Raw genomic sequence first — 144,179 nt, 5'->3', positions numbered from 1 at the left:
TAAGAGGGATATTATGCCTGGTACTGGAAACACAGCCAACATCCCGGGGCTAGTAAGGTCGTGGGATGTGGAGGACTTTACTGAACTAGCATAATCCCTTGCTACACTTGAAATATTTGCCTGCACACCCACAGGTAAGTGTAGTGCCCCCTGCTTTATCCTGTGATAGTGACTGCAGGGTCGCTTACAGCAGCTGGGCCAGCAGGAGGAGATCAGTGACCTGAAGGTCAGATGGGGTGTGCAGGCACCTAGATAAGTGGGACAGGCTCCCATACCCATCCACCGCTCTCTCATCAAGGAGACTTCCCTATTCGACAGACAGACACCATTACAAAAAACCTCAACTGATTAAAACTCAGAGTTGTGGAGTCTAGTCCTGACTACACGTACAATACAGGTCTTGTGCCTATGGCGCAGGGATCATTGGGGAAGAAGGGGCAGAAAGATCACTAAAGCCAGAGGAACAAGAAGTTTGCTATGAGATTGTGTCTCCTAGGATATCAGAAACTATACGCATAAAGTCTCACCAACATGACTTCCTAAGTAACGGAGGTTAGAAACTACTGCTTGGGCATGCGTGCTCTTTGTGTCTGCGTAACTGCATGTGTGAAGGATCGCCCAAAAGGAGACACAGTTAAACATCCAGGAGTAGGGAAGATGTCATTTTCAAGTGTTCGGGCAAACTACGTATATTTCACTGTGGCTATCTATAACATAAATGTTTATCTCTGTGAAATAATTACCAAAGTTAAAACCCACACATTTTATTAGATGTAAATTGCACCTGAATTAACCGTTTATTACTTTGGACAGAACAGACTCCTTACTCTAATTGGCTCCTCCAAACAAGGAACTGCTAAGAGGGACTTGAGCGCACCCTGGGGAACATAGGAGAGATGCATTGGTGGACCAGAAACAGGGGTTTGAATCTCTCTAGGCCCCTCACCCACCCATGAATGATGTTCTCCCCAAACCTTCACTTCTTTCCTTCCCTCTCTGCCACTCCCTCCATTTCTGTACCAGCCACTGAGACAGCAGAAGGAATTTCAGAAAAAGGGTGACGAGGATGGACAGATGTCTCACTGCTGTCCTTACCACAGGACACAGCTTTAATTCCCAGTACCTCCATGGAGGTTCCCAACTACCTCTAGCTCTAGTCCCAGGCAATCTGATGCTCTTTTCTGGTCTCAGGCATGCATGTGGTATGTGGACTTATAGGCAACTGCACACAATATATATACATATAACACTTATATACAGACACACAAAATAAAAAATAAAATGAAGCCAGTACATGCAGTAGGATCAAAACCCCATGCCATTGTTCTTGAGTTCTCAGTAGTCCTCATTGTCCGCTATGTTCAGTGAGTCCAGTTTTATCCCATGCTTTTTCAGACCCAGGCCAGCTGGCCTTGGTGAGTTCCCGATAGAACATCCTCATTGTCTCAGTGTGTGGGTGCACCCCTCGCGGTCCTGAGTTCCTTGCTCGTGCTCTCCTTCTGCTCCTGATTTGGACCTTGGGATTTCAGTCTGGTGCTTCAATGTGGGTCTCTGTCTCTGTCTCCTTGCTTTGTGGGAGCCTAGGCAGTTTGGATGCTCACCTTACTAGACCTGGGTGGAGGTGGGTGGTCCTTGGACTTCCCACAGGGCAGGGAACCCTGACTGCTCTTCGGGCTGACAAGGGAGGAGGACTTGATTGGGGGAGGGGGAGGGAAATGGGAGGCGATGGCGGGAAGGAGGCAGAAATCTTTAATAAATAAATAAATTATACTATAACATAGAAATGGAAAAAATAAAAAAGAAAAACAAACAAAAAAAATAAAGGCAAAACCCTGAAAAGTTAAAAAAAAATAAAATGAAGGAAAGAAAATGGTTGAAAGTTAGAGAGTCTCATAAACACTCGTTCTCCATTTAAAACTGAAATTTTAGGGACCTTAACCTACCGCCAAACAGAAGACATGAAGCTGATCAGACTCAAGGCTTCAGGAGTCCAGGGGAATTGGCAGTGCGGTCTGCAGCACAGCTCGTGGTTTCTGCCTCTGTCCACATCATCTGCTGCAGAAGTGCTGGGATTTCACTTAATAGTCCAAGCGGGTCTGACAGTTTCCTTCAGCCTAAAGTAGGTAGAATCCCTGACGTCTGCAAGTGCACATAACTGGCCTTTCTTCTGCACAGCTCGCTGGGGGTATTGAGCGGGTCTCCATCGTTCACAGAGTCGTCTGTAGTGAGACAACACACCCGTAACTTAAGGGGTGGCATCTGCTGTGGGTGGCACCAGGAACTTAAGGTGTGTGTGGAACATGTACAGCAAGATGCCATTATAGCAGACCTTTATTTTATGTCTCTTCTGCAATCGCTAACATGTAAGAAGATTGGTGTCTTTAGATCACCAAAAAGAAAAGTCCAGTAACCTTCGATGGGAAGAAAAGAATGGGGACGCCATGGTTAGGTAAAGCACTCAAAACTCTTGGCAACATACCTAGAATTTTTGAGAATATTGGAGAGCTAGAGAGATGGCAGTTCAGCTGTTCAGGGCATTTGCTGCTCTTGCAAAGGAGCCCAGTTCTGTGCCCAGCACCTACATGATGCTGTAATCCCAGTTTGGGGAGCTCCAATGCCCTCTTCTGACTTCTGACGATACCAGCTAACCACATGGTGCTCATGCAAACATGCAGGCCAATAATAATAATACACATAAAAATTTTAACATTGATCTGTTTCTAAATTGGGGGCTGGAGAAATGGCTTGTGGAGAAAGCACTTGCTAGCCAAGCATGAGTGCCTGGGTTCAAATCCACAGAACTCACAGAATATTGTCGCCTCAGTGCTCTTGCTGGGAGGTAAAATGGGGTTCCACAGATGCTCAGAGACCAACTGGCCTGGAGTCCACAGCGGTGAACATCAAAGGGACCCATCTCCACAAGGTATGGAGGGGAGGCCTTACTCTGAAGTTGTCCTCTTACCTTGACATACTGTGTATGCCAGCACCACCCCACACTACACCACAACACACACCACACCACACACACCACAACACACACACCACACCACACACACCACACCACACACACCACACACATACACCACACACCCCACACTACACCACACCACACACACCACACCACACACACACACCACACACCCCACACTACACCACACCACACACACCACACACACACACCACACACACCACACTACACACACCACACCACACCACACCACACACACACACACCACACACACCACACCACACCACACACACCACACACCCCACCACACACATCACACACACACCACACCACACACTGCACACACCACACCACACACACGACATATAAAAATTCACACTTCTCAGTAGAAGGTAGAGGCGTCAGCCGTCGTCATAACTCACTTCACAATTATCTTCCTATTCCCTCTCATCTACAGAAGGTCGGATACCCAGTGCTTTACAAGGACGTGCGAAATTAGCAGTTACAAATGTGCTAAAGTCAGAGATTTTCGCCAGTTATCTTGAAAGATGTTTGTATGCCTGCCACTATGACATCATCTCCTGCTTGAAAACCAGGGCACTTCAAGAAGTGTATAAAACATGGAAATAATATAAAAGTTTCTGTTTTTCTAATATTAAAAAATGTCTGTCGTTTTCTAGAAGAGAAATCTAAAAGGCCTCAGTGGTTCAGCTTGAGGAAGGGCTTTATCTTTTACTCAGGGTTAGTGAGACAGCAGCTGGCTGGGGCGGAACTCATCATCAATGGCCCGGATCTCAGGTGAATCATGAGCCATGCTTATCAGTTAAGCCTGCAACTCAGCCCTCTACAGTGTCTCACCTGGTACTAAGCCTGCATCCCAGCCCTCTACAGTGTCTTCCATGGTACTAAGCCTGCGTCTCAGCCCACTACAGTGTCTCACCTGGTACTAAGCCTGCATCCCAGCCCTCTACAGTGTCTTTCATGGTACTAAGCCTGTGTCTCAGCCCACTACAGTGTCTCACCTGGTACTAAGCCTGCATCTCAGCCCGCTACAGTGTCTTCCATGGTACTAAGCCTGCGTCTCAGCCCACTACAGTGTCTCACCTGGTACTAAGGCTGCATCTCAGCCCGCTACAGTGTCTTATGTGGGACTACTGAAGGTTGGCAACATTGTTGGGCAGAGGTGGTGCAGAAAATGGATATAGAACACCAACACACATACTTCTCTAAACTGCGGGTGCCATAGCAACAAGATCAACACAACAAAGTTCTGTGTCAAAACTGAGAACCTCAAGTTATAAAAGCTGGGAAGCAGAATGTCTCAAATTTCAATTTTTTTATGTGTGTCTATATTAGAAGTCATCTTGAGAATTGAACAGAAGTCAAATCTTCATAAAACTCAGGGACTCATTTTCATGGTGTGGAATTTTCCACTTGTGGTATCATTTCAGCATTAAAACATGTGAATTAAGTTGTTTTTGGAGTTTAGATTTTTCTCTTGGCCTTATACATTATGGGAAGCCATCACTAGACTTCCAAGATCCTCAGCAAGACTTCGACTCCAGAACGTGAAGGGCCACTGTTTTCCCATATTTAATTTACAGGCTAAATACGTCACAGCCTCTGTGGATATTAGTCCTATTTCCGCCAGAGGCAAGAAGTGTTGGGTCAGTCTCTCATCCTTGAACAGGTGATGAAGTCCACGTGCAAGTCAGCCCTCCTCCCCTCCTTCTGTACTTCCCCATTCCGGGGCACGATGTCCTCAGAAGTTCATTGCTAACTCTCCCTGGTGTGGCTTCCTAGGCTTTAATTTAACGCCCCCAAAAACAAAGAGCTGTATCTTCAGCTTGCCTACATGCCTCAGTGTGGTATTCCACCCTCACATCCAAGTCTTGCAGAACAGCCTCCTGCTTGTCCTTTGAAATAAGCGTTGTGGCTTCTGTTTTATGGACAAGCAAACAGCCTCATGCCACATCTGTCTACTACACTGATGCCGCTTCAGGACCTGAACACGATATTCTAGTGTCAATGTTAACGTAATCTCTGTGGAGTACATGCAGTTCGGTAATTTCCTTGACTCATTAAGTCTTGAAGCCTCTGAACAGGGAGAAGGTGGGGAGAACAAGGAGGAGAAGGTAGAGGACGAGGAGGGGCAGAGGGGAGGGTGGAGGGTTGTGTGGTAGGGGAAAGGAGAGAGAACAGAGGAGGAGAGAGGGCATGGTTGAAGATATTTAATATTGGGGTAAGCCGAACTGACCTAAAATATATTTAAAGCATTTCACTGCAAAACTGATGTCTTTATTAATAGTTTTAAGAAGGAATTCTTGTAATTAATGTGTCCGAAAGTTCAAGTAAAAGTTTGCAAATTAATTATAAACATTGTTATCTACCTGGTGGTATGTATGTGTGGTAGGTAGCAGAACTGTACATGTATGTATGACAAAGTAGAAAGTAAGCGTCAATTGTTTAACATACAGAGATCACTAAGTAAAGGAATAACCAAGAAATGTATAGGCTTCAGGGACAGATGCAAGCTATCATACACGTGAGACTTTGGGAAAATCTCCACTTCTTTGTGCTTAAGTTCCTTTGCTAATGTTTATATTATAAACACAGAAACAGTAGTAGGAAGAGGTGCTTCCAAAAAAAAAGTCAGTCTTCTTCAGGAATGTGGCCCCTGACAGTCTATCCCTGCTCCAGCAGGTGGCACATAGGGGCAGCACTCTGTGGCCTTGCTGAGTTTAAAAAGGGCAGGAAGTTAGGAGAGAAGCATGGCAGGAGGATAGGGAAGGAGTTGGGAGTGAGGGAATGGGAAGTGAGTATCATCAAAATCCATTCCATGAAGGCATGGAGTTCTTAAGCAAACACTCTGCCCAGCCTGTGAGACCAGTTTCTCGCTGAGGCTGAAGTCCTCTTATTCAGCTATGTCTCAGGCACTGCCTTCATCTCTCACAGGGAGGGTAAACTTCCTGAGATGTTGTGGGGCGTATTCCTTAGCACCCACCAGGCAGCAAGTTGTATCTGCTCACAACACACTTCTTAATGAAGTAGGAAGTGCAGTTTCCAAGACTAAGAATGGCTACATGGGGGTGTAGAAACAGGTCCACATGAAGAAGAGTCCTTTGCGTGTGTGCAAGTTTATGCTGCTTCTGGTGGTATTGAGAACATAACAGCTTTGTTCTTTCCAAGAACGAGGGGACACAATGGGGCCTGGAACAGGAGGAATTCAAGCATACAAGGCGCAGTTGTTCACCATGGAAATAGACAACTGTCCGCTCCTATAGGTGACTGCGTCTAGCCAAGAGAGAAAGGCAGCCTGGTTTTCCCTGCATGGCTCAGCCTCTTTTCAAGCCCTTTGGCATCTCTTCCTTCTTCACCTCACATTCCTGTTGCTCTTCTCCCCTGTGCCATCCCCAGTCAACACCTTCAGACTCTGCCATCGCATGAACCTCAGAGCATAAAATGACATCTGTAGAACCTGCCTTCTGTATCTACATTGTTGCTCCCCAAATAATTTCAATCACACCCACTCATCTGAAAGTGTTTCTAAGCATCAACTTTGAAGACAGGGTCTCCAGTCCAATCCTGGATGTTTTTGTGTGTGTACTTGAGGTAATCCTTATCAGGATTGTCGCCATACTCTCGAGCAGAGTCACATCCATCTTTTCCCCAAGACTGTCCCCTGCAGAGAGTGCTGAGGAAAACCAGGGGATGGGGAGTGAAAATGGGCACCTTTTTAAAAAACACTCAAGCGCTGCCAGCCAGTCAGCTTCACAGATCAAAGCAACTACTTGAACCTTACATGGAGACCTGAGAATCTGTGGCATGGCATGAACTAGAGCCAGAGTGAAGATTCCTTTTGTATTCGGAAGTTGACACACAATCACCACCCCCCCCCCACATACACAATGCACTCTCTCTCCTTCTCCTTCCTTCCCTCTCTTGTACTCTCTCTCAAGTGTGTGCACATGTGTGTGTGCTCGCACGCGTGAGTACACACACACACACACACACACACACACACAGCTTCTAACACAGTGGAATCAGTTCTCCCTGTGGGAGTGGTGGCTCAGTTGCACGGATAGTTACCTTACGAAGAAACAAGAGCACTGAGCCAGCCAACAGAAGCCATGAGGCACCAGGGTGTGGAGGAATAGGATTTGAGCAATTAGGAGTGGGGAAAGGATGTTATAGATTTAAAACCAGCCTGTCTCCTTTCTCCAGAGCACTTTCAAGTTTATCAGCAAAAACTATCTCTCTGCCCGCTCTTTCACATAGCAATTACAGCAATTTCTTAATCCCAGGAGGATGCTGGTATTTTCGAAGGCAATAAAACCGGTTCTAGAATTATGTTATAGGCTTGCAGAACACTTTTTTCTAAGCCTTCCTAACAATGCCATCTCGAGAATTTCCTCCTTTGGAGATGGTATCATATCCCACATACGTGACATAATTAAAGAGGCAGGGATTTTAAATACAATTGGTTTCTGTTGGAGACAAAATAGAAAGTGTGTTACATATAGATCAAAAGGTAGCCACAGACGCAGGCTCGTTCCCGTTCTTTCTGTCGGAATTAAAGCCATAAAGTTCTGAGGGGGTGGGGAAGAAATATGATCTTGCATCTGAGTAGGGACAAATAAATCTGGTGGTTTCTCTAAGCAAGGGGTGAGGAGACAGCTCAGAAACCTGTTTCGTGGGATGGTGGTGAGATAGATCCGGGCAATTTAATTGGTACCGAGATAGGAACGGTTGCACAAAATTATCCCCTTGGGGTTGGTTTTCTGCTGCGATATTGCAGATTTATACCTACTTCAGTAGAGCTTCCTGAAAAGACCCTTTTCTACCCTGAACACAAAACCTAAAAGGAATGCACAGTGAGGAAACTTCGTACACACTCGCTTGCCATTTGAGGCTGAAAAACTGCGGAGGAGGAGGGAGCAGCCCTTGCTAATTGGATGCAAATTCTGTAAACTCCTTCTGTAGGATCCCATTTCAGTCAGCTACCACAATGCATGACTGCCCAAAAAGAAAAGAGGAGGGAGGCTGTAAAGGCTTTGTGTGCTCTTGGAGAGTCCATGCTTCTGTGAAGGTGAGCTGAGTCTGTCTGCCAGGCAGAGATCAGCAGAGACTGGGGAGGGATGTGGGAGGAAAGGAAGTCCAGCTCACTACTACAGGCTCTGCCAATCACGTTTCTGTTCCTCCCCAGGACATCCTCCTTGGTGGGTGCTGGCAGTAAGCAGCAAGGTGATAGAAAGGGGGTTGCCAAGCATGACCAATGTCCCTGCTCCTTAATTGTCCCAAAATGAAATATGTCACTATACCAGCGTGAGAAACTTTGCAAAAGAACCCAAAAAAATGTGCCAGGAAGAAAAATATTTTATGAAGTATTATTTACAGGGAAATTGTAGAAACTTTTTAACTCGGTCCAGTACGTTGGTTACCAGTGCTGTCTAGTTACCTGGCAGCGTTTCTCCACACAGGGGAAACAATTGCTTTCCATTCGGCATCTCATCTCTCCCTCAATAGTTTTTGCTGAGGTATGGGATTATGCCCTTACCTATAAAAGGTAGGGAGGAAGTCAGAGAAGTCAGTCGGTTTGCCCAGGCCAGCATGGAAAAAGGGTGCAGCTAGGTCCAAGGCCTCCCAAGACCAGGATCTCTGTCAAAGGTGATCTAAGTAGCACTTTTCAAATATCTATGTATCTATGATGAAGGGAATTCCTTAACATTTATGCTTTTGTAATGATGCCTTTAAAAAGAATTAGAAAAAAATAAAATAAAATACTAATAATATATACCATAGGAATTCAAGAGACATTAGGATTGGACTTGAAAGATAAACGTATCCCTTATCCCTTGTGTTTGTCATAAAAGCAGAAGCTTGTGGGGTGGGACAATCGCTCAGAGTGTGAGAGCATTTGCTGTGTTCCTGAGTGGGAATCCCTGGTGCCCATGTAAAGCCAGAAACGGTTGCAAGTATCTATAATCCCAGCATTAGGGGACATAAAGCTCCCAGGAGCTCACTGGCCAACCAGAAAAGAGAAAGCTATAAGTTCATTGAGAGACCTCATTAAAAACAAAAAATCCTAAGAAAGGGTTATGAACTAGACTAACCAGAATTAGCATCTTTATGCATGAAATTATTTTAAGACATACACATACTGATTTGCTATCTGCATATTTCCATGGGCTTTGCGTCTTGGTTTTAGCTGGGTGTTTATCTTAATGCTCTTGTTTTGAGTTTTAGTTGTTTGGTACCTGACTGTCCCTTATCATGTGTGTCTTCAGTGAGTGTTTTCTTTGCACTTACAGCCTCTCTTTTCATTTTCCTGAAAACTATACATTTTAATTTTAATACATTACTTATTTTCTTTGTTAGTGATCTTATCTTCAGTGTCATATCAATAAAGCAAGGTCATCTAGATCTCCACCTATGTTACATCTTAGCATTTTGGTATTTAGGTCTATGATATGTTGTGAGCTAATGCTTATGAAAAGAATAAGTGTATGTCTAGACTTTTATTATTATTTTTACATATAGATGTCAACTTAGTCTGGCATTATTTGTTGAAAAGATGATGTTCATCTTTTGTATTTTATTGTCATTTTTAATTTTAATTAAAATACAATTGTGTCATTCCCTCCTTCTCTTCAACAATACCCTTTCAAATTCATAGCCCTTTTTCTTTTATTTTATATACTTGTTTATTTTACATACAAACCACAGTCTCCCCTCCCTCCTCTTCCCCTGTTCCCTTCCCCATTTTTCTCATATATATATGAGAAAATACATACATACATATACCATCCACTGGGATGGTTTAGTGTTTCTCATGTGTATATTATTCCAGGGCTTACTACCCTGTACTGGGTAGCTAATTAGTGAACTCACCCCCAGGAAAAACTAATTGTGCCTCTCTAGACTACCACTTGTTGCCTGTAGTTTTTTTTACCCAGGGAAGAGGCCCGGGGAGATATCCCCAACTATGTTGGCATGCCTATTGCTATTTTCACTGTTCAGATCTTGTTTAGGCATCTGTATTGTTGAGGTATCATGGATGTAACTTCTCTGGCATTTCTAGGAGACACAATCTCACAGCAGACTTCCTGGTCCTCTGGCTTCTACATCTTTCTGCCCAGGACGATCTCTCAGCCATAGGTGCAGAAGTAGTTTGCAGATGTACCAGGTTGTTGTTGGTTGTTTTTATGGTCTTTTGCGGGGGTGGGGGGTAGGGGCTGCCACTCAGCTCCCAAATCAATCACACACACACACACACACACACACACACACACACACACACACACACGGAAACTTATTATTACTTGTAAATGCCCGGCCTTAGCTTGGCTTGTTTCTAGCTAGTTTTCTTAACTAATTATCCCATCTATCCTTTGCCTCTGGGCTTGTATCTTACTCTATTTCTGTATAACTTTCTTTACTTCTTTCTCTGTGACTTGCTGTGTACCTCAGTGGCTGGTGGCTGATGTCCTCTTCTTGTTCTATCTAGCTCTTTCCTCTCCCCTCCCAGATTTCTTCTCTTCTTTATTATCTCTGCCTGCCAGCCCCACCTATCCTTTCTCCTGCCTTGCTATTGGCTGTTCAGCTCTTTATTAGACCATCATGTGTTTTAGACAGGCACAGTAACAGATTCACAGAGTTAAACAAATGCAATATAAAACAGCATTAACACAAATGTTCCCCAGCATAAACAAATGTAGCATATTTTAATATAACATTCCACACCACTAGGTGCATTTGGGAACTCCATGCTCAGCTGACCCCTATATTTTTTCCTTGATTCTGTGGAATGGTCTCCATCTTTGTTGAGGGGTGTGAGCTACACTTACATGTATGTAAGGATACATTTTGGAATGAAGTTACGAATGATGCTGGTCTAGCAGAGTGGTGGTAGCATGTAGCTTCTCCTCTCAGACCCATGACTACACTAACTACCTCGTTAGTCCTGGTATATTTTTTTCTAGAATACATGCTTAGCCATAATGAACACAGAGTACTAAAGGGGATCAGAGAGTCTTGGGGTACATCTCTAAGGCTGCTCCTTGCCAGCCTCTTATTGCTCTTCATCCCTTGATCCCATCCCACGTCGCTGGGCACCCTCTCAGTTTGCTGGCCCGGAAGGAAGGTTCCTCCTTGCTCATAGCTCCACTCCTTGTATATTGATGACAAATTGAACTTCCTCTGCTCATCTTCAAGAACAAGTATCGTGTTAAAAGTCTACTTTGCAGCTACTGTTTCCCCATATTTATCTGTGGAAGAATCCAGGTTCTCTCCATTATTGAGGACTTAGAACACTGGTCCTCCGTAACGCGCAGCTTCGTTCAGTATCAAGGATGATACATTGTGTAGCTCACAACCACCTGTCACTTGAGCTCCAGGGGATCAAATTCTTCCAAAGGCTCTTGCATTCACACGGACACAGTCATCCCTGTGCACACATACACATATAATTAAAATAATAAAAATATCTGAAAAAACCAGGAGAAAAACAGAGAAATGTATTTTGAGCAGGACACTTAGGCATCAGAGATCTCTACGTTACGAACCTGGGGCTCTCTGGCTTGACTGACTGTAGAAGAAATGCAAATGGATGTTTTTCTGCCTAAACTGAATTTTCATGTGTTTCAAAGTATTGTCAGAAGTAAACTTCCTCATGTTCTCCCTCCTTCTGTTCCTCATTGGGACCTTGGGAGCTCAGTCCAGTGCTCCAGTGTGGGTCTCTGTCTCTATCTCCATCCATCACCAGATGAAGGTTCTATGATGATATGCAAGATATTCGTCAGTATTGCTATAGGATAGGGTCATTTCAGGTTCCCTATCCTCAGCTGCCCAAGGAACTAACTGGGGACCTCAGCTTGGGCACCTCGGAGCCACTCTAGGTTCAAGTCTCTTGCCAACCCTAAGGTGGCTCCCTTAACTAAGAATTGTGCTTCCATGCTCCCCTATCCAACCTTCCTTTATCCCAATCCTCCTTTTTCCCCAAGTTCCCCCCACGAGGGGTGCACCCACCCACTGAGACAGTGGAGCTGATCTATTGGGAGCTCACCAAGGCCAGCTGGACTGTGACAGAAAAAGCATGGGATAAAACTGGACTCTCTGAACATGGCGAACAATGAGGGCTGATGAGAAGCCAAAGACAATGGCATGGGGTTTTGATCCTACATAATGTGCTGGCTTTGTGGGAGCCTAGCCAGTTTGGAGGTTCACCTTCCTAGATATGGACGGAGGGGGAGGACCTAGGACTTACCACAGGGCAGGGAACCCTGACTGCTCTTTGGACTGGAGAGGGAGGGGGAGAGGAGTGGGGGGAGGGGGAGAAGGGTGGGAGGAGGGGGAGAAGGATGGGAGGAGGGGGAGGGAAATGGGAGGCTGGGAGGAGGTGGAAACTTGTTTTTGTTTTTCTCCTTTTCTCAATAAAAAAAAAAAGAAAAAAAAGAAGAAGTAAACTTCCATTGGTCTAAAACAAGAATCATCAAACTGACCTGAGGGTCAAATTACCTTCAAGTTTTTTAAATAAACTTTTACCCATCTGTTTAAATATCACAAGCGGATGGTTTTCTAACACAGCAGGAAGGATGGGAGACACTCATGGTTTGGAAGCCTGTGACTGTCAACCTGACGACTTCACCAGTTCTTTATCCAGAACTGCACATACATCTTCTGAGGTACTGAGAATAAGCCCTTTTCATTGCCAATGAATAGTTTCAGAAAAGGCCCATGAGCAATGACCGCCAGAGAGATATAAAGGAGAGACTATTCTAGGACTTTGGGGAAAGGTTTTCCGTCTTAAAAAGGAACACCCTATTTTGTCACCCTGCCCCCCCCCACCTCCACCCCATGAGTACTGTGTCTAGATGCAAAGATAGCAGGAAATGTGGGAAGGGCCTGCTTGGTGTCTGAGCCATTAAATCATCCTACTTGGGAGCTGCTCTTCCTCAAAACTTTCTGTTTTGTGAGATAATAAATATTCCTTGTTGAAATGATCAATGTGAGTTTCTCTTGCAAGTAGCTGAAGGTCTCCTAACGGAAGCACCACCCTGCCTTCACCTGTAAGCCTTGCAGAAGATCTAGACATTACCTCTTTCTTTCTCCTCCTGTCCAGAGAGCTGCTGCTACCTCACTTACGGGTTACTGTCTAGGGAAGGCGACCCCAAAATGCATCAAACCATGTCGGTTGCAATTTCTATCTCTGCCTTCATCTTCCATTTTCTGGAGACTTCTAAAACATGTGTGTCACTGAGGAATGGAGGGATTTGGTCTAGATTCCTTAAGATGTTTCTAAGATGAATTTTTAAAAACAAGGATTTAAAAAGAGAGAGGTTTGAGTTTAAATGTAGACATCAAATATATCAGCTCTTATAGTTTCTATAATCTTTTAATACAGTTATGGATTTCATTTATATGTTTTAAATATTTTATTCTTCTCTGCAGGTGATAGCATTAAATTGTGATGGCTGCTAGATGTATAAAGTGATTATTTCATTTTGTCTTACTAATAAATACTTACTGAGTGAAGCATTTTATGTGCTATCCCAAAGTAGTGACTTAAATTGAATTTAGTAAACCCAGTAACTTAAACTCCTTTGATTTACTACCTAATCTACATAAATCAAGGTTCCTCTGAGAACTAATTGAAGAACTGTTTTCCCATTTGAAGTTGAAACAGGTAGTTTTGCAGTGCAACCCCCATTTCATAATAAAATTCTCACTGGCAAATTCTGTTCCAGTATGTAATTGTGATAGTCCTGAAGGTGCTTTTAATTTTGTTAGGGGAAAATTGTCCATGCTACTGGAAGCAAAAACCATAAAATAAAGTCGAATTCCCAATGCACAAAGAAAAACTTGGGTCTTATTGTTTATGCCACCATATTTTGTCTGTTTAATCTTTTACAAAGTTTCTTTTAGCTTCTTGGGGGAAAAAGACAGAAAGTGACATACTTTTAAGAGATTTTTGAAGCAGGTGGTAAATGCAAGGTAATGAGCATTTTTAGAAATGTGTTATTATCATGAAAACGTTCTTTTTAAAAATCATTTCACTTGAATACTAATTTTGTCCATTCCCAAGTCTGGTTTTAGCAGTAGAAGAATAGAAGTTACAATATCATATTCTTACTCTCCTCCTGAGATTAAACACGCAAGTTCTACACAATAATAACACCGATATATTATGTTGTTATTACCATTATCTTGCAGGAAATTAAAAAGGGGGAAAACTATCCAAAGCAACCCAGTTCATAAGAGTGTTATAGAGAGACCTATAATAGTGGTCTGTTTGACTAGAGGACCACCCTACAATAGCTACTCAATCAGCTAAGAAAAAATTTATAGGTAAAAATATAGGGCGTTGATCATCATCAACAACAATTTCCTAGAAATGTCTATAAAATGTTGGAAAAATGAGCCTCAAGGAGAATTTATAACCAATTCTCCACCTAATCCTCTTGTCTAATTAAATAAAACCATTCAGTATCATCATATCTTGGACTGGAAAGATGCTCAGCGGTTAAGAGTGTGTACCAGTTGCATATGAGTTACACTGGGCTCCCAGCACCCAGCACACAAGGGCTTGTAACTCCAGTCTTGATGTATTCGATGCCCTCTTCTGGCATTCGTGAACATTGCACTCACATGCACATGTGCATGTGTGCGTGCGTATACACATGCACATGCGCGTGCACACACACATACCGCATGCATACCACACTACACATATATGCACACAAACACATTCACACACACACAAATACATATGTACACACATTTTTTTAAAAAGAAGAGATAGGATCCCTTTATCCAAAGCATGTAGATTAAATTTCACTGAACTAAAGAAATAAAGTCCCCAATTGAGTCTGAGCTCAATCTTAGCAATAATTACAGACATGCAGTACTAAAATGAAAGGTAGGGATATTTTCAGGATGGAAAATTAAAAATAAACTAAACTTCTCTCATTCTCTCAGCAATTTTGGGCTTTTAAATTCTAAGAACCACCCACCTAGCTCTTTGACTTTCTAATAATTTTTAACTATTTAGATCTTATTTATGTGGTCTCTAAATTGGTTTTCCTATATCAACTTTTATATGCCTCAGCTTTTGCTTGCTTTAAAAATAATTTGTAGTATGTGTGCATTGTGTATGTACATGTATATGCAGAGGGTCCACATGTTTGGGGATGCATACTTGTGTATAGAGGCCTGAGGTTGAAGCCAGGTATCTCGAGATTGCCCTCTTTCCGTTTATTGTGTCAGACCCTTTCCCTGACCCCACAGCTGGGTCTTCTGGCTAGTCTGTGCAGCCAGTTGGTTCTGGGGATTAACTTGTTTACCCCTCAAGCACTGGGATTGCCAGTGGGCTCTGTGCACCCAGTTTTTTACTGGATTCTGGGGATCAGAGAACTCTGGTTTTCAGGCTTACACTACAAGCAATTTACCCACCTCGCCATCTCCCCAACCCACCGCAACTCACAGTTTTTATATATGCCTGTAGTAATAAGGAGCGGAGGGGTTGCGTCCCCAACACCCCAGCCGCCTGCTCGGCTAGCTTATGCCCGAAATAACAACACACAAACTGTATTCATTTAATCACTGCTTGGACCATTCTCTTCTGGGCTAATTCTCACATATTAATTTAGCTCATTTCTAATCATCTGTGTGTAGCACCCCAAGGTGCGCTTACCAAGAAGATTCTATCCTATGTCCATCCTGGGTTGGAGCTTCATCCCGGGAGCAGGGCATGGCGTCTCTCTCAGGCGTCTGCTCCAGAGAGGAGAGCTGTTGAGCCTGAGTTCACTTCCTCTTCCTCCCAGCGTTCTGTTCTGTTTACTCCTCCCACCTATCCTCTAACCAATAAAATGGGCCAAGGCAGTTCCTTTATTAGCCAATGACCTTCCTCCATCATTTCCCCTTTTTCGGTTTAAACAAACAAACAAAAAAAAAGGCTTTAACTTTAACATAGCAAAATTACATATAACAAAACAGTTATCAAGTAAAAGCTACAATAGTCTTTATCATAACTAAGGAAAACTATAACTATAACTAACTATTCTTAACTCCATCAAAGACTCCAGAAAGATACAATACTACCTAAGCAAACAAGAAAAAAGCAACTTTTAAAACTCTAGAAATGACAGAGACATCTCGCTACCTGGACAGTCACCCAAAGTTCCTCTGTACCGTTGGGGCATCCATCTTCAGCCTTCAGGCCCATGGTATCCAGCAGACATTTCCATAAAGCAGGAAAATTCAAAGTCAGTTCAGTCACTATCTGTTGTGTCCTGCAGAATGTCTCACAGACTCTTTCATGAATCAGGAACCAAAAGATCATCTCACCTTAGGCAAGTTCAGTAGTCCTCTCTCTGTGGGTTCACTGTGTCCAGTTTATGCAATAGTCCAGGCAAGAGCAGTTTCTTGCCCAAATGGCTATAAAACTCCATAAGGTGCCTCTTCAATGCCTATCTTCCTCTTGAAGTACATTGGTGCTGCCATGAGCAGAGTGCCTCATTGTCATGAAAAGTCCTAAGTTTTTAAAACATTTAAAATGACATATTCTATAATCTTTGAAAGATATAAAGAATGCCTATCTAAAATATATCTATGTACATCTAGAAAATCTTAACTAACATGACTACAAGCTTGACTATTATGATTATCTATTAACAATCTATATTTCTAATTATACATTGCATTTTTAAATGAACTACACAATCACAGTTCCTTAATCAAGATCAGAAACACATATACATATAACAAAATTGACCTTAAATCTCTATCAATAAAGCAAAATCTATACTAATGCAAATTATTCATATCTATATCATATCCCCCTTTAAATGTAAAAGAACATTTATAAACATTATTTGGGAATATGGGCGCAGTTATTTCTCTCCAAACTGCTTCCTGCTGAATGGGGGTGTCGTTAATTAGGTCTTTCATGGTATAACCTGTGTGCTAGTTTTATCTCAGTTGGCAGTTGAGCGAAGCAATTTTCTGAAGATGTTCACTGCAACCCTTCAGGAGGGCGTGGTCCATCATACCAAATCGGAATAGAAGAAATGAACAGCGGCTCATCCTCTGTGAAAACAATATAAGAAACTCCTTTCCAAAGTATCATATCCTTAGATCCAAATTCAAAATATCTATGTTGGATTAGTTCAGCAGCATTTATAAATATCTTTTAGTAGCTTTTGCTCTTTCCTCAGCATTCAAACAATTCAAAGAGAGCATAATAGCATACAGTATCAAAATTCTCTGTTTATTTTCCATCTTTGTACGCCTTTGTTTTAACCTCTATTTTGTTTATTTTTACTTTTAACTCTTTGCTTTTTGAGACAGGTTCTCTGTATCTTTGACCTGAAGTAACTCTGTAGACCAGGCTGTCTTTGAACTCTCAGAGATCCGCCTGTCTCTGCCTCCCAGGCATTGGGATTAAAGGTGTATGCTAAGACACCTTGAACTCACAGAGAACTGTTTGTCTCTACCTTCTAGGCACTGGGATTAAAGGCGTGTGCTACCACACACAACTCTCTTCCTTTTTTTATGTTTTTTACTTTAAGAACTTCAACTTTTAGTCTGCATATATTTTTAACACACTGTAAACCATTTAGAAATTTTCTCTGTCTTTGAATCTCTCTTTACTGTATATCTCTGTTTTTCTGACCACATGAATCTTTAATTTACCAAGCAATATCAGTAGGATTAAAGGCGTGGCTTTGTCAGCTAGATCCAGTCCATTCCTTAGCTTTCCAGCCTCATGGCTGAGGTACTGGCTGTAGCCAGCAAGCGAGCTTCAGCAGCCTGTGCTTGCAAAACGCACAAACTGCCTGCGTAAAAGAGTCAGAGTTTGCCCTGGCAAGACAGCCCAGAAAGCCGGCATTTTTAAACGGCGCAGCTTTTTTCCTGCTACAGCTGAAAACGGAAAAGCATGCATTCAGCTTTTCGTCAACACCGTTTAAGTGTTTCGTGGCAGGACCTCTTAATGAGCTGCAGGCTTTGCAGCTAAAGCTGAGTCAGGAAGCTTCTCTTAGAAGAAAGCGCACGCTTGCCTCTAGCAAGCAGAGCAGACCCGAGAACACAGCGCGTCTAGTTGCCATCAAACAAATCATAGCACTTTACTCCAAATGCTCTATTCAAAAGCTCTGTCTCCCGCAAGAGCCAGACAAAGATTGCAATGGCGGCACAGCCCCAGGAAGTCACACTTTAAAATGACACAGCGTTTTTTTCTGCTGCTGTTGCCGAATCAGGAAATCTCTCTACAGCATGCCACCAACAAACAGCAAAAATCTGTGTTAAACTCTCGCTCCCTTATTTTTAAGTCTTCTCAGGTTTTTTAAGTGGGTTTAGTCCATCACGTGGGGCACCATTTGTAGTAATAAGGAGCGGAGGGGCTGCGTCCCCAACACCCCAGCCGCCTGCTCGGCTAGCTTATGCCCGAAATAACAACACACAAACTGTATTCATTTAATCACTGCTTGGACCATTCTCTTCTAGGCTAATTCTCACATATTAATTTAGCCCATTTCTAATAATCTGTGTGTAGCACCCCAAGGTGCGCTTACCAGGAAGATTCTATCCTATGTCCATCCTGGGTTGGAGCTTCATCCCGGGAGCAGGGCATGGTGTCTCTCTCAGGCGTCTGCTCCAGAGAGGAGAGCTGTTGAGCCTGAGTTCACTTCCTCTTCCTCCCAGCGTTCTGTTCTGTTTACTTCTCCCACCTATCCTCTAACCAATAAAATGGGCCAAGGCAGTTCCTTTATTAGCCAATGACCTTCCTCCATCATATGCCTGCCTTGTTTATTCTTCATGGGGCACCTAAAGCGATTGCTGTATCATACAAACCTGATTGTGTCACAAGCCAGTATTGCCCGATTTTTCTCATTGATTTTATGAGTATGACCAAAACAGTCCTCAAGATCAATAAAACCTGAATCATTTGAAGGTCTTTGTTCAATCTGGACTCAAGCCACTTCCATTTTTCTCTAGATTTTTCCATAACAGTGACATTCTCTTAAAATTCCCCAAATTTATTGAAACTATTTCTGCATGCACATTTCTATGCTCTTATAAATATTCAATTTTCCTATGATGTTCTGTAAGTTTCCTCACCACACATCAATGATCAAACTATGACTTCTACTCCATCTTTCGTGTGTGTGTGTGTGTGTGTGTGTGTGTGTGTGTGTGTGTAGGGTCTCAGGTTGGACTTTAACTTGCTATGTAGCTCAGGATGACATTTATTTATATCCTAATCCCGATACCTCAGCCTTCTAAGTACTGGAGTTACGGGTCTGTGTCAGCACACTTGTCTTCAGTTAGAAAGTCGATTACTCAATTTAATTTCTTGGGCAGGGTATTTAAGATGACACCGTTCTTAGTTTTTAAGGTGCAAATGTAGTGTATCCAGTTTATAAACAAATGGTATTTGATGTGGGATTCCCCTCTGCATGCTGTGAATAGCATTGGTTAATAAAGAAACAGTCTTAGGCCTGTGATAAGGTAGAGTAGAGCTAGGTGAGGAAAACTAAATCAAATGCTGGGAAAAAGAAGACAGAGTCAGGAGAAGCCATGTAGCCCCACCGAAGACAGACACCAGAACTTTATCTGGTAAGCTACAGCCTCGTGGCAATACACAGATTAATAGAAATGGGTTCAAATAAGATGTAAGAGTTAGCCGATAATGGGCCAAGCAGTAATTTAATTAATACAGTTTATGTGTGATTATTTCGTGAGTCTAGGTAGCTGGGAAAGAAACAAGTGGCCTCCTATTACAGGTATTCATTTTTATTTACTCTGGAAATGAAATATTGACATTATTTTGTTGTTTCTTCCTTGATAAAATATACTGCTAAATACATATAACTTTGTCAAATAAAAAATTGCTACAGATAAGGACATTTTAGGAAAATATTTTAGTTCTTTAAACATCTTTTTGTGGAGAGTTGCATATGCATAAAAATGTGTAAATCTGAAGTTCTGAGTTCAATAAAATTTCACAATATGAATACCTCTATAATCAACATCTTCTGTCCCATTCAATAATACCACATGTGGCTATTTAAAATTTAAATTAATTAACATTAAATACAATGAAATACCCAATTCACTTTAATTTCCAGACAAGTTGGAATAAAGGGGACCAGATTTATCCTTTCAACTTGAATAATTGAAAAACTAGAGAAATAGTCGAAATAAATGTTTTTCAAAACATTAATTTCAAGCTTTTCTTGCTGAATACTGAGGAGTGAAAATAATATCATGAGCTTGATCCTTATCTCAGCCTGCTGCTTGAAGGGCCCAGGAATCAGGACAGTCGAGGAGAAAACAAGGCAAGCCAAAGGGGTCCCCAAGTTGAAGAGAGATTACAGTTTCCACAGTTCAAAGAGAAGTGGCATTCACAGGGCAGAATGAAGAGAGGAACACAGGGAATGTGTCCTGGAAATCTACAGAGCTTCCCTCTTGGATCATCCAGCTAAATTACCCAAGTGTGTATCTGTGGAAATTACTTAAGGCTAAAGCCGCCTATAAGAGTTAGAGAGAACAGTGCCCATTTTATTTTGTTCTGCTGTAACAAACTGCCTGAGACCAGGTAATACACAGGGAACACAGATTCACTTTCCATGGTTCTGGAAGGCTGAGAGGTGCAGACTCAAGCTGCCACTACCTAGCAAAGGCCTCTGTTAGAGACAGCAGACAGGAGACCGAGGCTTATACGATGAGAAGGATCAAACCCACTTTTTTTCTTTGTTGATTTTATTGAGCTCTACATTTTTCTTTGCCCTCCTCCCTGACTCTCCCCTCCCTTTAACCCTCTCCCATGTTCCCCATGTTCCCCATTTACTCAGGAGAACTTGTCTTTTTCTACTTCCCATGTAGATTAGATCCATGTATGTCTCTCTTAGGGTCCTCATTGTTGTCTAAGTTATCTGGGATTGTGATTTGTAGGCCAGTTTTCTTCGCTTTATATTTAAAAATCACTTATGACTGAATACATGTGATAATTGTCTTCCTGGGTCTGGGTTAACTCACTTAATATGTTTTCTAGCTCCAACTGTTTGCTGGTGAATTTCAAGATGTCATTTTTTTTTCTGCTGTGTAGTACTCCATTGTGTAAATGTACCACATTTTCCTTATCCATTCTTCATTGGAGGAGCATTTAGGCTCTTTCCAGGTTCTGGCGATGACAAACAATGCTGCTATGAACATAGTTGAGCATATGTCTTTGTGGCATGATTGAGCATCCTTTGGATATATACCCAAAAGTGGTATTGGGTCTTGAGGAAGGTTGTTTCCTAATTTTCTGAGAAATCGCCATACTGACATCCAAAGGGGCTGTAACAGCTTGCACTCCCACGAGCAATACAGAAGTGTTCCCTTTACCCCACAATCTCTGCAGCATAAGTTGTAATTAGTGTTTTTGATTGACACAGGAGACCACTTCCTAAATATAACCCCAGTATCACAGACACTGAGAGAAACAATTAACAAATGGGATCTCTTGAAAATGAAAAGCTTCTGTAAAGTAAAGGACACGGTCAACAAGACAAAACAGCAGCCTACAGAATGGGAAAAGATCTTCACTAACCCCATATCAGACAGAGGTCTGATCTCCAAAATATACTAAGAACTCAGGAAACTGGTCCTCAAAAGAACAAATAATCCAATAAAAAAAAGTGGAGTACAGACCTAAACAGAGAACTCTCAACAGAGGAATCTAAAATGGCTGAAAGACACTTAAGGAAATACTAACATCCTTAGCCATCAGAGAAATGTAAATCAAATGCACTTTTATAACAAATCTATTCTGACAAAGAGCTGACATACATTACAATATGGATCTATTGATCCAAAGCTATGACTTAACTACCCTTAAATTTCTTTTCTTTCAAAAGTATTTCATTGGGAGTCAAATTACCTACATGTGAACTTTAGTAGACAAGGTATACTCAGACCATGACAAGGGTCTAACACTGTTTAATAAATAGCCACTTTAGGCACTCAGCAATTCCTAAGGCATAGGCCAGGATGCTAAGAAGGACACCGACTTAACAACAATGAAACATTAGCTCCAAGCTGAAATGGGCTGTCACTAAGAGGTCAAATGCCAAAGCAAGTTCTCCATGCAGAAGAAAGGGTGGTCACATGGAAACCCAGGACTACTCAGAGCAAAGCAGAATGGCATACATCTTGTAACTCTGAGAATTAATATAAAGCCTTTCCTCCTTATCATATGAATTTCTATTTAGGCGGTTAAAGCAAAAAATATCAGCAGTGTATTGTGGCATAAGGTAAAATGAATGCTAGCAAGGCAGTTGGGAGAGGAGGAAGGAGAGTGGGCTGATGCACAGCACACAGGAAATGACTGGAAAAGAGAGTACAGTCAGTAAACCCTGACAGCTGTGAGCTCGGAAGTGTCTGCTGGCACACCTTGGAGACACAGTTGTACTGGAAAGATACAAAACAGTGAAGCTGAAGTAAAAGTATGGCAAGCAGAAAACCAGGGAAGACAGAATATTCAAACCTGATTATTTGCACATTAAATATGAATAGCCTAAAAAATGGAATTCACAGGATTGGATAAGAAATTATATGCCATATAATAAAATTCCTTTAAGTAGAAAGATACAAACGGGTGAAAAGCCAAATGATATTAAACAAAAGATAGTGGGTGATAGAAAAACAAAATAAACTTCAAAAAGAAATAAATCCAAAAGCTCATTTGGGAATTGTAATGACCTTCCTCAACTGTTGATGGGGTGGTGGACCACAGGAGCACACCCAAAGGAAGAGCCCAGAAGACTTGAACAGACTTGAACTTAACCAATTCTGGCAAGATCAAGAACTCTACCCCCCACACATCATTTTTAGGAAATACTCACAATATTTCCAAGTGAGATCACATTCAGACTGAGAAAACAAGCCTCAAGTTTCACAAATGTCAAGCCATACATATGTATTCCCTGCCCGGAACGGATTTACAGGGGGAATGAGTAGCATGGAGAGAATTCTTAAAAATAATGATAAGGATGCTGAAGTGTAGCTCTCTCTGTACTTGATGGCTTCTGGTTGGAGTGAAGGTGGAGAAGGATTCAGTTTTCTATAAGAGGCTGGTCACCAAGAGTTTGACCATGCTCCAGTGAGTGTGTGGGTGTGGGCAACACACATTGGAGTCGTTTGTTTCTTCTTCTTCTTCTTCTTCTTCTTCTTCTTCTTCTTCTTCTTCTTCTTCTTCTTCTCCTCCTCCTCCTCCTCCTCCTCCTCCTCCTCCTCCTTCTTCCCTTTTTCTTCTTTCTTCTTCTTTTCCACTCTCCTTCTCCCACTTTCTCTTCCTCCTCCTCCTCTTTTCTTTCCTCCTTCTCCTCCTCCTTCTTTTTTTGTGAGTGAGATCACATGGGGAAGGCAGACTTTTGAGGACTGGGAAGTGAGTGTGATCAGGGTGCATATTGTGAAATTCCCAAATAATCATTAAAAATGTTATGTTATGGGAAAAAAGAAAAGTATCAAAAGACTCTTTAAATCTGAGGGAGCCTGTGGTGTACTACTTCTAAGTATCTTGGATGTAATAAAAAATTCACAAGTAAATTGTAAATATGCAGAGCGGAGTGACATGAAATTGTGTAGATGCAGGTGAGTGTGGTGTTCCCTGCTGGGGTAGCAACAGCACAAGACACTGGTTTTTAAGAACAGAAGGAATTGTCTGCCTCAGCTTTCACCTACAAGCCATAAAGGGGAACTCAAACTAAACGTCAGCTAATGATGATGATGATGATGATGATGATAATAATAATAATAATAATAATAATAATAATAATAATAATAATTTTAGCCGGGCGATGGTGGCGCACGCCTTTAATCCCAGCACTCGGGAGGCAGAGGCAGGCGATCTCTATGAGTTCGAGAACAGCCCCTGGTCTACAGAGCTAGTTCCAGGACAGGCTCCAAAGCCACAAAGAAACCCTGTCTCGAAAAAAAATAATAATAATAATTTTAAAAACAGGAAAGGTGGGATTGAAAGTTTTAAAGCAGTCAGGAGGGGCTGGAGAGATGACTCAGTGGTGAAGAGCATGGACTGCTCTTACAGAGGACCTGGGTTCAGTTTCCAGCACCACATTGTGGCTCACAACTACCTGTGACTCCAGTTCCAGAGAATCTGACCTCCTGTTCTAAACTCTGGGGTATCAGTCACACAAGTGATAGCGTGCAGAAAAACATTTCTACACACACACACACACACACACACACACACACAAAGAAAATTTTTTCTTTTTTAAATCAAACATGGACTAGTAAAGTATTAAAACTGAAAGTGGTTTTCTAAGTTCTTAATAAAATGGAAAGACCAATAGCCAGAATTAGCTGAAAATAAGTGAAGTTGAAATTTTCCAATATTCAGAATAAGGCACTAATATCACCAAAGAGGCTAAAGATGTCCTAAAATAATAAGGGCAGGTTATAGATTTCATTACAGCAAATCCAACAACTTCAGTGAAACCGATAAATTCACAGATAGAAGCAAACTACCAACGCTTATTTAAGATGAAACGAGTAATATAAATTAAATCTTATTAAATTAAACATAAATTCAATTAAATTCAGCTAATTAAATCTTTACTATTAGGACTTCCCACAACATATGCAGAACGAAAAAACTCAGGCTTAGATGACATTGATGGTAAAGTACATCGAAATTTAAATATAAATTGTACATAGACACATTCAGTAACATGATGAAAAACTTCCTAACTCATTTATTGAGGCCAGTATCATTCTAATATCAAACCAGACAAGGTCATTGCAAGAAAGATTATAAATCAATATCTCTAATGCTTATAGATGTAAAGGTTATAAGAGAAGATTAGGGTTTGAATCCAACAATGCAGTGAAGCAGTGGACACAATGACTAAATGGGGATTATTTCCAGGCTCTCAGGGTTTATTGAACATTTGAAAATCAGTAAGTACCACGTAAACAGATCCAAGGCAAAACAAAACCAACCTAGACAACCATCTTAATACAGGCAATGATACAAAGAGGTCTGCCTGCTTGTAGACTCCTCCTATTGAACATGTACTCAATGGATCTGGCCAGTGTAATTGGCAATTAAAAAATTGAAAGCACTGTCTTCGTCTTTAGTCTATTGCTGTGTCACCACAGCCATGGAGACTCATAAAAGAAAGATTTAATTGGGACTCACTTACAGTTTCTGAGGTTTAGTCCATTATCGTCATGGTAAGGAGCATGGTGGCCCACTGGCAGACGTGGTACTGGAGAAGGAGCTGAGGGTTCTACATCTGGGTCACAGGAAGCAAGAAGAGAGAGCCACTGGGCCTGGCTTGGGTTTTTGAAACCTCAAAGCCCACCCCGCCATGACACGTATCCTCAAACAAAGTCACAGCTGCTCCAACAAGGTCACAGCTGCTAATCCTTCCCAAGTAGTGCCCTCATGACCGAGCACTCAAATAGATGAGACCATGGGAGCCACCCTTATTCAAATCACCTCACGTACCTTCCAGGAACAGAAATGTAGGCGACATCACTGGCTGTGTAGGGAAGTCTTACCAATCGAAAACACGCTTCATAGCATCAAGGTTTCAAGAAAAAAAAATAATGTGAAAAAAGTCACTGAAATTATGTACACTAGTAATGGAAAACCAAAAATTTAATGTTTTTTGGCTGGTTTATTTATTACTGTGATTTTCTGAGATATTACTCAGTCTGTAGCCAGCCTGGCCTGGACTTGTGACAATCCTTTTTCAGTCTTCCAGGTGTTAAGATTATAGAAGTAAGTCACTGTACTAAGTTTAAGCAGTTAATATCAAAAATACTATAGTTTTTTCCAGTATGGTAAAAAATATGAAATAATTTTGGATACTTGCAATAATATAGCATACGTATTATATTGACCTATATTCTAAAAATGTAAGATTCATAACTGAGAGAGCATGACATGGGCCTAAAAACTGTACCAGGGCTGGTGAGATGGCTCAGACAGCAAAGGGCTTGCTCCATAAACCCGACTAGAAAGGGATGAGCCTCTGTGATTATGTCAGGTTTATTGAACAGGTACAAAATAAAAAGTACACTCACGCTACGGAACAGGTGCTATGCTGCTGCTGCTGCTTCGGCACACACACGCACACATGCATGCACACAGCCATGCATGCACATATGCGCAAGCACACACATGTACATGCGCACACAAGCACATATGCATATAAGCACACATGCATGCACGTGCACACACACACACACACAGAAACACACACACAGAAACACACACACAGATAATAATAAAGGGTTGAAGCATTAGGAAAGTGTTTCTCTCCCACTCTTGGAAGTTTCCCCTTGGCAACAGATCCCCTTGGCAACAGATCCCATTGGCAACAGATCCCCTTGGCAACAGATCCCCTTGGCAAAAGATCCCCTTGGCAAAAGATCCTCCTCTGTGCTTGTGTTCAGACTGTTCTCTGGCCGAGAGGATGTTTGTCCCTTTACACCACCCTCTCCATTTTCACCTGATTAACAGAGAAGACTGTACACCCTCCATCTGTCTAAAACTTTCTCAGTATGTCTTTTGCAACTGCAGACCTAAATCATCTGTTTCACATTCTCCATTTGTCCACTTCATCTTCTTATAAAATTAATTTTCAAGACTGGTGAGGCTGTGACCTCGGTGTTCCAAAATAAGCTACATCTGGACTTTAGCAAATAACCTTTTTTTTTTTGGCTTGGAAAAAAGTCATGTATATTATTTTTTATTAGTTCTTTGAGAATTTCACATAATGTATATTCATCATGTTCACCCTCTTCCTACAATCCCTCCCAGATCCACTCTCTTCCCCACACACCCAACTCATTTTTTTTTTTTAAATAAAGCCATCAAATCTAATCTGTGCTGCTCACAGACTCTTGGATATGCAGTCTTTTTCACTAGAATGTGGTCCACATCCTTAGAAATCGGTAGCTGCAGTAGCTACCAATTGCCAATAGCTCCTCAGCTAGGGGCGAGACTCCATGCCCACCTCCCTTCTCCATGCTTGGATTTGTCTGGCTTCAGCTTCCACAGGTCTGTGAGTGCTGCCAGCACTTCTGTGAGTTCAGACAGACAGCTGTCCTGCTCCGTCCAGAAACAGCTTCCCTTTGACCATCCACTGCCACTGGATTTTGATGCCCTTTTCTTGCCATTTTTCACCGTGCTGCCTGAGCCTTGGGAGGGGCGCTGCAGTGTAGACATCCCATTTAAGGATGAGCATTCTTCCATCTTGTATGTATTCTCTGCACCTTGACCATTGTCTCCCTGGTCATTATCATCTAGTGGAAAAGGAAGTTTCACCGTTGAGAGCTGAGTGATGCCTTAATCTATGGGTATAAAAAGTCATTGGGGTCCTGAGTTCCTTGCTCGTGCTCTCTCTCCTTCTGCTCCTGATTTGGACCTTGAGAATTATGTCCGGTGCTCCAATGTGGGTCTCTGTCTCTGTCTCCTTTCATCGCCTGATGAAGGTTAATATTCAGGAGGATGCCTATATGTTTTTCTTTGGGTTCTCCTTATTTAGCTTCTCTAGGATCACTAATTATAGGCTCAATGTCCTTTGTTTACGGCTAGAAACCAAATATGAGTGAGCACGAGCAAGAAACTCAGGATCGCAAGGGGTGCACCCACACACTGAGACAATGGGGATGTTCTATCAGGAACTCACCAAGGCCAGCTGGCCTGGGTCTGAAAAAGCCTGGGATAAAACCGGACTTGCTGAACATAGCGGACAATGAGGACTACTGAGAACTCTAGAACAATGGCAATGGGTTTCTGATCCTACTGCGCGTATTGGCTTTGTAAGAGCCTAGGCAGTATGGATGCTCAACTTACTAGACCTGGATGGAGGTGGGGGTTCCTTGGACTTCCCACAGGGCAGGGAACCCTGATTGCTCTTCGGGCTGAGGAGAGAGGGGGACTTGATTGGGGGAGGAGGAGGGAAATGGGAGGCGGTGGCGGGGAAGAGACAGAAATCTTTAATAAATAAATAAAAAAAATGAAGTGTAAATAAAAACGAAAAAAAAAGAAACCAAAGTGGTAACATTTTTTAAAAAAAAAGTCATTGGGAGTCAGTTTTTATACTATGTCCACTTAGCAAAATGGATATATTTTATTAGTGTTAGTATTTGTTAGTAGATTCCCTCCTCGGCCCCATGACCTGTCTAGCCACTGGTTCTTGGCTCAGATATCAATGCCGGGGTTGATATCCATGTTGTAGAACCGGCCTTCAATCTGATCAGAAGGTGATTGGTTATACCCATGACAGTCCTGCCACCATCAAACAAGTGGACATGTCTTGCCAGGCCTGCTATAGTGTACCTCTCAGAGTTCACATGTAAGATGAAAATAGTGTTGCATTCTAGTTTATGAAAAATAAAAATGAACTATTCACTTGCAATCAACTATTTGTAGAAACAAATAATTTGGGGGGTGTTTTTTTAGCAATGATAAAGATGAATCCATGCTTCATAAACCCTAATTCCCAGCCATTTTTAATGTGTACTGTGTGGTGCTGAAAACATTAGTGAGCTCCTAGAAGTTATGTTATCCAGAGTAAATAACTATCCGAGCATTGTAGGTGAGTGTGATTGTCATTGTACATACCACAGCTTATAGTAATTAGTACCAAACATACTTTAAAAAGCATCCATACATGTTTTACCAAGGGATGTGTGACAAGCGTTGATTACTGCTTTACCCTGCCATATCTGCCTCAGGACCACTGACAGTCTTGCCACTCAAGGTGCTGAAGATGAGGCTAGAAGCCAAGCTTTATGCACAGAGTCCTTCTCCAAGATCAGCTGAACACAAAGTGTCCACATAAAAACCTTGGCTATTGACAGTTGCCTTTTAGGGAAATATATATATATATATATATATATATATATATATATATATCCCATCAAACATAAATCTCAAAGCTCTTAAGATTCTTTTTTTCCCCTTAAAATTACAGAACTCAATTTTATATGGAGAAGTCAGAAGGAATATTTAACGGAATTATCCCTTCACAATTCGGTTTTCTTAGCAATCTAAAAAGATGTGCCTTGGTAGGACTTTCGTACATTTCTTCTATCTTGCTAAAGAAGTGACTTGCTATTTAAATGAGCATGGATTAAAATCCAGCTCCTGCCATATGTGCAATGAGCCAAGAAAACCTGACAGGCTAATGCTGCCCATATCAGCTGTCCTGTGCTGCAAAGGGCAAGCAAGCACCATTTGTGCCAGGCAGAGTCTTATTTATCGCTGCTCTTACCGACAGAGGCATGCATTGGTGCAAGAGGAGAACATCACGGATCACGTCTAGAACAATAGATGTCACTCTTCCTCTTAGATGTGGCCTCTGTCTGCTTTGAAAGGAGCTAAAGAGTTCAGTTTTATCATCGCTGCGTGTAGACGTCTGGCTCGTACATTGGCATAAATAGCAATAGTGTCTCCCTTGTTGCTTATAGACAATAATCACCCACTTTACAAATTGCTGACAGTGAAGATCACAGCTATTAACATTTGTTGAGCTGCCCCTGGGTACAATGGGCAGTACCACGAAGGGAAGGAAAGAGATGAATGACAAGAGGAAGGGCAGGTTTGTCAGTACACAAATAACAACCCTTTTTTGTTTTGTTTATTGTTGTTGTTTTGTTTAGTGTCTTAAAAAGCACCTTCCCAAGATTCCTTTACAAGCAGAAAAAGCTGCCAAGAGAGGGTGACATTGCAGGTGCTGTAACCAAAACCTTAGAGATATTTCAGGTTGGAACATTGTTGTCACTTAGTAAGGGCCACCTGAGGGGCCCAAGCATGAGGGATCCTGAAATTGCTCACTGACAACAGTGGGTTGTAGAACTCTCAGTCAACCCTCGAGGCCTGGCCTACATGTCCCAAGAGAGCTGTCTGTTCCTTATTAAAAAAAGAAAGAAAAAAAAAGAAAACATTCCTCTCCTTTAGCTCTAGCAGGAATGACATCTTTATAGGTTGAACAAAAATATTCTCTGTTTTACAAAGGAAAGAAAACCAAAGAAATCATTTAGCTAGAATTACATATGTATGTTTTTTATAGTGCAAACACACATACACACACACACACAAACCTATGTTGCAAAAAAATGGCACTTTAAAAAATGTTTTCTTAAAACTAAGCATGGTTTATGACATAAAACTTTAGACATGACGAGGAAGCATTTCATAACAGAGGAAAAGAAACGGACCGGTTAATAAATGCTCTCAAAATAGTGCTAAATCATCTAAAAATGCTAAGTCTCAATCAAATTCAGGATAGAGTGCTATTTAAATTAAAACAAACTAACAAAACAAACCAGTCCCTGAAAGAACTAGAAGAAAATGCTGATGTTGACTCTGAACCTCGTGCGGTGATGGCCTAGTGATGTCCCAGCAACCATGGAAGAAGTTCGTGTGGTGATGACCTAGTGATGTCCCAGCAACCATGGGAGAAGTTTGTGTGGTGATGAGCTAGTAAAGTCCCAGCAACCATGGGAGAAGCCAAGTGCAACACTTGACTGAGAACACAAGGAATGTTGTTTGAACCAGATTGCTGCCACAGGATTCAGTTAACCAGTGCACCTGGAAACATTTGCAAACTCTATTATAAGGCATTTTATAGTTAATATATAAACATTGCTTCTTTGTCACTTCAACTTTAACATTCTAAAAGATCAAGAAAAAATATATTGGGTAACAAATTCAAACATTCACAAAAAGAGCCAATGTACGTGAAAACAGGTAGCGTCAGCCTGGGGAGATGTCTCGGGACTCTCAACGCACTTCTTGCTGGACACTCAGGAAGATGGGAGCTCAGATTCTTAGTACTCCAGAGGTGAGACTCACCTATGTACTCAAGAAACAGAGAATGCAACTCCCCAAAGCAAGCTGGCTACTTAAACTGGCCTAATTGACAAACTGTAGGTTCAAATGACCCTGCTTCAATATCGAAGGTAGCGGCTTGTTCACCCTTCTAGAGGTGGTGGGACATGGGAGAATGGAGCCAGTAAATGAAGAGGACTAAAGTCTCACACAAAGCCAATTTTATTCAAGCATTCGATGAGAATTTTTACTCTGAGGGTTAAGAAAGGTCACCCGAGTGGAGTTCTCATGAGTTCAAGCTGTATAGTCACAAGGACAAGCTGCACATGGCAAAAATGTGTTTTTCCAGAGGCGCAGAAACGAATAACAGCACCCAGCTGCAGTGAATAGTCTGAAGTCAGCTCGCTCCTTCTACTACACCCGGAAGGACACAAAGCCGCAGTCCGAGAACCACTGTGTGTTTTGAAGAAACTGAGGCGACAAGACTCGCCTTGTTTTTCCACAAGCGCCCGGAATTCGCCTCACACCACTCCACTCTTGGACTGCGTTCTGACAGTGAATGACTGCCACAGATATGCAACATTAGCCTTGGGCATGCGCAGACACACACACACACACTTCTGTGTGCAACCCAATGCACACGTGCCTATAAACAAACATACACACGTGCGTGCATATTGTCTTAGTTAGGGTCTTTATTGCTGTGGAGAGACACCATGACCACGGCAACTCTTATAAAAGAAAAACATGGGATTGGGGTCACTTGTTTTCAGTCCATTATCATCATGGTGGTGAGCATGACGGTGCTCAATGAGACACGGTGCTGGAGAAGTAGCTGAGAGTCCTACATCTTGCAGGACAGAAAGTCTGCTGAGACATTGGGGGTAGTCTCCTGGTCATAGGAAACCTCAAAGCCCACACCCACAGTGACAGATGTCCTCCAACAAGGCCACACCCACTCCAACAAAGGCACACCTCCTTTAGTGCCATTTTTTTATGAGATTGTGGAAGTCAATTAGATTCAAACACATACCATGCACCCACAGAGGCCAAAAAAAAAAAAAAAGCAATGACATCAAAAGACTTAAACAATTAGGTTTCACAATATAATATATACAACACTATATGTTAAAAATCTTGGCTCAGTTAGAGATGGTTCAGTGCTTAAGAGTATTGTCTGTCCTTGTAGAAACCTGGGGTTCCTAGCACCTATGGTGGCTCATAAGCATTTGTAACTTCAGTTCCAGATAATCCAGTGTCCTCTTCTGGCTTCCAAGGATACCAGACACATACATAGTGCACATACATACATGCAGATGAAGCATCTATACATTCATAAAATGAAACAAAAAAAACCCAGACAGGCTCAGCTACAAGCTAAGTTTTTTAAACCTAGAATAAAATAATCAATATGCTCTTGGGCGATCTGACATAGAAGACAAAAGAGAATCAAGAGCAAATTGGATGAAGGAACAGTACTTTATTTTTAAAAGTACTGTCACATGGGACATACCCCAATTTTGAATTTTCATCTAACTGTTTTGCCATGTGTTCTCCATGCACCTTTGGGGACACCCCTTAGATGGCTCGTCTCATAGCGTTAGACTTCTTGCTGTGTTCCTGGAGTTATGCTAAAAGCTACAGGGAACACGTGCAGTTTTAAAGTGCCTGCTTTTAGAGAGATTAAGCAAAGTTATAAAAACTACAATTTGCCCTCCCCTCTCAAAAAAAAAAAAAAAGAAAAAGAAAAAAGAAAAGAAAAGAAAACTGGCTCGATTCCCTTCACTTTTTCTAAACAGAAGAGGGGTCTGGGAGAAGACCTCCAGTCCTGAGCGATTCCAACCTCAGCCATTAATAGTGGAAAATATAAGTCACCAAGTGTACGGTTCGCAGCGGTCCACGTGCGCGCCGAGTGGGGAGTACCGCTTCTCCTTTAATTACTCCCAAGGAACTGAGCGCATGTCTAGCCAAGGTCTTTTCTTTTACAATTTTCCAAATAATGAGCCCTCTAATTGCTTTTGCTGGAACCCTTGGCCACCAGTATTTTCCTTTTCTTTTCTCTCCATTCCGCCCACACATCGGAACTTCCCCCATTTTTTTTTTTTTTTTTTTTTTTTGGTCTGAATTTGATGACGGTTTGGTTTTTACCCCTTCGGAGTTTAAGTGGTTGAATTAAATCACAACTTGCTTTGGTCAACCATCCGGGGAGCGCTTAGGAATTGGGGAAACATTTTATTTTCGCCTGAACCATCTACCTGTGCTGACATGGCCTGGAATTTACAGCTACACCGAAAGCATTATAACCGGTTCCTCGGAAATTCAGCGCTCTCCTGAGCTTCATTATTATGAAGCGTTTGTCGAACAGCCAATGGTGTCGGCCCCTAATTGATTTATATTAGCATCTGTAGAACAAGGTGGGCCAGGGGAGGGGAGCCAGGGGCCAAGTCAACCCCTGAGTTTCCTGGGGACACTGGGTTCTTTTTTTTTTTTCCCTTCCTTCCTTCTTTGTTTTTTTTCTCTTCTTGTTTTTGTTTTATTTTTATGTAACATGTTTAAAATTATATACATGCTTACAAAGCCAGCATAAACTTCTATTGTTTTCTTGAACGTGAGCTCACCCTCCCCTCCTTACCATTATTGCTAAATTCTAAAGAACATCTGGCTCTAAAAGGTGGGCTTCGTTTTCCCTGGGCTTGGGGCACTGGGTAATAAACCGAGAAACCCCTTCAGCCGTTCTATTTTGACAGCTTTCTTTCTTTTTTAAACGATCATTGGCTTTAATACCTTGTTTTTATAAGGAGACCCCGCTCCTGCTGGATTAGAAGTATAAATCTGTATTACTTAGGAACACCTGGTCTGAGGTGAGGTTTAAGTTTAGGGAGCTAGGGAATTCAGTAAAAGGTGGGGGTTACACAAGACCTTCATTCACTGCAATTTGGAGCTTTGGCACAATTTTATATGTAGGCGTTCCCAAGCTAGTAGTGGAGCGTCCCAGAGGGTGTTGGCAATGTGCTTGTACCTGTTGGCATCTCAGGTGGTGGACCCAGCCTTTGTTGACACAGACGTGTGCGATGATTTCCAAACAACTGTCTCGCTGCTTCTGTGGGTGGTGCTGGGCCTGACTGATGGCAGGCCTGTGTGCTGTTGGAGTGGGTATGAGAAAGCTGGATGAAGAAAGGAAACGCATGGGTTTGCATAAACCTCCGTCTAGAAGGCAACCCCTACCAGGAATAACTGCAGGCAGCTGGCCACAAAGCAACCACTATGCTTTAATTGATGGTCACTATGTTCCTTGCTACTATGGGTCACTGTGTGCTGGGATTATGGTTCCTAGGGACTTGACTACAGTGTAACTTCTATTTGAAAAATAGAGGTAATTGGAAACAATCTTTGGAGTTGGAGAGTTCTCATGAAAGTCGGAGGTAGAATTTCAGAAGAGAACTGAGAAAGGTTATGTGGCCAGTATGGACTGTGCTTAAAATTATGCTAATGTGCACATGCTATCTTAGATCTTAAATGTCCCCTGAGGGACTACGTATTAAGGGCTTAGTCCCCAGCCTGTGGCACAACCAAGAGATAGTGGATCTTAAAGAGGTGAAAGCTTAGTGGGTAGAAGTGATGTCATTGGGGTGTAGCATGAAAGAGTGGGGCTCTAACCCCTTGCCCTGTCTTTGTTCCTAGCCACCCTGAGGTGAGCAACATTCATCTCACCGGTTCTAGCCATCATGAACTATTATTACCCAGCCCCTGACAAAGTCAAGATCGAAAACTTGGTGGCTAAGAACCAAAACAAGCTTTCTTCTTTTTAACTTGAGTTCAGTCATTTTATCATGGAAATAGACGTCTGATGAACACAGCATAGCAAAACAATGTGTGTCCCAGAATGTCAAAAATGGGCACTTTAGAAATTTGTATGTAGAGAAGATAACCGAAGAATACACAAACTTGTTAGCAGGTAGCTTTTCCTGGAGTAGACTTTTATACTTTGTCTTTAGTGTTTATACTGTTTCATTTAAAGGTTTTGGAATTGTTTTAAGGCTATCAAATCCCTTCATTGTTCAAAACCCACATCCATATAACCCTTGGACACCTTTAAAAAAACACACTTGACTCAGGGGTTCATTTATCCTAAGATGACCACGATTTCACTCGTATAAACAGAGTGAGCTTTGGCTTCTCAAATTCTGGGTTTACAGTCATGTACCACTACGTCCAAGTTCATGGGATGTGGGGCTTGAACCCAAGGCTCCGTGCACTCTAGACAAGCATTATACCCACTGAGCTATGAGGATTCTGGTGAAGCTGTGATGCAGTGGGCAGGAATCTACTTCTTATGTACTTTGATCTCTTCAGAAGCATAGTTTTCCAGGGCTGATGAGATGGCTCATTGGGTAAAGGTACTGCCCACCAATCCTGGTGACTGGCATTCTACCTCTGGGACCAATAGCTCTTCAGCAATCCTCCAGGCCTTCAGTGGCTGACTGGGGATACTGAGCCATCCAAGCCCCCTGGGCAGAGGAACTCCTGCATTCTCAACCTCTCCAACATGAGACAGCCGCTGGTGGACCACTAAGACGAGGTATATCCAACCTGACAAGTCACGTATATGCATGAATGAGTGAGTGTATGTGGATTCCGAGGTGTGCCTTTTCATCCATTCTAGCAATGTATTCTTTAGGAGAACACTGGCTAAAAACATCTCTCCCTCCGAGTTGACAATTTAGACAAACCACTGTTCTCTGCAACCTTCTGCCCCCAATACCAGTTCCAATAGGTATTAGCCCTCTACTAGATTTTTTTTCTCATTAAAATTAAGATATGCTGGGCATTTATTTTTCATCTTGCAAAATAAAGACGCAAACTCCTCTTGTGGCTTCTTGTCCTGTGGCGGCTACCTTATTTCTCTTGTCATTTAATTGGATGCCTTCAGATGGTATTTTTTGAGTTTCTACAGCTAACATCTTTCCTCTCCTTCTCCCTGAGTCCATTCTCATCAAGCTTTCACCGTGACTCCAGCCCAGTTACTCTCACAGACATTTTTCTTTTCTTTCCTTCCTTCCTTCTTTCTTTTTTTTGTTTATTGCTTTTGTTTGTTTTTTTAAGACAGGGTTTTTCTATGTAATAATAGTGGCTGTCCTGGAACTGGCTTGATAGACCAGGCTGACCTCATATTCACCGAGATCTGCCTGCCTCTGCCTCCCAATGCTGGGATTAAAGACATGAGCCACCACTGCCCGGCTCTCACTGCCATTTATAAATTTTTTAGGACTAACTGGTTTACAGATTCTCAGTCTCCAGCTTTCTCCACCTCTTAGCAGATTGCACATGGTCAGCAGTCATTCTGTGCTCCTTGACACAGCTTTTACTTGGTTTCCGAGGATGCCACCTGTGCTTCTCCCCCGCCTACTGTCTAGCTACTTCTCACTCAGCTGAGGTGGACACTTCATGGGCCTGGTGCTTGCTGTTGGAGAGCCCAGAGCCATTGTAAAGCAGCGATGTAAAAGATGCTTCATTTCTCTCTCTGCTTACTACCTTACTGAATAAGTTGATTCAAAGTCTTTCAATAATAGCTCTGTGTTGATGACTCCTGAGCTCAGAAATTCATCCCAGGTTCATATACTTGGCTGCCAACCTGACATTTCCATTTGACTATCACCCAGTGAATCTGTCCAAAGCTGAGCTGACATTTTCTACAATAAACATCACTGCCCTACATTGTTTCCCGCCTGAGAGTAGACATCTGAGATTCATTCTGTCTTTCTCAGCAACCCCTCACTCCAACCTTGTGCATTTTAGTCTGTTATCCATGTAGACATAGAATTAACATGTAGTTAAATACATTCTTAATGAGCACAAGGCCCAGCTCATTCCCCAGTATCAAATAAATGCCTATTAATCCATGTCTTCCCTTTGACCCAAACCCTTCAGGATAGGCATGTCTCATAGAGAAAAGACCAGCTTGCTGTCCCTTAAGGCCCTGTCATCAGCTTCCTGTGTTTCCACAGCTCCATTCTGCCGCGGCCACTAGCTGCCAGCTGCATGCTCCGACCCCAGTCACGCACTTAAAGTTTGTCTTCAGGGTTGAGTGCAGTCCCTGACACAAACACGTTTCATAGGACACAGATAAAGCGAGTGAACTGTCTCCACTCATCTGACGTAAAATTTTATTCTCTGCCTCTGATGTTGTTAAAACCACTGCCATGCTTTTTGATCTTTTATTTTTGTCACTTGTCTCCTTGTACCATGCTGCAAGGCATTCGCTTGGATTACTATATCTATGTCACCATGTGCTGAATGATGGGGTAACTTTGGATATTTGGTCATGAAATTTCTGCAGGTAGTACAATGCGCACAAAGCGTGCTCGGTGCACGCTGAGTGAAGATGAGGCGACTTAATACATTTGAAATCCTAAGTTTTCTTTCTTTCACCCTGCTGATGTCTTTTCAGGATCAGTCCACCTCAGCTGAGCATCTCTCATCTGCATCTCTATAAACACACAACTTCTACAGCCTCAGACACAAATCTCATCTAGCCCAGCGGGTCTCAGCCTTCCTAACGCTGTGACCCTTTAACACAGCTCCTCATGCTGGTGACCCTCAGCCATAAGCTTATGTCATTGCTACTTTACAATGTTGATTTTGCTACTGTTATGAATCATCATGTAAGTATCTGATATGACCCCTGTGACAGGTCGCTCGTTTGACTCCCCAAAGATTGAGGACCACTAATCTACTATTTTCCACTGCTTCATAAAGACCATTTTTTTCTCTTCTGGACTTGGTTATTTTTAAATGGCCTACTGAAGTTTCCACTTAGTATTCTAACAAATCCTTCATATCGTACAAAATAAAATACATTGTTTTCCTTCTTCAGACTTACCACCCGGACCACGGTTTCAAAGTACATCTGTATTACCATTATCATCCCTCTAATCGCAAAGTCGCAGCTCTGGTCTCTTCTGCAGCTTGTCTTCCCTCTCTGCTTCCAAGTAGGAGGTCCTGCTTGGTCGGCTTGACATTCTAACTTCCCACTTTAGCTTGGAACCCAAAACTACAAATGTGTACGCATATATGTATGTATATATGCATGCATGCGTGTGTGTGTGTGTGTGTGTGTGTGTGTGTGTGATTTTTATGAGATACCACACGGGAAAAATGAGATGGCTGGTGGCTGGTGAGATGGCTCAGGAAAAGGCACCCATTGCCAAGTCTAATGGCCTGAGTTCAATCTCAGGGTCCTGCAGGGTGGATGAAGGGCTATCTGTCCTCTGACCTTCCTTACACACTGTGGCACACACACACACGAGAGAGAGAGAGAGAGAGAGAGAGAGAGAGAAATAGAGGCTAAAATTTTAAGTAGCAAAACCGGTCCAGAGATTGAGAGGGCCTAGATTTTCCCCAAATGTTGCAGAGCGAAACTGGGTTCACTGCCACTGCATGAAACTGAGTACTCGGGCAGGGTTCTGTGGCTGTGGAAAGTTTGGGAAAAGGAAGTGACCGCTGGCCAGGTCTAAGGCGTGTGCCAACTGTACATACTCAGTGGAAGAACAAGGCAGACGGGACTCAGTCTGTGACTAAACGTGGCATGTGCTCAGGCAATCCTAAGCTGCTAATATGAATACTGAGTCTAATTCTTGTTTGCTTGTTTTGTTTTTCAAGACAAGGCTTCTCTGACTGTCCTGGAACAACTCTGCAGACAAGGCTGACCTCGATTTGAGGGTGATCTGCTCCACCTGTCTCCCTATGGAATTGCAGGAGGGTTAATTTGGCTGATCTGACTGGCTAGGCGGGGCTCCCATTCTCCCTTTACTGCTCCATGTGCGCCCCTCCAGACGCTATGTTGAAGAGAACGACCTTGCCAGAATGGAGGAGGACTGCTCTTTGGTCAAGAGTGTAAGAGTGGCTGTGCTCCCCTGCTAGACCCTCAAACAAGCTCAAAGTTAGTTTTATGTTATGTGTAATGTGTATGTGTATGTGTTAGGATGTGCCAAGTACCCCTGGAGCTCAGAAGGAAGCATCAGATACGATGGAAATGGAGTTACAGAGAGTTGTGAGCTGCCATGTGGGTGCGGGGACTTAGACCTAGGTCTTCTGAGAGAGCAATGAGTGCTCTTAACCATGGAGCCACCTCTCCATCTCCTGAAAGCTGATTCTAAACCCAAGGTGCAGTGGCTTCACAAGATGATCATCAAATCACTAAAAAAGGATAAATGGCATAAAAAGAGGAAAACGAAAACTTGCAAACATGAATTCCAATGCACATAAGGAAAACCATGCTGGGGCACCGCCAACAAATATCTATCCTAGTACCTGGAACGCTGAGGCAGGAGAATTACAAGTAGAGGCCAGCCTGTTTTCCCACCGACAGCCTCTCCTAAAACGTTGAAAAGAAAAATCAGCAAAACTTGAGTCTAGTTAGAAATAGTGATTAACAAAGATCTCTGTAATTTTCTACATAGCTAGAAATGCAAGGATTATAAATGGCACCCAGTTTGGAAACAGAGTACTGGTGACTTGGGTCAAGCAGTTCCAACTAGATTTGAGTGTACTTTTTGAAAAGGAACTATGACTTTTAGAAGTTTGAATGAGAAAAATACAGGAGAGGAAAATGAAGAGGTGAACTCTGGGAACGATACATACGGCTGCATATGATTCTAGCAACTGTATTTATAGATAGAGGACATTAGCATCGTAAATGCAGAAGCAGCAACAGCTGAGTCCCCACCCCCGCACCATACAGTCAGGTGGAGTCATTTACTTTTCCTACAGAAAATTAAATAATCTCTGTACTTACCTGTTTACCTCTGGCACGCCACACATGAGTTAAGTTTCCCCGGAAGTGCTAGGCCACAGAGTCTAGGTACCTGGTTCTCAAGTTGTGGGGCTGACCCTTTGGGTTTGAACAGCCCTTTCATAGGGGTTGCATATCAGATAGATTAATAACAGTAGCAAAATTACAGTTACAAAGTAGCAAACAGTAATAATTTTATGGCTGGGGGGGGGGGTCACCATGACATGAGGAACTGTATTAAAGGGTCACAGCATTAGGGAGGTTGAGAACCATTGATCTAGAGCGTTGTTTAAAAGCAAAGAAACAAACAGACAAAAAGAAAAAAAAAAGAAAAAAGGACTCTGAGCTTCATCTTAGTCTGGTTCCTGTGGCTGTAATGAAATAGAAAGGCTGGGCACTTACAAAGAAGTTTACCCCATGGTTTGGGATTTGAGGGATGCATGCTGGCCCTGGTGAAGGTGGCATATGGCACCAAGGGGACAGGAGCAAGTGTGGGAAGGATCACAAAACAAGACAGGAAACCAAGCATGGGGTCAGCTAGCCAGGCTCTTGGATGCAACATTTCTCTGTGGGAACCAGCAGGTCCCATTAGAACTACTAAATTCCGTTTGAGGGTGACCGCAGAGACTCAGTTACCTTGGACTGGGCCCCACATTTACAGGCTCACTACACCATGTGACACTCAAGCCCAAGCTCCCAGCACAGAGGCCCTTGGGGACAACACTATACCCAACTCATGTCATTTTCATTCATTCCTTCATTTGTTTATGTTGAAACCACCTCATTGGCATACAGGTTGACTGTTTAGTGTTTGCAATACGTCACAGACAGCTTCATGAACCACCACTTTCTTGTGTTTTTTGTTTGTTTGTTTGTTTGTTTGTTTGTTTTCACTGTGCCTCAGGAGCAAAAAGGTTGTGATAAGACCACAAGAGTGGTCCTGGAGAGGCCTGCCAGGGAGGGAAAACAATTTGTATCCAGCCTAGGAATTTGAAGGGATATTTATTTTAAGAATAAATATGTACGTTAGCATATACTGTACAGGGCCGATGAAATGGCTTTGTAGGTAAAGGCCTCAGCAGAAAGGAAGGTCGTGAGCAGACAGTGTGCCGAGCCTGGGAGTTTTAAGTCTGAGAGTACTGTGGGGAAGGTATGAGAAATGGCTGAAATGGTAACCATGGGGTCACCTTGTTATGCTGTAAAGTGAGTCATTTGATCCACTCAGATTGACTTGACAAAGCTATTTCTGGTAATAGTGAAGACAACGGACTGACTAAAATAGGTAATGAGACCTGTTAAGTCACTCCTGTAAATGACAGGTAAGAGCCTGAACTCCAGGTACCACTGTGGGATCCCAGGAGAGCCGTGGAAGACCTTGAGAAAACTCAGGTGCCAAATCAACAGGAATTGGAGATGATTAAATGAGTGGGAACCTGGGCTGGGACCATTCTGGACAGGTGGGAACACAGGTACAAACAGCTTCAGCCACCACGGTGCTCCAAGTTTGCGTGACACACGCAGGTTGTTCGGTGAGAAAGCAAACGTTTTAGATACAAAATCAGAGCTGGCCACAGAGGCTTACTGGACAAGAAAGAGTAGCACGTGACCATGCCATTTACGTAATGGAGAAACTCTTTCTGTCCATTGATTAATCTGGGAAAAATAACTGTGTACATAACGCTGGGCAAATGAGGGAGCTGCCGAATTTCAACTCTGATCTGGAGATAGGCCAAAAAGGCCATATGGAAAAAAAAGGGACCAAACCAAACACTGATGGACCTAGGGATGTGGCCCCCTGGGAAAGCTTTCACCTAGCTCAGTTCAGCATCTCAAAAACAACTACACCTAACCAAATAAGCACATAAATAAAAAACAAACAAATACAGCAAACAAACATAAAAACCACTCTGCAAAAACAATAAAAAGTAAATAAACCAACTTTGTGAAAACCATGATAATAACCTCACAGTGACATTAGGTGTTGTCTTCAAACTGGACCTAAGACACTGAGCTAAATCAAACAGTCACAGGCACAATAAAGCGGCATGGAAAGAAAGTAGTCGTAGACAAAAATCTAAGCGTTAACTTTTAACAGCTGTGAATAACTTCCATTCTTAAGAACGTTTGACAATGTAAATGGACTAAAAAGCTGCATGAGTATCGGTTAAACTTTCTGTTCATTCATCACGGATAGCTAATACGTGATATGTAATTTAAACTCAAGTATTCAGGAAAGAAAGAGAACCTGAAATTTTACAGTAAGGATAGATTTGATCAATTACCAAAAATTATCAAAATAAACTATTAAAAAATAAAATAACTTTTGTCAAAAGACACTCTATCCAATATCAAATTTCTTAAAAGATAAAAGAGAGAAGTGACTCCATTTATTGGGCTAATTCTGTAAATGTAAGCGTACAGACCCTCTGGCGAGTCTATTATAAGACTGGACCAACCGCTTTTAGGTCACATGTGAAATCTCTCAGAGCCCATTACCATACTCTTGTGTCACACAGGTTACTAAATGCCTTAAGAAAGAGTTCTGGTAAATAGTCATTTCTGGAGCAACGCATGAAGGAATGGTACTTTGTTGAAGACTGATTTTGTTTCGGAGGGACAGGGTACTGTTATTCAATGTGTAAACAGAATACTGCCTTTAAAAATGCAAGCTCCAAACGATCCTAATGGACAAGATCCCGAGATCAGGGAAGACAGACAGAACATTCTACAGCGATATTCGGGTCTCAGTCTTTGGAAACATCGCAGCACCGAACATCTGTTGTCGCGCTGGCTTCAAGTTATTTCTCCCACATTCCTGAGACAGTACATAGTATTCCAAAGGTTCTGACTAGCCTTGCTCTGAGAAATAATTTGTGCTTTTCTTCTGCAGGGAGACAACGAAATCGATACATGTAATTGTGGATGCTTATTAAGCTAAGGGCTACTCCAAGACCTTAAAGAGGTCAAGATTACACAGAATAAATATCTTTAGTGTCAACAGTGGGATGAAGAAAGATAAAGTTCTACAACCATCTATTAAGATATGTTTGCACGAGGTGTGACCTTCTACCGGAAAACAAGAAAGCTCTGTTGAAAGTTGAAGAATTCTACTTAGAAACAAACCACATCTTAGGTTGGAGGTAAAGCTCAGTGAATAAAGCACTTAATTGATGTCCTGGGTTCGATCCCCAACATCACAAAAATAAAATGAGCAGACCAAGGGATCTCACATTTGTCCTTGCCTTTATGTTATCTTAGAATTTAATGTCTACATATTTGTTCATTCACTATGAAGTATCAATATGGTGTATACTCTTTTCTTGCTGATGTCCGAGGAACTGAGTTTCTCTTTTCTAGACAGATAAGATTTATATTTGATCCACAAGTTTGGCCAAAGCACATTGAAATTATGCTGAGAAAGCCAGTTTTTCTTCCAGTTTAGAAAGATTTCTTCTTATTCTGTGTGAGAGTTTGTCTACAATCATGTCTGGGCACCATGCATATATCTGGTGCTTGTAGCATCACAAGGCATCAGACCTGCCCCCTGGCACTAAGTTACAGATAGTGTGAACCACCCTGAGAGTGCTGGGAACTGAACCCAGGCCCTCTGTGAAATCAGCAAGGGTTCTTCACTGCTGATCCATTTGCCCAATCCGGTAACCCAGTATTTCAGTTTAAGATGTTGACTTAAACTTCTGTGCCAAAATTTGGAAAAAAATAACTTCTTCAAAAGAAATTCATAATTAAGAAGTGAACGTTTGGACTTCAGGTAACAATGTAGACAAATTCACAATAAGATTTTGAAAATCTGACAGTTTAATAAAGCCATAGTAAGGGAAATCACTTCTAGTTGCTGGCTATCCATGGAGGCACGCACTTCTTGTCTTAGATTCTAAGGTCTAAGAAGAAAGCTTGCCGTGGCTTAGGCTTGGGACCCTGGTTCTCAATAGAGAAGGACACAGAGCAGGGAAACCTTACCTCTACCACGTACGTCCTCACAGAAGATTCTGCTTTCTCAAGCCTTGTTAGTTTACTTTAAAAAAACTGCAAATGGCGGAATCTCACACCTTCAATTGTCTGTTTTTTAAATTTAGTAAGCACACTAACTCTCGTCATGGCAATTCATCATGGGCCAGAGTGTTTTCTTTAAATGGCACATAAATAAGAGTTTTCTAAGAACAAATATTGAGTTTTACCATCAGAGCCCTCAAGTGTAGTAGGTTTATCTACTCTATTGCTTGGAGCCAGGGTACACAGTGTTGAAAATTCCCATGCATTCATAAATGCATGAGCTTGACATGCAGCATCCTCCCTTAATACTGTTTAAAACAAACAGATGGGACGACAAAGTTAGTAAAATACGTTCATTAAAAAAATGCCTCAAAATTCTTTAGAAGCACGGTGCACGGTCGAACCAGCCACTGTGTGTACACCAACCATAACCAGTGAAGATTAGTAAGGCAGCAGAGACTGGGGTGGCAGCCCACAGCCACTGTGGATGGAAAACCACCTTCGCCATGGCTTTTTCCACAGTAGAGACATGCAATCCAGAGCCTTCTAGTTCTAACTCAAGCCATGGTGGACGGGAAACTCCTGTGGCAGACAGTAGGTACCGGGCCACAAAGGCATTCATTGGCTTCATTAAGGAAATATGGATTATGGGGTCATTCGAGCTGCAGCTGGGACCAGTTGGCAGCGTCAGATCTCCTTCTGTTTGTGAGGCTAGGAACACCTTCTGATGACTGCCGGAGTGCACTTGGCTGTGACCCACGTGACGATAGTTTGTTAACCATCCAGGGGGTGGGGTGGGCTGAATGGGCCCTTTGGCTGTACTTTTAATATGCTAAATATAACATCAATTCATTTGAGATGTGATAATACAAATGAAATAGGTCTAAAATGCATTGAAAACAATAAAATCTCTTATTGTATAAATGGGGCTTGGCACCAAAAGACACATTTTATTAAACACAATGTGCAAAATAGAATAAAGTGGCCTCTATTCAAAAAAAGGTGTAAGATGGGATTATTTAAAAGGCTTTAGTACTCATCCTCAATAAAAAGAAATCTGGCTTTATAAAAATACATAAAATGGACTTATACCATTAATTTACATAGGATATTTTTCATATAAAACAAAGTTATAAAATACTTTTTAAAATGCATTTTTATATGAAAGTTATTCCCGGTATAAATTTTTATAACTTTTTGTAATTTTGGTTCCTCTGTATAAATAAAGCATTTTTTTTTTCCTTTTTAAACTTTGTAAGTCCATTTAGAAACATTGGCTTCTGTCTCTTTTAAATAGGAGCCCAGATGAGGTAGCATGTGGAAGCTTTTCTTTGGTCCTTCCCGTCTATGTGCCCAAGTCACAAGGCTGGCAGCCTGGAGTCCTGTACGTATCTAATGTCTGTTGATCGGTACCCCTGTGATTATCCTCCCGGGACTCGGTCCTTTCTTTTGCATATTCCTCTGACTCAGAGTCCAACTCTGCAGAGGAAAGCTCCGTCATGTGAAAGGGCCTCGGCTGACAGTCTGGCGGCTTCCCAAAGCTCGAAAAGGCGTCCAGGTGAGGTCTCCTCAGAGGCTTTCCAAAGGTACCTACAAGAAAAGAAAATCCCATGAACACACGGGTCCTTTTGCTAGTACGTAAAGGAACGCCAAAAGGAGCCAGCATGTTTCCATTAACACGACTAAGCTTGTCCCAGCATCCTATGCGGGAGTCGGTGTGCGCTGTGAACACACTGTCTATAGGATGCAGCAAAGAACACCTGCACACCCGTGTCTTTAAAGCCACCAAACAAACATGCCCATTTTTGTTTTATCACGACCCTCAGCAACACTAACCACTGAACATTGAACTTCCTGAAGCCTGTCAATTGAAAAATGCCCCGGAGCCCTTGCCTGAGGATGTCTGAGCTCATGATTCTCATGAAGGGTGACTTCATAATACGCAGCCAGTATATTTTGACAGATTCTTGTCTTGCCCTTTCTTCAACTGTAGCAAAAAACCATCCGATTAACTAAAATGCCTACCCTAGTTCTACAGAATACACTTCCATTTTTTTTTTTTCTTCAGGAAAGTATAGGAATACTGGAACAATGGATAAAATTTCTTAAACACTTAAGTAAAATGGCTTGGAATTTTTCCTTTAAAAACAAACCAAGAACACGAAAACACACCACGGCAGGTTGGGGCTTGTTTCTCTGACTGCTTCACTCAGTAAAAACGGCAGCATTCACTCTCCGTTCTTCCCTCTAAAGTCTCACAATCTACCTGTGAGGGTCACTGTTGTCTACCTGTACGGGTTTGCCCTGTAAGCACTGCAGGCCTCTGCTGACTATCATCTCAACTGTCTGAAGCTTGGCTAGGTAGGATGCTGCCTTCCCAGCTTCCACTGTGAGTTCAGTGAGAAGCCACCAGACGTACGAAACCACAACCATGCAGAGAATACAGCTCCACCCCTCAGGCTGCCGGGACCCAAAACCACTTTTTCCACATGGCTGACAAACTCAGCTCCTAAGTCATTCCCCAAACCCTTGTCTCCTCCATGCCACACACAGCATAACCCAGAAAGCTCCTGGGGCTTAGGTACAGATTAAATACATAACCACACACAATTCCCAGCCCTGACTGCAGTTTAGAAAGACCTGCAACCCGGAGGACATCACAATCACATCAGGAATGAAACCATTGCCCAAAGCAAGATGAAGCTTGAATCAGAGAAGTAAGGTAATCCCCAGCTTGATAAACTTACCCATGAAAGAATTACTTGAAGTAACTGATCCTGGTTCCTGACTTGTAGTAAAATCCAGAGAGGACTTGTTTAAACACAGAGGCTGAAGTGTGGGTCCCTCGTTCTGAGTGTACATGAAGGTCACGGGCTTTCGTGAGTGTGGCCACGGGATGCTACTGGGGTTCCGTTCACAGGGCTCCTCTGAGGGATGAGCGCATGGGAAGCAGTCCTTCTTCATGTAGCTGGTCTCATAGTGGTCCATTAGAGCTACCCTCGGGTCAGAACTGCATCCTTTTCAAGGTGGTTGCACAACAGAAGGAGATACAGTTAGCACGTCAAGAAGGATACAGAGGAAGCAAGATGAGAATGCCTCACTGAGAAAAGGTACCAACCCATGTGGCTAAACATAGATACGAAATATGGGTTAATTTAAGTTGTAAGAGCTAGTCAGTAATAAGCCTGAGCAACAGGCCAAAACAGTTTATAATTACTATACACCTCTGTGTGTTTATTTGGGACTGAATGGCTGCGGGACTGGGTGGGACAGAAACTTCCATCTACAGAAGTCTTTTCAGGAAACAGAACTGTATTCAGTCAAGAAAACCATACCTGGAAGATAAACTTCAAACGGATCTTGGCAGTATACATTCCCCTTCAAGTATACAGGGCCTGCGGAGCCCACAAAAGGGCAAAGAAATGGGTCAGGGGCAGCGTCCACCTCGGCTTCACTGCTGTTGTCAATATGGCATGTCCCTTTAAGAAACAAATCTCAGTCACTGAACTGGTATTAAATGTCGTTCAACATTTGCTCTGGTTCTGCATTTTCCATATTTACAGAAGAAAATTTGGCTAGGAGGTAGTAAGAAAGTGAAAGTACACACACACATAGGAAATTTTTTCCAGTTTCTTGAGGCCCATGAAGCTGAAATTGTAATGGTCCATTAAAAGCTATTCTTGGACCTGGACTATAAATGTTTTAAATTGGGATCCACCAATCGGGGCAGCTATAGTTAAGTCCCGATAAGCACTGAGCTAAGTGTGCCAACCTTATTGCTAGCCCCGTTTGGATTCTAATGGAAGCGAACCGATGCGTACAGCCATGGTTTGAACGCTCAGCACTATGGCCTTCTGTGAAATGTTCCAGATGACCAGACTCAATGACTAGTAGCCGTAGTATCCTACCCTCAAAGCTGAGTCAAAAAACCAAGCCAAACCAAAACATCTCCCGGTAGCTCAATTAAACATATGGAACAATAAAACAGTTAGCAGTGGACACAGCAGTGGGAGGATTACGGAGACAATCATCTCAGAGTTGTCACGCATGATAAACAGTTAGCAGTGGACACAGCAGTCCACTGGGAAGTACTCGCCTCACTGGTGACTAAACTCTGAAGCTGAAAACAAGCATGCTTCCTTCCCAGTTATGCAGTCCGGTAGAGAGCAACTATAAATACTCAATAAAGGTGCATACCTAAAGAGAAAACGCTGAGAAAAGCCCCAGCAGCTTTTCACAGGTAGAGTCGTTGGCATGTGCCCAGCACTGTGTATGTATTTCCCAGTCTTCCCGCAAACCCCCTATCTGGGAAGTGCTCTGATCGCCTGTGTACACTGGGAATGTGTCTGGGCTGAGATGCTCCTGCACCACGCTTTCTCCATCTTTAGTATCAGACATATAAGGCACCCACAGCAGCGACATCAGCTTCCCCCCTGGTCGTGTTTAAGACACCTGGCCTCTGTCACCATGCAAGAAACTCCAACACGGGACACTCAGCGCCAAAGAGCATTCACAGTGCTAAGGGAAAGGGACATCCTCGGATAAATTAAATTCGACCTAATTTGCCTATTTTCTCTTACCATGAAAAAGTGTTTTTCAAGAATTTAACAAAAGGATAAAAAAAAAATGTGTGTGTGTATGTGTACCAGGGTGTGCACACACGAGCTTGCACACTCGCACATAAAACAGCAGATGCCCTGGAGCTGAAATTACGGTAGTTGTGAGCCACTGAGAAGCAGAGCCAAGCCCTCCAGAGGAGCACTTGTGCCATCTCTCCAGGCTCCAGACACTGGAATTTTGTGGGGACTTCCATGAATCTGTAGAGCGCTTCAGATAGCAATTTTCCTACAATCTTAATCCTTCCAATCCACGAGTGTGGGAGATCGGTTGGTTTTCTACTACTTTCTTCAGTTTCTTTGTTCTGTGTTTCCAAGTTTTAGTTGTGCTTGTCTTTCTCTGTTTAGATTTGTTCTCCGAGCAGCTATAAAAGGGCACTGTTCCTACGCAGAGGGGTCAATTCTCTTTCTCTGAGGTTGATTCTCTCTTTCTCATGAGCGCCTTCCGACAGTATCTAGTCTTTAAGAAAACCTTAATATCCATTCTGGAAAAACAGTAAGCGAAGGTGGGGATGGGGGGAAAGGGTGGGAAGAGAAAGGGAAGAGGGGGAGGGAAGGGGGGAAGGAAGAGGATGGGGTGGGGGAGAGAACTGTAGTTTTGCTAGCAATCTTGGGCTAGGCCCTCCTCACCGTCACCGATTTCTTCTGAAAATTACTGTTACATCCGGGATGTCCCCCGTGACTTTAAAACAACAGTCCCTGGACATCTTAGACTTACCAGCACTGTCATGTTGTGGTAAGAAAAACCCGCCCGAAGAAGTAAGGAACTGGTGGTGACTTCCGCTTTCCGAGGAGATATATCCATCCTGTCTGTCAGCTAACGTTCCCTGAGAGGACAGATAACTAGGGATATCGGCCGGCAAGTTGGTCTCATCTGTAATCAAACAACAGCATCCATGAGGAGCCTTGCCCCGGAGCTGCCCGCACTGGTCTGGTTTCTGTAACACCAGTTAAGGGACGATCTATTCTGGAAAAACCAGGAACGGCCCATGGCTGCTTTGCAGCTCTGGGCCCGAGTTAATTTTCACTTTATTGCCCACGAAATACACCCCTGCCCAAATTTCAAAACCATATGTTCAAAAGGTAATGAGTCAAAACCATAAATGGAGCCCTTGGATCGTTCCCATCTCATCAGTAGCAGAAGGTGCAGGCAACCCTCACGACAAAACCCTGCTGGGCTGTGTGCATGCGTACACAGAACACAAAGCGCTGCCACTAGAGGGTGAGCCAACTACCTCGCTGCGGCTCCTGCCTCCTTGCTTATTTCACTGTGCTTTGGGTTTTATCTCTCTGCCATCAGGATATCCTGATGAGGTTTTAGTAAAAAGCATTAATCTCTGCGCATCGGCGTTATTTCAGGCTGGGGTGTCATTTTTAGCTACCCCGCATTCCTGCAGCTCGCAGCAGATGAGTCACCCTTGTGAGGCGGACTCAGACCGTGAGATAGCTCCTAGAAGGGCCTGCCTACGAAACCACAAATCCACATGACTCCCACAGCCCCGGCCAGGCTGCTGCTTACACACCTGTGTTTGTAACGCTGCAGTCTTCGTTCCTCCGCCTCGTGTGGTAGATGATGACCACCCACACGAGGGACGTGCCCACCACACAGCAAACCACGGCTATGATCACGACGCCCACGGTGGCCCAGCCGTCATCGTCTAAGGACGGGGCAGTCATGTGCGGGGAGTCGCAGGTGGGGCTGGGAATCACGCTGAGGCGCATGTTGCCTCTCTCGGTGCCGAGGGTGTTGGACATTTCACATGTGTACTTCCCGGCGTCGCTGACGTCTGAGTCCACGATAATCAGCAGCTGATTGCCTGCTGCGAAAAAGTGCCTCTCGGTCACCACCAACGGGCTGTCATCTTTCGTCCAGTTCAGCCTGGGGGGTGGACTCCCACCGGCAATGCACTGCAGGACGGCCGTTTCTCCCTTGGTGACAGTTCTGTCTAACAGAGGCCGCAGAAATGATGGAGTCTCTGAAAACACAAGGTTTGAGATTTCCTAGATGAAAACCGGGTTCCATTTAAGAGCTCACAGGGGAATTTATTCACATCTTATACCCCCACAGCTCGTTGAACAGGTGTATTAAAGAGCCCCCAGTCAAGGCAACCTTGAATCTTATCACCCATCCCCTCGGGAAAATCTATGAGTTTTTACCTCACCCTCCCTCATAATGTTCCAAGGCTAGTAATTACTAGAAGATAAAATATTATTTAATCTAGAAAATTGGTAAAATAAATAATATTAATTTCATGTACAAGGCTGTTGATACGTTGACAAAGGCAAACACTCTTTAGAGATTTCCTTTGATTACTTGTAACTGTGTATTTGACATGTATATGTCTGTGTGTGGAAAGGTGTGTGTTCCTGTGGAGGCCAAAGGAGGTAGGTTCCCTGGGGCTGGAGATAAAGGCAGGTGCAAACTGACACTGTGGGTGCTGGGAACCAAAGGCAGGTCATCTGAAGTGGGACATACTCTTAACCATCCCCATGTTTATTTCTTTAAAATGAAGTTTCTCATGCCAGAGACCTTGAAAGGCCTTCCTCTGTTCCCTGACATCTTGGTAGGTTACTGTAGCTCTCCTAGAGACCCGGACACCCTAGAGATCCGAATCTGAGAAACACCTGTTTAAGTAGGTGGTAAGAATTGGGACTTCCACAGAGGCATGGGAGGCGAAGGAAGGGGATGGGTCTAGAGACACTTTCCTTCATACTTTTTACAACGCTGAGCTGTCCAATGGTTGTGAACAATGCCTGCCTATGAAGGTTAAGACTGGAGGCTGTACTTGGAATGTAGGGGGCAGAGTCATCTCCCTGGTCACAGGCCTGAATATGTAAAATGTCTCCTGCCTTCCAAGCTACCCAGAGGCAGCTTTTTTAAAGACAGAACTCTCTGTGTCTTCATCTGCCTCGCCCCCCAGCTGCTGCTAACAAGAAGGGTCTCTGGGTGAGTCGGGGCATTCGAGAGGGGCTCAGAGTCTTAGGAAAGCACCTGTCATACCTAGCACCGTCAGGGTGGCGTTTGCAGAAACGCTGCCAGCGCTGTTCTGAGCCGTGCAGCTGTACACCCCAATGTCCTCGATCTTCACGTCCACTATGAAGAAGACTTCGTCCTCAGGCATCACATGCATTCGCCTCTCCCGGGCAGCGGGGAAGTCTGTGCCTCCATCCTTCTGCCAGGCTATCTGTGGGGCCGGGTGGCCCACGGCTGCACACTCCAGGCGGGCCATGGCCCCGGCGCGGATGGTGAGGTCCATGGGGGTCTTGGTGAAGGAAGGCAACACTGAAACCACAAGAGCCACGCAGTCGACATCAGAGTTCCAAGGGTCATCTGTTGTGCCCCATTTCCGGGTACTCAAGGAGATACGGGACTTAGGTAAGGCAGGGTTAGTACTCTAAGACAGGGAAGCTAAACTTGAACTGGAGAAACGGAATAGCTTGCTCCGGGCTACACAGGCTCAGGTGGGACGGAGTCAGAATGACCCTCGGGTCACAGGATCTTTGGACGGGAGATCCTCCCGGCAGGCACTCTCTGGCCACATTTTAGCTTTCCCAAAAATTAAGTGTGAGATCTTGGGCAAATCAGTCAATCTCTCCGCACTGTGACTTCATCTATTCTTCCCCAGTCCTGCAGGACCTAACATTTGGTGACTGCGTCCTGTTCTACACTTTCAGTTCTCCTGTGTGCCAGGCCTTAGCAAGGGCCTGCTCAATGAACTCATCATCTGTCAGGCAGACATTAACAGTTAAAGCAATAAAGTGGAGAGCATCCAAAATACAATCTTAGAGCTGCAGAACTGTCTGCCTGCCACGCAAAGGATGCTACAGCACCGCTGCTTACTCACGGTGGCCACTATGGATGCATTTACAGAGCGCTACCCAAACTCCAAGGCGCACTGCCACGCCGCCGACACACACATTGTCTTATTTATGGGTCACGGCATTTCTAAGAAGTGGCACTTGGCATCCCTTTTTATTTTATTTTATTTTTATGTGCATTAGTGTTTTGCCTGCATGTGTGTGTGTGTCTGTGTGAGGGTGTCAGAACCCCTAGAACAGAGTTACAGTCGTGAGCCGCCACGTGGGTGCTGAGAATTGAACCCTGGTCCTTTGGAAGAGCAAACAGTGCTCATAAACACTGAGCCATCCATCTCTCCAGACCCCATCTCTAGTTGGAAGATACAGGTACAAAGGTAAGATACTTGGTGAGAGTCGTAACTATGTATCAGGAGTGACAGAATTCACACCCAGAGCTTTTAAAGACAGCATGCCGTGTGGTCCCATACATCACTGTGCCCCAGAGAGAGCAAAAGTATCTGGTTCATTTTAATTCTGGTTCATCCTGCCATATCCAGAGGCAAATCTAATAAATCATTACTTTAGATAGAAATAATAAAGAATAGCAATTTTCTGTAGCTAGGTGGGAAACTATAAGAAAAAAAGCAGGGGTTGGTGGGGGAGCAGACAGACACTGTAGCTATTATTAAACGATATCTTTTAACACTAGAGGGAAATGGATCACGCACTGTTTACGGTGAGCTTGGCTTTGACGGAGTATGATGACCCGAAGTGGTTGGAGATGATGCACTGGTACTTCCCCTCACTGGCGAAGGCTACACTGTGTAGCCTCAGGATGGTGGTGTACTCCATCACCTCGCCTCCCTGGGCCCGGAGGTGTGCATAGTTCTCCATTTCAGCATCCTGCAGCAGTTCGTTGTCTTTTTTCCAAGCGAAAGTCATCGGGGAGTCACTGCTGCTGGCAGCTGAACAGGTAAAACTCACGTTGGAGCCTTTTATTGCTGACTGCGTTTCTGGTTGAACCGTGATCTGGGGTTTGGGGAAATCATCTGTTTAAAATGGAGAAGGAGGAAACAAAATGATGTGAGGGGCCTCAGAGTCCACCACCACTTGAATGCCAACGAGAGGAAACAAAGCAGAGGGCAGCTCAGGGGTTACCCCAAGCCTGTGTTTTACAGATGCATCAGCGGTCCTAGGAATGAGCGACAACCTGGGAAAAGGCTCAGAGGTAACCTGCCCAGGTTCAATGGAGTAGAAGGCGCCGTCATTTACTAACTGAGAGAAGTGGTACCTTGAAACGATCGTAGACATTTATGCCACATGTCTGGTATTTTGGATAAGAAGAGAGGTTAAGAAGGAACAAGGGAAATCAGACCATATTTAAAACCGAGGGATGCAGGGGTAAGGCTGGCCGACAGCAATTAAGTGATTGTTTTAAAAGAGCCCACAGAGAGGACTTGAGATGTTCCCAGCACAAGGAAATGATTTAAGTTTGAGGTGATGGATCTACTGGGTAGCAGCCAATCTGCTCATAGGACATCTTTGTGTACCAAACGGCCACAGTGCACTTGTACACAAAGATAACTACCATAATCACCATATTAGTTACCATTCAATGAAAGAACATTTTTAAGGAAGAAAGAAAAGCAGTTTTAAAACTTCGAGGCTCATAGATGATCTTTGAACGTTATTCTCAGCATCTACAATCTTTTGCTCAGGCCCTCCATCCAAAAGAGCAACCAAACCATAAGCAAGCCAACATCTGCGAATCATCAAGATGGTAACAAGCAGCTGGACAGACACGGCTGCTCTTGCAGAGGACCTGGGGTTTGTTCCCAGCACCACAGTGCTCAGCTCATAACTGCCTGTACCTACGATTCTGATTCCTCGTCTGGCCTTCTGGGCACCTGCGTACACCCGATGCACAGACAGACAAATCGGCCGACAAACCGGCAGACGCATATGTAAGTAAACTAAGAAAAGACAATAATGAACAAAAAGCAAACAAACCCAAAAAGCCCAAAATAAATCAAGCAATTGAAAAAGCATGTGCGAGCTAGCGCACTGGCTGGGGCCTGAAGTGGGGCAGCCCATCAATCACGCTGCCGCGCGCGCAGCCTGTCGGGTTACATTATAATTAGAGCCGGGCAACTCCCCATTCTAAGCAGTTATTTTTAGTTCTCTGTTACTTTTTGGAAGAGTTACCTTTTTTGAACTTCATTTTCTCAGAGATGGCCTAAATAAACCCTGCAGGAAGCTACCAGATCTTCTGGATAATGGCTGATCTGAAAACACAAATTTGGGACCATGAACGGAAGCTGAGTGCTTCCCCGACCATGGCTTGGCTGCCTACTTCCAACCCTAGGCCTGTGAGTTGTTAAATAGGACAGTTGCTTCTGTGTGATTTTTTAAAAATTTCCATCCCATAAATCAATGTTCGGCTTCACAATGGGGAAGGAAAAGAAAAAGACGAGCACCGCAGACGATGCATATGGGTTTGTCTCACAGTACCGGGGTTCGTACATCCGGGCCAGGGAGCTGCGAGATAGAGTATGGAGAAAGAGTAAGAGGCCCTTGTGGATGATCGCCAAAAGCTTATTTGGTTCCAAAGCCTACATCAGAAGTTTTATTTTTAAAAATTGCTGGCAGCATTACATTCTGCAACCTTCTATCAGGCAAAGCAGTATATAATCAAATTTTAAATGATGCCAGGATAAAATGTGGATCTATAGTTTCTTCTCACACATGCTTAAATTCAAGCAAATTTTGATTTTGTGTTTTATACACACATTTATTTTTGTAAAGGTTTCCAAGGCAGCTAAGAGTAAAGAAGAGTCTGGTAGCTATGACAGAAAACTGTATCAGAGATGGAAACTTTATTTTATTTTATTTTAACCACAGTCTGTTCCTAACTAGCCACAGGAATTCTGGGTAAGACGACTTCAAATACTGAGATTTTTGGTTGCTAAGACAATGGATCTTAAAATGATTTACAATGAATTCAGACTTGCCCTTCCTTCTGACGCTTTACCTGACAACAGTTAATGTCTCAAAAGTCATAATTCCTTGGCTACTGAAGTTTCTTTCCTCCAAGCCTCTCAACAAACCCCAGCAAACTGCACAAAGATGCCACAAGTGGCGCCATCTTGGATGCGAGAGGAGCTTAGTGCTGGCCTCGCCCCTTCCTGAGAGCGGTAGGCAGTTATGGTTGCTGAGGAAGGGGGGAGTCGTATAGCTATAGTGCATTGCCTGTTCATGAGTAAATAATGTACCCAACCATGCGCATATAGACCACGCTTATTAAACACAGTGGGTCACCAAAAAGGGGGTTTGGTGGGAGAGGACAAAGAGCTGGCAAAGGGCAATGGTGAGGAAGTATTTACATATACATATACATATATATATATATATATATATATATATATATGAATTAGTGAAAATTATTTTTTAAAACAGAACACTGATTTTTTTTTTTTTTTTTTAAGGGACAAACGCCAGCTAAGGCGCTTTCAGGTTCCTTGGATTGGTAGCTCAGAGCTACTTAGCTACTTAGGAAGTAGCCTGTGGAGTGAGTTCCAGGCCACCCTAAACAGCTTAGTGAGTCCCTATCTCAAAAATTATAAACAAAGAGAACGGCGAAGAGAGGGGACCTGGAGCTACCGTTTGTTGGAGGAGCTCCTGCCCAGGACACAAGGCCCAGGTATGATCTCCATGAACACAGAGAAGAATGCACCTCCCAGACTCAGGGACCATCTTTGAAAGCTAATACGAGAAACTACAATTTCCTCCCAGGCCTCTAAAAAATGACAACAGCAAAATCAAGAGAGCAAGTGTCACTGTAGCATCACCACAGACAGCTGTTGATACGCCATTTACAGAACCAGAGTCAAAAGCCAGGCAGACGCCTCCACAGCTGGGCGGAGAGGAAGGGTGGGGGAAGCAGAGCAGAAGAGGAGCACGGGGCCAACTCTCAGCTCGTTCAAGATCTGATTTCATCCTTGCCACCAAATCATGCTGATGTTAAACCAAATAGGAGGACGCGCCGGCAAACTCCACCAGTGTCTGGAAAACGCTAACAGGCAGCAAACTCTAGATCCACTTGGCCTACCTCGGAAAATTCCTATGAAGAGCATACACATCTCATCAAACGCATTGTTTGGACAAACGAGCAGGAAGAGGGAATTAATAAAAAATCAAGGACGGCACTTTTACTCACCACACACAAAGCCATCTGGGCTGACGGTAAAAATGCTTCTCCCCTTCAGCAGCTGAGGGTGGGCACAACTGGCGTTTATGAAGCTCTGAAAGTTATTCTCCACCACCCACGGTGGGAGCCACTTTAGCTGGCAATCACACAGAAGGCTGGATGTATTTAAATGCCTGAGGAGAGGAATTACATTCAATTTGTTTGGTATGAAATGCAGATTTCTCCAAGTAAGTCAAACTTAAATAAATACTAACCAAGTGAGGAATTTGGAAATTGAATGCATGAGGTTGTAAATATCCTATAGACTACCTTAAAATGCAAGAAATGAGCTAGCAGAACCTGTTTTCTCTTGTTCCTATTGTCCTATTGAGGCAGAAGTGCTGATATGTCAAAATTCCTGACTAATACAAAATGAGAACTATATTTAGGAACCATACTATATATGGTGCCACAGATTTAAGCTGCAAATTCAAAACAGAGAGAGAAAGAAATTCCAATTGCAAGCAAGGGAACAAACAGCCCACTTCCCTTGTTTCTTGGTATAAACATTAATAATGTCAAGAATGCGCTAGTTGCTCTTTTTTGATGACATATCACATGACAGCTCCCCTTTGGAGCATGACTTGAAACTGGAGAAGGAGAAGGGAAAACTTACAGTTGCTGAAGCTTCTTCATTTGGGAAAATGCGTTGCTTTGCAGAGACATGATGGCGTTGTCACTTAGGTCCCTGGAAAACAGCCAAATCCAACACAGCAGGGTGAACCACTGCAGGGCGTGTCCTTCAGGAATGGCCACATCCCACTGCCCACCGCACTCTAAGGGGGGCACTCTGCATGGACATCTGCAGCTGGCCACACCCCAGTGCCCACCCACTCGACGGGCAAGCACTCCGCGTTCGTTGGCATGTGCCAATGGGACCACGGCAGCGTAGTCTCTCAGAAAGCTTTGGCCAAGGAACCCACCCAGAGATGGGTTCAGTCATGGGGAAGAGGGGGTCATTCCTGACGCCAATCGCAGAGTGTTGACTCCTCCAGGGCGCTGGCTGATCTCATTATTCAAATTTGCTATTAATGAAGTGCACAACCTAATGCTCCATGATTACGCGTTTTGAAAACATCTTTTGTAGGCCACTTTCTGAGATGTGTGCTTGGCTCTACATTAATGCAGGCATTCCTAAAGCAACCCAGCGAAAGATGGCTCTCCTACATCGCTTGGCATGAAGGGGAATGGTTGAGCCCATCATTTTCTACTCCAGCCTAATTCTGTCACTATAGCTCTCCACTGCAAAAGCAGCGATGTTCACAGGAGATGCACTTTATAAAGCAAATGAGGTTCCAAGGCAGGACAACCATAAAATGAGAGGATGTTCGTGTTGACTTTATTTTTAACTAGTACTTTAAAGCAGCGAGAGCTAAACTACCAGCCACAATGGTTACTTCCTTAGTCTTTTTTTTTTTTTTCTTCACAGTCCACAGCATATAAGGGGGATTTTGAATGAGCAAGTAGATGGGAAAACAAAGAAGGAAGGTGCTAGACTTGGGCAGGGAAAGAGTCTGGGAGACTCAGCGAAGGTCAAAGAAAATTGAAGCAGAGGTTAATACTCTGCTGATCCACTAATTCCACTTTCCCAGAAATGGAACGGGCCAGTTGACAAACGCTTTGGCTAGTTTTCCTCCGAAAATAATCTGTTTCAGTAACAGCAGTCTTGGCTTGACATGGCAGTGCTCAGTTCTGCAGACTCATTCTGCACGGCTGTCGGGGGAGCTGGCCATCCATGTCTCTTTTAAAACAACCGGTAAGGTTGTGAAAGCCCACAAGGCAGCCGGCAGACTAACACCCAAATACACAGTCCTGGTGAGGTACAACCCAGATGTGCATCTAAATGATACCATTGTTCAAGTTAGCATGTCGGAAAACTTATGGCTACAAGCATTCCTCAGTCGAGCAAACATTCCAAACTACACTGTGATCTGAAATGGAAGTGTGAGGCTGGTTCCGTTGTCATAATACTTAAGCAATACTCCCCAGAGCTAGCATCTTCTTTAGTAACTGAAAACCCTCCACCCTGAAATCTCATTTCATAAATGTGTGCCAAAGGTTTCCGAGATGGGGCACGGATTGAGTAGTCAAGGGCCAAAGGGATTTAGGGTTTTTCTGGAGCCAGAAAAAGCCGGATCTTGTGTTTTCCTAGCACTCCCCAACTGACGTGTGGAGAGCAAAAGATAGTAACAGAGAGGGCTAGATTGCACATTTTACAGCCAGCAACAACAACAGCAAAGGTTCTCATGACACTGTCACCCGCTCTCAAAGCTCCAGCACATCCCTCTCAGGGACATCTTTTTGATCTTTAATATTCAAGTGATCTTAATTGTTAAACAAACACAACCCATGAATCTTCAGGAGTTTCATTTAACGATTTAAAAGCTACTGAACAGTATTTTTGCAAGTACTAAATGGAGCAACAGATACTTATACATTCAGTATCTGGCAAAAGGACCAGACTTTGATAAGTGCCCAATATATGTTAGGTTGTTTTAAATTACAGCTGTCACTGCTTAAAGATGAATGAGCATGAAAGGAAGAGCGATGGTCTTAAGTGAAAAGAAAACCAACAGGTAAACGTATGATGATGAAGGAAGCAAGACTGACAGACGACAGGTAGGTGTGTAAATGTGTTTTACAGTGTAGGAGGATGCAGTCGGCACAGGCTATTTGCTTCACGTTTCAGGAGTCATAGACAGAGAGCATCTGGGACTACCCTTAGGGGAACTCAGTCCCAGCTACTTACAGATGTTCTAGCGCGTCCAAACCAGTGAAAGCCTTCTTGGTAATCGATCGAATGCGGTTTCCCTGGAGCATTCTGGAGTGGGGGAAGAGGTACAATCACATTGTAGTAAATTTTGAAAATGCCACTTAAGGAACAGAACTCATAAAAAGGACTATTCTCATTTGCAAACAAAACTATTTTCGTCAATGAAAGAATGTAACTTGAAATACTGGATCCCTGATCTCATGTTCAGTAACATGATTTAACATGAGTTCAAAGCATTCGACAGACACCTCCATGTAGGAGCTTGAATGGAAACGCCCCTATGGGCTCCTCTCTTTGAACACATGGTCCCCAGTTGGCAGCGCAGTTTGTGAAGGTCACAGAACTTTTAGGATATGATGGAAGAAGTACATCACTGGGGGGCGGCCCTGGAGAGTTGATAGCACGCCCCCCCCACCCCCCCACCAGTTTACTCTGTGGCAGAGATGTGGTCTCCCAGCTTCCCACTGCTGCTGTTGCCATGCCTTCCCTACCAGCATGGACACCTAGCTGTCTAGAACCATAGCCAGAGCAAACTCTTAAGATGCTTTTGGTCATGGCATTTTACCACAGCAACAGAAGGATAACCAACACACTCCACAAACACAGGTGCCAAACAAATAAGGTCCTCTGGGGATCACACTGCTCCACAGTGTAGCTTGCCCCACCCCCTTCTCTATAGATACCCTCCATCACCAACAGAAAACAAAGAGCAGTCTACAAGACCATTTTGTGGCTGAATATGAAGTGTTTGCATCCTTTCTGGACCCTGATGCAGTGTGACTGATACAGACAGTGGACTGCTTCATATGAGAACTCATGACTACAGCACACTGTGGGGGCTTCTAAATGTTGGCATAAACACAGTCCCTTCAACACAGTGATCATTCCTAATGGGTAATGGTCAAAGTAAAATTCAAGCTCTTATCTAGATATCAACATGAGTTAGACCAATTCCAGGATTCAAATTTCTTCCTTTCATCCAAGGAAGAAAAACTAATTAATATACAAACATCATGGACAATAGCATGCATTTGTGGGGAAGGACCAAGGGTGTAACCAGATGACATATCCACCTCTGATGACTCTATGATGTCAGTTTATGGATCTGACTTCAATTATGACAATAATTTTAATTCATAGAGGGGGCTAATTAAGAGGCAAATTATACTCACAGCTGCCTCAGTTTGTCCAGCCCAGAGAAGGCTCCATTCATGTCTTCAATGGTCCATGAAATCTCATTATTCTTCAGGTCCCTAAGGAAACACAGTGTTCTCCTTAGACATACTTCTCAGAAGCCTCAGGTCACCACCCAGGAGGGATCACCGCCCAGGTGGTGTGCCCAAAGTCCTGCTAATCGCCTTCCAGCTCTGCCCACTTCAGAGTAAGGAACTCAGTTCTCCAAGGCACCTCTCACATCCTGAATGCTGCATTCAACATTTGAAAAACTATCCCCAAACCAAGACAGCCATGCCAGCCCTGTTAAATCTATCAAGAGGGCTAAACCCTGAAGTCTTGAACAACTTGAAAAATACATTAATTTTGAAGCCAATCCCATCACACCGACATGTGCCAAACTGTGCGGTGCATCTTTCCACTCGGAGGGTCCAGACAGACCGTGGTACAGGTTTCTGATGAGTGCAAAATCCAAAGCCCAGTGCACAACATTCAATTAACGCTGAAGAGATTTTTCAAATGTTCAAGCTAAATCAACACTTTTCTTTCTCTTAGGATAGAAATCAGGTTGTAGGTAACCAGAAGAGCCAACATTCACCTTCCTTCAAGGCCTTTCCTATAACTTATAACCTTTTAAATTTATGTATTTATTTTGGTCTGGGTTATTTTTAATCTATGATTTACAAAGAAAAAAAAATTAGTGGACTTAAAAAATTGTTTCTGCCTTCAGCAGTTCTGAGCTTCCTAGTGTTCCTGCAAAGGGAAGCTGCAATCACCAGGCAGTCTGAGCAGCGTCCTTTTTAATCCCTTAAAGAAACACACATGAATGAAATGGATCTATTCTAATCAAACTGCTCTGGGACAGATTAAGACCCCATAGTCAAGGCTACACACATTTCCTCAGCAACAAAGGAGATCCGCTGGGAGAAAAGTGGGCACATTTAGGAACCAATTAGGTTCGTGGACCAAGAGCAAAATGTGTAACTTACAAAGTCTTTAAACTGGAAAGTCCCCGGAAGGCACAATCGGCAATGTAGCTGACTTTGTTGTTCCCAATGTGAAGGGTATTTAGGAGGCTTAGGCCAAGGAAACTGGAGTCGTCTAGCCTCGATAAGTGGTTGGAAGTTAGGTCCCTGCAAAGAACAAGAACAAAGAGCATTTCTCCTTCCGTTCAATACAATAATCTGCCTTCTAAAAGATAAGTAAGAAATGTAACTATAATAGTCCTGTTTTAAAATTCTGCGCAGATAGTATCCAGGTAGACGTCACTTCTCATCTCAGCAATTAAAATTAAATAAACAGTTTATGAAACAATGACTGCTTTTGTCAGTGTGCCACAGAGCTGAACAGAGCAGAACTGGCTTCAACTTCGTCACAACCGAATGTAGTGACAACAGAGGGCACCTAGGAAAGTCGCCGTCGCCTGGGAAACTTGGTTATGACAATCCCAGAGATCCGTGGTAAGAACCCCTCCTCCAGAATGAGCTCTGCTCTCGAACCCAAGGAGAACAAAAGGGAACTTACAGCTCGCTGAGCTTCTGGCAGAACTCCCAGGCATCTGCGCTGATCCTGCTGATGGCATTCTGGCTCAGATGAAGCTCCCGCAGCGTCAGCAAGCCGTAGAGCCAGCCTTTGGTGATCTCCGTGAGGTTGTTATGGTCTAGCTGCCTACACATACAATGAGAACCAGAGACAGGAGCCAGAGTTCATAATCTAGTCTGGACACGCATGGCTGGCTGCAGCCCATGACATATCCCTAACATGCCTAGATAGTTGGCTTCAAGATAGAAAGACATCAGCACAAGATTTATGTACTTCTGAATTCTCAGATCGTCTGAGACACAGCTGAGTAACAAACCATAGCTGTGGTTGCATAGCGTAAGAATTGAATGTGGGTTTTTTTTTTTGGATAAGAGCTACCAAGGGTCTACTGAGCACCCCAAGGTCGTTCCATCTGAGTGGGAACCACGATCACCCCCACTTACAGGATTTCCATGTTGCTCAGCCCCCAGAAAGCTCCATCCATGAGCTTTGTGACTCCGTTTCTTTGCATCTTCAGAGACTTCAGTGCCCCCAGCCCTTGGAATGTGAGTCCGTCCACGTTCTTAATCTTGTTTCGGCTCAGCTCACTGCATTGGATGAGACAATGAAGCATTTAGTTCACGTGACAAGAAAATTCTAGAGGTAGTAAAAAAATGTGTCACATACTACAATGTATTTTACCCAATCAGTGCTAAACTAACAGAATGTTTTTAAATTTCCCACACTTTTCATTTTTTTTCCAATTTATTACAGGGGGTGAATGTCCGTGTCAAATATATTTGATATATTTTTGGAATGATACAGGAAGTACATCAGAGTTTCATTTCTAAACTGTTGTGTACTAAGGGTAGCAGCAAATTAATTAATATCCATCTTTTGTTGATGCAGAATTAAGAGTGATAACCATCCCAGAAGGTCTACAAAGGAGCGGCACAGAAATCCTTCTCCATACGTATGCAAAGTTTTTAGTTTGCTGCTTCCCTGCAGGCTACAGCCCTCTATTTCTGCTGAACACTGGAACCACCTAGGGAGCTTTAAAAGTCCCCAAAGCTCAAATTGCAACCCCCAGAGGTTTTAGTATAATTGGTCTAGGGTGAAGCCTGGGCACTGGGGTTTTGAAAAGCTCCCCAAGTCTCCGTAATGCGCAGCCAAGGCTGAAAAAAAGTGCCATTGCGGGAACCTGTTCACAAACCGTTCTACCGTTCTTAACAAGACGGTTCTTTACAGCCATTTAGGCTATCAAAGCATCCCAGAGTTGTCGGTATTATTCTCCTAAACCACAGCTATTGAGAGACCCTGTGGTTTCCCCCAGGTCCACAATGGCACCTTTGTGAAGGGATTGCTCAGCCAGCGCACTGCTTGCTCCTTCAGCAACTGTCTGACGCGTCTAGTCAGGCAGCGGCTGGCGTGAGGTAATTGGGAGGGCTTTGCCCAATCTGGAGATTCTACCGCTCTCACCATGAAAGGGGAAGGCAGTTACCTGCTCACCACTAGACTTCCCCTGCCAGGCTGTGGGATCAGAATATGGACACCAAAGGTGTAGAGGTGAGGGCGTGACATCCAGGAGGCTTCGTTCACTTACAGGTGGTGGAGCTGGGGCAGTCTAAACATCTTGGGGGGAACAGCTGTTATTCGATTCCTGTTCAGCTTCAGCACCAGGAGCGAGCTCGCCAAATTGTCAAAATACCCCGGTTCCATGGATATCACTCGGTTGCTATTGATAAACCTGTCGAGAGTGTGAAGGTCAGAGGTTTGCTCAGGTTTCTTTGGGAAGGTAAAATGCTTTCCAGAGAACCTGACCATCAGCTGTTAACACTGAGGTCTCAGTAAATAAATCAAGGCTTACACATATGGGATATGGCTCACCGGCAGAATCCTCACCTGCTAGGTGTGAAGAAGCCCTGGGTTCCATGAATATAAAACACCATAGCTTTAATATAAAATGCCCACGGCAGGCGCATGTGTTGGAAAGCTTACTCTCCAGCACATGGGGCTCTTTTAAAAGGTTGTAAAAATGTTGGGGGTGGGGCCTAGCTAGAAGAAGTAGACCACAGAGGGTGGGACTTAGGGTTTCACGATCTGGCCTGACTTCCTGCCCATGCTGTGACAGGGCTGCCTGCCACTTCTCCCATCATGCCTTCCCTGGCAGAATGTACTCTACCCTCAAACTGTCAGTCAAATTAAGTCCCTCCCTCCCTTAAACAGGTTCTTGTCAGGAATTGAGTACAGCATCCAGGAAAGTAACTAGTATACACATAGTGACAGGGGACAGTCTGAGAACTTCCTGGGCCACAAATACTTGTTACCAATACAGAGACTTTGTATGGAATTATTATTAATAAAATACAACAAGGCTGTAGTTTGGGGCATTTTTTTTTAAATTGCAATACCTAATTAGGCTTATTGTCAATTTCAAGTCAATAAGAAAGCTACATTTTAACTGAACAACTGTCAAATGGAGTTTGCTGTATCTTAGCGCCTACCTCCATCATAACAGTATGTTCACTGTGGGCGAAAGGCTTTGGTGACTTCTACTCACAGATACTTGAGTTGTAAGGGTGGAAACGCAGCTCTCAGTTCTGAAATATTGTTGTTGCTCAGGTCCAAGGTCTCGAGGGCCTGAAAAGGCTCCAGCTGCTCAGGGAGGATTTCGTCAATGCTGTTCCCAGCCCTGCAATTAAAACACAGCCGGGTAACAGGTCAACGGCACAAACCAACGGGAGAAGAGTGTTACCTTTTCCTGACTTGTTCTTCAGGAATATGGAAGACTGGTTGAGCTAAACAGTACTTCTCAAAGACGAACAGCAACCTTATGGCCACGTATTCTCTGAGTTCATACTGACTATATGAAGAACAGCGCCACACATACCTCTAAACACAGTTAGCATCGCTCGTTGTCATGCATTTAAACGCAACTGATTAATCTTTCAGATTATTTTTCTAATTCTTCCTATTTTATTAGATAGTAAATGAAACATCTATCACCGAGTGGGCACACAAACCACAATGCCTTCATTCCCCACCCAAATATATACATACACTGTATATATAATATATGTTATATAAACACATATAAAATATAGTTTCCTTCCCCATTCTTAATATATATAATGAATATACACATATATTCATATTTACTGCATTTATTACTATTAGTGGAAGAGGCTACACATGTGGAGATCAGAAGAGAACTTGTGGAGTCAAGTTTCCCCCTTCCACTTGTGATGTTTCCACAGCATCTGGGGGCCGCAGTCTGCTGGGGAGGCTACCACAGCAGGTGCATTTACCTTCAGAGCCATCTAGTCAGCTGTATTTCTCCCTGATTCCAAATCTGATTCTTTATAGAATTCTTTGCCTTACAGCATGGTAGCAGTCAACTTCCAATACGCATCAGCCTGTGGCTGCTCTAGTGCCTGGCTGGAAAGACCACCTGTTTTTACAGTAAGTTACTAGGTTGTCAGAGACTTCCACACCAAAGGACAGCCGCTGGGCTTTCTGTGCTACAAATGTATCCTAGAAGACCAAACAGCCTGAACAGTCTCTAAATGCAGGTATATTAAGACATGCTTGACATTACCAGTTCTCAATAGCAGACCAAAGTAGACCACAGTGGTAGCCACTGGCTACAAACAAGTCATTAAATATAATGTAAGCATACACACACAGACACACAGACACACACACAGACACACACACACACACACACACCAATGCACAACCTACAGCACTCACACATAAGTGAATGTTACTGAGCATGGGATAGACTTCTAGTGCCAGTACTCAGGGGGCAGAGGCAGAAGTAATGGGTCAGCCTCGCCTACTTAAAAAGGCTATGTTTCAAACAAACAAAAAGGAGTGCTCCTTCATTGCAGTACCCACATTTCAAGAGAGCACTAGCCAGTGTGTCTGCCAGCATCAAACGAGATAGAAGATTCCCACCATTTTTCTATTGCATTTCAACTGGGGAAAGGGGAGCGGGGAGCCCAGTCACACTCTTACAAATGAACACAGGTACTACAGCTTCCAAGGGGAAACTTAGCACTAAGTGACAATGAGCTAGAAGGCAGGAGTGCTCCACTGTCACACAAGTTCAGGTAGCATGGACTTTTGAGAGCATCACTTAGCAACATGTTAAAGTAAGGAAGCTGGAAACAGTCATAATAAGGGTTTCGCCTTACAACCCAAAGAACAAGCCAGACTACCTGAGCATTGCACATAGGACTCTGCATGTTATACAAACCTCACCCTGTAGTTCTACGGTTGGCAGTAACTCTTTCCAAGGAAATCAGAAAGTATATCTCCTATGTATGTTCTCCTTAGTGGGAAAAGAGCCCTCATGTGTGCTATGTCGCCAGAAGCTGGGCTTTTGTACTACTTTGGGTTTATTAAGCTTTGATTAATAATTCAGAGACGTCTCTCCATCTTGTATCTCTTCTATGGGCTCCCAAATCCTACCCTGCATCACATCCTGACAGCCTACACTGCATCACATCCTGACACCCTACCCTGCATCACATCCTGACATCCCACCCTGCATCACATCCTGACATCCTACACTGCATCACATCCTGACACCCTACACTGCATCACATCCTAACATCCTACCTTGCATCACATCCTAACATGTACACATACTGCAAACTCTCTGGGGCAGGAATTTGTGTTCATGCCACTGTGCTGGAATGCAATGAAACCAGAAATAATGGTGAGCACACATTAGGTGTCATACATGAAGCATGTTTTATACATTATGCTGTTGAATGATAAAATAATTTCTCTCACAAATATAATAGATAATCTAAAGTTGGGAAACTAGGTCTTTTGTATAACCAGTCCAACCACTTCTGAGACACCTCAAGCAGTAAGTCTGAGTTAGTCCTCAAACAATCCCAGGTTTCTTTTCCAGGACACAGAGCATCAGAGATATTTTGGCAGTTTCTCACTACACACATTCCTTCAGAACGAACTGCTGCGTCTTACCTTGACAAAAACAAAAACAAAAAAACCCTCTTAACTTCTATTTTCTAACTGATGTGGAAATCCAACTGGCCCCCTGATCCATCATCACAGGCATAGCCAGGGCCCCTTTCAATCTCCTCTCCCAGACAGACCAGGCCTCCAGGGATCTGTGTACTCAGCGCCCACTGCAGTAGGAAGGCTCGACTTCCTGATGCTGCCAAGGCCAGGTGCTGCCTTCCCCACAACAAACAAGGAGGAAGGAACCGCACAGACACGGGCTCCAAACAGGACACCAACTACCTTCTCAAGCTACAGTTCAAACCCTTAGTCTATTCTTTTTAAGGACTCTAGGGTGCTGTCTGTTTGATCTTTAAGACCCGAATCATCAGAGAATAGAACTCCACCAGAAGCCACGCTGCACCGGGTAACAAGCTCACAAGGCACAGCATACCTTCAAAGCCAAGATCACAGTAAAGTCTGAAAAAAAAAAGAAAGAAAGAAAGAAACAGCAGTCCTACGTACAAGTCACAAATTACAAAGACCCTTGGATCCCCATAGCTTTGTTTAGAGTCAAGTCAGCCATGACCTCTGGTTTTGACCGTTTCCCACATCTGGGTTTCCCACATCTGGGTTTGCCGGAGAACAAACTCCTTGATCTAGCTGTGAGGTAGAGGCTAATGCAAGTGTGACAATTAGTCAGTTTCTAGGTCCCGGAGATGGAGGCGGTCCAAGCCAAGCCAAGAGGCCCTAGGGTCAGGGTCTAGGGGCTGAACAAAACCACAATTTGGGGGACAGAAAATTTCTCTTAAATACATAGCCGGTGTTTCTAGCACCAGGATCCCCATCCCCCAGCAGCCCTCAAGTGCCCAGGCTCACCCTGTCTCATGCCTCCCTTCACGTCTGCACCTGGTTTGGGCCCATGCTGTCTGGGGCTAGACTTCCTAGACTTAAATGGTATTTCCCAACAACAAAAGGAGAACAATAGCTGTAGTGTTTACTTTCGTTATTATTACTTTTTTTTCCCTAATAAATGGAGCAAATTAGTTTTTTGAGGTAGAGAAAGGGAGGCCCACAGGTGTCTATCATGTTGGTCAAATAAGGCTGCAAGTCAGATAACAAGCCATACAATCTTCGGTTTATATATTCGTTTGTTTATAAGGTAATTATGAACAAGGTATTAAAACTGCCAATTACTTGAGTGACGAATAAAATTTTCCTTGCAGTAAAAGTATGGTCCAGCCAAAGCCAGCAATTTCCTGAACTGCACAGCTCCTAAATTGCTGTGTGAAAGTGCTCCGTTCTGGATGGAGCGTGCACAGTGTGGTCTTTGTCGGCCTCGATGCCCAGCACAAAAATCCCTCTCAGCCACCAGGATAATAGCCCCTGTATCACAAAAATTTAAATCTGCCCTAATGGAACTGAATCAAATCCAAATTCGAGTTTCTTATTACCTTAGACTAACTGGCAAATTACCACCTGATAGGTACCAGTTTAAAACGAAAACAAACAAATAAAAAAAAAACTTGCTTTATATCATGAAAGAGGGTTTTAAACAGAAAGAGAGAAAGAACGACATTTTAAAAAAAGCGAAAAGAAAATCTCTCACAACACTCAAAATAAATGTGTTTCAGAAATGGGGCCTAAACAGCCACTTACAGAGGACAAAGGTTCATTTCTGCCACAGTTTTAGCTTTTCTCCAAATATGGAGAGATGCCAAACTTCATCAACACATTCAAAAGCACCACAGCTGATCATACTGGGCAGAATGTATACAGTTTTGATTAAAAATAAATTCCTTCTCCATTGCTGAAGTTACATGTACATGGCGTCTTTCCATTGCTCCAAATCACAGGGCCCGGAGGGTGTTTAAGTCCTGCACAAACCCATTAGAGAGTAGGGATATTTGCTCTTCTGTGTGTTGATGGCACAGAGAGTTCCATGGTCACAGTCCGCGCTGAGGGGACTTATAATTAGTCCCTTCAAGACAAACAGACCTTCAGGGCACGGCTGGTAGGGAACATAAAACAGTTGCTTCCTTCTAGCTTCCGAAGAAGCCACAGGAAAAAAAAAACAGGCACCCCAGGTATTTCAACCCTGGCTTCTAAGGTCCAAAAATAAGGGCTTCATTTTGCTGCCAATGCCATCTTCCAGCCATCTCTGCCAAACACCATAAATGTAGAGGCAAACATTTTTCTCTGATAATATTTACTCTAAGAATGCCGGAGAGAGACCTAGCCATGACCAAGATCAAGATGCCCTTGACTTCCCACAAGCCTCTAGTCTAATGGGGGAAAACAACAGATAGAGGTCAGTGGCAGGGTGATGCTGAGAAGGAAGGAAGGGACAGCGGTGAAAGTACTAGGATCAGACACTTCATGGGCGCTGGGAAGAGCACAGAAACGCCAGCAGAATTTGCTAAGGAAGTCACTGTCGAGACCCAAGGATGCAGTTAGCCCGGCAAGTGGGAGAACAGGCCAGTGATGCTGTAAGCAGAAGCAGAGGAACAAGCCAGCGGCTCAAATGAGACAGAAGAAAGCATAGCATCTTTTCAAGGAAATGGAAGTGCACTTGGCTCGCTGGGATGTAGCGTTCACAGCTACAGAGAGGTTGATGCTCAAGAGTGAATTAGCTGAGGACGAAAGAGTCAATTCCTAGGCGAAGAGCACTTGCTAGTCTTCCAGAGGACCTGAGCTCAGATCCCAGCACCTCATCGGGTGGCTCAGTCACCTGTAACTAGAGGTCCATGGAAGCCAACATCCCACCCTGGCCTCTGAGGACACCTGCACACACGTGACAAACATACACACACACACACACACACACACACACACACACACACACACATAAATAGAAATAATAAATCTTAAAACAAAGAAAGAGCAAGGTAGCTGAGATGACAGTAGGTGATATCAGGACCTGGGAACTATGTTAGGAAATGGCTTTACCATTGGGATTGCTGGTGGGGATAGACCAGAGGTCTCCTAGTGACAGGACGATACCAGGGACCTGGCAGGGCAGGAGCTGGTAGAGACTGTCTGAAAGGCAGGCAAGAACGGATGCACAGCACCGCGTGTGAGGCTTCTTAGTAAATGAAGGGGAAATAGGGTGGTATTCTGGTGTCATGGCAACGACCTGCTTAGCCATTACGTTTGGAGGGTCATGCACCATGCTTCTTCTGGCTTCCGGAGCACAGCCAAGGCTTTGTTCCCCCTGCACATGGGTCCAGGTCCTCTGCTCCGCAGCTCTGGCCTTGGGACCAGGTTCAACTCTAGAGGAGTCTCCCTTCACTCTGTTACTTTTGTGTTCTGTGCTGGATGTGAGGTACTCTCTAGGACCTGGGACTCCCTCTTGCTTGGCAGGTATGAAGTATCACAGATTAAAAACAACCAATACCAGCGCTTCAATGGGTTGGTAGCTTCTCAGAAAACGGTTGAGTACTGTCTCCACACATTAGGAATCCTCTCCTTTGATAGGATATTGGGAGCAGCTGCGTTGCCTAGGAACCTGGGGGAATTGCGCCTAGTAGAGCACAGCTGGTGAGGCTTGAAGGGCCACTTGCCATGGTGGTGACCGCTTCTCCTTGTGATCCTTTGACTCCCTGTGATATCCACCATCTCAAAAGTTCTTGTGCACTGCTAAGTGGATTTAAACGGTGATCATTTCGTTCCAAGGTGAGGAAAGAGGCTTGCAGAGTGGAACAGTCTCTGTCAGCGAGGAGCAGGAATAGCAGGCTTTTTCACGCTGAAACCACTGAACCAATCAAGCCCTCGCTCCACGAAGAGTGAGGAACATCTGCCAATAGTTTCAACTGTGGCTTACCTATTGCGCCAGATACAAGGCAGCTCACGGCTGTGCAGGCGCGATGTGTAAGGGCATGCCGTGCTGGCTCCTTAAGGATGCCATGTGTAGAAGTCGCTCTCCTTTCGAGAGCATGGGAAACCATGCTTTAGATACTGCAGTTCCCTCTCTAGCTGGAATGCTTCACCCTAGTTATATCCCTCCCGTTCTAGTCTTCTGTGCCACTAACAAAGGCTGAATCTATGGTCATTCCACTCCAAACTCGACTCTGCAAGCACATTAAATATACTGACTGGTACAGTCTGGCCTGGCCATAGGGAAATACTGATCTCGGCATAAACTTACAAGCAACCAGCTTTACATGGTATATAAAGAAATCACCGGCTATTAATGAAAACACAACATGGTACAAATGCACAAACGGGCATTTATTTCCAACATATCTCTCTCTCTCTCTCTCTCTCTCTCACACACACACACACACACACACACACACACACACATACATCAAAAAAAAAGTTTCCTTGAGTCATCTTGAAAACTACTTTGGATGAAACAACTTAACTCCAGTTAATATCAGACTTCATTTAGAAGAAAGATTTGGCAGGCGAAAAGCCTCCCCTGTACAGATAAAAATAAACAGCCTTTGCTCACCTCTGCGAACAAGATAATGAGGAAGTCTCACTAAGAGAACACACGTTTAGACTGGCCCGCCCGCCAGCACTGTGCCATCGAGTGAGAGCCGACTGCGGAAAGTTCTGCACGCAGACAAGAACAGAGCCCCACGAGGAGGCGGCTGTCACGTCTTCTCAGCTCAAAGTCAGGACAACACCAAGCATAATATCTTTTGGATCACAAACAGGATAAAGATGGCTATGGTACAGTATTTTAACAGCGGTCTGACCATAATCAGGGTTCTGTATGCCTGCCAGTTAGAACACATGTTAAAATGAAAACCGGACCGTAGGTCAAAAGCCCATTCATACCACATACAACACAACCCTTCTTCATTGATCCCAGGTATAAAAGTTCAAGTTGGTCCTCTGTGTAAACAGAAATTGACTAAATAAATAAATAAATAAAATAAAAAACTCTAAAAGCGGGTGATAAAGCAGGTAGTTACTGAAAATTTATCTTAATGTGAAATTAGTATGCACAATAAAGCTAACTCTGCTCTGACAATACAATTTTTTAATTCTAGGGTTCGAGAGGTGACTCAGCAGGTAACACACACTTACTGCCAGGTCTGATGACCTAACTTTGAACCCCCATGGTGGATCTCTAGTCCTCTGACCCCCACACCTGTGCTGTAGGCACTCATGGGAATGGCGATCCAAGATGCCTGGGGTTCACCAGGAAATGGCACACTCCCTCAGCTGCCCAGGAGGACAGAGAAGCAAACAAACACAAAGATGACTCCTTCTAAGGATCAACTTGCTCAGAGAGGAGGCTCTCTGATATAATAATTCAGACTGCCGTACCCGAGAGGGCATCACTCTCCTGTGGTTCAATGTCTTGCTTTGCTTCACTGGGTAAATCCAACCAGACGGAAATGGAATAGGAAGATCTAGCCCAGCCATCATGAGCTGGATGCCAAGAGTTGCATGGTGGAGCACTACCAGTAACCAGATTTGCCACAGAGACTTCAGGAAGAATCACAGTCCCTAGCATTGTGCCTCCCTCCGAGAGTCTTCTTTTACAAGTTGTTCCTGTACCCCTGATCCTTATTGTCCTCAGTTTGTGCCCTCATTTTCCTGGGCCTCGATTCCCATTAGCTTCTCCATGTTTGGGAATATTTCTGCGAGTCTGGCCATTAGATGTGTGCTCTGTGCTCGGGCAAGAAGTGGTTGTCCTTTCAGGCTGGGAAGGCTTGGTCCTTACAGATGAAGCCAGGCACTGTGGCGATTCTTCAACCCCAGTGATGCTCAGCCTTGAGCCAACATCAGGGCTGGAAGAGGGCATCTTGGAGGCAGGCCTGCAGAGCACGGCACCCCGGGGGTTCTATTCGGGGTGTGTGCAGGGGAAGGTAGACATGGGAGTCTGTGCTCCTACCAAGTCCTCGAGTGCCCTGCTGCTAGGAATGCTGTGGCAAGATCACTGTCAGTTATCCCGAGAGCCTGCATTCAAGTTTGCCTCCTCTCAGAGCTCCTTGTACAGCCCTAATGTGATGAAATTTCACACCGCAAGTCCTCACTGCAAGCCTTTTGCTGCACACAGTAGGTCCTTTCAGTAGAGACCCATTTTGCTTCTCAGTCCTCAGATTGTGCCCCCCACCCAAACTGTGGCAACCTCTTCAATGTCCACCAGTGTCTTCTGGTGGAATTCAACTCACAGAGGAGCCAGCTTCCTAAGTGCATGCTCTTTCGTCCGCTCTCCTCCTAGTCTCCTTCCCTTTGTCCGTTGGCTCTTTCTGGGAGAATTTTCCAACTTTCCCCCAGCACTTTGATTTCTTCGTTAAAATGACTGTTTCTGCATTCTGAGCTTCGATTTTATAGCTTGGTGAGTAGCTGCACTTTCACCTGCCAGAGTATTTCCCGCTGCATGTTCTCACTGGGCTCTTCTGCTTTTGTGGCTTTAGTGGTTCCTCTTCCTCCCCCAAAGACCAGATCTATGTCTCCATCTATTGCCTCCAAATCCCCTTTTTCCATTTTTTTCAGATTCTGATTTTCGAAAGCATTAGATATTCATTCATATTTTCTAAGAAAGTTCTTTTAAAAAATCTAAAGCTAGGTGGGGCAGCAAACACACACAATCCTAGCATTCAGGAGGCTGAGGCAGGAAGACACTGAGTTCAAAAGCCACCCTGACCTAAGCAGCAAGACCTTATCTCAAAAACAAAGAAAAAGCAAAAAGAACAATAGCAAAACAACTCTCGAAGGAAGTAGGATGTAGCTGTAGCCAAGGTGGTGGAATTCTTGCCTGGCAAACCCAAGACTCTGGATTTAGTCTCCAGTGGCACATACATCAAGCACGGTGGTACAGGTACATGTCTTTATCCTAGTTCTCAGGAGGTGAAAACAGGAGGGGCGGAAGTTTAAGGTCATCTTCTGGTTTATAGTGAGAGTCTTCAGGAACACACAGATCCATCCCACCCAGACTCCACAAGCTTCCTATTCAGTTGTCCTAGAAATAAACTTCCAGTCTCGTATGTCAGATGCAGGGCTATGAGTCTGGATGAGAATGTGGAGGTCCCGATACTTGATACTTCTTATAATTGGGTTCTAGCTAAGCCTTTTTTGTTTCCAGTCCTATGGGGTACCTCCACTTTCATAGGTTTCCTGAACTATCCTGAGGATCAGTAGCATATGCACATGTGTATACACACATATGCACACACACATACACACACATGCACACACACCCCACACAGATACACACATGAACACACATACATACACACATGCACATTCACACACACTCACACACACATACACACATGCACACACACTCACACATATGCACACTCACACACACACTCACACACATACACTCACACACACATACATACACACATGCACATTCACACACTCACACATATGCACACACACTCACACATGCACACACATACACACACTCACACACACATACACACTCACACACATACACACACACTCACTCACACACACATACACACACTCACACACACTCACACATATGCACACACACTCACACACATACATACACACTCACACATATGCACACACACTCACACACATATACACACTCACACATATGCACACACACTCACACACAACACACACACATACACTCACACACACATACACACATGCACACAAACACACTCACACACACACATACACACACACTCACACACACATACATACACACATGCACATTCACACACACATACACACTCATGCATACGCACACACACTCACACATGCACACACACTCACACACACATACACACTCACACATATGCACACACACTCACACATATACACACACACTCACACACACATACACACTCACACATATGCACACACACTCACACACACATATGCATACTCACACACACACTCACACACACATACACACTCACACACACACACACACAACACACACACATACACACACTTTTACTATCAGGGATCTCCTCCACTTTCTCCCTACATAAGTTTATGATTTATCCATTGGCTTGTAAACTTTTTATGACATTTTCATTTGGCCTGTGATCTTTCCTTTGTTCTTGCTGGTATTTACTTTGGGTCTTTTCTTCTCCTTTTCTGTGTTTTATTCCTTTCATTTTCAGGTGGCTGTGAGAGAACCGAGCAGAATGAGTGTGCTCGGGGTGACAAGCCTAGCGCACGTCTCCTGCAGTATTTCATCAGTAGCGCCCCATTTTCCTGAAAAGTGAGCAAATATTTACCACTAACCCATTTCTTCCATATGAAGAAACCATTTTATTGGCCTAAACAAGGAACTGTCACTTCATAACAAAAGCAAGACAGTATGGCTGTTCAAAACCGCAAGTAAATAACAAGGTATCACAGAAGGATTACCTGTGCACATGTACACCAGGCTAAAGTAATTCTGTTTTATTTGGTTCGCAGAGCAACAGGCAGGGAACACGGCAGAGTATTTTGGTCTCACTGGTCCCTCTGGGTAGACCCAGAACATGTGGTGGTTGTGATCCATGGGCAGGTGCGCTCGCACCCCTATTCTCTGTGCACCCTGGCATTGAGCTAGGGGATTCTTATCACCACAGAGGACTTACTGAGCAGGACTGGTGAAGCCTGCGGGAAAGGGGCAAGAGGATTTGTGCCCTCGAGATGGCAGGGGCTGGGACTGGTGTGGCATGCCTGGAGTCCGGCACAGAGGAGCTGAGGCAGCAGAACCACGGCAGTGTGTGCTCCATCTGCAGTGAGACCTGTCCCACCATACAAACAGTAGCAGGAGGACAAAGCATTATTAAAAAACTTGTGTTTAAAGCCTGCGATGCCCACAGTGGAAGCTTCCTCCCCAACACAGAGGGGTAAGTTCTAGCAATTACAGCCATAGAGCGGGTCTCTCTGGAATGGGCGCTCACCAGAATGACCTTCGGCCCCAGATGTGCTCCCTGGAGAGGCCCAAGGATCTCTCTCTCTCTCTCTCTCTCTCTCTCTCTCTCTCTCTCTCGGATCCTTTGCTCCCACCGAGGAAAACGCCTCTTCTAATCCCAAGTTATGACAATTGTGTATAGACATTTATACTGAATAAAAAACTGGGTCACAACAGTAACATATCTAACTATTTCTAATTCTGTGTAAATAATTCTCTTTGTTAATTACATGTTGTGGTGAGTAGGAGAAAGAGACAGACTCATTCTATGAACTGACTGTGTGCCCAAATCTGTAAGCATTTTCCATTGGAGGAATTCTGCCAGATATTCTAGACCAATGCCATGTGTGGGATTACAAAGAAAACAGTGACCAAATTCAAAAGCGCCTCTCTCTTTCTCAATAGACACACACACACACACACACACACGTCTGGTTTTACACATATGTGTTCATTTTGACTATTGCATCTTATATTACTTTGCTATGATAAATTTGAATTACATAATAAAACTGACAGTTCACAAATAAATACCAAATGTATCCTATGCGCCAAAGTACCCGAAGTGTGACTATTCCCTTAAAATCTCCTTTGGTCTTCAACTTTATTCTATAGACTTCTAGACTGCTCTATCTGCTGGCTGAAGCTATACAATAAGGGAATGAGACAGCCAGGCCGGTGGTATAAAGAGAGAGAAAGGAGGTGTTTGTGTTTATAATTGCTTTTCCTTTCATGTTTTGAATTTAGCACTTAAGCAACTTACATCCAAAGGAAGAAGAGGGCTGTTGGTCACAACACTGTTTCGCTGGTTTGGTCTTCAGCAGACAAGAGTCCTGAACCCCTGGCCTTAGGAAGCCATCAGAGAAACTTAAGCAAGAAAAGGAAGAGGCAAAAGCAACTAGACCAGAATAGAGGTGCATGTCGAATCTTGCCACCGCAATCATGGAAAGCTAACTGGCTAGAACTTTTTTTGTCTGTCTTGGCAGAACAAGCCTCACTTGGCATAGAGATGCTTCCTGGTAGAAGCTGTCCCCAGTGCTTCAAAGCAACACTTGAAATGGTTAATCCCAAGTGGGGAGGAATGGGGAGGCCGGGATAGCTCAGATGTTCTGCGCCAAGCATTCTAGTAGGACAAGCTCAAGGGAGTGGAGGTCGATTTTAGGATCTTCAAGGAAGACACTTGGATGCACACCTTCCTAGACCTGAATGGAGGGGGGATGGCCTTGGACTTCCCACAGGGCAGGGTTCCCTGCCCTCTCTTAGGACTGGAAGGGTGGGAAGAGGGTGAGTGGGGGAGCGGGAGGGAAATGGGAGGAGGGGAGGAAGTGGAAATTTTGAATGTCATTATTTATAAAGCAATAATACTAATACTAATAAATAATGATGACTGACCAATAGGTCACTTCTTTCAAATCTACAACTCTTGTTTTTTGGGGAGAAGAATCAATTTAATAAGTAAAAACAAGTTGTAACAGATGGAGGAACTGAATGGCTAATTGTATAATTAACTAGGAGCAAGTCATGCATTCAGGCCTCTATCCATCCAAACGTGTACTCAGCACCTCCCATGTACCAAACACCATCCAAACGTGTACTGAGCACCTCACATGTACCAAACACCATCCAAACGTGTACTGAGTACCTCACATGTACCAAACACCATCCAAACGTGTACTGAGCACCTCACGTGTACCAAACACCATCTAAACGTGTACTGAGCACCTCACATGTACCAAACACCATCCAAACGTGTACTGAGTACCTCCCACGCACCAAACACCATCCAAACGTGTACTGAGTACCTCACATGTACCAAACACCATCATGCGAGCCATGTCCTAATGGGCATAAAAATAGAAAAGACATCACTTTGGGCAGGTTCCATTTGGAAGAAAAAAACAAAAACTTTAAAATCACAAATACAACTGGAAGAAATAGGTTTACAGACACACTTAAAAACGTAAAAGTGGCTGGGTACAATGGCTTTTGCCCAGCACTCAGGAGGCAGAAGCAGACAGATCTCTATGAATTCTCAGCTAGCCTGGTCTAAATATCGAATTCCAGGCCAGTCAAGACACTATCCAAAAAAAAACCAAAAAAAATGACAAAAAACAAACAAAAACCCCAAATCAACCAACTAACGAAACAAACAAAATCCCATAAAGGTGGAGCCTGAACTGAGTCTTAGGAAGTGGAGAACAGAGTGGTCATGCCGTACAAGGCAAAGCAAACAGGGCTGGAACAACACAGTCCATCCCGGAACCCAAGGAATAACTCCAGAGACAGTCCGATTTGAAGAAAGGTTGGAGACCCCTGTACATCCAGGCCAAGATTCCATCTTTGACCTAATGAACCAGGCGAAGACACTGAAAGCTCTCAAAGGCCATGCAACGGTGACAAATACATCTTTCCAATTCAGTCACTCTAAGCAGAGAATTGAACACCCGGCAAGTCTGTATCCTGGGGACAGGCTCGTTGAATGAGTAAATGTGACGGTCAACTCAGAAGGCGGCACAGGTACAACAAACAATGTGCACAGCAAACTCTTTGATGTGCAAGTCATCGTGAAGTCCAATAAAAGAGTGACACTTGTGAACTTTTGATCCACGAACACAACAGTGCCTGGTTTACATCCATGGGAGCCAGGTCGAGACCTCTAAAGCAAGACTCTTGGCGTGAAGGAAGACGCTAGCCCGTTCATCCACCGACAGGACAGCAAGTGCCCAGGGAAGAAATTTGCAGTGAAGTTGGCCAGATGCCATCGGCTCCAGTACAACCAGATGTGGGCAGGCACTGGGTATGGTTCATGCCCACTTAATCAAAACAGAGCTTGTTGGCGCCCCTTGAGAAACCTATGTTTTACTTTTGGTTAAAGTTGATTCTCAACTTTCTTAATTAATAGGACAAGCTGGTGACCTCTTTTCAAATACTCACTTAGGAAGGTTTCGGTTAAAACAGCTATTTGTGTTTTCACCTCCTAGTTATAAAATAATTCAGACACGTCACTGCTTGAAAGTCTCGTAACGCTTGTCTTCCCATATGCAACTTGATTTCTGAGCTACGAACCTATAAAAATCACTAATACTAGATTTAAAACTATGAATTAAACTTGGCGAATTCTTCAGACAAACTCAGTATGACACAACCAAACAGCAGGACCTTAAGTGAATCCCAAACTAATCCAGAAGTCTGATTTTTGTTTGGACTGCATGAGAACTGTATAATTAATATGGCTGTATTCACTATATAAATAACAAACTATATATGTCTCCAGGTTTATGACAGAATGACACTCCAGAAAGTCCCACAGCATATGTGGAAATATTATAAATGAAAAATGCATTTAATGGCAAACAACCTACTGGCGGTCATCCAAGCTCAGGTTAAACATATCCTAAACATGCTAAGACATGTATTCACCTCTAGACAGGTAAAACCATCTAACAGAAATATATTTTACAATCAGGTGCTGTCCCATGTAACTTACTACATACACTGAAGGAGGAAGCTGGGCCATTGTGGGGGCACACTCAAACCACCAGCCTGCCTAAATAGTCAAGTTTGGGGGTACAATGTACTATAACCTCATTTCTCCTCAGTCATCCTGCTCCACCCTGTGCATGATCCAGAAGCCAGTGCTGTGTCTCTCCCAGAGATGAACAACCTCCTCTATGTGCCGCCAACGTACTCCAGGGCTTGGTCTACAGAACAACCGTAGGATCTGTGAGTGGTAGGCAGGTCACAACTATTGATTCTCAAAGCCACACATTGACTGTCTGAAAGGGAGAGGGGGGAGGCAGATTCTGCTGCTTAAAAAAAATAAAAATTTAAGAGCTTGTCCATGACTCCTTCAACACCAGCCAATATGGAGGAACCTCCATGCCTCATCCTACCAAGCTATTCGCATCTTGGCCCTGACATCAATGATCTATCCAGGTAGCGACTGCTGTATCTCATTGCCTGGGATATTCATAATCCCCTGAACATCACCTCTCTTTGGTGGTCTTTCCCAGCTTTCCTTCACTGTTAGACCTACACTGCACAGCACATGACCCAAAATTCACCCTAGAAACATAAATTTAGGCTATAAATGTTGAGGGATTTATTTACTATTATCATGTAGTGCTGTCTTTTTATTTTTTTATTTTTTGACCACTGAAAGGAAGCTTTGATTTTTACTGTTAATTCACTCTAAATATAAATGCACCTTATCTCTGCCTCAGGTATTGCTGCAAAGATCGTTTCTGGATGCCACCTATTTCCCGTGACTCTCCTGCTCCAGAATCCACATTGGCCCATTGCCCTAGACCAATGCACTTGAGCTAAGCCCACAGCAAACTGCAACCACTGCAGTTGTGGTTGCTGGAGATCCTCGGGGCTTTTTCAAGGATGGAATGCCATTTGCTCCTCAGCGGGAACTGAGGAGGTAGATGGGCAGACATCTCTGCCCGTTTGTACAGATGTTGTAAAGAAGACGGCTTGGTTGTTCCAACTGCTCAGCAGCTCAGACCCGAAATAACCACACAGAAACTGTACTAATTAAATCACTGCTTGGCCTGTCTAGCTTCCTATTGGACAGCTCTTACATATTAATTTAACCCATCTCTATTAATCTGTGAATCACCATGTGGCTGTGGCTTACCCGGTAAAGTTCCTTCCAACATCTGTCTCCAGAGGAGCTCCATGGCTTCTCTCTGACTCCACCCTCTTTCTTCTAGCATTCAGTTTAGTTTCCCTGCATCACCATGTTCTACCTTGCTATAGGCCAAGGCAGTTTCCTTATTCATTAACCAATAAAAGCAACACATAGACAGAAGGACCTCCCACACCATACAGACAAACAAAGAAGGATTAATTAAGTCTGCCTAAGGTCAGACAGGCCATTTCCTGTGAGCTGGACACAAGCCAGTGCCCCCAACTCCAGCCCTGGTCTCCCCTACTCCAGAGGGTTCTATGTGCGTCCCATCCACTCAGCTTCTTCATGAATGCCTTCTACACACGAATGGAACTGCTCTGGGCAGCTGTGTGGATGGAGAACACAGGAAGACATGAGTCCTACCTTTGGTATGAGATATGACAAATGCCCCCCCCCACACCGTACACCTGTGAAAGTTTTAAAACAGAAACAAAAGGAAAATCTCTGTGCTGAATGGCCAACTGCATTAGTCATCTTGACTGGGCTGAGGAGTAGCTGGGGGTTAATGAGGAGCACTCTGGCTGCATCTGAGAGGACATCTGCAGACAGGATAAACTTCGGAGGAAAACCTGGAAATGAACGAAGGCAGTGCCATCCCACAGGTTGGGGGCCCACATGGGACAGAATGGAAACGGAGAAAGCCCTCTAGAGCAGAGGCCTCCATTCCCTGCTTTCTGGCCACCAAAATATCCTTGCTCTTCTCTACTAAGCCCTTTCTCACATGATGGACTCAAACCTCAAAATCTGAGTTAAAGGTGACTCTTCCTTCCTTGTCCTCACAGGCATCCTGTTACAGCGACAAGAAAGACTGACTAGCAATCACCATCCTTCTACAGATTCTACAGAACCGGAAGTCCCTGCCTCCCCTGACACACACATCAAGAGTCAATACTCCCTGCCACACAGTGCTATTTTTGGTAGTGTCTCTGCAGCTCAAGACCCCACACCAAGGGACGGGTGTGTGTGACTCACACACCTTTCTGTGTCTCCTACACATCTCAGGTACAAAAGATGGGACGAAACCACATGTAATCCACAGTAGGTTCAGAGGCCAGCAGTGGGGCAGCCACCAGTCACTAGTAGTCCTAAACACAGCTGAGGACTTTATACAGCCTCCGCCTCTCACCCCAGGAATCCAAGATGGCTAGCTTTCTTCTGAGGGCAGCAGCTCAATCTTGTGGGACGTGTGTGTGTGTGTGTGTGTGTGTGTGTGTGTGTGTGTGCATGCCTGTGCCTCTGCCATTGGTTTCCACTCAGAACCTGGTAAAGTAGAGAACGAAGTATAAGGTGGGATCACCATGCCAAACCTGGGTGTCTGGACACCAACCTGGGTGACTTACAAAGACGAAAGCAAAGGGGCCATGGCGTCTGGAACAGGCTCTCATTGTACAGCCATCTAATGAATCTGGAGCTACTTCAATTGCTTCTCTTATTCTTTTTAATTTGGTCTTTTTAATTAGTGTTATTGCTGTTGGTGTAATTTAATATTATGACTTTACCAAGTAGGCACAGTTGAACGCTGTAAATATTTAGCCACAGGTTTAGACTATGTATATAAAAGGTCTATCTGAATTATGCTAAGTACACATGGCTTTCATACGTTAACTATACACTATATACCTGCAATAGGACACTGAGCCACAGAAGTCTCCAAGCACAGAGGAAAAGGGTGGAAACAAGGTTATTTGCTAACTGGGTAACAGGAGACATACAGGGAAGGCACGTGGGCAGGGCAGGGCCAGGCAGGCTTCGAGAGGAGCCCCAGGCTCCAGCAGATACACTGAGGCCCTCGCTGAGATCTCACCTTCTCTGTGCATCGTTTTCTCTCTGCATCCCCTTTATTTATTTTTACATTTTTACTTATTTATCATGGTGGGGGTACATGAGCCACAGTGTGCTGGTGGAAGTCACAGGACAGTTTGTGGGCACTGGTTCTCTCCTTCCACCACAGGGGTTGTGGGAAATGAACTCGGGTCCTCAGGCTTGGCAGCAGGGGCCACTGAGCAATCTCCCTGGGTTTCCCTTCTATACTGTCCTGTCTTCTTCAGCCATGCCTGTTCCTTAGTCTTTCTTCCCTCTTTTTTTCCTCTCCAGGATCTACCCTGCTCTGTGGACAACTCTTAATCGATTTTTATCTTCCTGCTTCCATGAGAGGTGAGACTTCCCTGCCGTGATGGCAAGAATTCCTGTCTGTATTGTTCACTGCTGACCTCTGACCTCAGAACTGTAAGCTGACACACAGTAGGGCTCTGCCAATATTGGCCGTTCCTGAGCACATCAAAGGACAGCTGCCAGGGTTTGTTAATCACACCTTTATCAGGAGCCAAAGCTACCTTGCCTTTGAAGCTGGTTTACTGATTAGTCTTTCTCTCCCTTCTTGCTAGAATGAAGCTCCACCATAATAGGCTGTCTGTGGGCTCTGTGCTTGAAGCAGATCGTGGCATACAACATAGATTCACTGTGCTCTAGGTAAGTGAATCATCTCCCCATCCCTCTTCCCTTGTGTGGACCAGATGGCTTTTCCTGCCTTCTCCCCACAAATCCTCAAGACGACTCTGGGAGACAGGTACTGCTCTCCTCATTTTAAAGGAGAGAGAACACACAGAGAAAGGCCTGCTGTGGGCGGGGCCAGTAATGAATCCCAGACCTCTCGATTTGAGCTTTGTGAGCTCCTCAGTGAGGCTTGGAGATGCCTGGCACTCTAAGGCTGGCCCCCACGCCCGTCCTTGAGCCTCACTTCTCGTAACCTTCCTCTTGGCGAGACCCCTCCATAGATCAGGGCAGTGACCATGCTTTAGTTCCGCAGGCTGCAGGGGTAGTTCTTGGACACCTCCAAGCTGCTTTTTATACTGCAGCTAGGGTGATGTTTTCAGATACTACATTTGATCCTCTTACTGTTACAAATCTCTAATGGCTTTTTACTGAAGCCGGTGCTTTGAAGTTAACTGGTACTTAGAAGAACAATGCTGGGGTGGGAAGGGGAGAAGTGGCTCAGTAAGTAAGGTGCTAGACAGGAAGATCCAGAGACTAGCTGAGTGAAATGGTGATGATGGTGGTGGTGGTGATGATGGTGGTGATAATCACAAGGGGAGGTTGAGGCAGACATCCAACATGGCCCTCTGGCTTCCACATGGGCACAAACACACATCTGCACACTTGTAAAACGATGGCAGTATCATCTTGATTGTGATACTGACCTGACTGACATTTCAGAAAAACGTTTCCGTCGGAGCTGATCAGAACCTAGGGGGCTGTCCCAACAGATGCTCCTGGCCCTGCCCCCACTCTGCCAGTGGGGACTCTCTAGGAATGGGGTCAGAGGATGTTCATTTTAACTCCACAAGCACTGCTGGCAGCCAGTGATTTAACACTTTTCATCTCTAGGGCACTTGGCAAATGTCTACAGGTCAGGCAGTACTATTTAAGCCATCAGCATCAAGACAAAGACTGGACCAGCCCTGTTTAACCACATGATTCGCAAATTAAACCTACCTAACTCACGGTACAGGTTCCAAAAGTGCATGGAGCCTGGCTAAGTCATGCCACGCCACATGAAGTGTGTGGTCAACGGGTTTACTTGGAGATACACTCATCCCGAGGGTTATCCCATTTCTAAAAGACGAAACAAAAAACAAACAAACCCTATCCTGCCACAGTCATGCGATGATTTGAGAGAGGAAAAAAAAAATCAATAAATAAAAGACACAGACAGAGACACAGCCCATGCCTTGCCCCCTGCACAGTGAGCTCTGAGCCTTCTGGTCAAGTCTTCTGCATTGTAAAAGATCTGTTATCAGAGACAAGCTTTGCCAGAGGACACTCAGAGGCTCTCCAGCCAGCATCCCAAATTGCTCATATTTTACCAGGGTTCGAATGCTGATCTGAGTTTCTCTTTGGACAAGGGGGTGCCATGTGACCCAGCATTAGCTCCCATCTCTCACAATTACGGGCAGAGACAAATATTTTACCAGTTAGTCATCTCTGAAGCCAGTTACTCCAAGTGGGAGGGCCCCGTGGCACAGAGAAACAACAGCATGAAGCTGGAGTGCTCAACCTTTATCCTTAGGATGCATGATATACACAGAAAATATATATCACAAATTTGATTTTATAAAGATTGTGATTATATATATGTAAAGACTCGAACTAATTTTTCCTTTTTACAACATATAAATAACCCAGAAAAATATTTTCTTCCAAAAATAAATAGAAAAACAAGCAAAAATAAAAACACCTGATAACAAAGGTCAAATGGTTTTAGAAACTACTTTGAAAAATGCAACTTAAATCTAGTGCTAAGGCAAGTATGGAATCTGAGTCATGTCATGAGGGTTAATATATATATATATATATATATATATATATATATATTTGCAATTTCAGAAATGTCTTTAAAAGTCCTGATATTTAGCTGAGATTACGTCCAAGGGCTTCTCTACGAGGGAAAATAAATATTCCATCTACACAACAATAACAGAGGATATTAATGTTTTAGAAATAGTAACTATATATTGCAATATCCAGAAGAGCTGTCGGGAGAAAACAAAATACTTGTAGTAAGAAACTACCAGAGAAGCAAGGTTTTCAGGATCTTTCACGGGTATTCTTCATACAAATCACCACCACGGGGGGCTTCCTAAGCTAAGCCATAATTGGGCCTCTCATTATGAGAGATGAACAAAATAGTGACTGCCCAGTGGTACGATGACCCATGAAAGGGAAAGGAGGCGAGATTGTTGAGGCTAATTTGATGCACAGCCTCACAAGAGCTAACCACATACAGACACAGCGTGTGGAGGGTTCGGAACTTTTCCCGTTTGTCCAGCCTCTAGCTCGCTAGCTAGAAGGAATGGCATTGAAGGGGTGGTGGTTGCTATTCAGTTCCAAGAGAGATTCATAACTTCCTTGCATGTTCTTAGGCCTTCGACTCTACGACATGCCAAACTGCCGGCTGTTAGGCCACCCGCCCAGACCAGACGACACACTACAGACCCCCAGCCACTACCGTGCCAGGTTCTTAAACACGTTAACTGAATCTGCCAAAACACAGGACAAAGACAACAGGATGAGGAGACAATTTAAAAATCCCCCTTGGTCAGACAACTCCCGAGGCTGCAAGACACACTCGGATGCCAATAAAACGCGAAGAGAATGGGTACCGATACTGATATGAAAACTCTGTTTTTAACTCAGTGTTTATTTGACAAATACCAAGCGCCTTTTCTCTCCTTCCTCTCTGGTCCTGCTCTCTGGGAAAACCACATCAGTATCAAATGCCACTTGGTTTTTACTCAAACAGGAGACAGCAGACTGGGCGGCTGCACGGTGACTTGGCTGACCTGCGCCTTCAGTAAAAACAAACCACTATAAATCACCAGATGTAAGCAATTGGAGAGTGATCACGTTAATTAATTGACCAGCTCTCCTGAAATTTACTATGTAACTTCAACCCTTCCAACACCTTTACCAGAAAAAAAAAAAACGGAACAAGGACGGCTTTTAATCAAGCGGTTTAGAGGACACGTTTTAACTTTAGAGACAAGTAAAATTTTAATTACTTAAGGTCAAGATGGGGAAATTGCTTGATTTTAGAAATTACACGCGGAACATAGGAGATGCTACTTTTAAATGCTGCAAAGACAAGGTGGTTCCCAAAGCTGACCTCAGTAATGAATATAATAAACATGTAATCTGTTCTGAAAATACAGAAAATTCAACACAATTTTAGTTGTATGTGAAAACTTGGCAAACATTTTCAGTTGGGGTTTCTAATCTTGATTCCCACACCGGGAGCTATACTTATAAGGTGATGCAAAATGATTCATGGATTAAGAGCAGATTCTGCTCTTGAGAGGACCCTAGTTCAGTTCCCAGCTGCCACATCCAACAGCTGATAACAGATCCAAGAGATCTGGCGCCCTCTTTTGGACTCCAAGGGTACCTGCACTCACTCACATGCACACAAATCCACATACACACACAACTCAAAATAAAGACGATACCACCATGGCATACTACCAATTTCCACTATCCTCACAGGAAGTCTGGGGCATTATCTACAAACATTATGTAATACAACATCCAGTTCCCATGACAACTACTGGGCAACACCAAATTTAAATTCTAATCTACAAAAGGTAACCAAAATTCAAGGCAGCTTCTTTTGAATCCTGGAAGTCAGGTTAGCAAAGTGTGTTTTTGTAAAGATGCTTGAGAGGGTCGTAGGTCAATGGGTTGCCTAGCAACCAAAAAGCTCTGGGTTACACTCACCCCACCTCCCCTCCACCCCAGCACCAAAACAAACAAACAAACAAATAAATCCTTGCAATTTAGAAGTGGAAACAAGTTAGTATAAATAGGCCTTCCTTATTATGCCCTCAAAAGGGTAATTAGTCTGCTTATAAGAGCTACATGTTAGTCCATAGAAATCAGTGGTTCTCAACCTTCCCGAAGCTACAATCCTTTAATACAGAGTTCCTCATGTTGTGTTAACCTCAACCATGAAATTATTTGATTGCTAATTCACAATTGTAATTTTGCTACTGTTATGAATCATAATGCAAACATCTGATATGCAGGAGATCTGATATACAACACCCAGAGGGGTTGTGACCGAACGGCTGAGAACCACTGATACAGGTAGTACCCGCTGCTCTTACAAACATCCACGGAGACGATGCTGACGGTCACTTACAAGGAGAGCTGTCTAATATTTGCTGAGACAGGTCCCAGGCTTGGAATGGTCTCCAATTCATTGTTATTCAGCTTCCTAAGAATGCCAAAAGGACAGAAAAGGCTAATTAGGCCGTATGAAATCCAAAGATGGGGAAACACTATGCATTACTTAAAGGCATTGCCCGAGCTAAAAGTTAAAAGTTCGAAGGAAGGTCTTATCATCCAAAGAAAGGTTCATCCCCTGAAATGGTCTGGGGTGGAGGGAAGAAGGGGGACATTTTATGCAGCCCTCTTATAGGAAGTAACAGGGACTCACACTTCTCGGAGGTTTTGAAGGTGGCTCAGGGAACTTGTCTGGAGAGAAGATAATCTGTTGTGACTCAGGTCCCTGTAAGAAAACAAAAGTAATATTACCACCTTTTTTTTTTTTTTTTTTACAAGCAATTTCTTAAAAAGTTACTAGTATCACTTAACAACCTACTAGCAGAGCGGGGTTTTGAATTCTCTCTCTTTCTCTCTCCTTCTCTCTATTCCTCTCTCTCTCTCCCTCACACTCTCTATCTCTCTCTCTCTCTCTCTCTCTCTCCCTCTCTCTCTCTATTCCTCTCTCTCTCTCTCCCTCACACTCTCTATTCCTCTCTCTCTCTCCCTCCCTCTCTCTCTCTCCCTCTCTTTCTATTCCTCTCTCTCTCTCCCTCACACTCTCTATTTCTCTCTCTCTCTCTCTCTCCATACCAGTGTCAAGAAGAGAAATAATTGGACCACTATGTCCACGAATTAAATGGCAGCCAAATGCCAAGCTCAGAACGACAAACTCTGAGGACAAATTTCGTTTAAGAGGCTGGCGGATTCAAATACTTGAAGCCCACAAGCATTTTAAGAGCTGTTTTTTGGCACATGGTGAACAGACCTTTCATGAACCTTAGCTTGCTACTATCTCCCCACCCTCGACTTGATACATGACATCATAGACTATGAAAAGTTGCTAATTAGGCAGGTTACTGAAACAAGGACTCTGAAGAAACATTTTAACTATCAAAATATTAAGTACCATGTCCTTAACGCAGCCAAAGGAACAGAGGTTGACACCCATGGGGAGTTAGCTATGTTAGTTGTTTCTCTGAGTTAAGGGACTAGATTACTAGTACAGGGTATGTTCACGTGTGTGTAAGTGCACACGCCCTGAATGTACATGCTCAAAAAGATACATTTAAGAACTCTTTGAATTTCAATATCGGATCCCATAGTACACAATTTAAACCACCACAACCATCTAATAACGCAGGGCAGGTGGTACTGCGTTTTAGTCACTGAAAGAAACATGCTTCTCCTTCAAAGGCCCAGGCAAATTTAGAAACAATTCCCATAGGCAATCAAAATACCGAAAGTACCTAACGCCTAACCCATACAGTGCTCTGGGTTAGGAAGTTTACCCAGCATCAAGATTCAGGGCGGCGGGAGTAACAAAATCCAACAAATGTTTCAACATCCCATCTACATTCCTCCAAAGCAGCACAATGAAGATGAAATGGGGGAAACAATCACTGGTAATGAGGTTCATGTGCAATGCGGTTGGAAGCTCCCCTCTGGAAGAGACTAGCCTGATCCGAAGTTAATTCCTTGGCGTTTAAAATGAAGGCGTTTAAATAACCAGAGTTTTAGATAACTAAAGTTAGCTGCTGACAAGCATGAACCACGCTACCTACCTCAGACTGTCCTCCCACAGACAACAGAAACACAGAAATCACACACTCAGAGAAAGGGTGTCGCTGCTTGCTTAGGCGACAACTCGAAATCAAGGACCCTGTCATTTTCCACGCTTTTCGTTTTGAGAGCGAGCCCTGATTTTTGTGTTTCGCCTTAAACCAAAATGAAAAGGAACTTGCAAGGACTTTATTCAAGCTCTGTTTGCCTAGAGACCTACCCGACAGAAAGAGACATGAGTAGATTGGTTCTGGAGGAGTTATAACATGAAGGGGGTGGGGGGAGGAATCTGGCTCCCTTTTAAACTATAAAAATCCTGCAATTACAGCCACTGCTGTGCATGCTCACCACGCTGGCTGCAGCCAGACACTTTCCCCTCACAGCCCAGCCAGCCCAAGTCCATCTGGAGTTCATCAAGGAAGCCATGAGCCCAACAACTCACGTTGGCGGCCAAACAAAACCTGTGTGCCTTTAGCACCCCCAGACAGTCACAGACTGCCCACATGGTTTAAAACAGGACCAAGAAAAGAGTCTCCCACCTGGGACGTGAGCCTAGCTCCACAGACAGTCATTTGGACCTACTTAACTCAAGAATGCTGAGCCTGCCCCCACCCCACCATTGTTTCCTGTGTTTGAAGGCATGGGGGGGAGGGGGGCAATCTGGTATTTACATTTCAGACAGTTGGTTTTCTTTTCAATTAAAAGAAAAGAAAAGCTCATTGTAAGGATTATTTCACAGGGAATCCTGGGAGGAATGAGATTTGAGCGCTGAAGCTTTTCCTCCAGTAATAGGGTGAGGTCCCAGCCCCCAACAAAAGATCTTCAAACCGGGGAACCAGCCTGCAGCCCAGTGCACTTTCTGGGGACGCTGGCAGCAGGAGCTGGCAGTCATACGTTATTGCAAACGCTTCCATCCTGAGCTCTGCATACGATTAAAACTACATTAAATGTGGAAGAAGAAAAGAAATTCTTAAGTGACTTTTATTGCTAAATACTTAAAGCCATGGAACTTTTAACTTACCTAGATTTAGATTTTAAAGTAATATACATTTCAGAAGTAATTGTTCTCTCTTTCCTACATGCCATATTTCCTACATCTTCCCTATATTATTTTTATGGATGGAACACTGAGAGACTCCGGACATAAAATGTCAGTGTTTTCTTGAACCCAGGACAGAACCCATTCAATAGCAGGGCAGATTCATTGTTGTGTGAAGCTCCATGAAAGAACATTGTCCCTGGCGAACTTGACTTTTTACGAGATTTGCTGTGATGAGGCCAAGGTATGGGTGGTGAGGCATTAACTGTTTACCCAGAAAGCCACTGGGCAAAGCCTTGGGAAAGTCCAACCCTGTGTATGGCAGCCGCTCTTCGTCTCAGCAAGTGAGCAAGCATATGTGAAAATTATTAATTTTACGACATTCGGTTCCAGCTATCGTATTGCTTTTGGAAATCTGTCTTCCAACTCAAATTTGAAAATGCAAAGACAGAGGAGCTGGAGCTTCTTAACCCCACAGAGGCCTGCCCAAGCTGCTAACTCAGCAGAAACATGGAGAGCCGAAAAACCCAAAGGCAGGCTGTAGCTGTTTTAAAACACTGGTCCAAAGCGACTCATAAATCAGCCTGCTATGCTCGAGGTTTGGTCTGGAAAATATAGAAGAACAGCTGTGGGAACCTTAAGGACTAGGACTCCCTCCCCACCCCCAGCTGGAGTCAGTTCCAGAAGATTCGAAACAGGCCAACACCAAAGAAGTCAGGCCAGCACAAGCTACCTTTCGGACTTTCGCCTCAGCCCTGTTATGAGCTCAAACATTTCCACGTGATAAGACACATCATCTGAAATTCCAGCTAGAATCTAATAACACTTGAGGTTCCAGTTGGCAATCAAACAATTTTCCCCCTTTGGCTAACTAATGCGTTTTAACAAGCCCTCCTCTTTGGGTTCAGAGCTCTGGAAGCTCAAAGATTTTTGAGCGAGGCTCCAAGCAGTTACGTTTTTTAAGAGCCACTTTGATTAAAGAACTGCAGGTTTGTTCTAAAAGCTGGAGTGAGTACAGTGTTATTATTGTTTAGCTCGAACTCTTCAGCCCTTCCACACACACAAGGCTCTCCTGTGTCAATAAATGACAACTGAATAAAGTGAGAAACACATGCGCACACGCACACACACACACACACACACACACACACAGCACAGATGTTCATAAGCTGCAAACTCAACAAAGGAAACAAAGAGCAGGCAGCATACTTTCCTGAACTTTCTCATAAACTATCCCAAAGACAAACTTCTGCTCTTTGAATTTCCCGAGGAAAAAGGAGAGCTGTGCTAACAATACACATTCTCTCCTCGCGCCCTGGTCTTGGAAGCCTTCTCCTCAAGAGCTTTTGTAATTAAGTACGGTTTAACTAGCAGCAGCTTCCACCGCCTATTGCAATACACCAAATAACAGGGGGGTAGAACTCAATTGCATGTTGCTTTCTGAGCTTCTTTGAGGCGAAGAACAGACCTCTAGGGCTGTGAACACAAACAAAAGAAACACTGGCAATAAAGAACTTAAGACCACATGGTTTGGTGACACCTACAAAGATGGTCAGAAGTCACCCAAGTACAAGAACGGGAAGGCCGGTAGATGAGCGATCACAGCAGGGCCCCCGACAAGAAACTAAGTGCTTATTTATACAAGTGGAATGTATTTTCACGGACATTTAAGGAATGTGGACTTGTATTGAGACAATTTACTACTGGCGGAAATGTAAATGTAATTAAAGACTGTGCTAACCAAATAAACTGTAATTTGTTTTTAGTGTGCCACCAAATCATCTGCAAAACAAAATCCTAATTAGGTCAGCTCCCTTTAAGAACGTTTATATAGGTATTGAATCCCCCTTTGCGATTCAACTCAACTTCCAATCCAGGTCCGCACGGTTTTCTGAAACGCATCTAAGTTGTAAAGCACAATACCGTGTACTGGCAGCATTGAATGGGCCACCTGTCATTGAGAAACTACCGGATAAAGTGAGACTTAGTAAGCGTGTCGATAGGCAGTCCAGGGGAGCCCCGTTGTAGCTTTCTCTCTTATTCCTCTGCTATCCATAGGTGTTTACCCGCAGGCACTCATGTGTTCAATTCCATATGTCGTCAATGGGGCCTTTCTGCTCGCAGGAACGCAGCAGCGCGACCTCCCCCCACCCCACCCCCAAGAGGCAATTGAATGGAATTAGCCACAACTAATTGAAAGTCTTCCTGCTTTAGGCTCAAGCCTTTATCTCCCCTTTCACGAGTAATAAAAGCTGCTACATCAGACATTCCATAATCAGCCATTAAATATCAATCCAATTCTCGTTAATTCTATTTCCTTATTAAACTGCTTTTTAAACCAGGCATTTTGTTTGATGGTCAACAGTTTATAACCGATGAAAGGATTTAGGCTGGCATGCTGCTTCAAAAACACGATTTCTTAAGCTGCCAGACCAAAGCTGCTGCCACTATTGTCAAGACCTACTACGATTGTTAAAGTGCTGAGAATTTCCACCAGGCCTACATTTAAGAATCTTAAGAATGAAGTGCAATTTGATTTTTTTTTAAAGCAGGTCAACTATTTTAACTATTTTTTAATATAACATACAACTTATTTATTTATTTATTTTGCTTATGGCTTACACACCCCCCTCCAATTTAAGAAAATTAGAGGTTAAGAGAGAAAAAAGAGTTGACATTTGTTAAGAACTCGCATTTTCAAGTAAATAATATTTTCTTCCGTGTTCTTCCAAACAGTTGGCAGTGCCCTCTCAGAGCTTAAAATTCGCCAAACAGCACTCAGAGCCGGCCCTCAACCTTCCTAGATCTGCTGCAGAAGGTGTCGGTTCTGAAAACCTACTTCCCTTTGGTCATCGACAGGTCAGAATTCGCACCCAACTTCTCACCGGAACCAACACACTTCACAAAGTGGCCCGGGAGGAAGGCCGATGGTCTGCCAGTGTGAAATTACACACAGGAGAGGGAAGAAAGAGGGAAGAGAGTGCACCAAGGAGAGCTTGAGGCGCGGAGTTCTACGAGAAAGGCGCATACGTATGGAGCAACTGGGGACAGGCAGGGACTCTAAACCACTGAGAAGCTAAGGTTGGGCCGGTTTCCCACATAATCAACTCAGAAGAAAACATGTAAAATCCGGGGGTCTCGCAGACTGGCTCCTGCGGTCGCGGGCGTTCGGTACACTCGCCCTGGAGTGGCAAGCCAAGCACCCACCTGCGCGGACGCAAAGGGAGACTTAAGTTCCCCACAGGGTTCCACTTGCGGCCTGGGCGCACACAGTGCACACTGCACCCTGATATCCAGGCCTTGATAGACTCCACTCGCCCCGCACCCTTCGGCCGGACCGTCCCCTCCAACCCCCGGTTAAGATACTGATACTCACAGCCGTACGACCCAGGCAGGGAGAGGATCAGGAAGGCGAACCAGCCGGCGGCGACTGCAGTCTAGCAGGTCCCCGAGGCAGTGGCAGACGGCTGGGCACGGACGCCCAGCAGCATCTTCCGAGGGCCGCCCCGGCTCTCCTTGGCCTCCGCTCCCCGCAGGGCCCGCGCGTCCCAGCCCGGCGCAAAGCAGCAGTCCCAGCGCCGCCGCGGCCGCTCGGAGCCTGGGAGCACCCATCGCCGCGCACCCCGCCGCCTCCGGTCGGCCAGGAGCCCCGTAGCCTCGTGCCAACTCCTACCCCCACTCTCCGACGAACACCGACTCCCTGACCGGGCTGGACACCCCGATCGCCGCCTCGTGCTCCTCGCAGCTCAGGGTCGGCACCCAAGGCCTCGCATGCCCGCGCGCAGCGGGAGAGCCAGCAGCGAAGGACGGCCAGTCGCGGTGCGAACAGCCCGAGCGGCGACCAAGAGCTCAACCGTCTGCAGAGAAACTTTTCCGCCTGCGGCGGGCGGCGGGGCGCGAAGTCCCGGCGCTGCTGAGCAGGGAGGCGGGCCGCGGAGGCGGGCGGGCGCTCGCCCATTGGCCCGCCTGGAGCCCGCGGCCACGTGACAATAACAAGGCTCCAACCCCCGGGGCCTGCGTCCAGGAGAAAGTAGAGCTGAGATTGTAGGAAATTCCGAGTTACATTTTCCAGCGTCTGCAGCCAGAAGTCTCCGCTATGTCCTGGGAACCATAGATCAGATGGAATGGAAGGGCAAAAACGAGCCAGCGGAGGACTGAGCCCGCTGCTGCTCAGAGGTGGAGTTAACTTGAAGAAACTTTAGGGAGTACAGTCAAAGTAGTTTTGGTGTGAGGGAGCTTTTTAGTTCCAAGCGGATCAAACAGAGGCTTTGATGAAAAAACAGTTTTAGTATTGATGTCAGTGGAATCTTTTTATGCCCCCAAATCGGATACATACATACATACATACATACACACACACACACACACACACACACACACACCCGGCAGCCCAGTCCTGGAAGACAGAGGCAGAAGGATTTGTGAGTTCCAGGCCAGCCAGGACAACATAGTGAGACCCCATTTCAAATATATATATGTATGTGTGTGTGTGTGTGTGTGTGTGTGTGTATGTATGCATGTATACACAGACAGACAAGACACAATATGATTTTGAACCTGGTAGTTTGGTTAACAGTGGATGGGACTGGGTGGAAATGACCCTTTAATAATCTCGAGTTGGCAATCAGGTTTCCACCAATAGCTAAGAGCAGTAATCTACACTAAGACCTTGAAAGAAAAAAAAATACTCATACCTTGGTCAACCTGGCTTTTGGGTGATGACATATCTTGACTGAAAAGGCTATCAGAATTAAACATACTTGCCATCTGTGGAGTATATTGAGGGAGGAGATAGGATCAAACTACAAGACTTCTTAGTGAAGTTTGTCTAGGCACTCCTACAGGGAACCTGGGCAGCAAGGTGTTGAAGTGATGGAGACCACAGAGATGCTCTGCTATCCCCTCGTTGGGGACAGTGGCAGGTCCTAAAGAGATACCTCATAGGTTGTGGGGTGACTGAAACTAATTTTAAGGCTCAGTTTCTGTAAGCTGAGTGTTGCATGGTCTCTGCCCACGCATGTCTGTGGCTGACACTGCTTCACATGCTAGTTGATGTGGAAAGGAATCGCTGGTGGGATTGAGACTTTAACCCCATGCCCATTGACGTTCACTGTAGCCGATCACCTCTGTGAGCATTGCCATACTTGGGGACATGGAAGACTGGAGTTGGCACACTCTATTTTAAGTAAATGTCCCCTCCCCTTCTTTCTACCTGCCTGTAACTGTGTCACATCTTAGAATGATGGACAAGCAATAGTTAAAATTATAGGGTCTCTGCTTAGAATTGTGTTCACTGCAGTTGGGCTATGGATTTTTCCTGGCTAGTGTTGCTTGAGTAACTTACATAAGAAAAACCAGGTTTGCTACACCGAAATTTCTCAAACCAAGTGAGATCCCAGTACACACATGCCCGTTATGTGATGGGAGTGCCTTGGCTTGCTCCTGCGATATCAGGGACAATCAGAAGTCGGTCACCATTTTGGCAATGGGGCTCGCTTTTCCTGTGTACCCTCAATTTCACTTTCTTCATGAATTAAACTTGCACTTCTGTGCTTTTATTGATATCTCACCCTGGTTGCCGGTCCAGAACTTCCTCCTAAATAACACACACACACACACACACACACACACACACACACGCACGCACGCTCGCGCACGCGCACACTTTTACCAGCCACCTACGGGTCACCTCACATTGGGTATTCAGATGTGACATGTCTAGAGTCACGTTTCAGCATCTCTGAATGTCACTCATTTTCTCCCTGGGTCCACTGTCTCCAACAAAGGTGCTTCCCTCCATCCGGGTCCTAAATAGCCACCCTTCATCCTCAGCACCACCTCCATAGCCAAGCAGCACGTTCTGAAGCCAACCAGGAAATACCTTGTCTCCATCACGCAAACTCTGGCCCCACGGGCTCTGGCTTAGATCAGGAACCACACCTCCTTCCTATCTGGCACTCCCATTCTTTCCTCACAATGCAAAGACATCTCAAATCAGGGCCTACGCCTACGATTCCATGGCCCGATTGCTTTCTTGGGTTCCAATGTCTTCAAAGTAAAGTTTGAAATTCTTCGAGTGACCTATACAGTTTCTCTTTGTGTTTGGTCTCTGATGGCCTCTTTAGCTGACTATCATCCTCCGACCCACCAACTCTCCCCGTTCACTGCAAAGCTCTTTCGACCTGACACTTCATCATTGTCCAGATCACTCAGTTCCTCCTCAGCCTGTCCTTTTGCACATCTACTTGGGCGTCTGTCCTAAACAGGCTTCCATTAGCTCTGCTGGACTCCCCCACCCCCACCATGTTCTCACTGCATTTACTGGGTTTCTCTTAATCAGCTACCTAGGAATACAATCAAAGCCTTTTTTTCTTTTCTTTTTTTTTTAAATCAGGCTTCTCTCTATCAGCTCCTTGGATTAGTCCCTATCGCCCTCTGTCCTCTCCATAGTACCTACTGGCTGTGGCCTAGGCCTCTGCTGAAGGCCACCAGCTCCTCTCTATTACACTCTTTTGCCTGTGTGCTCCTGACAGTTAGTGGCTAGCTGATCCTCCGTAGGGTCCAGACTGGTTTGAATTTATGATTACACAATTAAATTAAGCTATGAGTTACCCAAATAAATACGAGCAGAACCAGAAGAAACACACTCATGTTTGTGATAATGAATTGGGAGGGTGGGAAATATACTTGAAGGATAACCACTAAAGTAATGTTGTCAAATTAGATTAGAAAAAAAATAAACAATTGTCAAAATGCAAAGGAGGTTCTTAGTTTGTTTTATGCTCCTGTAACAGAACACCTAACACTGGGAAACGTTTAACAAGTCCAAGACTCGGGGTCCTCATCTAGGGAGGGCCTCCCTGTTGTACCATCCCATGGCAGAAGACATGCAGGAGAGGAAGACAGGGAGGGAGAAAGGAAGAGAGGATGATGGAAAGACAGTGTTTATCTTTTTATTGGAAACCTGCTGCGGCCAGAATGGCATTCATCCAGTCATGAAGCCAGAGCCCTCAAAATACCCTCTAAGTCAACAACATTGCATTGGGGTCACATCTGCAGGATGCAAAAGGGACGGACACAGCGGGGCGATGGTGGCACACGCCTTTAATCCCAGCACTCGGGAGGCAGAGGCAGGCGGATCTCTGTGAGTTCAAGACCAGCCTGGTCTACAGAGCTAGTTCCAGGACAGGCTCCAAAGCCACAGAGAAACCCTGTCTTGAAAAACACCAGAAAAAAAAGTGTGTGTGTGGGGGACGGACACGTTCTCCCAATGGGAAAGGAGATTCTGAATCTCTAGGGAAAGTCATCACACAGATTGCTTCACAGGCCTATGTAGGATCTGGCTGTGGTTTAGCGTGGTCGCTGGGACCCAGAAGCAGCAGCAACAGCAGCAGCAGCAGAGAAGAACGCTTTATGGGTATGCACTGAAGGTCACATGACAACTAGGGTGGAAGACACGGCCTGGAAAGGATCTGGGGCGTTGCCTATCTCAGTTCATCCCTTGATCATGCAGTCAGTAGAAAGGGCGGCTCTCCTATCTAGACAGGTAAAGCAAGGCATCTCTTTTTACCGACTCCCCAAGGCCTTCATCAAGTAAAGGCCAGAGAGAAGTTTTTTAAGTGGGTAAATATCTATCTAGGGTGACAGGGGAGCCAAAAAAAATGATTTGAGTGTCCCCACAGCTCTCTATGGATCCCTTTGTATTCCGCAGGAAATAAAACTGAAAGTGAAGTCCCTGGGGATAGATGAAGAAAAGCACCGTGCATGTTTGCTGATGTCAATGCTGAGAACGTTTATCCCTAACGTGACACGATTGGGAGGGAACCCTCAAGAACAACTATGTCACAGAAGCTTGGCTCTGCTTTTCTGGGGGTGGTGGTGGTTTGTGCTGCCATGCCAGTGGGAGCGAGTCTGTTACTCTGACAGTCGACTGTGGTGAAGTTGAGTTTGGCCTCCTCTCCCATGCCTTTGCTCTTCCCACTCTGCCTGTACTAGGGGGTGCTACAACAGGAAGTCCCTCCCCAGGTGTGGGTACCTTGAGCTTGGACTTTGCTCCCTCAACAACTGTAAGAAATACATCCTTGTTCTTTATAAGTTATGAAGTCTTGGGGATTCTGTTACAGTGGCGCAAAAGTGAACTAAGAATTCTGGTAATTTCCCCAAATTAAAAACTGAAACTCCTGAGAGAGGCTCAGTGGATTGCCGGTCCGCCCTGGTTAATGTTCCCTCAGGTACACACCAGTTTCTCATTTATAATTTCCTCCTCCCCACCCCCAGAAACCAAAAGTCCTATTTCCCAAAGTGCCTACTACTGCCTATTTTGTGGTCAGTATGTCCCAGACCCAATGGGTTGGGATTTTTGTTGATTTGATTGTTTTTTCTTTTGCCTCTGAGAAGCATGTGACTTGGTTACACACTAAGGCAGGCGCTCTTTCTCTCTCCCTCTCTCTCCCGCAGAACAAGTGAGAGACTTTCTTATCTTGAGTGCTGGCAAGGCCAATGACTCAGAGATAAGAAGTAATCGAGGTGCTAGATTGTCAGTTTTAGCATCCAAGGACAGGCATGGAGCTGGGCTACACAGCCTTCATCTTATCGGCACAATGAATGACACGGTTTGTGGACCTGTTAACTGTGAAAAGGGGGAAAGATAAAAGTAAAAGTCCCCACTAGTGTCGCCAGGAGGAAGGGCCCCTGTGCTCAGTAACCCCACCAGGCTCCCCTCACGCCTGCACTCAGGCACACACAAAATGCAGTTTCAAATACAAAGTACCCTCTTCCTCTCCAAAGATCAGCGGTTAGAAAGGGGGAGCTGGCTACCCACCTGTTTCTCTCAAGTCGGCAGACTGTGTGGTGTTTGAATTAAAAGTAAATGTTGTTATCTGAACATGGACTTAGCTATAAATTAAATATAGTTTGCTTTACATTTCGTTTAGTTATCAAATCACCCTCTAGGAAGAATGGTGTGCTTGGAAACTCAGACTGTGGGTAAAAGTGGATACCCAGGAAATCAACTGGGCACCGCCATCCCTGGGATCTTGGTTGTAAGAAGAGAGAACTGGAGAACTGGGCCAAGGCAGAGGGCCCATCGTACTCACCAGACTCCCTCGGTGCAACCTCTTTCCCAGCAAGGGCCCCTTAGGGTGTTTTTGGTCCCCCCATCCCTCCACTTCACTCCCAAACCCCAGAAAGCATCAGTCCTCAAAATCTATGGAATATACCAAACACTAAAGACCTCCCTGGATCAGCCCTTCTCTCTGGAGTGCAGAAGACAGATGCAGGACAAGTCTCTGCAATGGAGGGGGAGCCATCAGAGGTGAAGCGGCATCGCTCTCCATACCCTGATGATTCCTTACTCCCCTTTTCTCTTCTCAAAAAGGGCTCAAAAACAATACTGTGCTGCATAGCAGAACTGCGGAACTTCGAAGTTCCACATAAAGTTATATCCTTAATATTAATATATAATGTGTTTTATAGTATATACAATAATAGTATATATGATTATTATAATATAATGTAATATAATACCATGTAATAAAAATATAATACAGTATATAATATACATAATTACACACACACACACACACACACACACACATATATATATATAGAGAGAGAGAGAAGGAGAGAGAGCTTCCTTTGTGTGTGCATGCACCATGAGTATGTAATGCCTACAGAAGTCAAAAGAGGCATCAGATTCTCTGAGGCTGGAGTTGCAGACAATTGTGAGCCACCATGGGGGTCCTGGGAACCTGGGTCCTCGGCAAGAGCAGTAAGTGCTCCTAACCACTAAGCCATCTCCCCAACCTGGACAACTTTATTCAAGTTGTCAATCTCTTTTCATTGTTCGGAGAGGTCAAATGGATGAACCACAAAAACCATTCGCTGCTGGAATTATTTAGTAACGATGGTGCTAGAATTCATTGATGCTCAAGTTGTTAAATGATAATGAAACTGAGAATAGAAAAAAAGGTATTTTGTGACCTCACATAAGGTCCTAAATCTATGTGTTATGGTAGCATATTGTATGAATTTTATTAGGAATTGTATTATGCCATCTCAAGAAGTTATGAATGAACTCAGTTTGCTATGATATATGCCACGAGGTCAAAATGAATCATTAAACATATTTACTAAAAAGGTCACCTGTGGAATGTTTTTCTTCCACTTTTTGGATTAATGGTTAGTCTACTACACTATTCTAAGAATTAATGAGCATTCCCAAATCATGAGCATGTTCATAAATGATTTGTTTATGGCCTTTATTTACATCTTCGTCTCCTTTGACAGTTTATATTTACACAGGCCTGCCTAGCTATTAAGGTGCGGTTTTGTTGCACATCCTCAGGATCCAGTGCCCTGCATTACATTCAGCTTCTGCTCCTACACACGAGGACACGTGTTGCCACACTGTCACTGTGAGCGTTCAGTCCCCAGGATCCTTAGAGTAGAAGGAGCAAGCCTACTCCCACAAGTTGTCCTCTGACCTCCATCCTGGTGTCAGAGGACACACACACACATACGATGTGGAATTCCCCTCTATATGCTATAAATATCCTTTATTACCATTGGTTAATGAATAAGCTTGTTTAGGGCAAAGGCTTAGCAGAACAAAGCCAGGTGGGAAATCCGACAAGAGAGAAAGTAGGCGGAGTCAAAGAGACACCATGCAATTGCTGAAGGAGAAAGACACTCAGAATCTTTACCAGTCAGCCTTGTGGCAATACACAGATTAATATAAATGGGTTAATTCACGATGTAAGTAAGAGCTAGCTAAAAATATGCCTGAGTCATTGGCCAAACAGTGTAGTAATTGATATAGTTTCTGCGTGATTATTTGGGTCTGAGTAATTGGGAAATGGTCAAGCAGTCTCGGTTTACACACACAAAATAAACAAATGTAATAAAATCATAAACATTTTTTAGTGAAAGGTCTTACATATTCCCGTGGTGCTCACATATAAATACAAAAGATTCCCTTTGAAATATTGACAAAGAGCATGAAGATGCAGGGGGTTTGCTGTCCTGCCGCCTTATCCAGGCACAGCTGTCTGCTGCAGGCAAGGTCCTCCATTCCAGGACAGTTCACTCAGACGTGAGTGACTTTGGGGGTGGGGGTGGGGGAGCATTCATCCTTTTAGTTCCTGGAAATGAATCCCACCTGCTGTTTGCTGTCATTTGAGCTTCTCTGTACCCACCTATCCCCAACTCCCAGAGGAAAACTGAAGTGTATAGCCAGCAAGATTCTTGAATCTTTTCAATGCAATTTAAAGAATTGCAGTTATTTTAATAGGGTTTCTCACATCTCTCATCTGGTGTGCTCATCAGAGATGGAACGTTTATTTTCAGCTCACGTGTTTTACCGAGATAAGCGTGCAAATGTGGAGGTGAGAATCCCTTGCAACTCCTCACGCTAGCAGTTGGTGTTTGTGGGCACCTACAATCTCGTTATTACCATCACCATTAATATTTCTGCAGTGCTGGGGATTGGATCTAGGGTCCAGCACATGCTAAATAGGTGTTCTGCCAGTGAGCTACCTTTCTAGATGCTCTATTGACTTTTGGGTCAGAGTCTTACTATGTTTCCCAGGCAAGCCTAGAAGTTTTGATCCTCCTGCCTCAGCCCTCCACTCCTGGAAATACAGATACTTAGCAGCATACCTGGCTTTTTAACATTCTCAAGTGTCTGATGTGCCTCCCCAAATCCACGTATTTGTTGGGTAAAGAAACCATGGTATGAGATGCTAACATTTACCTGTGTTGGAGCTGGAATTCCAACCTATTCCATCTGACTCCATGAGTTGCCCCCTACCTACTGCACCACACCCCTTCACTGTAGCACTGGAAGCGGTGGGTTTCCAAAGTTGCCCTTCGTGCTCCAAAGACGAGCTTTCAAGTCAGCAGCTTGGGAGCAACAGGTGAAGCATGGCATTGCATGTCCCTCGGCCCCTCCTTTTACACTGGTGAAGGTTTGGGAAGACAGCATGTGTGGCTGCGTGGCTCAGGTGCTTTACAGTCTGGTCTGGAAAGGTTGAAGGTTGATGCCCTGACCCTGGCATCAGAATGAGGTTTGAGCTCTTCTCGAGGACAGCAGAGTCTTCCGAAAGGTTTCTTCTAAGTATAAGGCCACCCAACTCTTGAAGTGCCGCTAACAAGTCAGGAGTATTGGAACCATCTCTGCTCCCTAAATGAAGCCTGGCTAGCAACCTAGGCAGTTGGCTACTAGAGTTAGGGGAAAATGCTAAAAAGAGAAGGATGCTTCCCTTTCTTCACAAGTTTGTCTTGGGCTATATTTAGTTTAAGAAGCTGTGAATGTTGCCCGTGTGCTCCAAGCAGCCCAGAGAGAAGATATGTCAGTGCTATGGTTATCTTCCAACTGTTGACAGCCTTTACAAGTGGTGACAACATTTCTTTTCCTTTGGTGTAGGGACTAATGATAATCTTTGGACTTTTCTGACTCCTGTATGGTATAAAGGGTGCTTTTAAAACAAACAAGAGTCTCAAGTGGTTCCGTTTTCCAATCAGCTTTTGTTTGAGATTGTCATTCAAGCTATTGCCCCAGAAACATGGGTGAGATGAGGCGTCCCTTAATTAGGAGACTCTCCCTAAGTTGCTCAATGATATTATGAGTTAATCATTGCTCAAACTCAAAGACCAGGGCTGGGAGTACAGCTCAGCAGTACGGAGCTTGTTTAGCCTGCATCAGACCCTAGGTTTGAACCTAGAACTGTAAAACATCCTACCCTGGGATCCAGTAACCAGCACCATTAAATTGGTGACCTGATTTAAAATTTAAGGTTATCTCTTTTTTTTGTTTGCTTGTTTTTACTCTATACTTGAGTTTTCAGCCCCATGATAATGATTTCTACAACAAATAATATAGTCACATGAAAATTGAACCTGCTAAAATTCTAAAACAAATAGATATGCCTGTCTTACTATTATTAAGAGAAGATGCTAGTTATGTAAATGGAGACTGTGCTTTCATTTTCCGGATTCCTAGACCTGAATTATCATATAGAAACTATGTTAATTACAACACTGTTTGGCCAATGGCTTAGGTATATTTCTGTCTAGTTCTTACATTTTAAACTAACCCATTTCTATTAATCTGTGTCCCCATGAGGCTGTGGCTTACCTGTATTATTCTGGTGTCTTTCTCCTTTGGCAGTCACATGACATCTCTACCCTACTTACTCTCTCTCTATATATATCTTTGGACTTCCCACCTAGCTTTACTCTGCTAATCCATTGACCAAAACAGCTTTATTCATCAACCAATAAAAGTAACACATATGCAGGACATCCCACATCAGCTAGAGACACACCCACCCTGGGTTAAAAGTTGTAAATTCCTTTTTTATCATTTATTAATGTGCATCATCATTCATAACTTGAACCTGTTTATCAATGGACTTCATATGAAAGATTTTCCAGATATTAAAAATGCATTATTAAAAGTGAAGTTTATTTGAGCATTTGGTCTTGGTGTATTAAACTATGTAATATAGTAGTACCTTGTTTGGTTTGTTTTGGGTGTAGGATTAAATCCAGGACTTCATGCTGCTGGAAATGTATTCTACCATGGTGCCACTCCTTAAGCCTTAGTGGCCATACTTTTATGGCCTTCAAAGCCTGAATTTGAAAGAGATATTTATTTGTAGTGATGAAAATATATCATGGGAAATTAGAGGAGACAAGAATTATTAAGTACATCAAATGCCCAGGGACCTCTCCCCAAAGAATTCAAGACCATTGGCAGCAGTGGAGTGTTTCCCTGAAGTCTGCGGTTAGTCATTGAGACTGCAGCTTAGGAAGGAAGCCCTGAAGACTCCTGGGTCTCCCTACATTGGGTCATTTCCTATAATGCCAGTGAGAGCATCTGAGAGCTGTCTCAAGGTGAGCGAAGGGTTTTCCATCTTGTTAGCAATTACACTTGGCTCCCTCTGATCCAAGACAAGAACGGTGACGACCAAATAATGCATAAATTGAACACCCCGACTGTGGCTACAAAGGCATTTTTAAAAGTCTTTTTCCAGAGGCATTTAGAAAAATAGCTTTTTAATAAAACCATTCAAATATAGCTTGTTTGCTTAAAAATAGCTTAAATATCCAAAAACAGTCCATATTTGGCAACTATGACTGTGTCTGTAAGACACATTCTGGATGTCTAAATCTGAGAATAAGAGCCATCAGCTCCTGGAAATGCTAATATTTAAGAGAATAAATGGTTTAGGATAGTGACTCTTTGAAATGCCTTTCATCTTTCATCATAGCTTGTTACACAGCTTGCACCAAATAGCTTTCCAACATCTACAGTTCACAGGGCACAGAGAACATGGGATAAAACCAAAGGACTTTGTTGATGATAGTCTTTCCACTGGGTTTCAGGGTACTTCTAGCATCAGACAGAGGAGGCGTCTCAAACCCAAACACCATTTGACCCTTCCCATCTGCTGTGAGAAATTCTACATGTAGAGTTCAGGGACTTGGGGACATAGAGGTATGGTGTCTCCTTTTATGTAGTCCTAGGGTTTCTTTCTACGGTGATGACACTCATTAGCCGAGCTCATGAAATGCCCCTTTCTTCCCACCCAGCTCCATCAAAGGTTGTAGACAGAGGCTAAGGAGTAAAGAAAAAACCAGACAGCAGTTCTATCTCAACTGTGGTAGCCTTGGACCAGTGTGAGACTTTGGAGTGGGAAGCACACAGAGGGTTCCTTTCCAATCTAGCTACATAATGAGAAGAATCTTTGCTCCCGTGTACTCACCTGCTAAATAGCTATAAGGAAATCGCTACGGTACAAACTATGTTGTACAATCAACCAGCACCAAAGAACTAGGTATCCCAATAGTCCACTCCATCCAACTGTCTATTATGTGAACGGTAAAGAGGAATACTTTTTTTTTAAGTGTGGCAAATACATAGGTCAGGAAATCACCTTATATGTTTCTATGACAACACTTCTAGGGTGTTTGTGTGTGTGTGTGTGTGTGTGTGTGTGTGTGTGTATGAACTTCTGTTTTGTGAGGCTCTTGCTCTACTTGTTTATTTATAAATTTTTAGTCATAGTTTCCTACTTCTATATACTGAATTTTAGTCATTTTTTCCTACATCTCACTATCCTTTTTCATCCCCTTCTCTGTTTTACTGAAATCCCTTTTTCTAATGGGCTTACCTCCTACTCCCAGATCTTTTTATTTGTATGTAGTGGGGGGAAAAAGGAGAAGGACTGAGTTTAAATAGAATTGCTCCCATGAGCATTGTGGGAGGCTATTTCATGGAGTATGGACAACTTGTCAGTGGCTACACTAGTGAAGAAATCACAGCTTCCCCCTAACACAGCCACCATTAACAGCCAGGAGTCACCAGAAAAGAGGTGGGGTCCTCATGAGCCTTTCCCCTCTCCATGATGAAAGGTTGACTTGTCCAATCGTGTTCAGGTTTTGTATGGGTAACCACAGCTGTTGGGACCCATGTTCTGAATACAGTACACTTCCCCATCCTCTGACACTTACATTTTTTCTGCCCCCCTAAACCTTTGAAGGAGTGGTGTCTTAGGATTTCTACTGCTGTGAAGAGACACCATGACCGTGGCAATTCTGACAAAGAAGACATTTAATGTGGTGGCTTCCAAGGTTCGTGCCATTATTATGACTGGGTGCATGGCAGAATGCAGGCAGACATATTACTGGCTACATCTTCATCTGAAGGCAACAGGAAGTGGACTGAGACACTAGATAGTATCTTGAGCATATGAGACCTCAAGTGTACCTCCACAGGGACATACTTCCTCGAACAAGACCACACCTACTTCAACAAGGCCACACTTCCTAATAGTGCCACTCCCTAGGAGGTTATGGGGGCCAATTACACTTAACCTACCACAGGTGGTATAGATGACATACTACTTACTAGAGAGGTGATGTGTGTTTTACCTGTGCCCTGGAAGTCAGGCCCTGTCAATATCTGAATATTCGGGCTTAAGAGTTTGTAGAACCTCTCATTCTTCTTTACTATAACTCTTAGCTACGCACCTCTAATTCCATCACAGTTTTCCACTCACCTCTCACAGGGGTACATCCTGTTAGCTATGCTTTCGATACACATGCTTATCCTAACCAGCTTCAACTGCTCTGCTCTCGCCTTCCATTTCCAACCGCAATCTTTTCACCTGAGCCTCTTCGCCCACTGCTGGTCCTGCTGTGAGATCCCTGTAACTCTCCACAGAGCAGCCTGAATCCTCTTCCCAACATCCATCCTCCACACCCCTGCTCAAAAGCCTCCCATGGTGCTCTCCATAGGTTTCGCGGTGATCTATCTGGTCCAGCCTTTCTGTGGTGGAAACCTTCCTTGATTTTCTTTCTTTCCATTTCTAGAACATTTTTACTCAAGAAAAGTTTCTATTGCTATTAATTCTGCACTGTTTCCTGCTTTATTTTTGTTCCTGGTTAGAGTCCACGATCAAATTCATGTCCCAGAAACTCTCACCTCTACTCCCTCCACTCCTTCCAAGGCACCCCCTCACTCTTACCCTACTTAATTTTCCTTCCTCTCATATAATTAGCTGTAACCATGACACACGTATGCATGTATAAATGTACTTTTTTTATTTCCTATGTCCTTTATTGGAATGTAATAAATGGAGTAGGCATTTGATCCTGTTTTCTACTGAAGCTTCATATCCAGAATGAAGCCTGTTCCTCCAGTCTGCGGAACTTTACACAACACCTGCATCCCTACACCTGACACACAGAGTTCTGCACATCTATTGTGAATGTCTGGCTGTGTAATTGTAGGGTTTTTGTCCCACCCAGCCCTGCAGCCATTTCTAAATAATCACGCAGAGACTTAATATTAATTATAAATGTTTGGCTGATGGTTCGGGCTTATTATTAGCTATCTCTTAAATTTAAATGAACTCATTTCTATTAATCTGTGTATTGCCATGTGGCGCGTGTGATGCTAGTGATGCTCTGGCATGTTGCTCCTTGGGTGGCTGCTGGTGTCTCTGACTCCGTCCTTCTTCTCCTGTATCTCTGCTTGGGTTTCTGTCTGGCTCTATCCTACCTTGCCATAGACCAAAGCAGCTTTATTTATCAATCAATGAGAGCAACACATATTCACAGCATACAGAAAGACATACCACATCACGGGTGAGCACAGGAGCTTTGTCTCTTTGGGTGAGAATCAAGGTGAACCAAACTTTACTCATGCCGGCATGGCTGCACTGAAGGATGGGTGCTCCCGCCCAGCCCCCATCCTTACTTTAACTGTATTCTCACACCCAAACAAAGCTCTACATTTGTTTGAAGATCGACATCAAATGCAATCTCATTCTGATTAATTGCAAACAGCTTGGGGTTTATTTTATCCTGAAAATAAACAGAAAACTAATTTTGTCCTACAGAAGGATGTACGGTAACTTTCAGCTGATCACGGGGACAAATCAATACCAGAGCTAAACCAACAGAGTTGGCAGCAGTAGGCATCCTGCACTTGCTTCGAACTCTACCATCTTCTTTACCAACTGAAAGTCTCCCGATCTGCATCCTTCCACCTGTTCTTCTGTGTCTTTATAACTCCATGAGATGCTTCAAGGACAGGGACCAGATGGTTCCTAGTCTCATATTTTCAAACAGAAAAATGTTTTCTTCCTTGTTTTGTTTGAGACATGGTCTCACTACATAGCCCAGGTGACTACAGATACTAAGAGAGTGCTCCATTACATCCAGTAAAAATGTCCTCATGGGACAAGAACTCTTGTCACAGAAAATCTAAGGAGTCTGAGCAGGTACTTTGAATCCAGTGGAAAGTTTCTTCCTATCAATACCTTGAGACATGCCTCATGCCTAGCACATCCTGCTTCCTTAAGCACTGTGGACTTACCTGTGTGTGGACACAGGCTCTGAAATAAACAAAATGGCAGGGAGGAAAATATTGAGCAGATGAGTGTGAAGCTGAGTGCCTGTATCATGACAGCACAGAAGTGAGCACTCATCACACCCAGAATACCTCAGAGAGTGATGCTACATCTGTACACACATGAAATCACACCACTGCCAGTTTCCTTCCCCACCTTAAAGATCAGAGGATAATTTTAATTCAGAGACAACCGCCTCCTACACACGAATTAGATTTAAACTACAACAGTGATGTCACTGAGGTGGAGTATAAAGGGTTGAGTTTGTAGCCATTGGTGTTTCACCGCAGCTATGGGGAGTATGTTTCATAGAGACCACCCTAGGTCTCCCAGCCCTGCTAAAAGATCTCCTGTAAGTCTTCTCCAAGATAACTGCTTTAAAATGGATGCAAATTGATCCACACCACCAAGGCTTCATGTGTTTTCTACTTAACACATAAATGCTGAGTTCTTGTCTGTTTCTGTCACATCTGGTAGAAATCCAGTGCATTATGTATAACTGTAAATTAAACTAAGGGTGCATATGTGCATGTGTGTGCATGTGTCTGTGTGTGTCTGTGTGTGTGAGATCAAATACAGCGAGGGTGGTTTTCTGGTTTGAAATAAAAGCATAAGTTCACGGTGTGTCTGAATTTTAAATATTTGAAGAAAAATAGCTCGGGTCAAAGGTAGGAATACATTTTTCATTAAAAGTTTTAAGACATTGCCTACTCTTATTTGGGTTGGATTAGAGCAAATCATTAGCTTTACAGTACCCTGGGTCAGAGCTGGCCTAGTGGAGGGTATGGCTGTGTGCCCAGTAAACTCACTCTGCAGGAGAACTGCCCTGGTGGCCTTCTTCCCAGGTGTTCTCCACCATGCAGCCCAATTCTCTCCTTGTGGGGTCCTCATGATTCACTGTTGAGTTTTCAGTGAAAAGAGAAATTCTCCCAGGGAAACAGCAATTGGCACCAGAAAACCAACAGCCGGGTTTGGTATGATCTGAAATCATTTCTTCTATTCTGAATCCTTCAGCGATGTGTGTCTTGTAGCCTCTTCAGGTTGTGTCCGGGACATTCTTGCTGGGTCCTGCTTGGCCACACTTCACCCAGTGTTTTCTGGGCTCATTGCAGAGGGGTTCAAGGAGGAAACATGGGGAAGAATAGTTATCCACTGTGGCTAATCACTTGAGAGCCAATGTGCAGGTGACCTTTTGCTGTCTGTTCCTTGCGATTTACTGAGACAATACATAGACTGTTTCCAACTTAATTAACAGCTATAAAGCATACTCCACAGTCTGTGCACCTAAGTGACCCTTCCCTCAGCAGGCCTTGTGTGCTCATTGGCTGTATGTGGGTGCATGCTTTGAAATGACAAAAAGAGAAGGGGAAAAAAAAAACCTGCGTATAAGATCTGAGGAGTGATGTGTGGATATTTTCAGAAAAAAAAATATACAAATCTCTTCACGGAAGAACGAGGACATCTATGCTAACTCCATCTCTCAGATATCATGAATGCACAGCAATATCATGTGTGCAATTATGTCTTTGTTCTGCCAACTTGAATCCTTCAGGCATTTACACAGGAGGGAGCAGGGGGGTTAGATCATCCTAGGGACTTTTGTTTGTTGTGTTTTATGTTTGAAAATGTGTTTTGCTTGTGCAAAAGGAATTATTAGTTTGACGTTGGTGCGATCCCTATTTGATTTCTGAAGAAGAAACAAAGTGGTGTGCTCTGTGGGCCAGAGCCTGAGAGTAGAGGCTCAGGATCTGTGGGGTTTTCTGAAAATGGTTTTCATTCGTTCTTATTTGGTCTTTCTGATGTTAGTCTAAGCAAACCAAGAAGAAAAAGACCAAGTACATATATATGGGATATCAGAATTTTTGTTGTTGAAAATTTTACTCAATGAGAAAACAATGCTATTTTGTCAACTTCTTCAAACAAGAATGGAATAAATGTCAACTAGAGTCATAGGATTAGAAGGGTGGGTTAGGGATTTAAAATTTTTTGAACTGGTAAACTTGCCTCAAATTGGTCCCTTAAACAAAATAAATTATTTTAATGTATATTTTGCTTTTGGGGTAGACAGAATTCAACCTCAGTGTCTGTTGCTGGGCTATACATCACCTGAAAGGTGAGTTGAGTGTCCACAATGTCCATAGCCTTTTCTGTTTGGAGACCCGACTGTGCGGCACGGTGCACTGAGCTTTTTACCTGCGCTATATATTTCCTCTTGGTGATGAAAGCTACCGGCGTGTGACAGGCAATAAGCCCAAAGTATATTAGTGAATAAAGCACAGAGCAGGAGCTGGGGCCAGGCTTATCAACGTCACAGCGGGGAGAGTGAATGGCAGAGTTTGAATTTGACTTAAATGCTCAAAATGGCCAAGGCTTTGCCTGTGCTGGCCATACACATGGTTGGGACCTTCATGTATCCTTGTGATCATTTGAATGTAACTGGCACCATAATCTCATAGAGAATGGCACTATTAGGAGGTATGGCTTTGTTGGAGTGGGTATGACCCTGTTAGAGGAAGTATGTCACTGTGGAGGTGGGCCTTGCAGTTTCCTATGCTCAAGATACCGCCCAGTGTCTCAGTCAACTTTCTGTCGCCTGCAAGATGTAGGACTCTCAGCTGCTCCTCCAGAACCATGCCTGCCTGCATGCCACCATGCTCCCTGACATGATTATAGCGAACTGAACCTCTAAAACTGTAAGCGAGCCCTCTCAGTTAAATGTTTTCCTTTCTAAGAGATATTTTGGGCATGGTGTCTCTTCACAGCCATAGAAACCCTAACTAAGACAATCCTGTCTCAGTTTTTGACCCTCCAGATAGCACTGGGTAATAATTACCATTATTATCAATATTTTACAGGTGAAGAAACTGAGACCTTAGCTAAAGAAATTAGCCCAAATTCCCAAACTAGGTAAACGTCAGAGACAGGTTTGAACTTTTTTTTTTCCTCTAGGGGGAAGGAGGACAGGTCTCATGCATCCCAGATTGGTTTTAGATGTCTACGAAGCTGTAGATGACCTTAAACATATAACTCTTCTCCTTCTAGTTCCTAAGTTGTAGGATTACAGGGCTGGATCACAACGTTTTATTTACAGAATATTGGGTAAGAATCCCAGAACTCAGTGTGTGCTAAGCAAACTCTTTACCAACTGAACCACATGCCCAGCCCTACATTTTGAACTTTTAAGTCTTTCTAGTGTTCTATGGTGAAGGAAGAGTTTAAATGACTCTAGGTGGAGGAAATTCTATTGAGGTTGGTATGGTGTTGTCATGTACACAGGAGCTGATGCTGTTGGTCAGGCTGAATGGTGAAAGGTCTTCCCAAAGTGCCCATACCCTCTGAGTGACCGATGGCATTGGAAAAACCTACTAGAAAATGTTGCTCATTAGAAGAGCTGATGGCAGTGTTCTTTAGCCTGCCACCTGTGAGCTCTAAACATATTCAATTCCCTGTTGCCTCGGAGGATCCGCGAGGATTTAGCATCAGCACTGTCCTCAAATAATTCTTTTTAGGGAAACTGTGTTCATTGCTGCTGCCGTGAGGTGATAATATAAGGTTTATGTAGTATCATGGATAAAAAGGACAGACATATTGATGGCAGAGTATGGCACCTTTACGTTACAGCTAGGATAAAGGCATTTTGAAATGATTTAAAAGAAACACAGGAAAATCCTAACAAATAGTTGTGTCAAGTTGCATCATACTTTCCCTTCTTTACTATGAGCTTTAAATACTGTAGTTGGGCTAATTTCGCACGAGAAAGTGATGAACTAATAGGAAACCAGATTTGAGACGCCTAGCTGTATCCAAGAGACGTTTCAGGATGGTGAAGATGCAGGAATTCTTGACTGGCACAGGTGGATGCTAATCAACATGGAGGAGCTCGAGATGACTCAGTGTTTTCAGAGTCAAATGGGTTCTTCAAGATGAGCAGATTTGGAGAAGGGATAACCAAGAGCTACAGTGAACTCAAATACCCGATGCAAGAATGGGCTAGGATGAAATGGAAGAGCAGGAGGAGGGACTTTTCTTCCCTTCTCCTCCTCCTCCTTCTTGTCCTCCTCCTCCTCCTCCTCCTTTCCTTCTCCTTCTTCTCCTTCTTTTGAAGAAAACTTATTAAGCTTTTAAGTTGTTTATGTTGCATGCTTAGTTTCTGGTAGACAACTGGCAATTCTATACGGATGGTCGTGATTCTCAGCAGCGGAACTCTCAGAGGCCATGCCCAAGAGTGTGTGAAGTCTTGGAGGACATGGTCTAGAGAGAAAAGAGAGCCAGGGAATAAACCATGAGGCAGGAGGGCTGAATTTAAACAAGCCAGCGCTGCACGTCTTCTGTGAGTCAAGAATATTGAAGACGATAGTCCCGGAAAGGGAAGGATGTTTCAGCCTAAAACTGATTTTGTTTAGGCTAAGGAAGAAAAGGCATAAGGCTGGGTTTCAGGATCAGTATGATTGGTGAGAGAAGTAAATTCATGAACGTCATTCCTGGAATGCAGAGTACAAGCATACAGAGGGAAATCTGGCTACATTCAGGTGTCGGGTGATTGTGGTTCATCCAGCGAGAAATAGCCAGGCAGAAAGGGGCTAGGAAAAGAGTCACGAGTGAGGTCAGGTGGTAACACCAATGTGGTGGAAACCAAACTGGACTGGTGAGAAAGGGGTGCTGCAATGGCTCAGAAAGAGGAGGTCAATCCAAAATAAATGCCAAACCAGGGCCAGAATAAGGACCTATGAGGTTCATGCTGTGACTTTAGAATGTGAAAAGGGGGTCATTAAAGAAAGATCATTAAAAATGCCGCACACTGGGGCTAACCAGGTAAAGCAAATCCTCGGGAAGGTGTGTAGGGGGATGGGCACCCTCGCTGGGCTGAAGAGACCTCAGAGATAGGAGCCCTCCCAGATGGGCTTGGCAAACACCCACTAAAACCATTGTCTTCTCCCCTCCTTCCTCTGAAAACTGAAATCTGTGTTTTAACTACTCTGGCATCAGTCCACAAAAATAATTAACATTACTCAAATTAATAAAGTTCTTTTCCTTTTCGCCTTTCAGCTAGCTATGGGAGTTGCCTGTGTACAGAGCAGTCCTTGCCGATCGATTCCTCCGCGCAGGGCTTGCCTGCCCTTTTGGCTTTGAAACCCCAGTCCACTTTCTGGCTGTTCTCTGACTGTGCAGACTATTGGATGTTTGCCATGAGGCCCCCAGAGTGAAATTCCATGGGCTTAGACTTTAAGTCAGATCGTCCTGAGATAGCCCTCTGAATTTGGCAACAAAAATCCATTTAGGTATATATTTTTTTTTCTTTTTGATGGATATCATCGGCCATGATCCAGTGTTTTATCTCAATTCATAAGGCAATAATAGAGGGAATAAAAAAATAACTTCATTGCTATATTTTAAATTACTTATTATTTGTGTATAAATCGCCCCTATAATTTTTATTTTTAAAATGAAACAAAAATAAGGCCAGAGGGTTGGAGCAACATATTCAACAGCCATAAAGATCATTAGCAATCCACATAGTGGAGTGACAGGCGACGGGTTCACTGGAGCATCCTGAGTTACAAGGCAGGCAGCTGCCAAGGTACATCAAACAAGCAGATGTCATTTCTTTTCTCCACTTCTTTTTCTTTAAGATTAACTGTATCTCTTGTCAGACGGTCGCAAGCAGTGGGCCTTGATGCTTGTGAGTGATAGAATCTGGCCTGTTGGAAAGGCTCCCTACCTGATTATGAGACGGACGGGATCTGGCTGTCCAATGAATGAAGTCCTGTTCTCGCTTGCCTCAACTGTCATCTTCTAAACCAGCTGTAATTGGTTCATTTTGTAATTATCCCCTCTGTCAAGAGAATTAGTCTGAAGGGCTTCTCCGGCTGCTATGTTTGCGTGGTCCGACAAACCGTGTCCTGAGCAATGAATGCATAAACAAGGAAGAACAAAAATGAAATCAAACAAACCTACTTCAGAACTGGTGTGTTGTTTGTCCCAGAAGCTGGTAGTTTTAGCTTTATAAATCTAAATATAAAACATATGAAAGGGAAGATTCTTTTGAAATTGAGCCTCTGAAGCTTCCTTAGAAGGGGAGGGTCTGCCTGTGTCAGTGAAATTAAACATGGCAGGGGATTCCCAGGGTGGAAACCCGAGCTTTGCGAAGAGCGTTAGGAGGCTGGACTAGGGGAACAAATAAATCAGAGATTTGGAAAGCTCATAGTTCTTATCAAGTCTCATTGACACTCTTGGGAGGGTGGCAGCTTGTGAAACAAATTAAGATGTGGTCCTGCTGCTCTGACTCCCGTGATAATTTGCCAGCTCTAGTCTGTGGTAACAACCCTACAGGGTTAAGTCTGTGTTGATGGCGTTTAGGTTCAGAACAGGGAAGCCTTTTTCAAATCCATAGATTCTTTCCTTTTATGTGAATGATATGTTTTTTTTTTAATGCAAGAGTAGAATTAAACAAAGCAGCCAGTCCCACTGCCGATGGAGTTATAGCAGGGTATGTCTTCAAAGACCAGACGTAGGTAAAATGTGGCAATTTAGGAACGGGCTGCTGTGGGTAGGAATAGGCTGAAATTATAGCCGAGCAGTTTGGGGGACCCTACTTATTCTGCAAAGCAAAAGTTGATGCCTTAGAAATCCCGCCTATATGTTAACAGTTTGGCTTGTGGAACATATGTGGTCTTCATTTGCTGTGGGTGGCATTCTTGGGCATAAGCATTGAGTTTCACGGGTTGAAAGTTGTCACTGTGAGATATGTTTTGCATTCTCATTGGGTGATTTTATTTCTCACTGTGTTGAAAGGCACTGCTCATGCTTGTCCAAAACCGGTTAAAAGACGAGAAAAGGCAAACACGGGTCTCATATCAACTCCACTATGCACACATAGCGCCTGTGAGCACCGGGAGCTTCTTCTCTTCTATATTTTGAAAATGTCCGTACTGGAGCTGGAGAAAGGATTCATGAGTTAACACTGGCTTCTCTTCCAGAGGACCTGTGTTCAATTCTCAGCACCCACGTGGCAGCGTACAACTCGCTGGGACTCCAGTTCTTAGGAACCCGATGTCCTCTTTTGACTTCCACTGGAACTAGGCACAAAAGTGGTGCTCAGACAGATGTATAGGCAAAACCCCATATAAAAAAATAATAAAATAAATGCCGGGTGGTGGTGGCGCACGCCTTTAATCCCAGCACTCGGGAGGCAGAGGCAGGCGAATCTCTGTGAGTTCGAGGCCAGCCTGATCTAGAAGAGCTAGTTCCAGGACAGGAACCAAAAAGCTACAGAGAAACCCTGTCTCGAAAATCCAAAAAAAAAATTAATAATAATAAAATAATTAAAATCATATGTTAAGAAATAAATCTTATTTTTAAAATATTTTAAAAATTATACGATTTAAAATTATAAGATTTTAAAAATCCAATTACTATAAAAAGTACTGTTACAACAATAGGAGCATTAAAATATAGTAACATAGTAAAAAATAGTGGAATAATTATGAAAGCAGCCAGCACATACCAAAAACAATGACAAAAATAATACAGTGTGCTTTATATAAACATCTTCATTTGATTCATAGCAAAGTATTATAGATGGGACTACTATTGTTCAGAAGACTTAGACACGGAGAGGTTCAAGAACTTGGCCGGGCAGGGAGTATTTGCACGTAAGAAGTCAAGGTATCTTTTACTGATACATATACGTGCTCAAAATAATATTTAAATTATATTTGGAGACAATACAACTTTTCCCCTTCTGCACACTTGTATGAATCTCAGTGTCAATACTTCCTCATAAATGTAATTCCTCACAAACAGTTTGAAGCCACTGCCTTATTTTTTTCACTAGTTAGCATAAGTCCGATGTTTATATTCTTTGCAGGGTTTTGATAGAACTGCTACGGTGGATTTAGATTTACATCAATGTCAGGATGGCTTTCTAGAAATAGAACCCTTGTTTGTTCTAAGGGCATCTTAATGTCAAACTTCCCTAAATTAAAGTGAGTAAAAGTCACTTTGAAAAAAATGTGTCTACACAGAAACTTCGAATCTTTAAAAGACAGCTAATGGGACACCCTAGGTTCTGGAGGCTTTTATGATGTGCTGAGAGATGGCGGCGGCTCAGTCGTGGGGAAGCCATTCACTGACTCGGGCCTGACCTTTGCTCATTCATAGACGGCTGCCTTATCTTTGTCTGGAACTCCTGGAGTTAATCCACTTGTAGAGTGCCCACTGATTGTGACTAAGCTTCTCAGAGGAGCTTTCAAGGGCAACACAGAAGAGAAATGGGGCCAAGGGTTGCAGAGCACAGGCTGATGCCTACAAGGCTCACCATGAAATGTTGTTTTTAAGCGCGATGCTTACTGGTGTCTTTGTAACACAGCAGTCAAAGGACAGAAAATAAAACCCAGTTCCAAAGGAACACTTAGCGTGAGTAGGAGAATTTCCAGGGGCATCACGAGGTAAGGGCAAGATGAAGCTGCCACAAATGGTTTAACTCTGGAAGCAGAATCCAGACTGGCTGGTGTGACTGTTCTGCACCTGACAACCTGGTGGCAGGCATCTCAGATGCTGAAAACACCTGTTAGTTTCAATAGCCCATGGGCTCTTGCTGGTTTCTTGGTGAGTGTGTGATGGCACTCAGGTGTCAGGTTAGGGCAGAGACGGCCTTCACTGGCTGATCCATCTTGTTGATCTTGCACGCTGCTCTTCTGTCTTTCATCCTGACCTCAGCGATTCCATCCCCCAGACCCTAATGTTAGGAGCTGTCCATGTGCTTTCTTCTCATTCTCAGGTAGAGTCTGCAGAGCTTCCGTTTTGTTCATTGTCCTTTTCTGTTCTTCAAAAGGTAAAAAGTTATACACACACACACACACACACACACACACGAAAGAGAAGAGAAGAGGGAGAGAAAGAGAGAGAGAGAGAGAGAGAGAGAGAGAGAGAGAATTAGCCTATAGGCTGAACCCTGAGGATACAGATACTTTCAAGCAATATTGAACGTCCCTCTTTATTACTTATCTCCTCCTAGTGTTTTTCAGTCTCTCCTGTCATGGGCAGCCTTTCCTACCTGGGCACACACAGTCTTGGACAGCCTTTCCCACCTGGGCACAGTCTTGAACAGGCTTTCCCACCTTGGCACAGTCTTGGGCAGCCTTTCCCACCTGGGCATAGTCTTGGGTAGGCTTTCCCACCTGGGCATAGTCTTGAACAGGCTTTCCCACCTGGGCACAGACGTGGGCAGCCTTTCCCACCTGGGCACAGTCTTGAACAGGCTTTCCCACCTGGGCACAGTCTTGGGCAGCCTTTCCCATCTGGGCATAGTCTTTGGTAGGCTTTCCCACCTGGGCACAGTCTTGGGCAGCCTTTCCCACCTGGGCATAGTCTTGGGTAGGCTTTCCCACCTGGGCACAGACGTGGGCAGCCTTTCCCACCTGGGCACAGTCTTGGGTAGGCTTTCCCACCTGGGCACAGACGTGGGCAGCCTTTCCCACCTGGGCACAGACTTGGACAGCCTTTCCCATCCGGGCTTATATTTGCCACGACTGTTGTCTGAAAAATGACAGCGAAGTCATCGAATGAGCAAACTCACGTTAAATGAAAGGGCATGTTCCTGGCTCTAGAAGACTGAAAAATGAAAGTAGGGGATTAAAGACTCGGTGATTACAATGAGAATATATAAATATATAATAGAGTTCAGGATTGTCTGGGAGATTAAGTTTCTGCAGCTCTACCTTCCCTTAAATAACACTCAAATGTCCCCTTTTCCAGTGTTCCCCCAGGGACTGTAAAAGCTTGTGTAACGTTACCTGCTATAAAGAATCTGTTCACCCTTTATTCAGGAGCTTAAATTCTTGACTTTCAAGGAACATTGTGGAAAGAACTCCCCCTTGGCGAGTCTCTGAATACCAAAAAGCCCCGGGGTCCCAAATTTGGTTGCACATCTGAATCCCTGAGGGAGCTTTATAAAATTGCAGCGGGGCCTGGGAATTTATGTTTCTCAAAAGCTCTCCAATTGATTTTGATCCTCAGCCAGCTTTGTGGACCTGCTGTTAAAGTGACTGCTTGGACATTAGCTAAGTTGGTTTCTGCGCATTCAGTGGATATTCAATAGGCGACTGGCAGTTACCTTATACAGATGCTGGGGCCGTTGCTATGGCATTTCATAGCCAAAGAAATTGGTCTTGGTTTCTGAGTAGCAGAAGGTAAATTCAAAATAAGAGTCAGAGTCTTCCTTCTTCTGTGGCCTCTCAGCTGAATGTTGATGGGTTAGGGTGATAAACAGGTATGCAACAGACTAACGTTGAAAACTCACTCTTGGGAACATTTTATGGATTAGTTACCAAAATGAGAAACAAATTGGGTTTTGTGAGGTATTCCACCTCAGTCTACTCAGGATGCTATAACAAAATACTTTTTGCTCGATAGTTCAAAAATAATGCAAATGAACTGGTCATGGTTTGAAAAGGCATCATGTAAAAGCTGTTCCTCAGAGTGGAAGGGGAGGGGGTCGTCCACAGGCTTGCCCTGTGAGAACTCTGCTTTCATTATGCAGAAGGTGTCTTGAGACCTAATGATCCCCTAAACACCCTACACCCTAATACTAGGTTCCATCACGAATCTGGGGACCACCAGTCGGCAAGTGTTCCACCATGGAGATACATCTAGACAGACCCTGGCACCTTTCAAAAATGGTGTCTAGTGTTTCATAGCCTTTCCTCCGTTTACCTGATGTATTCTTATGTCTGGACTAGAGATAAAAACCCTGGAGACATAGTTCTTGTGGAGTCCTTGTAAGATTTTTGACAATTAGGTGCCCACATCCCCTCAATAAGAGAAGAGCTAAGGACTCTAAAATGTTGGCCAGTCCCGAGGCTAGGCCTTCAAGACACCTTCCAACTTTGGAAGCCTCAAGCTAATCGTCACATACAGATAAGAATGCAGATAGGTGGTTCGCTTTCCACATTGAATACTGTATTTCCAAATCCAATATTTGGAAGGAAAAAAATGCTTTTAAAAATTAGAATGCCAGGTTTAACCAGGAGTATGGTCCAAATAACCTTGTTAGTTATTAATTATTTTGCTGTCTTTTGTCTGTTTTGTTGAGACAGCAGGTAACCCATGCTCGTCTGGCATTCACTGTGTAACATAGGGTGGCCTCGAACTACTGACTCTTCTACTTCTGCCTCCCAAGTGCTAGGATTATAGAAATAAAAAAACCATGCCTGGCTTACTTGCTACTTTACATAGTTAGATACATTTCTGATTGTATGTCTTACGAGTCTTTAGTTACTTTTAGAAAGTTTATTATTTCCAACCATAAAACTGTGAAGTATTGTGAGAATAACTATATTCTGATAATTTTGCTGACAATTCAGGAAATGCTTGTCTATTTTTTTTTTCCAGTTTCTATAAGTTGTTGGAAAAGAAGCTTAATGACTGTTTGGAAACTCAGAATTTTTTTTTTTTGTTTTGTTTTTGAGTAAAATCGCAGCTTCGATCCAGAGAGAGAGAGAGAGAGAGAGAGAGAGAGAATAGTTCCAGAATGGGAGTCAATAGCATTTGTACCAGAAGATGAAGTCATAGATGAATATATATGTGATTCGATGACTAAACCCTCTACCTGCCCAAGAGGTTCCCAGCTATTTCGTTGGCACAAAAGTTACAAAGTGTTGAAAGGCATTTGCATTGTGATAAGTTTAATCAACACATTTTCTGCGGCTGAGGACCTGCTCGTAAGCAGCACTGAAAGGAAAATAAGGTGACATAATGTCTGGGAAGGATTTCTCAATAGAAGCGGGCTCAAGTCCATGATTTGTGGTTTTTCCAAGCTCTCAATTTCTTCAGGGAGGCCTGTTGACAGTTAAAGACTCTCTCACCCAGGGCTGAGTGGGTGGTACCTGCTCAGCGGGACCAGGTTCTTTCTACTACCCTCCCTGACCAGAGAGAAAGGAGCTGGAGGCCCTGACTCCAGGGGGAGGAGCCTGTTACGCTGACTCCAGGGGGTGGAGCCTGTTGCCCTGACTCCAAGCTCCATTCTACAGCCTTCTTCTTGCTGTGTCTGGGGCTTGGGCTGGCTTTTAGTAAGCCTTGAGAGCCAAGATGGAAGCCTTTCCAAGGTCACTAATGACGGGATCAAATCTCCCGTGCAGCGAATTGGAGCTTTGCACCGGGCCAGGTGTGTCCTGAATAAACAAGCCTGTCATTTCACAGTCTAGTTTGGGATCATTCCCATTTAAAAAAGTTAATTGTTCTTTAAAAAGTAATGGAGGATACAAAACTGGGTGTGGTGGCGCACGCCTTTAGTCTCAGCACTCAGAAGGCAGAGGCAGGAGGATCTCTGAGTTTCCAGCGAGCCTGGTCTACACAGCGAGTTCCAGGACAGCCAGAGCTACACAGAGAAACCCTGTCTCGAAACAAAACAAACAAAACAAAACAAAACAAAAAACGAAGTGAGCTTATCAAACGAGAGGATTATAGTTTTTCATTAAAAACCTCCTGTATGGTATTAATAATTCTAGTGGCTGACAACAAACCATGTTCAAATATGTGGGATTCTTTTATTTTGATGATTACTTTCAAAGTCAAAGTGGCGTTAATCAGCACAGAAAGAGTGAAACGCATGATTTTGAAAATGCTTCTCAACCAACATACATCAAATGCCCATATGTGTATTCCTTATCTAGTCAAATGGTCAGTAGGTATTTAGCCACTGTCTACCTGGAGGGGTGAGCCCGGGTATCTGCTGTGTCTGCACATGACCATGGTACAAATATTCTTACCACACCACAACAATTTCAAGCTAATTGTTGCACGTGGAATTGGGACAAAATATGCGCCATTTGGCTCATAGGAGCCAGCTTATTATATCAAGTGGCAAATTTAAAACCACAGAGCCATAAACAGGAAAATGCCTATTGCCCAGGTATGGCCAGATGTGGCCGGCAATTACAGACTTACCTTTTTATATCTGAACATTATGAAAAAGAAATCGCACTGGAGAAAACTATGCTAGAGTCAAGGTTGCAGCTTCTTTCTGATAAGGCTTTGTTGTTGCTTAGAAAGGCGGATCCTTCAGAGTTGTGTCATTTCTCATCGAATTATGCATGGGAGGCGTGAGACTTCATGGAATCAGAGGGTACTCGCAGACCCCTCAGTGACGTGACAGAAGAAACCACTCGTGAACAGAGAATATGATGCTGCCCCGCTCCTGAATGAAGACAGCTGCGGAGAGCCCTGCCCACCCAGCTTCTTAGACTGGACGATAAGAACTATGAGTTAGGACTCAGATCCTATAGGCTGTGTGTGATGTGACCTGGGACTTTCCCTCTCACCTTCCCTCCCCCCTCTCCTTTTTCTTTCTTTTAAAAATTCTTCTGTTATTTTGTGCGTATGGATGTTTTCTCTGCATGTATGTCTGTGCACAATGTGTATGCCCTTGGAAGCCAGGAGGGGCATCTGACCCCCTGGGACTAGAGTCACAGGAGATTGTGAGCTATCATATGGGGTCGGACTTAAACCTCAGTCCTCAGGAAGAGCAGCCAGTGCACTTAATCACTGAGACATTGCTCCAGCCCTTCTTTGCGCTACTGTGTTAACTGTGTTTTCTGTCCTGCCCCGTTTCCACAGTCGTTAAGTCCCAAAGAAATCACACAGAGGTCTATATTAGTTATAAATTGATTGGCCCATTAGCTCAGGCTTCTTATTAACTCTTATAACTTATATTAGCCCATTATTCTTATCTATGTTATCCATGTGGCTCAGTACCTTTTTTTAGCGAGGCAGTCACATCTTGTTTCTTCTGTGGCTGGGCCAGGACTGCAGAGGAATCCTCCTGTTCTCATTGACCCACCTCTACTTCCTTGTCTGGTTGTCCCGCCTATACTTCCTGCCTGGCTACTGCCCAATCAGCATTTATTTAAAATGTAATTGACAGAATACAGACCATGGTCCCACACCAATACTGCAGCATAGTCAAATTCTTTCTTGCTTTTATGCGATCTAACTGAGCTTTATTTGTATGAGCATAACTCAGGAGTAGCTGAAACCACAATTTTGACAAGAAAGACACGTTCATCATGATGAATAGTGGCACAGCCTCATGAAAGTATTTATTTGGTTTCTCTTGTTTGCTGTAATCAAACTATATATAAGGCTCACACTTCTTCTGAGTGCTGGCATTCCTTCAATGTGTCCTGAAAGTATCTCATACTTTGTAAGGGCTTGCCTTCCTTCATTTCTCGGTTAGCTTCGAAAGTCTTCCTTAGACAAACAAATTTCACTGTACACATTTAAGGTATACAGCTTGATAGCATAAAGATTTATCTTTGATATGTATGGTATTTGCACAGAGTAAAGTAGTTTTTTTAAATAAGTTTTATTTTACTTTTTATTTGTGTGTGTGTGCCATGTGAGTGTGGTGATGTGAATGTAAATGGCCTCCATAATCTCACAGGGGGTGGTACTATTAGGAGGTGTGACTTTTTGGAGTAGGTTTCACCTTGCTGGAGGAATGCTTCACTGTGTGGGCCGGCTTTGAGGTTTCCTATGCTTGGGATACCACGCAATGTCTCAGCTGACTTCCTATTTCCTTCAAGGACTCTCAGCTACTCCTCCAGCACCACGTCTGCCTGCCTGCCACTATGCTCCCCACCATGGTGATAATGAACTGAACCTCTGGACTATATGCCAGCCACCCCAATTAAATGTTTTCCTTTGTAAGAGTTGCTGTGACCATTATATCTCTGCACAGCCACGGAAACCCTAACAGAGATCATGAGTGTGGGCCTCAGAGGCCATCAGTGGTTCTCAGGAGAAGCAGGAAGTGCTCCTGACTGCCGAGCCATCTCTCCAGCCCCCAGCAGAGCTGATTCTACAGCGAAACAAATGAACCTACTCATTGCCTCACCTAGTCATCCATTCTGCTCCCTGCCTATGGCAAGAGCTGAAGCAGTTTTGAGTATTTCTTCTGTTCCTCTGCTTCTGTTCATTTCCTGCCCTCTTTTCTTTATCCATTTCTGATCCATAAGCTCCAGCCCCCACGGCTCACTTCAGTTCTTTTCATGAAGAATTTAAAAAAAAGAGAGAATAAGAAAGAAAAAGATAATGAATTATAATTGAAATAGAAATACAGGAAATTCCAAAGTTAAGCTTCAGCTGGTGGGGCTGACTTGGCCTGCAGTATGTTGTGCTTTGGGCTTTTCTGATGTTGTGTTAGGAGAAGGTGGCCAGATGTCCCGCGTTAGGTGAGATAGGGTCTCAGGTTTCAGCTGTGTTTGTTTGCTTGTTTGTTTTTGCTGCTCCTGATAATAGAAGAGTCAGAAGTTCCCATTAGAGTCACCCTACCTCAGGTCTATTCTGACCCTAAAATGGTTTAACTCTTCCCCGACCACGATTATCATCCGGGGCTCTCGGAAGACTTGTGATCTGAGATGTTGCAGCATGCCAAGGAGGCAGCAGCAGCAAATGCTGTTTGTCATGCACTGCCTTCCAGCATGGAGGCCAGTCTGAGCCTATGGCCTCTCACTGGTCAACACATAAAGAAGGGTGCTTTATTTTAAGGGCGTGATGACCACTGTTGGCTTGCCATAAGGCTTTTCAAGGTTCATGTGTTCACCCCTTATAAAGCCTACTTTAGCAAGGAGTCCTGTTGAATTGTGTTAACTAGGATCCCCCCGCCTCCACTGCCTGCCCCGGCTCTGTATCTCATCACCCTTCATACAAACTTAGGCTTCTGTTCCTCTACCATCCCCCAGCGATGTCTGGTTGGCTGGCCTGTCTTCAGTCTTCTGTCTTCAGCAAATGCCCTCTCAGCACACATCTGAAATCCCAGCATTTGGGAGGCATGGGCAGGATGTTCATTAGTTCAACACTAAAGCAGGCTACAGTGTTAAAACCCTGTCAAATGAGATGGCTGCATAGAGTGATAGACAGATACATAGATAGATGGGAAGTGGGTGAATGAATGGCTAGATGGTAGTTAGGTAGACAGATGAAGAGATAAATGATGGCTGGCTGGCTGTTATATAGATGAATGGATGAATAGATAAATGTATGTATGGAAATATAGATAGGCAATTGGTTATGTCTATATGTGCATGTACACACACACACACACACACACACACACACACACACACACACATCATGTGGGGTTGGGTTTAACAAGAAAAATGGCCATAGCTCACTGTCTCAGCGGAGTTGAAGCCAGTGATACCGAACTCTCCTTCTCTCATGATGACAGGAATGCTGTCCTTAATGGCATCTTTTCCCAGCACTGCAGCTGCTGCTGTCCAGCTCCCATTCCTCAGGACAAGCGTCATCTGGCAGCAGAAGAGGGAGACAAGATAACCAAGAAGTAAGAATCTCAAATTTCCAGAAAGGTGAGCTGAATAAGAACTGAACATTATTTGGTACACTTGATACTGGTCATTCCCTCCTGCCCCATCCATGGCTCTTCCTTTCCTTGGCCTCACCTTTTTAAAGATAACTTGCTTTTGCTGCTCAGAATAATATTCATTTGTAAACACGGGCATTTAATTTCCTAATTTCCTGCCATTAAAAGAAAAGCAGCTGCAAGAGACTGGGCTCATTCTGAACTCTGCAGCGTGGCTCCTGTCCACTGACTGGGCTCATCCTTCACTATCCAGTATGGCTCCTGTACCCTGGATGTGCCCACCCTGCCTGCGTTGTCCTTCTTTACTCAGCTCAGAGAGAGCTGAGCTGCCAGTAAATGTGCAGGTCCTTCCTATCTATGCTGTGGTTTCTGTTTGAAATCCCATCTGCAATGTATAGTGACTTCATGGTAATGATGAAATTCTAGATTGAACTTTGCACCACCACATAGTTAAGTAAAAACAGTATGGTCACACCCTGAGGTGTATCTCAACCATTCACAAGCTGGTCCAATCTTTCATCTCTAGTCTGACCACCTGGCTTCCATTATTGGACACCCCAAACCTGTGCCCCAGAATATGCACCGCTGGGTCTTCAAGCAAACTCTGCAGAGTTCTCTTCCTCATTTCTGCTTAGTCTCTTCCTTTGGCTGAAGAATTATCTCTCCTCATTCTTGACATACATGGGGTTTTCCATAAAGCCAGATCAAATTGCCTCTTGTCATATGTATCCATTTATCTTGAGAGTGTTGGGGATTTATCACTCAAACATGCTAAGCATGCGTTCCATGGTTTCTACATTAGGGCTATACAAAATTGTACCGTATAGCGTCTATCGAACAGTCAAGAGGAATGTGGAAAATAATAACAAACTGTAGCAAGAGACAGTCTAGTCAATTTTAATATTGTTACTGCATTAATATGGAAAATAAGTGAATGGTAATTAGGTAAATTTTATAAAGGATTAGAGATGTCTGTTAAAATAAACACAGGAGCATATGGCTGAGAAGTTATGAAAAAAGCATATGGTTGTGAGGTTATGAAAAAGCTCTCAATTCTCCCAGAATTAATCTTTAAGTTCATTCTTTCTAAGTTATAGTTTCAAAATTGCCTCCAGACAAACTGGCAAACTGTACCTATTACGGAAGAGAAATATTCAGGAAATGGACAATCTCTAAGAGATGTAGAAGCAAAGGAGATATGTCTTAGCTTGATATCAAAACACAAAAATACTACTCTGGAAATGGACCATGCAATAGGTCAAAATCTGATATCTAATAAATGTAGCATTTCAAATTCATGGAAAAATTGTTGTACAGTTCTACTTGCAAAAACAAAACTGGCTTTTCTTTGTACTTCCCACCGTTATAAAAAGATATAAAAAAAACCCCTTGCAATAAGGTTGCAGAGTAATATCTTTCATACATCAAGATAGTAAAAGATCTTTTTATAAGAAAAGAAATAAAAATTTACTCTAAAATTAACCATAAACAGAACAGGAGGAAAGAGGGGGAGGAAGAATGGGAGGGAGGAAGACAGAAGAAAAAGCGCCCCCGCACATAAAATCTTGCTTAGTTCTCTGTGTCTCTTTGTGGCTAGATGGAACATTCAATGTGGTTCCCAGAGTTCTGGGCCACTGAAGGACACACACACAGATGCACATACATGTGACTTTTCGTGAGAGACTTGTCTGGGGAGATCAACAGTAAGAAAGGCTTTAGAGGTTTAAGTAGTTCAAACAATAATCTCAGGGTTTAGAACATAATTCTCAGTCTTCTTAAATGTCCTGGCATTTATTCTGGCATTAAGCTAATCACATGGTTGTAATTATTGGAAAGTGTCTGTCTATGACAAGTTATTCAGTTAGAATAATTGTGGGCAACTAGGCAAGCAGCCATACAGTGATTCCCCTGTGGAAGAATCTAGAAGACCCAAATGGTTGAGCTGCGCACATCATCCTCAGATGTGTTTGAACCCAGTGCCCATACTGTATCTGCCCAGCCTCTATGACATCATCATAGCTGGGCATCCTGAGGTTTTCAGACAAGTGCTTCAATCCATAACTTTACTATTAAGCATATCGTTGACTTTTGTTGTAGAAAATGTTAGAACCGCTCTTGTTTATTGGTGGGCCTGATTGAAAATGTCTAAAAGGATTCTATTCAGTGGCTGGAGCTGTCAACTCACTTCTGAGGGCGTTGAGTATCATATTATTCACTGGTACTATTTAGCATTTCAGTACACAAAATAGTATCACATATATCTATCCCTCAAAATTTATGTCAGCAGCCAGGCAGGGTGGTACATGCCTTTAATCCCAGCTCTGGAGAGGCAGAGTAGAGGAATCTCTCTGAGTTCAAGGCCAGCCTAGTCTACAAAGTGTGTTCCAGGACAGCCAGGACTATACAGAGAAACCCTGTCTCGAAAAAAAAAAAATTAAGTCAGAGCTTCTTAATTATAGTGGAGTTTGAAATCATTTAAAGCATTGAGAGGGGCCAAGGAGCAACTGTGCCACGTGAAGGGCCAACTTCCCTTGGGTGTGACTGGGGGCAGAAGTAATCATTTATCTCCATCTGTGAGGTCTGCCATGGAACCAGCCAAAGGGAAAACTTGCTAGAGTGTGTCTTGAAATATTATAAATGCCACACATTTTCAAAAGTACGGAGTGACCTCTTTCTCTTTTACTTTTCATCTTCATCCCTAACGTCATCTCCCCTGACTTGCACTGCTAGAAGTCTGTGCTAATGACAGGGCGGAAAGAGCAGGGACTTTGGCCCTGAGTCTAAACTTCAAAGCCTTGAAGTGCCACCTCCTAGTTTACTCATTTTGTGACTGAAGGTCTTAACCTCCTTGTTTAATAATGTATACCGCAAGGTTTTTATGATCATTACAGGCAAATTTATACCTGAACTATTACTCCCGTGTGTGTATCCATGCTTTTGTATGCTGCTGCTCACATGGCAGTGGTGCCCCACAAAAGGTTTGTGTCTTCAGTGGTGTTCATAATACACTAGTGTGCTCATGTGTTCACATGGCTTGGGCTCCATCTTTAAAAAAACAAGCTTTATTTCACCTTTCCATGACACTCAGCGGAATGGTTTGCACAATTAAGTCTTCCTCTACAAGTTTGTTTAATTGAAATCTTGAGTTCCTTTTCCAAATACAAGAACAGGGATTAATGATTCAAACTGTAATGTTTATTTGTGTATACCAAGTATAGGCGAATTCATTTTCAAACTAAAATGGGATCCAACGAAACCCAAATCAGTATTTAAACTTAAGGTTGCCAACTGCCTTGTGTCTGTCTGGCCATGGGCGGGAGGGGCTACTAGTCAATGACAAAGAAGTTCAATGCAGTCACCCGAGCTCCCAGCCTTTCGCCTGTAATCACCCCATTTCAGCACCAGGAAGAAGTTAAAGGTCAGGGGAGTGACATCCACTGCAGTGGTTGAACCAATCCTGAGAAAACAGCAATGCTGATGGCAACTCAAGTTCCTCCTGTGCGGGCTCTATGCTACATGTGGAAATCGATTTGTCTATAAAAGCGAAGGATTGGGTTGGGAGCACAGGGAAGAACATGAAGGAAATAATCCAGTGTGTAGCGCTGAAGGGCAGAAGAAAACTGAACTTGAAGGCCAACCACGCCAGGAGGAGTTTGCGTTTAGCCCAGTTTAGTGTCCGGAGCCGTCAGCTTTTTAAAGGCACTAAGCAAGGGTGCTTTAGGAACTGCCAATGCTTTTAAATTTTCTTACTGGTGTAAGAATCTCAGGGACATGAACTCCTACCACCAGAGCTGGTTCTGTGGAAGGGCCAGTGGCCTCTTTGGCTATACCTCATCAAGGGTGTTTCTGTGCCAATCTCTGGTGGCTGCAAATGAGGCTAAAGTTCCGCCATCTGTGTGTGGACCAACCCCAGAAGCAGTAGCAGTCTCAGACCTTCCTAAAGCAGAGGTATGTGCATGCTTATATACAGCAGGGTACATTCCTTGTGTAAACTATGCATTGGAAAACAGCCTTTCCACTGTTGGCCCTTAGCCTTCTAGGGAAAATACTCAGCCTCAAAACATAACTTCTGCAGGACAGAAATGAATACTAGCAGTCAGGAATAGCACCTCATCTGCTCGTTCCATAGCTATCTTTATTATTTTAATTAATTATCTTTTGGATTTTTGAGACAGGGTTTCTCTGTGTAGCCTGGCTGTCCTGGGACTTGCTTTGTAGACCAGACTGACCTTGAACTAAGAGACTTGCCTGTCTCTGCCTCCGGATTGCTGGGATGAAAGGTGACACCACTCCTGGCAAATATTATTTATGGATATGAGTGCTCCATCTGCATCTACACCTGCCTGCCAGCAGAAGAAGGCATCAGATCCCATTATTGGTCGCTATGTGGGTGCTGGGCACTGAAGTCAAGACTTCTGGAAGACCAGCCGGTGGTCGTCACCATTGAGCTATCTCTCTAGCCCCCTCAATAGCGATTCTCCCTCACCCCTTTTTACTTTTAAACTTAATTTGGTTGTGTGGGTCTGTGTCTATATATGTACATATGAACACGTGGGTGGTTGTTCATGCATAATCCCGGTGACACATGTGACTCATGGGAAGAATTGCCTGGATCAGTCTGACCTCTGAGCATGTCTGTGAGGCAATTTCTTAATTGTGAATTGAGGTAGGAGGGCCCAGTCCACTGTGGGAAGTACCATCCCTACACTGGTGGGCCTGGCCACATAAGGAAGGAAGCTGAGCACACCTCGGGGAACAATCCTATGTGGTTTCTATTTCAAGTTCCTGTCTTGAGTTCCTGCCCAGGTTTCTCTTAATGGTGATATGCTGTAACTTAAAGATGAAATTAACCCTTTCCTCCTAAGGTTGCTTTTTGAGATGTGTTAGGTCACAGCGACAGGAAGCAATGTAGGTGCATCCGCAAATCTCTATGCATGCATGCAGAAGCTGGACATCAGCCTGTGGCGATCTGCCAGAACAGTCCACCTTGGTTTTGGTGACAGAATCTCTCCCTGGACCCGAGGCTCACCAATCAAGTCAGGCTGGTGGACCAGTTAGCCCCAGAGATTGCCACAGCCTTCATTTTTGTGAATGTTAGGGAAATCTACCATTCTTAGGGTCCTCAATCTTGCACAGAGAGTTTTCCCAACCCAGCCACCCCCAGAGATCCCTTACCAGTTATTTGCATTCTTCCTATCCACCACACATGGTACCCAAACAGTGAATTAGCTAGCCCATCACAGAGCGGATGGTTTAGCAGAAGAAAATGGAAACCAATAATCATAATAATAATGCTGCTAATACTTTGTTGGCAAGTGATATACAGGCATTGTAATCGATATGATAAGGAAACACAGACTGTATCTGAGCACCCAAATCAGTCTACTAATGCAAAGACATTTGGTTAGAAAAATAATATCCCCTTACCCTCACACCCCTGCTCAGGAATTTGAAACTTTTAAGGGGCAGACGACCTTAGAGGATCACCTAAAAAAATACAAAGGATTAGGCATAAGGTCATACAAAATGAAGATAGGATTGCAGCTGTTGTTGGTGGGATCCTCCTAGAAGCTTATGTTCATTAAACATTCTGAGAACATATTAGGTACTCCAGAAACGTGTTTTGGGCTCGAAGATGTACTGGCAAGCAAATGGTTCTCAGAGCTTGAGAACCCGAGATCCTAGGAGGTCGCTGGTGCATTGCTGGGCATGCAGCATGGAACTGACTGACCTCACTGGGTTCAAAGTGGCCAGTGAATGTTCTCCCTGCTGGCAGTCTGCCTCTGCCAGGCTTGTCCATGCTTGGGCTTGTAATCTGGGTGGACTTTGACTCAGCAAACACTGCTCTATTTTCCCACAGGATTGTCTCCTGTGCTGTTGTTCTGCTGCGTGATCCCTGAGTCTCCGAAGTTTATAGTTCGTTTGACACATGCAGAATTTTTTTTTCTAAACTCAGTAACTCAAATGAAGCTTTGGATTTATTGAGATAATTGAAAATTACAACATAGAGCATTGTGGGGGTTTTGTTTTGTTTTATGTTTTGAGACAAAGTCTCCCTATTACCTATCTTATAGTGATATTTTATTTATTTATGTTTTAATAAATAAAGCTTGCCTAAACATCAGAAGGGCAAAACTAAGTCACTAGGGGTCAGGCAGTGGTGGCACACACCTTTAATTCCAGGATTTTGGAGACAGAGGCAGACAGATCTCTGTGAATTAAAGGCCACCATGGGTTACACAAGATTAATGCAGAAACAAGTCCAAGTGATGGTGGCCTACACCTTTGATCCTAGTATTAGCAAGTCACACACCTTGAATCCCAGCACTAAAGGGAATATAAATTGAGAGGAGAGAGAGGTTCAGGCTGCTTAGTCTGCTTAGTTTGTGGTTGCCCAGCCTTGGTAGAGGTAAGACTTCTCTTGTAGTTTGGCTGCTTAGTTTGTGGTTGCCCAGCCTTGGTAGAGGTAAGACTTCTCTTGTAGCTTGGCTGCTTTGCTTTTCTGGTTTTCAGGTTGAACCCCAATTTCTGTTCTCTGGGTTTTTATTATTCATGCTATACCACCTGGCATGGAACTTGTGTGGCATAAGCTAGCTTCATATCTACAATCCTCCTGCCACAGTCTCCTAGGAACTGCAACATTTGGATCAGTCTCACCATGCTAACTGAGAATTCTTTTCTTCATTTTACACAGGGCCTTGCAGGTCTAAGGATGTGTTCTACCACTGAGTTGTAGTCTTAGCTCCTCGAAGGGAGGATATTTAAAATGCCTATCAGAAAAAAAAGAAACTTGCTTATTGTGTTAAGACATGAATAAAATCATTAAGATAACTCTGACAAGTTACACCCATGCAATTTTAAGTTTAAATATATCTTGTAAGTCATTAGGTTGTCAGGGAAGATGGTGAGACGGTATTTGTCCATGGCTAATTCATCCCCGCATTACAGGTGGGCAGTGTACTTCCTAAAGACCGTAGCAGATGCATGCTGAACAGCTTCGCAGGTCTGTATCTATGCAGGGATTGAAAAAATTAAATAAAGTGACCAGAAGCCACCACATTACAAGTATGTTCTAGTCCTTCAGGTTAAACACACTCATCAAGTAGTCTTCAAATGGGACAGAATTTAGATATTCTGAAATTTTACTCTAAATATTAAATCAGATTTAGGTCTTGTCTTTGTTAGGATTTCCATTGCTTTGATGAAATACCATGGTCAAAAGCGATTTAGGGAGGAAAGGGTTTGTTTGGCTGACACTTCAATATCACTGTTTGTCACTGAAGGAAGTCAGTACTGGAACTCACACAGGGGAGGAACTTGAAGGCAGGAGCTGATGCAGAGGCACTGGAGGAATGCTGCTTACTGGCTTGCTTTTCCTGATTTGCTCAGCCTGCTTTCTTATAGAACCCAGCACCACCCACATGATCTGAAACATCCCCAATCAATTACTAATTAAGAAATACCCTACAGCCTCACCTACAGCCTGATATTAAGGAGGCATTGTCTTTTCTTGTGGGGAGGTGGTGAAGGGAGTTTTTAAGACTAGATTTCTGTGTGTAGTCCTGGCTTTCCTGGATCTTTCTCTGAAGACCAGGCTGGCCTTAAGTTCAGATAGCCACAGCTCTGCCTCCCAGGTGCTGGGATTAAAGGCTTGTGCTGCCACTACCCAGTAGTGGAGGCATTTCTTAATTGAAGTTCCCTTCTCTTAGATGACGTTAGCTTGGATCAAGTTGATATAGAACTATTCAGCACAAATGACCTTTTGTCAACTTGGCACACTAACATATCACTGTTAAGCCACAATCTTTCCTTTCTCATCAATACCCAAGATCTCACATTGAAACCGTATTTACTTTAAAATTTCCACAGTCTTTATAAATTCAAACATATTAAAAATTCAGTCTCTTTAAAATCTTCAATCTTTCAAAAATCCAAAATCCTTTTAAAAGTTCAAAGTCTCTCAGCTGTGTAAAAAAAAAAAGTACTTTTCTTCAAGAGGAAATGACCAGGGCACAGCCACAATCAGAACAAAACAAAACCAAACCCCAATGGTGTAAATAACTCATCATCCAGTATCTAGGTTTCACTCATGCTGTCCTGTGCTCCTCCAAAGGGCCTTGGTCTCTTCTCTGGCTCCTCTTTCAGCAGCACACAGCCTGTCTTCTGAGCTCCAACAAACTCCACCCCACCATGGCTGCTGTTTTTGATGATCATCCCACAGTCCTGCCATCTCCAAAGTGCTGGAGTCTCTGCTGCAGCTGGGCTGCATTTTGACGAATAGCCTCTCCTGGGCTCTTTCATGGTGTAAAGCCTCAACTTCTTTCCATGATGCTTGGATTTCAACTGCTACTGAGGCTGCCCTTTCTCCAGTGGTCTATCCTGAATTCTCAGAGTGACAGTACTCAGTTGCTATTCTTGTCTTCGTGCTTTCAAAGCCAGTACTACCTAGATGACTCTTCCACTACCAAGTTCAGATGTCAGCGTGAGGTACAACCTTGACTGTCTCTGGAACACAGCTTCTGTGTGCTAAATCTGACAAAATACTTCCCAGAAGATTTTACCTCAATGATATTGGTCTTTTCTTAATCATCATTAGTTTCTTAACTCTGGCTGACCAGCATTAATTGTCCCAGAAAAGCAAACTCAGTGGTTCTAGTCTTTCATTAATTCATCAACAGCTGATTCTTCAGTCGCAACAACCAGAACCATGTATTCATTACACAAAAGGTCCAAGACACATCACAAGCCAGTCCTCCATTTTCTCCTATGCTCTCAATGTTCTTATCTTCCTAGCTCCTACAGCACTGCTCACAGAACTTTCAAAAGTCAATGGCTTTTCTAGCCAAAGTTCCAAATTTCTTCCATAATCCTCCCCAAAACAACATGGTTTTGTCTGCAAGAATAATTTAGTCCAACTTCAAAAGTCCCCATAGTCTATTATAATCTCATTTAAAAATTTGAAGTCTAAAGTGTCTTCTGAGACTCAGGACAATCTCTTGACTATAATTCCCTGTAAAATAGAAATGAAAAGCAGATCACATGCTTCCAACAATGACCCAGAATATACATCACCATTACAAGAGGGTAGAAAGAGAGCATAGTAAGGAGATACTGGACCAAAGCAAGACTGAAAACCATCTGGGAAACTCCAAACTCTGCAGCTCCGTTTCTGATGTCAAAGCACTCTTCAGATATCCAACTCCATTCAGGTTTGTTGCCTGCAATGCACTTCTCTTTCTTGGGTTGGTTCCATTCCCTGTTAGCAGCTGTCCTTGGCAAGATTTCCACAAGTCTGTGTATACAACACTGTGGGGTCTGCAAGGTAATCCAGGCTCCACCTTCACAGCTTCGTGCAAATACTTCTCTGGACTTCCTTGCACGGACAGCCCTGACACGCTTGGTCTCAGCACTTTTCCTTAGCCATGGAGGGACAGGCCACAATCCCTTTCATGTGTCCTTGACTTTAAAGACAGAACCGTGTGGCCGAAGCAGCCATGATCTTCTGCTTGCTGGGGATGGAACGTGGTCTTCTTGTACAATTGCATCTTCAACAGCTTTCTGTTTTTAATGGTTTCCTTCACTGCCTAAGCTTGGTTATTCTAGAACTTGCTCTGTGGATCAAGTTGGCCTCAAACTCAGAGATTCACTTGCCTCTGCCTCCTGAGAGCTGGAATTGAAGGTCTATGCCTGGCCCTACACTTTAATTTTCTTTTAACAAATTAGAAGCTTAGCTTGTTGGGGGTCTTGCCTTGACATCACCATTCCCTTTATTTCTTTTTGCAGCAGTGTTTTCTTTAAAGGTTTTATCTGCTTGAGCACTGGACTTAACTCCACTACACTTCTTGGTGCTTGTTTTCTCCTCAAACTGTGCATGCCATATTTTGCCTTGCTCGGCATACTTTTTCTTTTTTTGAGGCTCAGTGCACTCCTTTTTATAATAGATCTGCATAAGAGTAGCCACTAAGAACCACAAGACACAGTCAATACTTGGCTTTTTTGATATCTCCTCTGCCAACACTGTTAATACAAAACTCTTCATTCTAACTTCAGGCTGACTTTTCAGACAAGGGTAAAAACCAGCCATATTCTTCACTAAAATATCACAAAAATAATCTCTAGGCTACTTACCAATATTCTCCTCCTTTGAAACCTCTTGAACTGGGCTATCATAATCTACATTCCTATTGTCACCACTGTCTTCCCTGCTCCTACTCGTATGACCCATTAAATCCCACTTAAAGCATTTAACTGATTTCCTAGTCCAAAGTCCCCAAACTCACATTCTACCAACAAGAAACATGGTCAGGCCTGTAATTTAAATACCCCATTCCTGGTACCAACTTTGTCTTAGTCAGTGTTGTATTGCTTTAAAGAGACACAGTGATCATAGCAACTCTTATTAGTGAAACATTTCCTTAGGGCCTGACTTACAGTTTCCGAAGTTTAGTCCATTATTGTCTTTGTAGAAAGCATGGCTGAATGCAGGCAGACATGGTATCAGAAAAGTACCTGAGAGTTCTACATCCAGATACACAGGCAACAGGAAGAGAGTAACATTGGGCCTGACTTGAACTTTTGAAATCCAAAAGCCCATCCTTGGGACACACTTTCCCCAACAAGGCCACACCTGCTCCAGTAAGTCCACATCTTCTAATCTTTTCCAAGTTTTGCCATTTCCTAATGACAAACATACATTTTGACATTGTGGCATTCTGTTGTCTGCTGCAAAGTTTACACTCAAGAACTGTGCAGTCAACTTAAAAAAGAAATCTCAAAAAAATCCCCCTCATAATATCAAATAAGTTAATGATTTCTCATTGGGCCATGTTATTTTCAAGTATACTGGGGTGTATGCATGGATTCTCATGTATACTAATATCTTCAAATTGGTTTTAAATTTTTTTCCTTTGGAACAGTACCTATTATAATAATGCAATTAAAATCTAAGCTCTATGTTTTGTTTTTCTTGCCATGTTTCGTATTTATCTTATATATTTGATATTTATCTTATTGATGGCTTATGTATAATTTATAAGCCTGTATTCTTCTGTACACATATTATCTGTTCATATTTCTCTTTTTTAAAAGTTTCAATGTAAATTCCTTCAGTAAATGTAGTACTTTTATTTTTAGCTAAATTATATTTTAAATATTCAGGGCAAAGATAATTTCCTTTGATAATCACTTATAATTAATGAACTATGTTCTAAAGTTTTAATGAAATAATATTTGAAATTAATGGAGTTTTAAAAATTGCATATGTAAAATGTCCTAGCGAGAACTTTTAATCTGATAAAGGCTGAACAGTTTAATTAAAAGCAAACTCTAAAAGTGTAAACTTGTCTTATTTTCTTTATATGTTAATTTTCTTATTGTTTTATGAAGACTTTTTATCTTAGGGTTTTTATAGTCTTAGGGATTTTATTGCTGTGAAGGGACATCATGGCCACAGCAACTCTTCTAAAGGAAACATTTAATGGGATGGCTTACTGTTTCAGAGGTTTAGTCCACTGTTGTCATTGTGGAACACGGTGGTGGACTGTCAGACATGAAACTGAGAATTCTTCATCTTGACTCCCAGTCAACAGGAAGTGAGCAGGGACACTGGGTGTGGCTTGAGCATATATGAGACCTCAAAGCTCACCTCCACAATGACACACTCATTCCAGCAAGGCCACACCCACTCCAATAAAACCATGCCTCGTAATAGTGCCACTCCCGATGAGCTTATGGGGGCCAATTACATTGAAACTACCACAACTATCAAGTTCTATGGAAAGCTTATTGCAATTATTAGCCTTCAACAGCTATGATTTTTATGATAAAGATAACTTTGCATAACTGTCACTTGGTGCTTCTGAATTGCACAACTGATGACAGGAAGCATCAGACCAGGTAACTGTTACTTAGACTATTTATATTTTGGGTTTTTTTTTTTTGTGTGTGTGTGTATGTGTGTGTTTTGAGACAGGATTTCTTGTGTAGCCCTGGCTGTCCTGGTGCTTATTCTGTAGACCAGGCAGGCCTTGAACTCATGGAAATCTGCCTGCCTCTGCCTCTTGAGCACCAAAATTAAAGGTATGAGCTAACATTGCCCAACTAGAGTATTTGTACATATGCTACAAGCACATTTAGAGCAATACTGACCCAGTATATTTTTTCAAGGTCATAAATATTCATGCTATAAATATTAACCATATATTATATCTTCCTGGACCCTCCCACTTCAGGATTTTATTTTCCTCTGATCAAAGGCTGGAGACAGACTGTCTCCCGGTCAAATGTCTTTGGAGTGTTAGTCTTCAGCAGTGTCTTTTCCCACTTCCACATCTGGTAAGGCAGCTCATAGACAAGAACCATCTCCAGCAGGGAATGCAATACTTCGGCCTCTGTCATAAAGAGGGCTTCAAATGAATCCAGACCTGGCCATAAGCTTCTCGTCTATCTTCACATGGCACTTGCTGGATTCATATGGGTTCATCTCGGCATTCATTTGCAAAGAATCTGTGATCTTGGTTTGTGATTCCTGAGACTAGAGTTCTGTCTTCTCCATTCCCTCCTTTAACATTATTTTCTTCGAACCAGCCTGTCTAGCCCAGTTGTGGGTGAAAGTCGATGCTCCTTTGCTTTTCTGGAGTATTGCTGCCCCGCCATTGCTGGGTTATGGGAAACCCTTTCTTGTGTTGAACACAAAAAGCCCATGATTATTGGCACCGCAGATTCTCACATTCTTAATCAGTTCCACCTGGCCAATAAACAGTAAAGCCAGGGCTGCTTCTCTCCTGCGTGGGTTTTCTACTTTATGGGTAATAAAACTGTCTTTGGTGTGATTTAGGAATCCCTTTGATGCCTGCTAGTTTACCGTATTGATATTTCAGGGGTGTTGGCAGTCACTGGTGAGACTCCACCGGGGTATACCTGAACTGCAGCCGTGAGGTAGTCTGAGTAAATTGTGGGGGGCCCAGTTGGGAAAGCTTTTTCTTTTACCTAAGCCAACATTGAAATGCTTAGAAGTTGGAACATGTCTATGTCGGAGGTGCTTAGGGGTCTTTCAGACCTAGAGGAAGGAGCAAAAGAGATGCAGGAGAAGAGGCAGAAAGAGCAGAGGGAAAAAGTGTGGCAGTTTTGAACTCTGAGTGTTCTGGATTGAGTGTCTGACATGGTCCTGTGTTTAAAGTCACTTCAGTAAATCCAGCTGCCAGTCTGCAAGTTGAGAAGAAGGAGGAGGGGAGGAGTGGAGGAGAGGGGGAGGAGGGGCGGGGGAGGGCTGCAAGAGGGAGCAAGGGAAGACGGGCCTCCTGAAATTTCAAGGAAAGAGGAGTATTAAAGCCATTCTGTCTTCCCTTTTCAAGCTCCAAGTCTGAGGTCCTTTTATTTTCCAATGCCTGGTTTCGGCCATGTGTTACTGCTTCATGGGGGAGGTGGTTTTTGTTTTTATTGTATTTTTTTTCTCTAACCAATGTGTGAAGGACTTTTGTGGTGGGAAGGTCTAAATGGTGTGAGGGTTAGTTCAGTCCATCAGACGCGTACATAAAAAGCGAATGTTTCAGGAACTTGCAGACCTTGGCATGGCGCTATCTTACTTCAAGCGATTCGTTTAAATCATATTTACCAATAGTTGCTGCAATCGGCACTCTTTTGAGACAGTTTTATAACACAGAGCCTTTCTTTGTGTGAGTGGCAGATATCTACCTGTAATTAATTATTGGGGTCACTTCTTGAAAAGAACAAATGCCATAAGCTCTATTATTAGTATCATTATCATACGTTAATCACAGAGAGTATTAATTATTCATAGTTTATAGAGTTTAGGGATGTTCCTTATTGTATGAGAATTCTCCTTGGGGCTTAATGCCCAAAGGTTATTAACCAAAAACAGGTATCATTAGCATCATTTTGTAGAGTTTTAAAGATTCAAATTTTCTCCTAAGTACCTTTTCCTCAAATCCATTAAATATCTTAATTAATTTTTAAAATATTTGTATAATTAAAATGTTACTCAGGCAAGATTTATTATTTAATTTTGCAGATGGTGAGACACACTTTTAGAGACAGACCACATAGCATGTTTTGGACGGGACACTGGGTACATGGATATGTGTGCATGTGTAAGATAACCAGCTCAGCAGACATCTACCTAGATCATACTGCAATAATTTCTGACACCATTAAAAAAAATCAGTAATATGCAATCCATGCCTTTAGGTACTGTATGGTATTTAAATGTGTTAGATTTTTCAAATAAATAGTCAGAATAAAAAGTGATCCACAGTAGAGGATGGTTTCCTCAGGGGAGCTGAGACAGATTGCCGAGGAGAGGAGTTTTGTACATAGCATTGGTTGGAAGAAATGAGAAAGACAAAATCTGGGAAGAACCTGGGGAGTCAGTGTCTGGGGACAGCCAGGGTGCAGGTGGAAAAGACAAGAATTGAGACACGTCATTTCTTTTAATGTCAAAACGTTACTCGTTGGCGGCTCAGGCAAAAGGACATTGCTGATAATCATCAGCCTTTCACTTCTTACTGATAATTAAGAGTGTTTGAGAATAGAGAGGAGTGAGAAACAACAGCACAAATCTACACTAGATTGATGGAGTCCCTGGCAGTTTCTCATAACCATGGTCTTCAGTTCTTCAGCATATTCCATCTACGTGTGTGGAGCTCTCTATGCAAAGATGCATTTATCAATACTATATTCCTAGTCTTATAAAAGGGTACTTGAAATAAAATGTTTGGTAACTTGACACTAAGTTAACACAAGTAAGGAACTTCCTATATTTTTACAAAGTCAATATTTCCAGCTGGGTTTAAACAAGAAAGTAACAGGTGTCGATAAAGCTGGGTTTCAGTAATCTATAGTATGAGACAGAAAAGATTTTATTTTGTTGTGTGTCTACATGAGTTACTGTTTATATAATACTGTTTTTTCATACATTTCTTCATGAAAAGAAAACTTAATGTAAATAATAGTAATTACGACATTCCAGTTGAAGCTGATAGGCAGGAGATATTCAGTTACACACCTACATTATGCACACTGACAACTTTTCTATATGGGGCTGTCAAAAAGAGAAATGTCAAAGCACATTTGGAATGTGTGTGGGGTTTTGTTTGTTTAATTTGGTTTTGGTTTTTGATTTTTTGAGACAGGGTTTCTCAGTATTGCCCTGGCTGTCCTGGAATTCCCTCTGTAGACCAGGCAGGCCTCGAACTCAGAGATCCACTTACCTCTGTTTCCCATAGCACTGGGATTAAATGCATGTGCCAACATTGCCCGTTAACGTAGTGCGAGGCTTTGGCTTATAAGGGATCTAGAGCAGGTTAGTGAATACTATTGCGGCTGCTACTGCCTCTCTCTCTCTCTCTCTCTCTCTCTCTCTCTCTCTGTCTCAGTGCAAGAGTGAAATTTTCTGTGTAAAATTTAAACATTTTGATCTGAATTATCTTGGATGAAAAGTGGCTTATTTAAAACATAAAACAAAGAAACCATTAATAATTCTCATTATAAAGAATGAATGCCAAGCTACAGAACCTTTTTAAGGTATTGAGGATATAGTCTTGAGGTTAGATCTGAACACAAATTTTTAACAGAGTTGAAAATAAGTTTATTAAAGGTATGGTTGGTCTGCATTCCTTCTTTTTTTTTCTTTATACTGAACTTCTTTACTCCACATAGACGCAGTATACCAGATAAAAGCAATAAAGGTTGTTCTTATAATTCATTGTTGCTATCTGCTGTCCGCCTGCTGTGTGCTGCAGCTAATTGGTTGAGAAAGGCCTGGCATGGGGACCTGTAAGCATATAAATTACTGTGGTACTCTTAGGCACCCAGGTATTGCTCTTTACACAATTTCAACACCAACAGAAACAAATTAGGTAGATGTCCATGAGATCATCCCAGGGCAGATGTGTGTCTTATTCACCCCTAACCCGCCCAGCCAGAGGAATAGCCTGGCTGCACCAGGCGTTCTCATGTGATTTTCTTTGCACAATCTATAGATTTCTGGAGATGTCCCCAGCATTCCAGAAGCTTCCCTCAAAACTTTGGCTTTGTGTTGAGGTAAATCTGAAGGAGCTGCAGTCTACCATTTCAAACCCCTAAGTATTCTGTTATCTTCTGGATTTGGATGGTCTCAGATACATCTCTGAAAAAGGAGCCAGGAGGCAAAGGCAGAGGGATCTCTGAGTTCATTCAGCCTGGTCTACAAAGTGAGTTCCAGGACAACCAAAACTGTTGCATGAAGAAATCCAGAGAGAGAGAGAGAGAGAGAGAGAGAGAGAGAGAGAGAGAGAAAGAGGAAGTAGAGGAAGAAGAAGTTGGGTGGAGGAAGAAGAAGTTGGGTGTATCAGTTTGCTTTTCTTCTGTTTTGTTTTTTTAAAGAATCTTAGAATGTAGCCTCAAATCTCTGCTGCATTCTCCAGCCTGCTGGAATTATAACATGGGCTGTCGCACACCCAACACAAAGCTCACTTTTAATTCGCCAATGTGTTCATTGAAGCAATCATTAGGAATTTTCATAGCGGTCTGGTCTTAACAAGCAAGGGTCTGGTAAGGGCAGCTGTGCCCCCTGCTTTTCCTTTAGCTTGAGTGGATATGCTCTCAATACTGTCAGGATGAGACAGGTTCCGATTTCCACCTCAGAGAAATCTGTAAATATGTCCTCTGCTTTGATGACTACTGACTCACCAATGACTTCCAGACTTTAACTGCCCCAAACTCTTTCTTGACATTCAGATTCTTAGATAGAGGAAGGTTTCAGGAATGCCTGATAGCTAACTAGCTCAAATCTTATGGTTCAGTACTACTGTCTGTCCTTAAGCAATAGCACTCAGGTGTGGAACGGGAGCCAAGTGACAGTGGAACTCTAGAGAACTTGTTTAAATTATCCTGATTCAGCTTGCTCACTTGGGCGTGCCTTTAACAGAGGGCTTTCCATGAAGATCGCGCCATCTGACTTTGTGCTTGGTGAGCATCCGCGAAGCAGTGGCAGAGACGAAACAGAATGCTTCCATTGGATACTCTGTATTCTAACATTGTTGATGATAATAGTGTTTATCATTGTCCAGTGATCAGCTGTGGGTAACTAATTTTTCTTCTGCTGTTCCTTTCTATCTTATTCGACAAGAAATGTTCAGAAGGAACCTTTTTATTTTTATAGAAATCAAGTTTATAGAAATCAAGAATCAAGTGAGCCCTTGAGAAAATCTTGCTAGCTGTAATGCTTTTCACTGGGGAAGATTGACAGCAAAGATGCAATATTTTTTTATATTTTATGTCAATTAAATTACTTTTCTTTCTTAAAACAAATATATACACATATTTCTTAAAGAACAAAGAAATATATATTATATACAAACATATATGGAAAATATATTCTGTAAAAAATATCAAAGTGGGGTTGAGGATCTATGAGGGGTTAATGCATTAGCTCCAAGGAACTACAGAAACTCAGATTGGTCCATGAAACAAATAATAGAGGAGCAACATGCGACAATTTACTAAGAAAAAGGGCCCCAAATTGGGTCATGAGAAGGGGTGTCTAGGTGGAGAGAGGAGTTGAGCCCCCATTGGTAAGTATGGGCATAGAATTGTGAAGAGCTAGTGTTTTCAGGAGGGTATTTCAATGCAGGAGACCCAAGCATACCAAATGGAACTTGGATGACCCGTGAAGATTCAAATGGAGGCTATGATGTGGTACCCAGTAGAGGAGGTTGCATGGGATAAGGCATTTCAGGGGGTGGATATGGTAATCACTACTTCCTAGAACTCGGAGACCTAGCACGAGGTTATCTAAGCCATGAGGACCAAGGTGGGCCCGCTGCCTCTGAGATATCCTGACTGGGGGATGCCACTTGTTTGGAATGGGTCAGCATGTTGATGTCTATGACAAGGATACCCAGTGTCTTGGGTTCCTGCTGCTAGAGGCCATGACCTCTAGGCCCAGAAGAAATAGACGATGGGGCATGTGTCAGGGTATCTCTCTTGAGGGGTTCCTAGGAGGCAGCCGTGATGGTGAGTAGTGTGGAGGAGACATCCTTGGTGGAGAAAGCGCAGATCCTAATGATGATACAGGTTTGGGAGCAGAACACGCATCTTCAAACTGCTGATGAAGTTGATGAGCCTGGGAGAAAGGATGCTAGACTCCCAGAAGCCATCCAGCTGCTAAACTGATATACACCCTTAGAGTTCTTGAAGGTGTAAGGCAGAGTGGTGGGGCGGTAATGGAAGTATTGCCTACTCATGGCCTTAACTACTATATCCAAAGTGCCAGATAAAATTAAAACAGGCATAACCTTTGATGTTGCCTGCGTCAGGATCCCCCATGATTGCAGTGGTTTATATGATGATCCAAAAGGCACTTGAAGTGTCAAAAAGTAACTTTTCATCAGTTCAGATTCAGTTCATTGGGTTCAGATTCCCAATGAAGATGTTGGCCTACTCATTCATGGTTTGTTTCTTTGTTTTGCTTTGTTTGCTTTGAGATGGATATCTGTATTGGCTTCCCATAGAGTTTAAACCTGGTCATAATCTTAATGGCATAGTTGGCCTCTTCCTTACTCAAGAATTCAACAGAGCCAAACCTTGATACCATCTGGAGAGCATGCCAAGAGCCACGATAAAAAGGCACCCACCATCCCTAAGCAGCAGCCGTGTCCCAGATTCTTAATGCAGTGGAGATTTTGGACAGACGTGTTAGTAAGCAAGTTTTTGGTAGACTGTTTGGGCCATTTCCCCCTCTGATTTGCTCATAGAGGGAGTTCTGAAGGCTTTATAAATGAGATCAGAATATGAGCCTCTGAGTGCCATTTGAATTGGAAGCAAGATTTTAGGCCACAAGGCTGATTTCACCGATCCCATCACCTGTGGCTTGTAGTCGTCAGCATCTCTCAGAACTTGGAACATTCCTGGAACAATCCCTTGGTGGTGTTAATAGCTCCTGTCTGGCCTTGGACATTTCATTTATCTTTTGTTTTTTCAATTATTTGATTTTAATGTCTTTTCAGGATAAACAAAAACACTACCCTAAAAGGGCAACTTTTTTTACTAACTTACATTTTTCACCAGCTAGTCATTAATCTGCAGTGATTTTCAAGCAAGAGTAAGAAAAAATGCAGAGTTTATATTTACCCATAAATAAGGTGAAAAGGAGGCTATTAGGATGTTTACTAAATATGATGTTGTTTAGAAAGTTCTAGTTAAGGCTGAGACAGGCTTAACTAGATAGGAAGTAGAGGGGGAAAGAGAAATCAATGGTGCCTCCATAACGGCATATATGTCTGTATTGGCTTCCCATAGAGTTTAAACCTGGTCATAATCTTAATGGCATAGTTGGCCTCTTCCTTACTCAAGAATTCAACAGAGCCAAACCTTGATACCATCTGGAGAGCATGCCAAGAGCCACGATAAAAAGGCACCCACCATCCCTAAGCAGCAGCCGTGTCCCAGATTCTTAATGCAGTGAAGATTTTGGACAGACGTGTTAGTAAGCAAGTTTTTGGTAGACTGTTTGGGCCATTTCCCCCTCCTATAGACACCGAGGAAAATGCTACCATGTGAAGCCGCTTTTCCTGGAGAATCACATGTGCTATAACCCAGGTTCCCATTTATTCTTCCACCGTGCACTCCCTTTTCAGGTCGGGATGCTAATCAGGCATGGCTGGCAATGTGTGTCTAGCAGCTTTAAGGTCCATTGAGAGATGAAAACAAACCTTGTGTTTCAAAATTTGAAAAAAAGCATTACAAACACTGTAAGATAAATGTCGATAAATGGTTAAATATCTATGAACATAATAATAACTTCATCACTTGTTATAATTAGTTTTCATAAAAGGTCATGATGTTTGGAAACAATAGTCATTTAAATTTTTTTTAAAGAAATTCTTGAGTAAGCAAGATGATTATCATAAAAGTAACCAATCTTAAGTACAGTGATATCCCTAGCCAAAGAATTTTAGGAGCAAAATTACACACACGAAAAGATTCCTCTACTAACTTTAAACAAACAAAAGTCAAGTTTAGGTGTAATTTGAGTATATTTCAGTACATCGGCTAGTAACTAGTAAAACAGAACCAATTTGATACAATAGCATGTATCAAATGCTCCTTAAGTGACAGATAGCCTAAGCTCCCATCCGTTATGGAGGCACCATTGATTTCTCTTTCCCCCTCTACA

The 144,179-nt window shown here is 43.5% G+C and overlaps 1 protein-coding gene across 1 annotated transcript; it reads right to left on the bottom strand.

Annotated features, from left to right (window-relative positions):
• Positions 1-44,462: 44,462 nt before the first annotated feature.
• Lrig3 (leucine rich repeats and immunoglobulin like domains 3) lies at positions 44,463-93,590 on the bottom strand. Its single transcript, XM_041674320.1, has 19 exons — positions 93,081-93,590; positions 87,278-87,349; positions 86,981-87,055; positions 64,311-64,442; positions 63,354-63,497; positions 62,215-62,358; positions 61,754-61,897; positions 61,219-61,362; positions 60,229-60,309; positions 59,033-59,104; positions 56,900-56,971; positions 56,254-56,417; positions 52,766-53,086; positions 51,241-51,522; positions 49,763-50,215; positions 48,958-49,113; positions 46,959-47,102; positions 46,371-46,640; positions 44,463-45,213 (listed from the first exon to the last, which is right to left on the bottom strand). Exons 1-19 carry the CDS (start codon positions 93,314-93,316, stop codon positions 44,969-44,971), a joined length of 3,351 nt encoding a protein of 1,116 aa, XP_041530254.1. The 5' UTR covers positions 93,317-93,590; the 3' UTR covers positions 44,463-44,968.
• Between the last annotated feature and the right edge of the window lie 50,589 nt (positions 93,591-144,179).

This window comes from Microtus oregoni, unplaced genomic scaffold, assembly GCF_018167655.1.
Source record: "Microtus oregoni isolate MIOR12 unplaced genomic scaffold, Mior012 000001F_ref0000356, whole genome shotgun sequence".
Lineage (NCBI taxonomy): Eukaryota > Metazoa > Chordata > Mammalia > Rodentia > Cricetidae > Microtus > Microtus oregoni.
The sequence above is the reverse complement of the archived record's forward strand: the minus strand, read 5'-3'. Positions and strand labels throughout refer to the sequence as shown.

Bases quoted from the DNA above. Each gene is read 5' to 3' on its own strand.
- Lrig3 (XM_041674320.1), bottom strand. From the start codon at position 93,316: ATGGGTGCTCCCAGGCTCCGAGCGGCCGCGGCGGCGCTGGGACTGCTG. The intron at 61,363-61,753 runs GTAAGTTCCCTT...TGTTCTTTGCAG, and splicing joins TGCCAGAAGCTCAGCGAGCT to GGACCTAACTTCCAACCACT. The intron at 45,214-46,370 runs GTAAGTTTATCA...CTTTTCTTGTAG, and splicing joins TTCAAGTAATTCTTTCATGG to GTACCTTTGGAAAGCCTCTG.